General features: G+C 47.4%; 4 protein-coding genes and 1 long non-coding RNA gene across 12 annotated transcripts in view; all 5 read right to left on the minus strand.

Annotated features, from left to right (window-relative positions):
* Positions 1 to 1824: 1824 nt before the first annotated feature.
* LOC148108156 (uncharacterized) lies at positions 1825 to 2466 on the minus strand. Its single transcript, XR_015721151.1, has 2 exons — positions 2296 to 2466; positions 1825 to 2103 (listed from the first exon to the last, which is right to left on the minus strand). It is a non-coding gene; the product is annotated as an uncharacterized LOC148108156 (long non-coding RNA).
* A 221-nt stretch (positions 2467 to 2687) lies between these two features.
* On the minus strand, positions 2688 to 8469 carry LOC148108157 (ral guanine nucleotide dissociation stimulator-like). 2 transcript variants are annotated; one of them, XM_087853866.1, is made up of 7 exons: positions 8331 to 8469; positions 5757 to 5919; positions 4903 to 5118; positions 4431 to 4535; positions 3854 to 3923; positions 3444 to 3525; positions 2688 to 2831 (listed from the first exon to the last, which is right to left on the minus strand). In XM_087853866.1, the coding sequence occupies exons 2-6, from the start codon at positions 5847 to 5849 to the stop codon at positions 3476 to 3478; spliced, it is 534 nt and encodes a 177-aa protein (XP_087709992.1). In that variant the 5' UTR covers positions 5850 to 5919; positions 8331 to 8469; the 3' UTR covers positions 2688 to 2831; positions 3444 to 3475. The 2 variants fall into 2 exon arrangements, with proteins under 2 accessions (XP_087709992.1, XP_087709991.1); XM_087853865.1 differs by lacking the exon at positions 2688 to 2831 and having other exon boundaries at positions 2851 to 3525.
* On the minus strand, positions 8442 to 104347 carry LOC148108158 (focal adhesion kinase 1-like). 6 transcript variants are annotated; one of them, XM_087853860.1, is made up of 10 exons: positions 101169 to 103658; positions 99445 to 100281; positions 88046 to 88175; positions 82245 to 82361; positions 79028 to 79125; positions 44501 to 44727; positions 14904 to 15071; positions 13504 to 13641; positions 10430 to 10578; positions 8442 to 8578 (listed from the first exon to the last, which is right to left on the minus strand). In XM_087853860.1, exons 6-10 carry the CDS (start codon positions 44693 to 44695, stop codon positions 8569 to 8571), a joined length of 660 nt encoding a protein of 219 aa, XP_087709986.1. In that variant the 5' UTR covers positions 44696 to 44727; positions 79028 to 79125; positions 82245 to 82361; positions 88046 to 88175; positions 99445 to 100281; positions 101169 to 103658; the 3' UTR covers positions 8442 to 8568. The 6 variants fall into 6 exon arrangements, with proteins under 6 accessions (XP_087709986.1, XP_087709988.1, XP_087709985.1 ...); XM_087853862.1 differs by lacking the exon at positions 82245 to 82361 and having other exon boundaries at positions 102181 to 103658; XM_087853859.1 differs by lacking the exons at positions 82245 to 82361; positions 99445 to 100281; positions 101169 to 103658 and adding an exon at positions 104193 to 104347.
* Positions 104348 to 128029: 23682 nt separating this feature from the next.
* On the minus strand, positions 128030 to 138890 carry LOC148108159 (DENN domain-containing protein 3-like). 2 transcript variants are annotated; one of them, XM_087853867.1, is made up of 5 exons: positions 138653 to 138890; positions 136305 to 136447; positions 133218 to 133329; positions 129183 to 129302; positions 128030 to 128827 (listed from the first exon to the last, which is right to left on the minus strand). In XM_087853867.1, exons 1-5 carry the CDS (start codon positions 138812 to 138814, stop codon positions 128336 to 128338), a joined length of 1029 nt encoding a protein of 342 aa, XP_087709993.1. In that variant the 5' UTR covers positions 138815 to 138890; the 3' UTR covers positions 128030 to 128335. The 2 variants fall into 2 exon arrangements, with proteins under 2 accessions (XP_087709993.1, XP_087709994.1); XM_087853868.1 differs by lacking the exon at positions 133218 to 133329.
* Positions 138891 to 138917: 27 nt separating this feature from the next.
* Positions 138918 to 143759, minus strand: part of LOC148108160 (uncharacterized) — an 8465-nt gene continuing 3623 nt past the window's right edge. Inside the window, exon 2 of the mRNA XM_087853869.1 lies at positions 138918 to 139927. Within this exon, the coding sequence (XP_087709995.1) occupies positions 139634 to 139927 (294 nt within the window). The 3' untranslated portion in view covers positions 138918 to 139633. The remainder of the gene's footprint in view (positions 139928 to 143759) is intronic.

The raw sequence follows: 143759 nt of genomic DNA on the forward strand, positions 1-143759 counted from the left end.
ATCCCCTACTGTATTGTATTACAGTCAATTAGTTGCCTGCTTTTTGTTATTAACTGTTTTATGTATTTGGGTCCTCCTATGATGGGTGTCTAAAAATTTAAAATTGTTCTATCTTCTTGTTGCATTGTCTCCATGATTGGGACACAGTGTCCTTCTTTGTGAGTCACTACTCTTTTTTTTTTTTATATTCTGTTTTGTCTGATAGAAGTATTCATACCCCTGCTTTGTTTTGGCAACCAGTTGCATGCGAGATGCTTCTCATCTGCTCACTTTCAATGTGCAGGGGACCCAGTAGGTCTGGGGGCTCAGGCTGAGTACCTAATTTCGGACAAGTCAGAGTAAGTGTGCAAACTGAGACTGAGTGTGTAAACTGTTGAATATTAGTGACAATGGAATATCACTCAGCCATCAAAAAGAACGATTTCTCAACATTTGCTGCAACATAGACGGGACTGGAGGAGATAATGCTAAGTCAAGTCAAACAGAGAAGGAAAATTATCATATGGTTTCACTCATTTATGGAACATAAGAAGTAGGAAGATCAGTAGGAGAAGAAAGGGAAGAAGAAAGGGGGGGTAAACAGAAGGGGGAATGAACCACGAGAGACTATGGACACTGGGAAACAAACTGAGGGCTTCAGAGAGGAGGGGAGTGGGGGATTGGGATAGGCTGGTGTTGGGTATTAAGGAGGGCACCTATTGCATGGTGCACTGGGTGTTAGACGCAAGTAATGAGTCATGGAACTTTACATCAAAAACTAGAGAAGTATTGTATGCTGACTAACATAATAAAAAAAAATTATTATAAAAGAAATAGAGATGATGGACTTCAGAAAACATGGACCTAAAAGTCATGACGGACAGCAAGGAGAGTGTGGGGTTTCTCTGGTCAAGGATATGGCCCATTATCCTGGCAAGAAAGAGCCCATCCCTGATCCATCAGATGCCAGCCAGGGAACAGTAGCTATTGTGCATCTGACCCAGAGCCTGGGGCCTGGAGGGAACTGCTGCTTCAGAAGAACTGCATAAGGAGATGCACGAAGGCTGGATATCCTGGCTCCTAGGTCAGCATAGATGTTCATGGAACCAGGCTCAGGTGTGCCCTTTAAAGTACCCCTCCCCATCTTTTCCCAACACACAAAACAAGCAGGAAAGGGAATCCAGAGATCATTGACAAGAATCCCAAAAGATTCCAAACTTGGTAAACGGCCAACGGGGAGACTGAGGCTGGAAAGTCCTGCCTGCCCTGAGTCCATCTGCAAATTATCTTCCTCTGGCTTTGTCCCCTTCACACGCAGGATTTGATCTCCTTCCGTGTTTTTCCCCACTAGGTGCTGATGCAGTTCCAGAGATTGAACTACAATAGGACAAGTTCCAAATACGGGGGCAATACAAAACCAAACACTAAACCAAAAAAGCATCTCAACGGAAGAAGCAGGACACAGTCTTCCTGGCCTTAGAGCGGAGAAAGGCAACCCCAGTCCTGGGGCAGGAAGGAGTTCTGGGGCGTACAAGTCTTAAAGACTCCCACTTTCAGTGGTTGTTGCTATTCCTGGGAAAGTCCCTGCAACCTCTAAATCTCAGGAGTTCTGAGGGGCTATCTCTGCTGTTTGCCCAAATTCATTGACTGAAATGGACCCGTGCTCAGAATAAGGGGGATTACGGGGTGCCCTCCAGTGGCTAGGGAGAAAGGCTGGCACTTCTCCTTCCTCCCACATACAGTAGCTGATGACTCTGGGAGATTTCCTAGGTCAGGAACGAATATGAGAGTCTGTGCAAGTTTTCCATTACTGCAGGAAGTAAAAGACCCAAACCACACACCTGGGCTCTAAAACAAAACAAGGGCTTTACTCTCCTAACATGCAAATCTATCAGGGTACTATTTAAAACAACTAAATGGTGCCCCCTACATAAGGAAATAGATGGGCGGAAGGGGTGTGGAGAAAATAGGGCGCAAGGACCGCCCATAGGCAGCTGCTGAGGAATCCCTGCAGGGCCACTGGACACTTGCTCAGCCCTGAGGTTGACTGCGGCCAGTTCTTCTCCTTCTTGAGTGCTGCTGACCAGCTAGGACCGGGGCTCCAGCTGGCAGGACAGGGTGTAGCTAAGGACAGAGGGACACCTGTGAGTTGCCCAGGAGCTTCCATTCAAGAGTCCCTGCCAGTGTTTGCCCACAGCTGGAGTCTGGCGCCCCGGCAACAAGGCCTGAGGCTGCCCAGGGAAGGAGGATCCCAGGAGTGGCCAGCAGAAAGAGTCCACCCCGAACCTCACCGACCCAGCTCCTGATGGGCCTCACCTCTCAGCCTCGCTGAGCGGCTCCATAGCCTGGAACCAGGCCCAAAAAGGATCCTCGGGCTCTAGGGTGTAATTCTCGGCAGCCACCTGGAGCAGCATGATGTCCGTCATGACTTGATATTCCTGAGCAGAGAGAGAAGCACAGGATGCATAGGGAGCCTGGGGGGGGGGGGGGCGGGGAGCTGCAGGGTCTGGTGAGGGTTGAGCAGCGGGACCAGGCACCCATCCCAGGTCCTGGCACACATGGCCATCCTCCTCCCTGCAGATTCATCCGGTCTCCACCTGTTCTCAGAGATGAGTATCAGTAGCCCCTCCTCCGGGAAGTCCTCCTGGATGCCATGCTCTGTCCCCATCTCCTAACGGGATGGGACTTGCACTGCTTTCTTCTCAAGGGATCCCAGGAAATGTGAGGTGGAGGGGATGGAGCCAAGCAATGTTCTTCCCAGGGACATCTCTGAAGCCCACTCCCTACCCTTCCCTGCGGGAAGCGCCACATATGCTCACCTTATTTCTTTTGTGGTGGTTGATCTCATTCCCCTGGAATGCAGACAAAGTCCATCAGAATGCAGCCCCTGGTTCTTAGGAGCACTTGATTCCCATCCCTTCTCATGCTGCACCATGGCCAGGACCCGTGAGGGGCCGTGCATACACAGATAGCGGGCCTGCGATCTAGGCCAGGCTCTGGGGTCCAGAGAAAGGAGGACATGGGGCAGATGGACTGGCTACAGGTCGGGACCCTGCAGCACCACCCTCTCGGAAGACAGTAGGGGAGGCCGAAGCCTCAGGCAGGAAGGGGCTGCTGCGGCTACTGAGGTGCTTGCTGATGTGAAGGGTCCTGACTTCATTCTCTCCCCACGAGCAAACTCACCGGGGGAGGCTGAGGTCCACTCAGACAGACCTCATGCAGCTTTGCCTTCAGGAAGCTCTGCTGCTTCACCAGTCTTGGGCACCGGGAGCCATGTCCTAACTGCAGTCTCGCCTCACTCATCGCTGAGATGGGCAAGAGACCCCGGCCTCACAGACGCAGCTCTGAGGCTGTCATGAGGGTAGTTTAGCCGAGTCCTGAGAGCTCAGGGCTCATTACAGGGGTGCTCTATTCCCAAAGGTCCAGATTCTGGTCCATCCCCCACAATCTTCAGGCTCACCCACCTCCAGATAGACCTCCAGTGCGGTTTCCAACATCAGCAACTTGGTGAGGAAAGTGCCAAGGAAGGGCACGACACCCTGTGTCCTAAGGGGGAGAGTGGGATGAGTCACTGTTCTCTGTTGCCCACAAGGACCCTCCCCTGAAAAAGCTCCAGCCTCCTGGCCCACCCCAGGTGACCACGTGGAGCAGCTGTCGACACTAAGAGAGAGGGTGTGTAGGCTAGGGAGTCTGCTTGGACACCACCTGCTTGCCCCCTCACCGCCAAAGGCATCCTCACCTAGGCTGTCGCCACATTCATGACAAAGGCTTCCCCTCCCCAAGGAATGCTTCAGACCATTCCCGACTTCATCCTCGCAGGACCCTGTTCCCTCCCACCCCTCCTCTCTTTCCAGACCTGCACCTTCCAGGCTACCTTGATGAGCAGGTTCCTGCCCTGTGCGGTGTCCTTGCTGCACAGCTTTTGAAAGATCCTCAATGGCTTCCTGAAGAGAGGCAAGGGAGGCAGGATCAATGGACGAATAATGTGGCAGGGTTGAGTGCGAGTGCCTTTTCTTTGAGAACCCCAAAGTGTCAACCTGCCTGGTTGAGGGTTTCTTCTGGGATCCTCTGAGCACTAAGGTCTTTGTAGGACATGGGAGGGAGCTCTCATGTGGCTCGTCCTGGGCCTCCCTTCCCATATTCATTGAGAAACGCTGTTTGGGTCAATTTCGGGTTCAAATGGGCAGAGAGCTTAGTGGCTGTCAAGGAAACACGTGAAGAGATTTAATGCAGCTCAGCCCCGTGTGGGACATTTGGCAAAACTGATTTCTAAAGTGGGAGGCATGGTGGCCTCTTCACCAGGAAGGCTGAGAGACGCACCCACCAGCCCAGGTCTTGTGGTCGGGGTTTGCCGCCTCCCAGAAGGTCCAAGCTGCCTGAGGGGGAAGAGGACAAGCCTCTGGGAGCTCCCTCCTCCATCCTGGTCCCTCCATGGAGAGAGGCCTACTCACCTGGAAACCTTCCCCCCACGTGTTCTCGAGGCGGTGAATGGAGACACTCTGCAGAGCCGAGAGGATGGCACGTAAGGACGAGTAGTTCCTCAGGGTTTGACAGGCCTGGGGAGGGAAGAGAATGGGCTGTCATGTGGGGAGCCGGCACCTGATTGGCTCTCAAGCTTCAGTCCCCCTCAGGGGAAAGCGCTCCTGCTGGAGGAAGCCGCTGTCCAGGGACCTGCCGAAGGGCACACGTGAGGCCAAGAGGAGGAGGAGGATTTTACCTCACTCCAAGGAAGGAGCCAGGCAGAAACGGAGCATCCCAGCATAGGGCCACGCAACGCGAGGTCAGCATATCCCTGGACGGAAGAGCCTAGGGACTGCATAGTCCTAGGGCAAAGACCAGGGCCTTCCTCCCTGAGACCTGATCAAGGGAAGAGCAGTGCCCGAGACTCAGGAGAGCACCTCGGCTGGGCTTCCCGTTGCATACCTTGGCCACCTTGATCCAGTGCTCCACCACTATGGCCCTGTCCCGGGCTGTCATGCTTGGGTTGCCAAGGCAGGTGGTGATGACACACTTGGCCACACAGTTGAACTGGGTGACAGTGGCCCGGACCGTGGGTGCCAGGTGCTCACTGCCAGGCTTGTTGCGCTTGGACCAGACGGAGCCCAGGCACTGATGGGGCAGCAGCTTCTTGAACAGCTCCTAGAGAACAGGGGGACCTTGGTTCACCCAGCCATTTCCCATGCAAGACGCATGTCCTACGTAGGGGTCACAGGTCAGAGCTGGACCTCAGGGAGCTGAGAATCTGGCCTGAGCCTGGGTGGAGACCGTGGATTTCATTCCATTGTTTTTCACTGAGGGAACAGGGTAGAAGGACAACAGCTCCAGGCATGTAAAGCTCCACTTCCCAACAGAAGCAAGGCACTTCAATATCCCCCTCCAGTCCTGCAAACTATGTGCATTATTCTCTTTTTCTGTGTTGGAACAGCGCCACACTAAGATTCACGCTGCTCAACAACATGATGCAGCTGTGCGATTACTGAGAATCTATTTGTTTTAGGCTTCTAACAAAATATCTATTTTCTCTCTTTTGCACATATATCTCACTCAGTAGTGACAGCTCAAGTTCTTTTTCACAATGAATGATTCAGAAATAAGTATCAAAAACAGATTTGAAGAGAACAGAAGAGACAATTAAAAGATACGGAAACATCCTACTTAATAAAAGGCCATGTATTTATGTTCTGAGTCGAATTTTAAAGCTTTTAAAACATTTTATTCCTATAAATCCATCTTAGATAGCAACTGGACCTCACAGAAGCACTTAAATAAACGTTTACCAGTTGTATCCTGGCGAACAATATTTCTTGCTTTCTCAGCTCCTGGTGCCCCAGATGTGGTGGCGCTCCTCGATCGCACTGGCTCGGCCACATCCGGGTGGCTCCGCCAGCTGAGAGAACAGGATCTCCCCACGGTGGCTCCTTTCGGAGAATAGAACACAGCCTGATAAAGGATAAGACAAGAAAAATAATCTAAAGGCTGACTTCCTTATCATTCATTGCACAGCCTGTGTTACTCAGCAGATTTCATAAATCCAACTGTATATAATCAGCAGCTTCTCTTGTTGCAAAATTAGGTATCACTTCTCTACTTTCCTCTCCTAGAGCTCTGGTCAAGTATTTCAAATGAGTGGTCAAGGATCCAAGAGAAATACAGGAGATAAGAGACCGAGACAGAGATTTCTGCACAGGTAATGTGCTGGTGGCTGCCACCTAAGGGTCGTTTTCACACCCAGGTTCCTGAGAGTATATTTTGTTTCCACAAATCCAGTGCTTAGAAGGCAAGTATTTTTATAATGAACATTTGAATTCATTTTTATTTTTAATTAAAAAAAATTTTTTTAAAAATATATTATGTTAGTCACCATACAGCACATCCCTGGTTTTTGATGCAAAGTTCGATGATTCATTAGTTGCGCATAACACCCAGTGCACCATGCAATACGTGCCCTCCTTACTACCCATCACCAGCCCATCCCATTCCCCCACCCCCCTCCCCTCTGTAGCCCTCAGTTTGTTTCTCAGAGTTCATAGTCTCTCATGCTTCATTCCCCCTTCTGATCACCCCCCTTTCTTTATCCCTTTCTTCCCCTACCGATTTTCCTAGTTCTTATGTTCCATAGATGAGAGAAACCATATGACAATTGTCTTTCTCTGCTTAACTTATTTCACTTAGCATTATCTCCTCATAAGCAAGATGATAGATCAATCGGAAATATTTGCCAAAGGCATTAATTACATAATTGAATTCATTCTGTATCATTCCATAAACAGTGTTTTTCAGATTGTTTACCTTCCTATAAATAAATACAGCCACTCACAGACTGCAGCGAAGATATTATAAGAATCAGTCCCATTAATGACATGTTTATATGGTTAAGTAATCACCATAATTGGTTCACACCTCCCCACATCCACATCCTCTGTGGGCCTCTCCCACAATGACCCTGGGCTTCATCACATGACTTGCTTTGCTAGCAAAATGAGCAAGCAGAGATTTGAAATGCGTTGGAAAATCTGGGCTTGCCCTGTTGCTGCTCCTGGAAACCTAAAACCTCACCAAAAAAGCCTGAGCTGGCCTGCTGGGCAATAAAAGGTATGTGGCCAAGTCCCCCCATCACTGCCCCAGCTGACAGCTGGCCAACCCTAGAGCTGCCTGGCTGATTATTTGACAGCCTAGCTGACTACAAACACAGGAGGGAATCCAGCAGAACTCCCAACTGTGTCCAACCCAAACTGCCAACTCATAAAATCATGATTTAAACAACTGGCTGTTCCTTTAAGTCACTATGTTTTGGGGTGATCTGTCACACAGGAAAAGCTGATACAGTCTATAATAAGGCTATTGTTGAGGCTATAGTCTACCCAAAGCAAGCAATGTATACTTTATGCATCTTGGAAGAAGAAACTCCTCCCAAGTTTTAGGACCAAGAAAAGCTATGTATCACCTAAGCTGTCGATGTTCCCCATTTGGAATCTGTGATCCTCTGCTGTAACCCTGTGAAGATCAGAGTCACATCTAAGCTTGCTCCCCTTCTCCCTCCCTAGCAAGTATACAGGGCTCTCTGGCATGCATTCTGGCATCTTAACCACTCCGGCAACTCCGCTCCCTTTAAATTTGCCCCAGTGTCCTTACCCATTTTATCTATTGTATTATAGGTACTTCTATGAACTGCCTCAAAATCTTTACACAATAAATTGGAGTACAAGGGAATTAATCCCAAGACTGTGTCACAGCCTTCAAACAGTAATGAAGACAAATTGTTGTCCCCAGTAGAAACCACCACTGATGTTTTCCACCTTGATCTGACTCGAGGTCTCAAAACAACTTTTACCCAGAAACAAAAAAAGCCAAAATGACTCCCATCTGAAACACTCAGAATTTTTCTACCTTGCCTAAGCAGGCACTGGAATATGTCTTTCTAGTGTGGTGCCTGGAGCTGGACTTGCCCAGCTTCGATTTCTGGCTTTCCCACTTCTCAGCTAGGTACCTTGAGTGAGCCCATCACCATGGACTCTCTGTACTTCAGTTTCTGTCTGTGATACCTGGATAGTAACTCAGAAGTTACCAAGAGGGCGAAGAGAGAGAATACATACAAGCACGAGCCATTATTATTATTCCTGTTGCTACTACTGCTACTCCCCTTCATCTTCTTTCTTCCTCCACAGCCCCTTCATAAATTCATCATCCTTACTACGAGGACAGAGTGCTATGAAACACCATCCGACACCACCATTAAAAAGACACGGCCTGTATGGTTTATTCCAAAATTCCATGCATTAATTGCCTATATGTATAGACACACTCCGCCTCCATCTCAGACATCTGGTATTCCTCTGTAAGAGTAGAAGTACCTTTGTCTCGCTGCTTCTTTTCCTTTTGTTCACTTAGTTTGTCTAGAGGTAGGTTTGTCATCTCAACTCCGTAAGCAGTTCTCGCCAGCACTGCTGTCTAGGAGTCCATGACGTTGGCCCACTCGTTTATGAGTTCTTCCCATTCCGTGAGGGAGGACAGCACACCAAGGAAGTCATCCCAGAGCTCTCGAGAAATGTACACACACAGGTTTGCTTGGATCCACGCCACCATGAGCGTCTAAAACCAACTAGCCAACAAGAGAACTGAATCACCCTCATTTGGAAGAAGAATGAGTTTTAACAAAATATTTTAAATTACTAGGAATAAAATGAACTTTAAAATAAAAAGCACTTGATCTTGATTTTCTTTTAGCGTCTCAAAATTTATTTGATCAACTGTAACCAGGATCTGAGCTATGGAGAAATCAGCTATTATCATGAACAAAACTACTGGTTCAAAATCCCCTGGTGTCTGCAGCTAGTCCTGGCTGTAACTTGGGAGAAGACAAAACTCTCGGTACAACAACTATTCTACTTCTTTTTTTTTTTTTTAAGATTTTATTTATGTATTTGACAGAGAGAGAGACAGCCGGCGAGAGAGGGAACACAAGCAGGGGGAGTGGAAGAGGAAGAAGCAGGCTCCCATCAGAGGAGCGTGATGCGGGGCTTGATCCCTGAACACCGGGATCACGCCCTGAGCCGAAGGCAGATGCCCAACGACTGATCCGCCCAGGCGCCCCTGGAATTTACATCCTAAAATAATCATTTTGATTCCTGTGGTTTCTGTACCAGTGAACTTGCTACCTGATGGGATTCCTTTGGGCCCACCCTCCCTTCATGGGAGAAAGGAAAAGGCTGGACTCCACAGCCCTAGGGGCCCCTGCCAGGTCAGTCCTGCCTCATTTCTATGCTTTCCACCAGGTGCACACAGAGCTTTCCCTTTAGTGCTGACTCAAGGACATCCAGAAAAAGCATCCAGGGGACACCTGGGTGGCACAGCGGTTAGGCGTCTGCCTTCAGCTCAGGGCGTGATCCCAGCATTATGGGATCGAGCCCCGCATCAGGCTCCTCCACTGTGAGCCTGCTTCTTCCTCTCCCACTCCCCCTGCTTGTGTTCCCTCTCTCGCTGGCTGTCTCTATCTGTGTTAAATAAATACATAAAACTAAAAAAAAAAAAAAAAAAAAAAGAAAAAGCATCCAGAACACAGGTGTGGTAACGGGGCCCCACTGAGGACTTCCAGGAGGGAAGTGGCCACCAGAGCTGGTCTGCAGCAGCCCTGAGCACTGAGCACAGAGGCCAAAGCCCACTGACAGCAGGGCTGACCCAGCCAGGCCGCCCCAGGGCAGCGATAGGTGGGAGGAACACGTAAAGGACACGCTGGAGAGGCATTTTACAACTAGAACTGAGGAGCATGAAGAAAGAGGGTTACAGAGTGGCTCTAAGGTCTCTGTTGCTGACAACGTCTGAAAGCACCTCCTAAGCTGGAGTGATGCGCTCATCATGGGACGGGGGCATGGGAAAAACCCACAGCACTGTGTACTTTCGGGGTATTATAAACACAGAGACACCAAAGAAAAACAAAGGAGAAAAATGAAAACATTTCGCATAAGCACATTTTCATGACGCCACTATATGTTTGACGGTACTATTATTCGGTCATTCTGACAGTCTGTCATTTCAGATAATTGGTTTTCCAAAGTGAATTCAAAGCTTCAAATTGGAAGCAATAAAAATCAGTTTACAGCATTTCAGAGCAATTAACAACCGCTCCTGGGCTTATGAAGAAGGATAGAAAACACCAGTTGCATTGCTTTTCCACAAAGCAGTCTGATGACAATTTAAAATGGAAAAATCTACTATTAAGTAATATGACTACTTTTCATTCAGTAACATTTTTAAAGCCAATAATAAAAATAAACTATCAAAGTGCTGGATACTTACCTTCTTCATAATTCACAGAAACTGTTACAGAAGATTGATTATCATCTTACTGTTCACTTTGTAAAGCCATCAGTAAGTGGAGGCTTTGACGTTCTAATTATTATGTTGAAAAACAGAAACATGTTTTACAGAATTAATGAATTTGAAATAAACTTACCATGTCTTTTTATTCATTGTAAGCTCCATTATCATGCGCCTACGAATAATCAAAACAGCTTTACAGGCATCAGCTTGTTCTCTTAAGAGCATGGGAACTTCAGGACATGGTTCCAACAAAAAGATGTTTGCTGCATTTCTCAAAAATACCTTGAAATCAACAAATTTTACAGTAAACATATAAATGGAACTAAACACATAAATCTGAACAAATTTTTCTTAAAGATAATGATATTAATTTCCCTCTACTAAACAATCACCTTGGAGTCATTTCAACTAAGGCAAGTGGTACCAACGCATACTCAAGATTCTTTAAAATGCTTCTCTTAGAATCACCTGACACACTTGAAAGACCTTTCCTAGAAAAAAATTATTAATACAAATTAATAGTGCAACTATAGAAAATTTATGAATCAAAACTTTCTGAAGACTTCTTTTTACATTACCTCAAAAGAAAAGGGGAAAACAGTAAGATAGGATCACTGCTTCTGGGTGAGAAATTTTGGGGTCGGGGACGGGGAGAGGAAGAGGAGCAGTGGTCAGACAGTGGCTGGGAAAAACCATCTGATTGCTGTGGAATCTCCCAGAACATGAACTTTGCAGGTAGGAAGCACGGCCAGCACCACCCAACACGGGCGCAGATCTCTAGTAGCTGTAGGGAGGCAGGAAACCGGCACGGCCACATGGTCAACAGTACATAGCTTCCAGGTGCATATACCTTGACTAGGAGAATGATATTAGGCAGTAGGATATAAAACCTATGTGAATTCTTGAGATAAAAACAGATTTAAAAAAACTTAGATGACCAGCCAACAGCTCTACACTCTACCTCAGACCTTTGGGGTACAAGTTCACTGTCCGTTCCTGTCAGGGGTGTTTCAGTAGAAAATGGTGAGACGCACAGATGTGGCCTGTTACGTAGTCGTTAGTGACTGCTTAGGGGCACTACAGTAAAGTTAACACTGTGTTACTACTGACACAGATGACACCGGTGACCCTTCAGTTTAGGAGACTGAGTTGTCAGTCTGGTGATGAAGGTGGATGGGTACCATCTACCTAGATCCTATGCCTTCTTAAGTCTCCCTTGTGTTCAGCAGTACAAATTCAAAGGATCTGGGAACAAACAGAATTCTCTGGCTCACCTGGGAATGAAATCTATCAACACAACATCTTAAAATAGATGCACAAACGGACTGAAGAAATTAAAATAAACATGCTCAAAAGTCAAGTGGGTGAATTTAAATATTGACAGCCTCTAAGATTATCTTGTGCAAGATTAAAAAGGTGTCAGGGCCTACTTTTCTAGAAAGAATTACTAAATAAGCACTGTAATAATTGGTAACAGATGATAACAGCAATTGTGAAGACTTTCCTAGCTTTCAAGTGGGAAAAAGGAAAACAAAGAACTTTTTGACTAACCAACTCTAGCAGTGGTAGTATAATTTTAGTGGCCACTTTATTTTTTTACTACCCTGACTGAGATCAAGACCTGAGCTGAGAGATCAAGAGTCGGAGGCTTAACCGACTGAGCACCCAGCTGCCCCTCGCGGCCATGTGTTTGGAAGACGTAGGGCATAGACGATCTGCTGCAAGACAGATCTTTCCCTCAAGGTATTTGGTTTCTTGATGTGAATTGGAAACTTTGCATACTCCCAAGTAAAAGTGAGGAGTCTTCATATATTATATTCTCCGCTCATTTTCTTTTTTAAAAAAGATCAAAACGCCAACTCCATGAATCTTTCTCACTACCATGTCAGTACTGGTTAAGGTAAAAATTAAAAAAAAATTAATACGTCCAAATTGTACCTCTCAACAGCAACTGGAGAAGAGTACTAGCTTATTCAACCTGTACTTGGCCACTTTTTCCTAATGAACCAAGGAAAGGACCAAAGATACTGGATACAAAGAGAACAAACACAGCTATTAGAATCCAAACTAAACATTTTTGAACACTGTTGTGCTACAATCAAGTGGAAAGTATTTTTTCTTGGTCTGGCCAAGTCGATGTAACTCATCCTTTCAGAAAGCAAATTAACACTCTCCTGAACCTAGGGAGATACTGGCAGTGGGATGGCTGAGGATGGCATATGGCAATCCACTTGGAGGACAAGGAATACCAAGGGACACAGGCTAGGGACTCCGGCATGCACTTCTCTGGTGAGGGCACAGATTTTCCTAACAACTGGCACCAGAGTTCTTGGAAGCAACTCAAGTAAAATCATCTTCATTTTGTTTCAAGTTGATTTCCAATTATTTGCTGATTTTCACTGAAAAATGAGAAGATTCAATAGTTACAGAGTATTAAACTGCTAATGAACCTGAAAGCAAAAAGGATACCATGACAAGGAATCCTACTGAGAGATGGATGACAAAAGCATGTCATTGAAAATTGGGCAACAGGCAAGCTATGCCTATGCTACCTCAGGTGGATATGGGGTAGAGGGTGGGCGCCAGGGAGCAGGGGAAAAAGAGGCATTCTGTGTTTTCACTTAGAGACCTAACAACCTTCCACCTAGATGGGAGCCAAGAGGTAATCAATCTCCCAATCCCCATTTTTGAGGTAAAATCCTGAGGTCTGGGAAGATTAAGTGATCAGCCAAAGCTGTTCTTTCCAATGTTCCCAAATGGCACTGGTTCTATTTTATATATTCACACAGATAAAGATTTAAAAAGTACAGCATTTATCATCAAACAGGCAATTTTTAAGAAGAATATTCTTTATGGGATTATAGAATCACCATGCTTGTCTTGCAAATTAGAGTCCAGATGACGGACTAACTCCCCATATGTGTTCAGGACATGCTTTTTAAGATTTGGATCTCGGTCATCTCACATTCACTGCGTAATAATCCCTCTCAAAAACCTGCAACCGGCTCATAGGTCTCCTTCGACTAGAAAAGAATCTTTACAAACTGAAGATGAGCGGTCAGGAAGAAAACTCAGAATGAGAACTTAAGAGCTGTTTACTGACAGGTAGATACAAATATCCCCGTACTTTAATGATGCTATCACAATAAACAAAATGTTCAAATGGACTCCAACCGGAGGTCTTTATGTTTCCGGCCAGCCACGTACCTGCAGCATAGCCTGGGCCCCGGCTTTCCCGTTCTTATTTTCTTCTTGCGTCACACATCCTCTGCTCACTGCACCCGTGAAGGAGTATGTTCGTCCCCAACTGGAAGATCGCTTATGACGAGAACCGTCAGATGAGGTCTTTAGGAGATAAAAACCAGTTCACGGAGGGGGAAGAAGTACATGTTCACATATTTAATTCCTTACACTCACCAAAGTTCATGAGAATAGAGATTTTAGAAGGGCGAGTCTTTTTTCCATTTTGTTCACCACCTCCAGCATCTCAAACAGTGCCTAGTGTTTAGTATGTGCTGAAGAAATAAACACAGGTCCAGTGACTGAATGAGTCTCTAAAACAGACCTTTAAAATGTGTGATAAATTCCATTTGCTTATCTATTCGTTTTGACCTCATGACCAGTTATTAAAATGATTTCACCAATATTAAAAAATCAAAAATTATGGAATTAATATAGATATTTAAAAGTGATATGCCTTTGATTACAAATAGTCTTAAATGTTTGTTGTTAATTGCTGCAACACCCACTTTTAGAAATAATTTCTCAGGGGCGCCTGGGTAGCGCAGTCCTTAAGCGTCTGCCTTCGGCTCAGGGCGTGATCCCGGTGTTCCGGGATCGAGTCCCACATCGGGCTCCTCCGCTGGGAGCCTGCTTCTTCCTCTCCCACTCCCCTGCTATGTTCCCTCTCTCGCTGGCTGTCTCTCTGTCGCATAAATAAATAAAAATCTTTAAAAAAAATAATTTCTCAGACTAGTTTCAAAACAGCATGCCAGAAATAGAAACATGACAGATATTTTGTTTCAGGAAGAGATCCCACTGTGTCGTTTTAGGTTTTTCCAGCCTCTAGCTTTACGTAACCAGGACGAAAAGTTCCATTCCAGCAGCACTCACTCTGAGGACAGCACCCAGCCCTGAAGTGAGGCTTCTTAAGAGAGGAGATAGCACTCATTATTGGGTTAGTCCTTTCGGCTGCTCTGGGCAGGCCACTGCACAAGACAAGACTGCCAAAACATTCTAAATTTAGTTTCTCAAATGCTATTTGTTTAAACATGTCAATACCAATACGGCAGTGACATTTTTAGTCTCATACGCAGACGTGTGAACATACGATGGTTCATAAAACAACTCTGCCGCCACAGTGAATGACAAAGCTGCCATGCACAGCTGGACCTAGCCTGAGGGTAAGGAGGTGACCAATGATCCTGAAGACAGCCCAGAAGCAGCCTCACTGAAGCAGGTCCTCACGGAACTCAGCAACTGGAGAGCAGCAACTACGATAAAAGAGCCCCGCTGGCCTGTGCCCCACTGACTGGCACCCTCGTCCGATCGGGTAGACTTTGCTAAAATACGGGTACTCCCAACTGAAACAAGCGACAACGTATTACCTCTTTGCTGTCAGTCTCTGAAAATCCTAATTTTTCAGCATCTTGTAGGGCAGCTTCTTTTTTATCTGGTTCTTCCATGAACACAGGTTTGTCCTGGAGGATCCACTTTCTGTACACTGGAACTACCTTCCTTGTTACAGCGATGTCACAGGAAGGCAACAAAAACGCCTAAAATAAAAAGAGAAGACTCCCTTTAACTCCACACCTGCTCAGATCACTGTAACAGACGCATAACAGACATTTCTAATCACCACCACCAAGTTCAGACTTTCCTCTGAAACAGACGGAGCCAGATATTTTTGTGCACACCAAACTTGCTGAAGAAAAAAGGCATTTTCAATTGGGCCAGAAAATGTCATGCAATTTACAAATAACTTCTGTATTCTGAATATTTTTTTCACAAAACTAGCCAACACGCACGCCTACACAGATACTTTAAGTGGCTACATAAACCATAACAGTTGTACAGCCCAATGAATTAGAAACTGAGTATAAGACAACAGACAGACTACTGCAGCCAGCTGCAGCCAACTGTCACTCCTCCGCTAACTCCATGTGCAGGGATGTCGTGCTGGTGACGGAAGGATTATTTACACCACAGAAGTTGGCAAATGCTAATAACTGGAGCCGTTCTTTTTTCTTCCCCTTTGTCTTTCTCTTCCTTCCTTCTTTTTCGCCCCTCCCTTCCACCTTACCATCCCTTTCTGGGAGCCCACATTCACCAGCATACCAATGAGTCAAGACTGTACTCAGGTGTCTGTACTCACTGGTATGCTAGTGAATGCGGCTCGCAGAAAACACATGAAAGAGAGCCTCTGGCCAGCTGTAGCACTGTGCACATTGATGTGAACTTTCTTTTTTCCGATTTCTCACATTTATTTGAGAGAGAGAGAGAGAGAGAGAGCGAGAGCACGTGCCCAGCAGGGGAAGGGCAGAGGATGAGGGAGAGAGCAAGCAGACTCCAGCACTGAGCACAGAGCCTGACACGGGGCTCAATACCATGATGCTGAGATCACTGCCTGAGCCAAAACCAGGAGTCAGACTTTAGCCGACTGAGCCACACAGCACCCCATGAACTTTTGAACATTACAGACTCTCTTTACACATATGCATGTAAGACTTCTGATTTAATGTAAGAGTCCAAACATATAAACAAAACGGTAAAGGAGAAATGTATTTGCCTTTTGAGTATTAGCTCTAAGGAATATTTCTGACTGAGGGGTAAACACAAAGGAGAGGAACTCAATACTACAGAAGTGTTTTCATTCCATAGATGAAAAATTAAGCTGAGGCTCAGAACACATGAGATATTTTCCCAAGGTTACAAAGTAAGTTAGTGATGATTCTAGGTCTTGAAATCTCAAGATTCAGAGATTTCATACTGTCCTTAATGTTCACGCTACAGGATCCAATGACAGGCAGACTTTAGTGTAACAAGGATTCATGCAATATATACATTTCCATCGATGTCACATCAAATTCCAGAATAGAGGAGTCTGTGTTATAACAAGAAGGTAACATATCAATGTGACAAATATTCTGACTTGTATCTCAAGAAAGATCAACAAAGACAAAGAAGAGTATGACAAACTACAATGGTGTCCCACTCTAATGTTGTTCCAAATTGTATTACAAATATTTTCACCCATACAATAAAGTAGAAATACTTTAAAGTGAATACCATGTACTGCCGCCTAGATTCTACCATTAGCATTTGCTAGATTTGCTTACCACATACCTATCAACCCACCCCTATTTATCCTTCTTTCAACCCATTTTATTTTTGATGCATTGCAAAGAAATCTGCAAACATCAGTACATTTCACCCCTAAACATTTCAACATGCATATCACTTCCTTAGAGTTCAAAATTTCTTTACAAAATTACTTTACATAAAATTTATAAATCAGGAAATGCACAAATGTTAAGTGGACCATGTGATGAGTTTAGACAAATGTAGACAATGAGGTAATCCAAATCCAAAATCAAAGGTATATCATGTTATCCTCCTCCTAAGAAGCAAAGAGAAATGTTCTCTGTAGGAAAATAAGGTGACAGTAAAATCCAAATGATTTGTACAAACTGTCTGGTTAATATGATATGTAGCATATTCATTAAAAATCAGAAATATGAGAAAAGAAGTCAACATTAACAACACCACAATAAAAACCAGACAATACTTTAAAGACATAGGAGATCAGGATAAAGAAAGTTTCAAAAAGAAATGGAAATGGAATTGAAAAATAAAATAACCAAAATGAAAAACTCAGTGGGTATGGACTGACAACAGAATGGACATGGCTGAAAACAGGATGAAAAAACCAAAGGAAACACCCAGAGTGAAGCATGGTGAGACGAAAGGACGGCCTACTCAGAAAGGAAGGCAAGAGAAAGAACACAATGAAAAGCTGCTCCTATACTTGGCTGCAGAGGCACAAGGAAAGAAGATTAGCAAAAGAGGGCAGAAATGATATTTGAGGAGAGAATGCCCGAGAATTTTGCCAAAATTGGTAAAAGATGTCAATCCACAGACTCAAGAATCACAAACAAGCAGGGTAAATACAGAGTACCTTACAGTAAAAGTGCTGAAAACCAAGAACAATCAGAAAATCTTACAAGCTTCCAGAGGAAAAAAGAGACATTTCCTCCAAAGGAGCAACCACGTGACCTCACATGACTTCTCAAAGACAATGCAACAAATATTCAATGCGCAAAGAGAGAACAGATGCCCGGGTAGAATTCAATATCCAGAAAAACTGCACTTCCAAACCAAAAGCAAAATAGAGAAATTTTCAGATACAGAAATGAGAAAAACTTTTACCAGGAGATCTGACCTAAGGGAAATACTAAAAGTTATTCTTTAGGCAGAAGGAAAATAATTCTGGATCAGAGATTTAGGAAGAGATAAAAGTGCAATAAACAGGTAATTATTTGGATAACTCTAATTGGATAAAATATATATATGCATATATATATATAAAAGAATAAAACTGGGTAAAATAATAAATATGAAAGAGATAATATATGTGTACACATATAAATAATATATTCATAATATGGAATTCAAATACAGATGGTCCTCAACTTAGGACAGTTCAACTCAGAAGTTTTCAACGTTATGACAGTGCGAAAGTCATGCATAGTCAGTAGAAACTGTACTTTGAATTTTGATCTTTTCCTGGGCTAGGGATATGTAGTATGACACTCTCTTGTGGCGCTGGGCGGTGGCAGTGGCTACAGCTCTGTCAGCCCTGGGATCGCAAGGATAAACACCTGATACACTTACTACCGTTTTGTACCCATATAACCATTCTCTTTTTCACTTCTAGTATGGTATCCAATAAATTACATGAGATATTTAACACTTTATTATAAGCAAGGCTTTGTGTTAGATGAGTTAGTTTACGTCCATCAGCTCCTCTGTAAGCCTTCCTGTCTGTCTGCCAGGCTGCTCTCTGTTTATATCCTGCCTTACCCATCTCCGCTCTGCCAGGCTCTTATTTGCTTCTCTAGCTAGCCAGGCCAGCAGTCAAACAGACACACGTAGGAATACCTGGAATGATACTCTACAAACATCAACAGTGGTTGCTTAATGGCAGTATTTTGAGTGATTGGCTTGGGACTCTATTTGTCTAATGAACATTCACTTTTTAAAACATAAAGTTATTTTTTAAAACAAAACCAACACCAACAAAACAACACAATCGACAAATAACCTTTAGAGCAGTGCTTTGAACTTTTCAGACCCATAACCTAAGTAAGACATTTTACGGAAACATATATGCATTTGGATAATAAATGTTGTTTTAGAAGGTTTACAAAGAAATACTAATCCTTAGAATATGCAGGGTACTCTGAAATGTTTCGGTCCATCCTATTCTATTCTATTCCATTATTTTAAAACAATACTGGCCTTTTTTTTAAAGATTGTATTTATTCATCTGGGAGAGAGAGACAGAGCACAAGCAGGGGGAGAGAGAGAGGGAGAAGCAGACTCCTCGCTGAGCTGGGAGCCCAGTGTGGGGCTTGATCCCAGGACCTGGAGATCATGACCTGAGCCGAAGGCAGACGCTTAACCATCTGAGACACCCAAGCGCCCCAAAAGACTGGCTTTTGATACGTTGACTTCATGACCTACAAATGGTCACAACAGGTAAGAAAAACACTGGTAAGAAGACAAGTTTCCAGCGGAGTGACCCCGAGACCAGAACTGCCCCACCTGAAGCTTCTACCACTCACTGCTAGCCTGCCTGCTGGGGGCAGCAGTAAACTGAGGCTGCCCTGAGCACCACTGAACCTCGTCTCCCCTCACTTACCATCTGTTTCCACTGCCTGCATCCTACCGAACCATCCAGGCCAAGGACACTTGCACAGTTAGCCCCTGCCACGAGCCTCTCTGCGCTCGGGGCCCCTTGTCAGCATTTATTTCGACACCACACCCATGGACATCTGACCTTCCTCCATCATGCACTGTTCTCTGGTGCATACACACACATCTTACCTCCCTCACTGAGAACATGAGCTTCCTGAATGCACATTTTAAACCTTAATGGCCTTTAGGCCTAAATATTAAATAGTCTCTGAACACTTTAAAATTGAAAACGAAATCACTAGGAAACAAGTCACATTTTGCCATCCTGAAAAGAACAATACAGAGAAAGACAATTATCATATGGTTTCACTCATTTATGGAACATAAGAAGCGGGAAGATCGGTAGGAGAAGAAAGGGAAGAAGAAAGGGGGGGTAAACAGAAGGGGGAATGAACCATGAGAGACTATGGACTCTGGGAAACAAACGGAGGGCTTCAGAGGGGAGGGGGGGTGGGGGAATGGGATAGACTGGTGATGGGTATTAAGGAGGGCACGTATTGCATGGTGCACTGGGTGTTATACGCAAGTAATGAGTCATGGAAATTTACATCAAAAACTAGGGATGTACTGAATGGTGACTAACATAATAGAATAAAAAAATATTATTAATTAAAAAAAAAAAAAAGAACAGACAAAAAAATCCCGCCCCCCCCCAAAAGAACAATACATCGTTGACCACAAGAGGGCAATAGAATGCAAATGTTAAAACCCATGCCCCTTCAAGAATCTCTACTTCGTATTTTCACATGCACAAGCCTTACAGTTTAAATTTCACATACATGCTTTCAAATTAGATTTGATGAAGAATAATGAGAAGGTGTAAATAAAATGTTTTTTGGCTTCACGGCACAAAGATGTCTCAGAAGTTCGGTCATAAGTAGTCTGCAGTTACCTACTTGGCCCAAGCTACTTCAGAACTGAATTTAGATTGGAGTGAGGACTAAATGGAATGCAGAATTTAGAGCACCCTCTTGCCAGCGGTGCAATGTCAATAATGGATGCAGACAAAACTTTCCATATAGTAAATTAACAGTTTACACAATAAAGGTAAAACCACATCAGTTTAGCATTATCTCGTGTGCAAAATTTACAAGCTTTGTCAATCATATCTAGTCTTATAGTAAGCACTGGCATCCAAGAGCTTAAAACATTGCTACAGATCAGGGCCTGCAAAGTATGGCCTGTCATCCAAATCCAGCCTGCCAAGTGACTTTCCTAAATAAAGTTCCCCGGGAACGCAGCCATGCTTCTTCGTTATGTGCTGTCCATGGCTCCTTTCTCACTACAAAGACAGAGCTAAATAGCTGTAACAGAGTCCGTGTGATAAACTAAGCCTGAAATACTATGATCTAGTCCTTTACTCTATAAAGAATATGACCTCTATCCTCAATTATATGACCGTGATCACTTGAACTCAAATTAAATGGTTAGAAGTACCTTCCGTGGGTACAACAGAACGCAACAGGGCAACGTTAATGGACAGACTAGGGTAGATTTTTAAGTCCTGGACTATTATGATAAAACAATGTTTTGTCAGCATGACATATACAGTATAGGCTAGAAAGGGATGACACAGCAGGTGTGGGGCTCCAGGGAGCATGCTGCTAACCACGGCCAAAGGAAAAGGAGGGAGCAGGAGTGCGAAAGCCCCCTGCATGGCTTGTCCAGGGATGGCTCAGTGGAGGAGCTGGAGACGAGCAGCATGGGAGGGCTGAAATTAATACGCACACAAGGACACGAGCCCCGTTAAAGAAGTGGTCAAGTCATGAGGAGAAGCTGATGTTAGGGAAGAAAATAAGCTCAGCTCTGGCCTCATCATCATCAAGACACCACTAGAATGTCAGTCAACGTCACCAGGGGGCATTTTAAAAGGCAAGTGTGCAAACAAGAAGCAAGGTCCAGACAAAAAGCTTGAGTGAGAGTCTCACGCCACATGGCTGCTGGCTCCGAGCCCGAAGGAGGCAAGTGTGGACTTACAGCAGAAGAGGCTCAAGCCCAGAACTTGGTCAATTCTTGGAATCTGGGGTCAAAGAAAACAGAGGCCAGGAAATGAGACAGAGAAGACACAGTCAGGGAGTGAGAATATTACACTAATATTTTCTTAAGTCGAACCTTTGTATTCACTAAAATACAAAATACGTGAAAACCTCCAGATTGCTGTGGATTACACTGGGACTTTCATTGTTGGTTGATTTTTCCTTAATGACAGTCTCAGAAGTGAAAGGGTTCATCGCTATCTAGAAGTCTTGCCCCTCCTCGGAAAGTTCTTCATACTGCACATGCACCGGTCACGTGTGTGCACAGGGCTCCTCCCCTTCTCCCCACGGACCACAGGTCTCTGCCATTCAGGGGCCTCACCTTCAATGCGTGTGCCCAGACTCAACAGCTAGTCCCCATCACATGCACACACCCACAAAAGAGCCAGGCTCTGTCTCCCAGGGCACCGGTACCAAGATGCAGGTGGCCAGTGGCTCCAGCCCACACCACAGGTCTGCTGTCTTCTCCGCTGTACCACGGGTTCTGTTTCCTCTGTCAGAGCTTCTCCACAGCAGCACGACTAACATTTGAGGCCTGATGTTCCCTGTCGTGGGCTAGTGCAGGCCCTGTCCTATGCCTGTAGGATAATCACTGGCTACTACCCACTAGAGGCCAGCAGCATTGCCCTCTCTCCAGTTGTGACGACCAAAAATGTCTCCGGACAATGCCCCTGGGGGGGCAGAGCCAGCCCCGGTTGTAGCTCAGGGCTGCTAATCGTTGCCCGGCCTCTGGTCTCTCTCTGCCGTCTTCTTCCGCACTTGCACCTGCTTTCTTGTTTGTACTTCCCCTCCCTTCTCACTCACCACAGTGGCCACCACCAGGGCGCTGTACCAGCGTCATCCCTTGCTTTCCCCTTATTCCCCTCCCCAGCCAACTTTTCCTCTTACGTCATAAAAACCTCAATCACACGTTCATGCCATGCGTGTTTGCAGGGAAAGTACAACCATCTGCAGAGCCTCCACAGAGCTCCCTCTGGCCCTTGGGACAACACCGGCCTGGGGCTCCTCTTTGCCATGTTCATTGGTTGATGAGTATTCAGCAAGAGCTTTCTTCCCACCTACCTCTGGGTTTCAAGTTCCTTTCCGACATGTGAGGGTATTTTTGGAATGATTTGCTCAGATATAGAATTTCCCCTCCACATGTAGGAATTTTACAAAAACAAAATCTTAAAGAATCATACACAAAATCACAACACTCCGCATGAGAAATTAAAAGCAGGATTAGAGGGATCATTATTCAGTCCAGTAATGTAGCCCAACTCATCAGTAGTATTTCTTGCAGGACTATGCGCAAAAGAACAAGAACAAGTCTCCTCAATTTCATGAACTTATCACACACACACACACACACACACACACACACACACACACACACACACCTGCGTTAGCAGATGTCACCTATCCGGGAGCTGAAGAAGCCACACCAATTCAAAGTCCCATCAGCCTGGGGTGTTCTGGATCCTCTCCACCCCCACCTCCACCCGGCATTTCTCTTTCACCGTGGTCACTGATATTTACGGCAGTAAGTGTAGAGAGGACTGGGAACACCCTCATTTGATGACTGGCCATTTTGGAAATCTCCTTTTGTGAAACACCTCTTTTTTCTAAAGAGTTGTCATTCCCCCTCCCCAACCCCCATCTGACCTGTAGGCATGCCTTACATATTCAGGGTACGAGGCCATTGTTAGACTCCTATCTTCTGCCACTCCAAGACCTGTCTTTCACTCTCTTGGTGGTATCTTGCAAAACTTATTTTAAAAATCTTTTTATTTTAATGTTATCTTTTGAGGAAGAAAGTTCATAATTTTTATGCAGCCCTATTTATTCATTTCCTTTTTAGGAAATTCTTTTAATGTTTTGTTTATAAAATATTTGCCTACCCAAACGTTATAAGAAGATCTATTTTTTCTAAAGTTTTATTACTGACGTTTAAAAAAATGTAATAGTCTCACAAGGAAAACATGCAAACAAAGTAGTAAATACAATTCTTTTGGTTCAGCTAAGGGTGGAAAAAATGCAAGGTACACACAAGTTCTGCTAAGAGTCTTAAGTGTCCATCTTCATTAAAATACACAACTGCTGAACAACGAGTTTCCCTTCTACATCTACTCAGAGCGAGGTCAACAATTTACTGCAGATATTCTGCGTGGGGCGGTCATCTGTGGAAGCACACCAGAGTTCATTTTGAACCGAGGACTTACCAGGCACTTCACATGCACTCTCTCCTAAGCCACGCAGCTGTCAGAGAACAGAGTGCAGTGAGCCACGCTTGGCAGGCCAGGAATCAGTGCTCTGCAAGCAGCAGCGGTCGGTCCCGAGCCACGCCTGGCAGGCCAGGAGACGGTGCTCTGCAAGCAGCAGCGGTCGGTCCTGAGCCACGCCTGGCAGGCCAGGAGACGGTGCTCTGCAAGCAGCAGCGGTCGGTCCCGAGCCACGCCTGGCAGGCCAGGAGACGGTGCTCTGCAAGCAGCAGCGGTCGGTCCCCAGCCACGCCTGGCAGGCCAGGAGACGGTGCTCTGCAAGCAGCAGCGGTCGGTCCTGAGCCACGCCTGGCAGGCCAGGAGACGGTGCTCTGCAAGCAGCAGCGGTCGGTCCCCAGCCACGCCTGGCAGGCCAGGAGACGGTGCTCTGCAAGCAGCAGCGGTCGGTCCTGAGGCTGCACGCTCAGGGTCAGACAGGACACAGGAGGCTTTCACTAGGAATGTCATCTCATTTAATGATAAGGAAACAGACTCTGGATCAAACACTGGGCAGCCTGGCTGCACATCCCTGCTGTGACCAGCCAGCACCCTGATGATGCTGACGATGGCCTCAACGGACACATCATGACTACTCAGGGCCTGACAGTGATGGTTATGAGGACGTGACCCACGGCCTCCTTGTAGTCAGCCGTGGGCCTGACAGAAGCAGGAAGGACGTGGGCTCTGCACCGGGACCGCCTGGGCTGGGACTCTGGCTCCGTGGCCCATCCACGGTCTGCCATCGCCTCTCTGCACCTTGGTGTCTTCGCAAGGTTGTCGGGAGCGCAGCACACCGAGCACACGCACCGGCACACAATAATCGCGGGCTCCACGGATTACTTATCACCCTAGTAGTCACTCCACAAATACTGACTCCAGCACCAACCCCATCCTAGGTACAGCTCCCGGGGTTGGGAAGACCCAGTGAACAGAACAGGCAAAGTGCCGGCTCTCTAAAAGTTTATATACAATTTGTGGTGAAAGTCAGACAGCAGATACACAAACATCCGTGGGCTGGCTGTAAGCGTGACAAAGACAAATAAGCGAGTTAAGGGTGAATAACAAGTGAGGAAGCATTATTCCACACAGGGCAGCTGGCAGAGGACACTCTGATTCAGTGACATCTGAATGAAGATCTGAGGGGAGGAAAGGAGTCGTTCAGTCATGTGCAGGGACAAGAGTTCTGACCTGTTGGAAGAGAATGGGCGACGGCCCTGAGGCTAGAGGATGAGTGGGAAGGCAAAGGCAGCTCGAGCCCAGAGCGCAAGCACTGAGTAGGAGGGCTGCAGGGAGAGGTAGGATCGGGAAGTGGCAGATCACAGAGGGCCCTGCACGTCCTGACTACGGAGCTCGGAGCACTGGGAGCACAGCAGGGTCGTCACAGGATGTACGTTTCTCAGACCAGGCAGGTGACAGTGTGTAGGACAGACAACAGGGCCCAGAGGAAGAAGCAGGAGGCCCGGAGGCGAGCACAGTACCCTGGCTGAGAAGTAATGACCAGGTTAGTATCTCACCCTGTTTTCACTGATGGGAAAAACGCTTCAGGGCTTTAGGTAAGTGGCCCAAAGTCCCACAGGTAGGAAGAGGCAGACAGGGATTCCTCTGCAGCAAGTACATGCACAAATGCCGCGGAGCAGAATGAAACTAAGAGAAGGCCCCTGTGGCTCAAAAACAGAGGAAGAGAACTGACCTTACGCTTGTGCTGGCAGGCCAGCTCTTCAGATCGTGGGAAGGATTCTGGTCCCTGCTTCAACTGGTACAGTCTGGCTTGTCTGTCCCCCCACAGCCCTGCTGAACTGCCCAAGGTTGCCTGATCTAATCGCATTCCATCACCCTGGCTCAGTCCTTAAACCACAGCACCCAACCCCCACAGCCTACTCGTCCACGAGTGCTGACATCCCCACTCCCCTCTCGTCCATGAAACTTACCATTCTCCTTACCCTTCCGTTACCATTCTAAGAGCCTGGCTGCATCCTGAGACACATTTCCACTATTCTGCTGTCTGCCATTCCATGGATTTCTGCATAGCAGCTAAATATAACAGGCCCCAAATACATCATCCTTTTGCTTCTTCTAAGAAATAACTTCCTATTAAGACCACTGACACTAACCTCCTCAATCTTACCACCAACAATGAGCACCAAGATATCCATAAGCTAATCAACTAATGGCGAGGTGGAGTAGGAAGTGTTTGGACAAAGAATCTGTTAACCTTGATACTGAGAAGGGTCAGCTAGCCAGTCTGTGTGTAGGAAATAAACAAACCACAATTTCCAGAAACAACACAGATATTGTTGTTTCTTGATGGGTCCTGCAAATAATGTGGTATTGGACAACTCTTTCTTACAACAGACTTCCATTTAAAAATCCTCAAAGAAGGATAGAGATAGAAATTCATCATTAGGCAAAAATTACAGCAGTAATAGCTGTAAGAATCATCAACAGTACTGAGATTAATGGGTGAAAATCAATGAGAAACAGGATATCTGCATAGTCTCAATATATCCCCCCAGCACGTACTTCTAATTACAAAAGAGAAAACACTAACTTCACAGTGGAGAAACCTGGCCAGCACCTTAAACCAAATGATCCAAGTGAAAATCACCTGTAAAAAGGAGTCGCCTCATCATCACAGACTTCCCGATAAGCTGTGCTGTGACGGCTTCAACAGCCTGGCTGTCGTACTCTTGCCAACAACACACAACGTCAATATAACCATGAAAAAAACCCCAGACCAACCCCAATTGGCGGACAAGGTACAAATAACCAGCCACTATTCTTCAGAAGTGTCAAGTTCATGATGGACATAGACAGACTGAGGAACTGTCCCAGATTAGAGAAGACTTAAAGAGACCGTGAACAGCCACACGGTATCCTAGACCAGGAAAGGGATGGTAAGTGGGACACCTGTGGAAATTTGAGTAACAACTGTAGATCAGTTAATAGCACTGTATCCATGTTAAGTTCCTGGTTTCAATTCGTACTATGTTTATGAAAGTTTCAACATTTTAGGGGAGCGAGGTGAAGAGTATGCAAGGCTTCTGTGAACTATTCTTCCAACTTTTGATACATATTGAGAATCAAAAGAAATTCGCAGACTGATTGTTCCATAACCATGGTAACAACACCCATAACACCCACCAGAACTGCTCTCCAGCCAGCCTCTCTGGAGCCAATCTGTGGCCGCAGACCCACTGGAAACGGATGGACACTGACCTATCTCCCTGCTGCTCGTATCTGGTGCAGAAGCATCCAGTACATGTTTAACACCAGCAAACTGGAAGTCCGCCCTCGTTTTAAAGGCATCACTTCCAAACCTGTCAGAGCGCTCCTCTCTTTGTTGTCTTTCTGCTTTAAATCTCAGCAATGCAGGATTACAATGAAAGACTTACTTTTAAATGAAGGCATGAGCAGAGGCAGTGTCATTTCAAGGTAACACAGGAAACATAAATGAAACTTCCTAAACTATCATTATTCATTTTCACTTGTCATCTTTGAAAAATGGCACCTTTCCTCTCTATAAAAGACTTTTTCTCCTGCCGAGGTCTGAAACCAGTGGTGTCCTTGCAGAGCGAGGGGCTGCTACACGGCAGGGACAGAGCAGCGCTAAGCAGGACCGTGTCTTGGTAACAATGAGGAGGGTACTCTGCACTTGCTCGGCAAAGCCCCACAACACTTTCTCAAAGGCCACATGAGCCATGTCTCAGACCTGGCCCTCGAAGCCCTGGATTCGACATCAAAAGGACTGGACCATTTCCCCCAAAGCTCAGACAGTCTATTTATACCTGACTAAGCCAAACAGACCACTCTACACAGGTGACTCCAGATACCCAAATTTAATTACCAAAATTTCGTTCATTAGAAAGATCTAAGTGCTAAACTTCGAAGTTGAAATCTGTCTGATGGAAATCTCTCAAAACGGCAGGACACTGTTTGCTGCAGTATCGATTAGGACGGTATTGTGACGTCCTGGGGTGTCTCCCTTATGGAGACTGGGGGGCAAGCTGCTCCTCCCAGAGAGGCTCTGGATGACTTCCCTCTGGTCCTTTACTTACATGAGCCACATTGTCTTACTTAACTGATGTGTTCCCAACAATATTCTTTTAAGGTTTTTTTTCTTCACTTTATAAAAGCTTATCATGCTGTATGTCATCTTCTGGGACTTACTTTTTTTTTTAAATTAAGGTAAAATTCACATAACAAAAAATTAGCCTTTTTATAAAGTGTACAGTTCAGTGGTACTTAGTGTACTCACAACACTTTCCTGGGAGACTCATTCTGCCACGAAGTTATGTAGCTAAGATTCGTCCATACTGCTGCACATCCCTACTGTTCGTCCATTTTCACTTGCATGACGTTCTTGCAACTCTAGCCCGGAACAGACACCTAAGAGTCTCTCAAGGACAAAATCTGCAGTGGAAGTGCATAGAGTGGGCAACACCCGATTTTCAAGCTGTTCACCAGATGGCTGTACCCATTTACCTTCTCACCAGCAGTGCAGGCAAGAGCCTGCTGGAGCCACCGCCTCTCCACTGTCAACAACTTACTTTTGGCCACGCGGAGAGTGGCAGACGGATCGTGCGGTCCAGATTCCCATCTCCCTAATGGGCGAATGAAGCCGACAGTGGCTGCCTATGATTACTGGCCAGACTTGTGTTCTCTTTACGACGATACCGTCGTGTTTCTGGCCCATTTAGTGAATTGTCTGCAATTTTCATATCAACCGGAAGAACTCTTGACACCGTCTTTTGTTCATTACATATGTTGCAAATATCACCTCTCACTTGCAACTTGCTTTTTGCACTTTTAAAAATATACCTTTTGATATACAGAAGTTCTTTATCTTCATAAAGTCAAATCTGCTTTCTTTCCATTTATAGTGAACACTTTGGGGGTATTAAATCTTCCTACTGCAGGATCAGAGACACAGTCAACTCTACTTTCCATTAACCTTTTTTCTCACTGGATCCATCTCACGTGGGTGTCTGTGTATTATTTGAGGTAGGATCTAACTTTGTTGTTCTTCCCACAAGGAGAGCCGTTCATCAAATCAGCCCTTTCGTTTCCCCAGTGGTGAGTCATGATGCCTCTGTGAGGTCACACTGCCTGCCTCAGTTACAACCCACTGTGTGCTGCAAGCTAGCTCACAGAGGTGTTTGAAGAGCTGAGGACTCAGGAGAGCACGCTTCTATCTCAGGATTACTGGACCATATCAACAGAGCCTATAACAGAGAGTCCAAAAAGAAAAAAAATCTATGTTCAAAAACCTCCCGAGAATGGAGATTGACATCCAATTATTCTGGTGAGTCCTTTGACTAAGACCTTACTTCTCAAAACTAAAGGCAGGCATGTAGCTGCCCTCACAAAGCCACCCATGAACTGAGAAGATGCCTGCTAGCGAGGAGAAAACACTACCAATCGTTCGTTTCTTGTCCGTACCTGTCTTACACAGGAGTAGACAAGAAACAGCTGAGTACATGGACTCCACTCTCTACCCTCCACCAGTGGAAGCTGTAGGATGTCAAGGAAGCTGTTAATAAACCTCTCAGAACAGCAGGTTTCTCACAAGTAAAATGGAAAAAGGTGAGTACCCACCCACTTGATAAAACTATCATAGTAAGAATTAATTTTGGTAAAGTAAGCCAAGTGCTTCGCACAACGCCCTCCACATAGTAAGCAACATGTATTAGTGTGAAAACACTGCAACGGACACACACTAGTAAAGAATACACATTACTATTCCACCATACTGTGTTTCCTCTTACTTGACACTCTCACCACCACTAATTCACTTCTCACTTAAAAAGTTTTTACTGGGTGCCTACTACTTACCAGGCACAACTAGCTAGAAACGAGGCACAGATCAGACAGTAAGACCAAGGCCCTGTGGGAGAAAAGTCATCCAGTGGATCGGCAGTGGGCCCTACAGACAGAACGGTTGGAGAAGACCACAGGAAGAGGGGAGAGCAGAGCACTCGCCCTAAATGATGGGAGGTCCAAGCCATGCTGGAAACAGCAGGGGAGCACATTCACCAGAGTCCCAGCAGGTACAAAGACTCCAAGCAGCAATACACACTTGGCTTGTTCAAGAACGAGGAAGAGAGCCATGTGGCTAGGGTAGAGCAGGTGGAAAGTTCTCCAAGATAAAAGTCTGTCCCATTCACCAGGCAAGAAAGCTGGTGGCAGAGAAGATCCTGACCCAGTACTTTTGAAAAGGGAACACTGAAATGTCAGAGTGCAAGCCGCCGGAGTGCAGGAAGGGGAGTGAGAGCAAAAGGAGATGGGGCTGAGAGATGATCAGGACTCTCGAGTTGGCTCCACGGATGATGAGGAACTACTGGAAGCCTCTGCAGAAATGATTTACATATTTCCCTGGATGTGTATACTTTTAAAGACTTTTCAGCAAGTCCTATGAGCTCTACCTTAAAAAATCCTTGTATAACTGCTTTTCACTCCTTCTATTACTGCTCCCCCAAGCTACCAGCTTTTAGGATTTTTGTCTGGTTAGGCAAAAACTGGTTTATTGGTTTCCTGTAGGTCTATTGAATGAAAGTGTGATTTTGATGCCAAAGGCTGGTCTATAGAGACAAGAACGAGGAAAAAACGTCACTGGAGCAGCCCCCAAATTTAAATGCTAAGCAGAAGACAGTGAATGGTCAGTAAAGTAGGAGGGTTGGGCACACAAGAGGTGAAGCACAGAACACTGTTAGGTAAGAAATGACTGACAGCATCAGCTCCTACAGGAAGGTGGACTGGAGGGTGAAGGGGAGGAGCCCATGGGAGGAATAGAACAAGGCAGCAAGCCAGACCCTCAGCAAACTGGGAGTTTTACTTGGAACCATGAACTATTTAGGAATGTGTTTTCAAAATGATGAACACATTGCCATGTGCAGGCCTCTGTATTTCCATGTTAAAAAGGATAGTGAAAATCATAATTTAAAAATTGTTTACTATTGTTTGTTTTCTTTTTAATTATTAGGAGAGCTAAGTTTTAATCTTTTATTACTATTTTTGCTTTATGTATTTTGAGAAATGTCTTTAGAAACTTACAAGTTTAATAGTTCCATCTATTCTACTCTTCATAAATTCTTGTGAAATGAGCCTTTTATTACTATGTGGTTGTTCTCCATATCCCTAAGAATGTTTTTCTGTCTTGAAACTTTTAAAACAGGATATTAATAAAGCAATACCAATCCCCTCATCCCCCTGGTGAGTAGGTAGGAAAATTCTTCTATTCATCCATCCATCTCTCTCTTATCTATCCATCCACCCATCTCTCCATCCATCCATCCATCCATCCATCCATCCATCCATCCTTCTCTGTATCTATCCATCCACCCAACTTTCTATCCATCCATCTACCCAACACCCATCCATCCATCTCTCCAAACACCCATCCATCCATCTTTCTATCCATCCATCCTTCTATCCATCTATCCATCCATCCATCCCCTTCTCTAACCACCCATGCACCCACCACCCATCCATCTTTCTATCCATCTACCCATCCACCCACCATCCACCCACCCATCCATCCATCTTTCCATCCATCTATCCATCCATCCATCCATCCATCCATCCATCCATCCTTCTATCATCCATCCACCCACCCACCCACCCATCCATCCACCTGCCCACCATCCATCTATCTAAATAAAATTAAACAGAATAGAATGCCTCAGGATGAAAACCTTAGAATTCAGTGTTCTAGTGAGTCTGGGTATGGTTTTGTGAAGTACATATGTAGACCTATATGTACATAGTTCTGAGACACGTACATGTGTATGTGTACCGCATCTTAAGGTAAAATATTTCTTCCTGTAAGTCACATAAAAATGTCTTCAACATCACTGTTTTAGATACCTGTCATAAAGAGCAGATAGCTGGACTCTATTTTTTAATCACACACTAACAATCTCTGACCAGTTACTGTTAGTCTGCTTGAGCTTATTTCCAAAGTCTAGTCTGTGACTCCTCTTTGTCCTGCTTTCCAGTTCCTTCCTTCTCTCCTTGCTGTGTGTCCCTAACACCTACTCACGCACATATTATTTAGCTTATAAAATCTACTTCTAATGTTTCATGGCTGTCTTAATATACAATTTTTTTATTTTTTATTTTTTTAATACATAATTTTAAAACATGGTTGAGAGCTACAATTCTGACTACCTCTCTTCTGACATGCATCCACTATTTGGGTTCTACTTTTTTAATATAAAAAAATCAGTTCTTATCATTATTTGTTTTTAGAGCCAATGCTTACTTTGAACCACCCAATTTTTTCCCTAGTACTCCTTCCTGTATCTGAAAACCACTTCGGAAATCACTTTTCTTTCTCCTGAAATATGTTTGTAGGATGGCAAACTCTCTGAGGAAAGTACCTCTGTCACCCTGCTCTTGAATGGCAACTGAATCTGACGAACAAATACAGGTCGCCAGTTACTTTTTCTCACCACTTGGAGAGAAATGTGGAGAATTGTGAATTTTTCCCTGGTTGCTTTTAGCATCATCTCTTTTTCTTTTGTACACTATTTGACTATAATCCACCAAAGTGTAGATTTATTTCATTAACCCTGTTTGGGATCTTACGTTAGTCCTATACCTGAGGACTTCTGGTATTTGCCACTTCTAGAAAATTCTCAGCTATTGCCATTATCTCTTTGGAGTATTTCTTTTTCCTCATTCTTTCTATTCTCTTTGAGAGCCCTGCCCAGAAATGGGTTGACATTCTCATTCTTCATGCTACATAACGTGCTTTCATACCTACCACATGTTTATCTCTGTGGGCTATCTTTTGGGAAAATTTTCTCAGATCCACACTTCTGTTTACTAATTTTTCAGCTATATCTAATTTGCTGTTTTATCCATCCAGTGGTTTCTAGAACTTGTGTTTGGTCTTTTTTCAAATCTACTTGGTTCTTTTTAGAATAGTCTCCTGTTTCTTACTGACACTTTACGTTCCGCCTCCTTTGGCATGCACGGACAGGCAGTATAAAGCCTAACCCTCCCAGAAGCACCTACAGGGCCCACCTGTGCCTCCAGCCTCTTGTCCACACACCTTCACTGGTGCAGACAGTGCACTGTCAGACCACTTCTTGGAGTTAAAACCGCAGCAGTCCTCCTGAGATGGGCACGTTCATTGAAAAAGCCTGCACTGTGAAGTCAGCTACATTCAAGTCAAAGCTGTGTCCCGAGCTCTGTCCGTAATTGGAACTTAAATCAAGTTTGTTGCTTGTTTCCTCCGTCTTCACCTTGTAAGACTGGGGAGAGCTATGTGACATACATATTTTACAAGCTGCAAATGTACAAAGAGTGCACAGCTGGCCTGGCGCCTGGCTCCAGCCACGCCTCGGTGACGATACAGCAGTGGCGGCATCTTCACCACCTCCGTCAGCGTCAGGTTCAGCACTGCGTGTGGCAAAGTTCTACCTCACCCAGTCTATGCTTGCCTTACTTTTGAGGGTTCAGTCTCCATGAAAAAGAGTAGTGCCCACTCACCTTTACTTGATATCAAGCAAAATAAATTGGCTTAAAAGAACAGAAACAGAGCTTGTATATGCAGCGGTCTACACTCCGCATCTTACTGAGCACTAGGGCTACCGTCATAATGCAGTGTGCCTCTGACTTGTCCATATAAATTAAGAAGGTAATAGAATTGTATGGAATAAAAAAACCTGCAGGTATTTTTAACTAACTTCTAGGTATTCCTGGCTTTTAAACACTTATTTGATTGACTGGCAAAAGAGCTGGAGGTCAAATCTCTGCTAGCCATTGATGTAACCCAACCAAACTATATTATCATGGAATATCATGTTAGCTTGTCAGTTCCAGCTGTTTGATAAAGCTGAAAATACAAGCATATTTCTCTGGTAAACTGTAACTAGGACAAGATCGCATTTGACTAGAGATTTATTAACCTTCACATGTTTGTTTTTCTTTTCAAGTGTGTCTTCTAATCGATTTGGGTGCTGAACTGAAAGTGACCAACACTGAGTACCGTCCCCAATCCACAACCACCTTTGTCTCTGTGACTGTGTCTACAAAAACGAGGGTGCCTGCGCACGGGGCTCACCTCCTCTCACACTCTAGTGTTTTACACATATGGTTTCCGGCTAACGTGTTGCTCTGCTTAACAGTGGAAAAAAATATTATTTTTTGGAGAGAACCAGAGAAAGGACAATTGTAGAGAATCCTTTTAATTCACTTTCAGTCACAGCAGTCTCACTAAGGTCAGGACTAGTCACTACCTCATTTAATTGTAGCACGTGAACGTCAAGTACACACCCAGTCCTCTCAGGCGAGCCGGAGGGTACCGGGCTCACGAGCCGTGCTGCCCGTTCATGAGATAATTAGATGTGGTCTCCTCAGGGCTCAGGAAGTCCTGCTGCACAAAAGAATGCTAACAGGACAGAAAGGAAAAGAATGAGGAATTGAGCTCTTCGAGCCGAGGCTGAAACAAAGGAGTCCTGACAAGAGAAGTGTGACTAGCCAAAGGCCATCACCACAGAACCCCTGAGAAGCTCAGGCAGTCCAGAGTCGGTGGTGCCACAAAGACAGACGGAACAGAAGTCTAGAAGAGATCACTGGTTAATCATTACCAGCCAATTTTATTTATACAGGAGTCGTAATTACAATCAGTAAGAAAATTAAGCAAAGACGCTCATCCTCTTGTGTGTGATTTAATATGCAAACAAATAAGTGTGAGTCACGCCAAAGTAGGTATGTAATCTTACTTCCACTCCTCTGGTGGGTGTGCAAGTTCATACTTCTCCCTCACATTGGAGACACCCATATCCAAATGGAGCCAGTGAACCTCCTCTGACCGCAGGTGACTGAGGCGAAATCCATAGCAGGCCACGTGCTTTACTTTGTGACTGTCCACTATCTTCTGAATGATCCCCTAAAACATACCCCTCACAAAAATGACTGTTATAAACAAACAGAAAAAAAACAACTGTATGCTAAAAATTAATGCAATGTGCATTTCTTTTAGTTAGTTAGCAGAAATCTTTGGTAAAAAGAGTATCAAGTTAAATAAATTACTTCATTTTTCTCAGGAATCTTTTTTCTCAAATAGTATTTTTATGAACAAGGAAAAGTTCTGAAAAAAACACAAGAGGCTCTTCCCTTTTCACTAGTGATAACCGAGGCACGGAAACGTAACATGCATTTCTGCAGCTCTACCTCTGCGTCACCCCCAAAACCTGACCAAGCGCTCCGGCCGCCCCTGGAGGTCACGTGCTGAGAACTAGACCTAAGGAGGGGGTCCCACTTTCTGAACCCAGGACAGCATACTGGTTTAGACCAGGCTGCAACTTCATGTCATTTCTTAAGAAACACAGTTAGAAACATACAATGAAGGCCACGCTTCTGATAGTATCGATGATGTAGGAGAAGTTACTGGAAGCTGGGCCTACCCAATCTACTATGAGCTCTCTGTCGCTTACAATGCAGCAATCTAAAATAGTCCCCAAACCTAATGCTCCTGACACACGTGCCCATGAGTTCAGAGTTGAAGGCGGCAGGGAAGGCTGCCTCGCAAAGATGAAGCTTATCCTGGGACGAGGGCAAGGAAGCCGTAACCCCGAGTCTTGACCTGTGCTCTCACGGTTGTGGAGGTCTCGTGCGTACAGGGATGTAAATGGGCAGCACATATGGAAGACTCACAGGGGAATACAGCAGAGACCATCCGCTCCCTTACGTGAAGGTGTGCTCATGATAACCACTGCACTCTTCTCAACACTTCAGGCCATTCATAATTTTTAATGAGGCTGCTATTAACATGCAAATGACTTCTAAAGAAAATCACTGTTTTTTTAAATTAGCAATTGACTGAAAGCATATTACTTGTAATATAAGGCACATCTTGAAAAGTTCCTACGTATACTAAATATGTCTATATTAGGGCATGATGCTGTTGATAATAAGAATGTTCCTATCCCTACTCATGAGAAAAGATAAGTAACGTGTCCTATATATGCAAAACCTGTCAAGGACCCAGTGTGTCCACACTAAAGGCATCATCACCTGCCCGTGGTCAGCCTCCCCTTCAGACTACTGGATCCCAGGAGAAGGTTGTGTATCAAGCACGGGAGACTGGCATCATCGGGGAGAAAGCACGGACAAAGGACAGGCTGGAGGCGTCAAAGGCAGATGAGCTCTCTGTGGGACAGGAAGGATGTGTGCAGCCTACAGATGTCTGGGTGAAACTGAAGTAAGCATAAATGTCCTTCCTGGATTTTGATTCAAGGCCCAGAATCTCTGTCAGGCCACCACGAAAGACGCTGCAGGTTGTGTCTACCCAAGGGCACCCAGCCACGGGGCAGCGGGAGCCGAAACCCAGCCCGCCCCCTAGTCTTCACCTCTTGTGCTCTGGGGCAGGGGATCTGCCTAGGGGGAAGAGACAGCCATTTCGAGTAATTCTTTCAGTGGCAACTTCTGCAGCTTCTCCTTGCCAACAACACAAATCCCTGAGCTGCACAGGACAGGCACTGGCGCCGCTTTCGAATTCCCACGAAAGCGCTTTGTCTTCCTGTCCCAGCTCTGCCAATTCACTACCGAGAGCACACCGACACCGGTGGCCCTCACTAAAGCTCGGGTTTTAGCACATCTCTTTACTCCACAGCAGCTCCCTGCTAGCACAGACTCCAGAGCTGCCTCTCTGCTGTTAGGGCCGAAGTTTATGTTCACATCCGTCCCCAACCCTCTGTCTCACCAGGTCTATCCTTCGGGGGACAAACGGTTTCTTACTGTTGATGTACCATCCACAGTCTGAGGGAAATCCCACCCTTTCTGGATGCCCTCCCTGATGACCCCTAGCAAAGGTTATCTTCATGACCTCTCAAGGAATGGGCACACAGATGCCTACCTGCAGAGAGGCAAGTGTACGGACGCTTAGTCCAGAGCTGTGGAGCCCAGGGGAAAGACAGGCTCCCAATCTGGAGTTTTATGGGATAGATACAGTTTTAGTCCATTCACTTGATCACGCCACCTGAAGACACCCAGTGTGACCTCAGGTTGGGTTCTGTTGAACAAAGAGTTCCCATCCTACAGAACCTCCTCATTAAACAAGGTAGCAACTTTCACTTTCCACTAAAAAATTAAAAGCAATAAACACACAGACATTTCCCTTTATTTCACGTTTTGCTTTTTCTTTATGCTTCCATACTGTGTTCTGTCCTGTTTCTCTAGAACTCCTGAATATCTCACTGCTGACTCAGTTTGAATGGTGGCCAAGATTATGAATACACAGGACTTCTATATTTGAAGCTCAGTACATACACTAAGTAACTGAAATAATTTTGAGAACCAAATATTTGGTTCTGCATAACTGAAAAATAACTTTGAGGACTAGGTATTTAGTAAGGAATGCATACTCAAAAAAAAAAAAAAAAAAAAAAAAAAAAAAAAAAAAACCCAAACCCAACATTACTACCATATGGAAAAGTATGCATGTATTATTTCTGGAAGACGTACATTCAGAAAAAGATCTCTAGGGAGATAACAGGACAAGGCTTTATAATTTGCCACTAATGGCAGCTGAATTACATTTAAATTTCTCATCCTGGTTTGATGTCCCAGGACAATCCTACCCTACAGTATATAAACCTATACTTTGCTACTCTGAACTATCCCTTTACTCATCTGTATCATATCCCAGAATTTGGAAATATATAATTTTCCTGATTTTCACATGAGATATTCGCAGGAAAAGAATTCTTCTTGAGGATGAAAAGACACTAGCCAGTGTGTACACGAGGCTTCCATCTTATCAGGAACATAGCACGTAGCCTCAGAGCCATTCTACTACGGGTGGACAGTTATTTTCTTGTCAGCTTCCTTGCTCTGGGGGAGAAAGGGAAGTGGAGGTGCACGCAATTCTGCTATGAACGAGCTTCTAGCTGGCATCGTACACATGCAGCAGCACTGCTTAGAAACAGACGCACTGGGTCAAAAGCTACTTTAAAATGTGACATTTTGGAAGTATGGCCACCAGGGAAACTATACCAATTATACTTGGCACACAATGTTAGAGACTGTCCTTCACCTCATGCCAATGCTGGGTAAAATTAATCTTAAAGTGTTTATCGATGTGACGGACCATAGAAGGGGGGGCATTTCATTATTATAATTTACATTTCCCTCATTATATACTAGTGAGATGACACTGTACTTTCATTTCTAAAAGTTCTTTTTATGATTCTGCTTGGTTCCACTTGGTCACTTATCTTTCAGACTATGCTCTAGAAAGAAATAATGACCTTTCCACTGGTAGAAAGAAATCCTGCAAACCATTCCTTCATGTTCATCCACTCTTGAATGTTCACTCACTCTTTTGGTCATTTGCATCTAGCCTACATCTGGTGGTAAGACAGCACCCTTAGCCTCCAAAGCCTTAATCTAGAAGGAGAGAGGTGACCATGAACAGTCTGTGGGGAAGGTGGCAACAAGATAACAAGAGATACTTGCTGTGTCTAGCTGTCTTCTCACAGTGATTTGCAAGATGTCTTTATTATGAGAGAGATCTAAAACCACACACTGTGTTGTGAACAGTGCTCGTGTCTTTACTTCCTCCCAGGAGTTACAAGTGCACTCATCACTACTGATCTGTTTGTTACAACATCCAGCCGTTATTTTTCTGCGTCTCTCTTTCAGATGCTCCTCACAGTACGGAAACCGACAGCTGTTACTGTCCTCGGCTCCTCCTGTGCAGGTCTTTCTGTACCACAAAGAAGGCGTGGAGATCCACACCCTGCTCTCCAACATGAGTGCAGCCCTTCTGTCGGCTCAGCACTCACGCAGAAGTCGGCCCCAACTCGGCCAAGACAAAGCACGCCTGTGTCTATCAGCTCCCTACTGCTGCTGTAACCAATAACCACACACGGAGGGGCTTAAAAGAACACAAACATATACTTCTCCGTTCTGGAAGATCCCAAATCTGAAATGGGTCTCACTGAGCTAAAATCCAGGTGTTGGAAGGGATGTGCTGCTTTCTGAAAGCTCTCGGCCGGCCTTCTCCAGCTGCTAGAGGCCCCTCTGTGCGTCTGCACTGCAGCCAACCCTTCATCCGCAGTCCCCTCCCTCGGACCACAGCCAGAAAAGGTCTGCGGCTCCTCATCTCCCCCATCTCAAGGTCCTCTTCATCTCGGTAACATCTTCAAAGTCCCTTCTGCCATGGAAGGTCACATATACACAGGTTCTAGATTAGGATGTGGACCTCTTTAAGGGCCATTCTTCTCCCTACCACAATCGCCATCTCTAAGCATCTAGTGATAAGAGAATTCTTTCTCATGCTCTTACTGTCTCATATTCTTCTTAACACTGCTTTTGAGTCTGCTTTTTTCCTTAAGGATTTTCTTTCTAGTTTCTTCCTGGATGATACTCTCCCTCCATTAAAGGAATAATTTAACTAAAATCTCTGTAGTCCTTTCCTGCACCAAAGTTATTTGAAAAACCATAATCAGCGTTCGAGCTTTTAAATGCGCATTCACCCGATCCTCTATCAGACAGAAGAAGTTTACGTTTGAGACACACATAAGGCATCTGTGACACCACCTAGCAGTGAACACTGGAGACCACGGTACTACCACACACGGAGTTCCCCAGGCAGCCCTCTGGGCTGAACTCAGGGAAAACTGCCTGCTGGCTGCCTTCCCCTACGGCCACTAGCCATTCTTAGCACAGTACTGTTCACAGAGCTCCTAACTCCCACAAACTCAGAGAATCCCACACTGTTCACGTGTCTGCCCACTCTGGTCAGCAAGCCGGTTTTAAATTGATCAGAATGCTTCTCTCTACTGTTATTCTTCCTACTACCAGCTTGGTTACAATAGTTAGTCCTAATCCAACCAACTCCATGCACCTTTTAGCAAACTACAGGACTGAATTTCTTGTGTTCACTTCCTCTTGCAGGTTCAGGTAATTACATCACCTTCCTCTAGAGGCTCACGACGAGCACTGAAACCTCGCACTGTACTACGTAGTCAGGAAAGGGCACTGGGCCTGTTAATAAACTTGAAGATAACTTTGAAGGTGACAAGAATATTGTCCAACAACTCAACTGCAACTTAATCTTTAGCAACATTATATGGTACTTGCCCAGATTTGGTGTCTGGGTATAAAATGGATTATTCTAGACCCTGTGATTTAAGGAAAATAGTAACAAGGTAGGAATGAAGGTCTGACAGAAGTTATCAGTAAGGACAGGTATGGTTCTCAATAGGTATAATCTCTGATTATCAATTCAATTTCTTTTATGGTCATCAGTCTACTACTTTCTACTTCTGCAACCAATGTTCCTAATTTACATTTCTGTCAGAAGTACTCCATTTCATCTAGGATTCGTGTAGTTACTCCAATGGGGCTCTGTCAAGCACCAGTCTGTGTGCCTGCTAGGCCCTGCTGAAGATGCCGGGGACAATACCAGGAGGCAGAAAGGCCCCTGCTGTCACAGAGCTTACGGTCTAGGGGAAGAAAGCAGAGAATAAAAGAGCAAACAAATCAAGAAACAAGACAATCTCAGCAAGGACAAATCATCATCAAAATGGCGTGATGGGCAACAGAAAAGGTGGCAGAGAGGGAGCTCTCCGGGGCTGGGAGGCCGAGGGAACGAGGGCAGTCACTGGAAATAAGAACAGGCCACAAAGAGCCAGATCCTGTAGGTCCTCGTAGGCTGCTGAAGGAATCTGGCTTTCCTCTGAGAGAAATGGGGAGTTGCTGGAGGTTTTGAGCAAATGACTGATTACAAGACTGGCATGTTAGAGAAACAGCGCAGGAAGCTGAAAGTCAAAGGGAGCGAGCTGGAGGAGAGAAGGTCATGGGGCGCGACAGGGAGAGGAGAGTCAGGGGCTTCTGAAGGACCTGAACGTTCACCCTACATGAGACAGGAAGCCACAGGAAGGTTCTGAGTTGAGGAGTGACACGCTCTGACTTTTGTTTTCATAGGGTCACCTGGCTGCTGGGCTGTGAACAGACTCAGGGGTTCCAGGGGGACAGCAGGATGTCAGGAGACCATGTGGCTCGAAGAAGGTGTCGCAGTAGGGGTCAGATGAAGTGGGTGGATTCTAGGTGCATCTGGGGACCATGTGGCAGGACCGGCTAACGTACTGGGTGTAGGGCGTAAGCAAAGGAGGAGCAACAGATGATTCTAAGTGTCTGAAAGAAGGGAAGCCCTCAGACTGACACACAGTCCTTTCAGAGTCAGAAGCGTAGAGACGGAGGAGAGGGGCAGATGCAGCTGGGCGGCACACAGGTCCCAAGTTCAGAGGGAGACCAGTCAGAATGAGGGCAGGTGTGGAAAAGGCAGAGCTGGATTAAATGGTGGTCACAGCTTAAAGAGACCAAGAAGATGGAGGAGAGGTGCACGGGGGCTGCACGGAGACCACAACACGGTGGTGACCTGTGGCCGCCTGCATCCCTACAGCACTTCTTTCTGGGTTCACGGATCTGTTCTATTATGCTCCTGTTTTCTTAAAGACAGCCTGTGGGATTAACGTTCTACACCCTTATTTCTCTAAAGACACCTTCATTCCCAGTCTTCATGATTGGTAGTCTGTCTGGAAGACTTCTGCGGTACAACTCACTTTCCTGAGCCCTGAGAAGATGCTGTTCCAGTGTTGTCCTGCATCCAGCATTGCTGATGAAAAGTTTGATGTAAATGTCATTCTGTTTCCCAAGTAGGGGATTCCTCTGGTAGAATCTGGAATTTTCTATACACCCTTATTATTCTGAAGTACCACTACAATGTTTCTAGATGACCATTCTTATTCAATATAGTCCGGCATGAGTTAACCCCAATCTGAGCTCTGGAGCTGCCTGGGCCTTGCTACTGACCCAGGGCCAACGCTATGGCCGAGGTAGGTGATGTCTGCCTCCGTGGGCTGCTGCTTATTTAGGGGCAGGATGCGCCAGTCTGCCAGCACTTGGCAGGAATCATGACCGGCGTTATGACTCGCACCTGATTTTGGTCGCATCTGGGCAGCCACACCAGCCAGGTTGAGGCAGATGACGTAGACAGAATGTGCTTACGTGCCCATCTCACAGAACCCCCCCCCCCCCGAAGAAGGTGCTGGGCCTCCTCCTACACAGGTGGCCACGTGGGCCAGGGATGGCCTCCGAGTGTCCGAGGCCATGAGGCCTGCACCTGAGACACTGCTTTGTACGCTTTGCCTATAAATGGTGGAGTCCTAGGAATCCTTTCAACAACCATTTAAATTAATTAAAATAAAGTAGCACATATCTGTAAAAGGAGTAAAATTACTAACTGCAGCATGAGAAATAAAACCTCTATAATGCATTACAACAAGAATCCAGATATTTTCTCAACGCCTCCAAAGGTGCTGCTTCTTGAGTCAAGCAAATTACTTTCTACTGAGCACAACTGTCTAGCAGAAATGAAAATGCAAGCTGTACATGTTCCTTTAAAATCTCTAAAAATAAATAAATAAATAGAAATGGGTGAATTCCATTTTAATAACATATTTCATTTAACCTACTATATGTCAAGAACATGATCTTTTCAACAGGCAATCAAAACAGGTTATTAATGAGATATTTTACCTTCTTTTTTCACACTAAGTCTTCAAAACCTTGTATTTTTACACTTACAAGACATCGGCTGAGACTGGCTACGCCCGAGCGTCTACCTGCTGCACACGGTGCCCGGAGCAGGCAGTGCATAGGGTGGGGTCTGAATCGAATTATTCAGCTCCTTTGGGTTGTTTTCTAATATTCGGTTACTTTGGATAACAGTAAGCGATCTCTTTTCAGAAACTGGGCGGCCTGGCTTCCTCTTTGCTACCATTATTAAATGGTCTGTTGCTTTCTACCAAGTGCCTATGCTTCCACTCTGAACTCAGCCCCGCACCCCATTTCTGCCGGAGGTCACTGGGCCTCAAACGCTGCCACGTTCCTTCCACTGTACCCCTAACGATATATGCCGGTTCCTTTATCTGTAGTGTTCCTTGTGTGGTGCTTCTTGGGGAGAAAGACTGCATGGACATGTGCTTCAGTACTCTTCTGTTCAGTTGTGCAAATCCATTACTTTAGAATTAAACTACTGCATTTTCAAATGTTATAGCATTAAATGAATGTGAGTGATGAATAACGCCCACCTTCCATCACAGGAAAAGCTGTGGTGAACCAATGCCAACTCAGAGTTCTTTGCCTCAAGGTGAAAATCATCAACTGATGGGACCTATTTAATTTCAAACATTTATCAATTACTATGAAGTAAAACCACCTGGTTCTCAGGCACATGGATTTGCTCATATTGATCTTCATAAAAGTCCGACGAATATGTTCTCATAACTTAGGAATGTGAATCTGGTTTAAGTTCTTCTTCACAATATAAATGTTTTCATCTGGTAAGTTTGTAACATTGGCTAAAGGCTTGACATGTGCCCAGGGATCATTGGTTTTCTCCTTGATATGGATCCTCTTGTGTATAGTAAATTTGATACCAAAATACCTTTGTCGTGGAGCCTTTCCACGGTGCATTTTCAGTTATAATCAATCTTGAATGTTTGCTAAATGTCTTGTCAAATTCACATCTCTGAAAGGGCTCCCCTCCTGTACAAATACTCGGAAGTTTATTAAGGCTGATGCAGTGCTTTAAGAGACTTCCTCATTCACTGTAACTGAAATTCACAAAGACTAGAACATATACTAAGAGCCTTCCCATAAGCTCTACATTTGCAAGGTTTCTCTCCAATATGAATCTTCCAATTAACATTAAGGTAGAACACTGGCTGCTGGCCTTTCTACCAAGTGACTCTGTTTATAAAATTAAATATAAAATAAAACTGGGAAAGCTAGAAAAAGCCATCAAGCTTCATAAAAAGTTGAAGCTTTTTAAAACAAGAGACTACTATATTTCAATTATACCACAAGTAGATGTTAGTACATATTTAAACCCTGAATGAATTATTCACCTTTGAATAATTAATCCATCTGAACAGTGAGTACTGCAATATTATAGAGGTAATGGAAATTACATAGAACTTCAATGTAATACTGTGCCCTTCAATCTAAATTCTGTCAATCCCTTTAATTTGCTTAAAAGTACTTAAGGCATATAAGTTTAAGAGCAGCAGATTAAATAGCTTCATTATTATAAAAAGAAAGGGGGGGAAAAAGATGTATCTGTTCATCCTGGCATTGGACACTGTCCTTCTTAGAGATGAACACGGAGTAGGCAGAGGGAAGGAAGGAGCAGTTTCTCTGTAACACCTGGCCAAAGTAAACACCTGCTGAAAACTGGCGTCCTGAACTCAGTTGTCTGAAACCACACCGCTACCCTCTCACCCCCCACTCTCAGCAATCTTGGCCCACGAAGCGCCTCTCACCTCTCTTGGCCACGATGCTCACTGACCGCCCACAGGCTACCACCCACACTCAACATTACTCACACAGGCAACCTCGCCACCAGGATTGCCTTGGGAAGCACACTCTGCACTGCAACTAAGGCCATGGGTGTCTCCTCCCCACCACAGTAGACAGTAAGCTGTATAAGCAGGGACCCTTTATATCCCCAGAACCTTGACAAATGCCTGGTGTGTGGAACCAATCAGTTTTTGAAGAACCTATCCTATCTGGAGTCATGCAGATACCTTCAAAATTCACTTTATAGAAAATAATTTATTTCCTAAGTATTAGAGATTGTTTTAATTGCTTTGTTCTCTTATGTCCTAAAAAGTTTAAAAAAAAAAAAAAAAGGAGAGAAAAACATCAATAGCATTATATGAATAACATGATTCAGTTATTATTTTCCTAAGATATTTTACAATTAAAATTCTGTCAGTCACATATTAAGTGGATAAATAATATAAAGAAAAAGTTAACATCACTGTAATATGGGAATAAAAATTTTTATCTTTTTTGGTGTGTGCCATTAACCTAGGCCCATGTAACTTTAATGTCCATGAAGGGTCTCTCCCAGGAAAATGCACTTACCCTGACATCGGTAGCATCTCCATGCCTGATCATACTGGCCCAAGTAGCTGGCTCACTGCTGTTGTCAAAATAATGAAAGACCTTCAACACTTGCTCCATTGCCCCAGGGGAACGTTCCACTCCGGTACCCAGGTGAGTTTTGGTACTCGAATTTGGTGTGTGATTCAAGTTTGGGTCAAGGTAAGCAGCTGCCATTATTTTGCTAGATGCTATGTATCTGTCATACTCTAGAAGGGGGAAAAAAAAGCTGTCAGTGTACCATATTTGAAATCTATTAAAATGTGGTTAAAATCTATTAAAACATGATATACTGATCCTTATATTAACAACACTGCTCTATGTTCTTCCCCTATGGTCATGTCATATGCAGAAGGTGAGCATCGGGAGAGCAGAGACCTGACTGACCAAGATAATCGCTGTACTCTCCTGCACCCAGAGCACTACCGAATTCACGATAGCATAACAAATATTTGTTAAATTTTCTTAACAAATTAAAAGACCAGGAGTCCTATTTTAGCTCTGTCAAACATTCACCATGTTATCTATGAACAATGTCAAATCACCGTCCACCCTTTTAAAATCATAGCCTTTAAATCTGTGGGAAAACCTCACAGGAAAGCCAAATATGTTAATTTTGCTGACTACTTCTGAAAACCTATACATGAGATGCAAGTTCTTTCTTCCTACAATAAAAATGCAATGAGTGGTCATGACACATACTAGGCACTGGTGACAAAAACCCCAGAGTTAAAACCAAGTCCTCCCACTTATCCAGTCCCTCAGCAGGAGAGTCAGACAAGTCACAACTGAAAATAAAACGAAACCAGAAAGCACAAACCAACCACTGTCTGGTCTGTCGGTGTGATAGGAAGACTTCCATTTGAATGTGGGGCAATAGCTTGGCCAACATGAACACTCCCACTGAGAAAAGTCAGGTTAAAAACCAGACCAACGGGGCGCCTGGGTGGCACAGCGGCTAAGCGTCTGCCTTCGGCTCAGGGCGTGATCCCGGCGTTGTGGGATCGAGCCTGACATCAGGCTCTTCTGCTATGAGCCTGCTTCTTCCTCTCCCACTCCCCCTGCTTGTGTTCCCTCTCTCGCTGGCTGTCTCTGTCTCTGTCGAATAAATATATAATATCTTAAAAAAAAAAAAAACAAAAACAGACCAACGTTTGGAGTCCAAGATGTTGTGAGGCAACCAGGACAGCAGGGGACATAGGTGGAGACATGAAGAGACACTGAACAACAGCTGCCTCTTCCCAAAGGGCATTTGCCAATTCTGGGCCTTCAAGAGCCTGAAGATCCAAGAAAAAGCCACCAATGAGAGAGAAACCAGCTGAGCTTTTGGCAGTGAGAGACCAAGTTATGAGCATGGGGACCCTAGGACTCTGGTGAGCAGGACAGGGTGGAGAACTGAGCCACACACTCCGCTAGTTGTCCCTTTAAGATAGTTACCAATCCTGAAACCAAGCCCAAAGGGAGCCATTAGAAGCTCAGTGAAGCTGAAGACAGGCAGAAGAGACTAGGAGTCCACCTGGGCCCAGCAGACAAAACGGGAACAGCATGACAGACAAACTCAACCTAACCAACAGAAAGCACTACACCCAAGCGCAATTCACCTCCGCAAGAGAAGTACCCACTAACTACGCACAGGAGGCAGTCACTAAAACTGACCACGTGGCGGGTGAAAGAGCAAGATTCAATAAATATCAAAGGACTAAAATTATTAAAAGTATATTCTGTCTCTAGCATTAAAGCTGGACAACAACAAAATAATTAAAAAATCACCAACTGTCTGGAAAAAAATCACCGTTTGGAAATTAAGCAACATATTTCAAGTAACCCATTAGCCAAAAAGAAACTCAAAGTATTCTCAATTCGACAATACAATTAAAAAGAAAGATCAATACTACATGCAGACAGAGCTGTCATTAGAATAAAATCTACGCTTTTATTATTTTTTTTAAAGACTTCATTTTTAAGTCATCTCTACACCCAGCCTGGGGCTTGAACTTACAACCCTGAGATCAAGTGTGGCACGTTCCACCTACTGAGTCAGCCTGGCGTCCCTAAGATCCATACTCTTAAATGCATGTATTAGAAATGAAGATTGGAAATTAATCATCTAAATATCCATATTTCACAGTACAATTTGGAAGTTGAACAAAATCAAGGTTTGGTTTTTTTTCTTTAACAAGAATAATGCAACTGATAAACCTCTAGCAAGACTAATCAAGGAAAAAAAAGATAAGGCGAAAACTAATGACAGCAAGAATGAAGCAGAACAGATAACAGAATGTTAATAATAGGAAGTAATGATAGAATATCAGATATTATTAAGAATATCATGAACTATGTCAATGAACATAAAAGTTGAGATGCATACACAATTCTTTTTTAAAAGATTTTATTTATTTATTTAACAGAGAAAGAGAGAGCACAAACGCTGGCGGAGGGGCAGAGGGAGAGGGAGAAGGAGGAGGAGGCTCCCCAGTGAGCAGGAAGCCTAGCTTGGGGCTTGATCTCAGGACCCTGGGATCAGGACCAAAGCCGAAGGCGGACACCTAACCGACGGAGCCACCCAGGTACCCTGAGATGGGGCATACACAATTCTTTACAAAGTACAACTTAAGCCCTAGCCATTAGAAACTGCTGCTGTACGAAACCAAAACCATAAATATAAAGCCTATTTAAATAGACCTATTCCGTTAAAAATGGTCAATCTGCAATTAAAATTCTTCCCACAAAGGAATATCTGAATTCTTCCAATAATTTCAGGAAGGATAATATTAATCTTACAGAAATTCTTCCACTGAACAAATAGGGAACATTTCCCAACTTATCTTATGAAACCAGCAAAACACTGACACCAAACCAGTCAAGGACAATATGAGAAAGGGTACGAATCAATCTTCCTTACAAACACAGGTGCAATAATCTTTAAAAAAAAAAAAAAAAGATCAGCAAATGTCATCATGCAATATTTCATAATGTATCATGACCAAGAGGGATTCGTCAGAGGAAGGCAAGGGTGGTTAAACACTCAAACAGAGGTCTTTGTTTGCGGCAGTCTTCTTCACACTGTCAGAGCACGGGAGCCACCAAGACACCCTACAGCAGGTGAAAGGATAAAAAACACTGTGGTCTATCCAGGCAATGGAATATTTAGTGCTAAAAAGCAATGAGCTACCAAACCATGAAAAGACTTGGAGGAACCTTCAATGCGTATTACTAAGTGAGAGAAGCCGATCACACTATATGATTCCAAATATATGACATTCTAGGAATGGCAAACCCACAGAGACAGTAAAAATTTCAGTGGATGCAGAGTTTGGGGGGGGGGGGCAAGGATGAAAAAGTGGAGCAAAAAGGACTTTTCGGGCAGCAAAAAGATTATGTAGGACAGTATAATGAGGATACATGTCATTATATATCTGTGCAAACCCACAGAACGTACACCACAAGAGGGACCCCGACAGTAAACCGTGGACTTCGGCGATAACTGATGTGTCCATGTAGGTTCACCAGTTATAACAGATGTACCACTCTGCTGGGGGATGCTGATAATGGGGAAGTGTAGCAAAAAGCCTCGCTTGGGACTTCTCATTCCATAGTTGAGACCTGCTCAGGCATCAGAGCTCTGACACTCAGCACACTGCCCCAGGCAGCACTGCGGGGAGGGTGGGGGAGGGGGGTGCAGGGCAGGGCTTCCTAAAACGGAATGCTAATCTCGCTGCTGACTATCGGAGCCTCCGCTCTCCCTTGAACACAGGAGATAGACACCTTTTCTGCTCTTGAAAGAAGTAGGGCAGTCCCAAGTCAGGGTGTGAGGAAACAAGGTGCTGACGAACCTTGGAGTTCAAGCTGGGCCTCACCCCACAGTCTGATATAAATACTCCATAAAATAGCACAGATGCAAGAGAGGAAGCAAAAAACTCCCAGAGTTCCCTAGATGATATTCACTATAACACCCCAAGATCCCACCAAGACAGCAAACTGATTCTCCTTGAAATATGCCAGCCCTTTAATAAAACTTGAGATGTCTGCTATGAGAGAAGGAGCAAAGAATGCAAACTGATACAGCTCAATTTTAAAAACTTAAGACATAAACAAGTTTGGAGAGTTTTTAAGAAGTTGGTGATGACCCTAGTTACAGTAAATCCTTAAACAAACTAGACTGCTGTAAAAACTTTCCTCTCCCAAATGTTGTTCTTTCATACAAGATTTGGGTTTCTCTTCTCATCAAGAGTCTAATCTGAATACACTAAATTTCCAATATTGATTTTACTTAACAAAGAGCTAACGTTACTTAAATATTTAATGTTATATCAATACGTGACGGCCTGTATTTTCCAAAAGTCACTGTGAAAGTGCCTCCTGCTCCAGTGTGACTCTGCCTCTCTCTTCCACAGGTGGAGGCCACGTTCCTTCCCCTCACATCTGGGGGGGCTCCTGACTCACCTAAGAAACATCCCGTGCCAGGTATTAAGAGGCAAACTAGGTTCCCTTGGTTCTCTTTGGCTGCTCGCTCATGAAACCCAACCACATGCTACCCAGAAGCGCAAGAAGCCCGAGAACTGAGCTCCAAGAACCAAAGCCTGAGCTGAGCTGCCCGCTGACAGGCAGCATCGAGTTCCGAGGCCCGTGGCAGAGCCAGCCTCCAAGTGGGCCCTCTGGCTGCCCGCTGTGCCTCCTGAGCTCCCGCCACATGGAAACAGCTGTCCCTGCGGAGCCCTGTCCAGACAACAGATTGGAACAAAATAATTCTTGTCATTTTAAGCCACTAAGTGTTGGGATGACTTGTTATCAGCAAAGATAACTAATATCGCATGGATCCCAACTAAAGGAAGCACGGGTGGTTCTCGCTTTGCACAGGAGTGTGGGGCCTACGATGACTTGACAAAAGTGGTTTGAACAGCACTTGCCTTCTTCTTCCCCTCGCTCTACGACTAAAGACACGGAGTAAGTATCTTTCCAATGCCTTCGCAAACTGTCATGCTCCTTTCTAAGTTTTGGGTCAGCCTCCATCATCGTAGCCTCGTACATTCAGTGTCGTAAGCCACCTCCGAAAGCGCCTCTGCTACGAACTTTCTTGCCACATCTCCTCCTCCGGAACATCCTCTTTTTTCTCACAACTCTCTTCCTCACTTGTCAATAAGTTCACCTTTATTTGCAAAGCTCCTCTGACCACACAACTAGAAAGTCTGGCTCCACAGCAAAGTCAACATTCCTACAGTCAGCTATCTGCTTCTGTGACCGTCTCAGTCAGAACGCTGCACGGTGACCCGCACGGCGCAGGAAGCTTCTGCCGCACCGCACACCACACACTTACACTCTCCGTTACTTCCCGCCGCACTGCTGGGATTTCTGCGTCCGCGTCACCTCCAGCTGTAGCACGCAGAGCCTGCCCAAACTCCACACGCCGGCTTTAAGAGCTGAAATAACTGCTGGGTCCACTGGCCAGAGTAACGCAACTAAGTCCGCTGGTTCCTGGGGCGGCTTCATGCAAGCCGAGGGCTCGGCTGCTCCCGCTCCACGGTCACCAGCTTCACAGGACCTCGGCCCGGTCAATTTCACTTCCAGTGTGACCATTTCCTGCTTCAACGCTGCAACTCATCTTTGTTGTCCAATTCCCTCCTGTGATGATCCATTTTTGTAAAATGTCACAGGGGTTTATCCCTGGCAAACAAGAAGGCACCACGACTACACATTTGCTGTCTGTGTATAAACTGAGTTACAGACGCAGGGTGGCCAGTCAGCAACAGACTGGGAAAGAGCTACCGTGACCGGCCGCTGGTCACACTTCACATCTGTTGTTTCTATAGTGATCTGCAGACCGAGTCTGTACTTGATGCAATTGCCCACAGGTGATACCTGTGTTAACTAAAACGGAACCATTCTGTTGAGGACGGGCATTATTTAAGCCACAGAAATTGATATTCGTACATACTGGAACCATGCAAAGCATGGACTGCCGGCATAACAATTCAACTAATATCTTCATTACACAGACTGTTTTTTGGATTTCGGATAATATGGCAACTATGTAAATCATTTACTTTACTTGAGATATCACTATAAAAATTTTAATGCTATATATCTCATGAAAATATTCAACATTAGTCTTTAATATCAACTATAAATTAATTTCTAAGACTGCTAACACCGACACCTTGAAAGTAATTGGTGAATAATTTTTGGAGACTTAAAAAAATTCCTAAGGAAATGAGGAATGGCAAAATATAAAGAATACAACTGTGCTGAGTTACATACAGTCTTACTTAATTCAGCCAATTTAAACATATGTTATTTGTAAAATCCACATTAACAAAGTGTTGTTAAGATGAACATGTTTTAAATCTAAAGTTAATGTGACAAGTGTAGTTAAGTCACAGCAGTTAAGTCATCATAACCTACTTCTGTTTATGTATTTATGTTTTAAAGATTTTATTTATTTACGAATGTAGGTTATGGGAGATTACTGACTCAATGAAATGATCCAATGTCAGAATCATCAGCATCCCCAAGGGGGTGGAGAAAAACAGAGGTCTAGAAGAGATATTTGAACAAATTGTAGCTGAAAACTCCCCTAATCTAGCAAGGGAAACAAACATTCGTGTCCAAGAGGCAGAGAGGACCCCTCTCAAGCTCAACCACGACAAACCTATGCCATGTCACGTCAGAGTGCATTTCACAAATATTAGATCCAAGGATACAGTATTGAAAGCGGCCAGGACAAAGAAATTTCTCACGTACCAAGGCAAAGGCATCAGAATTACATCAGACCTGTCTACACAGACCTGGAATGAGAAAAAGGGTGGGGGGGGCATTTTTAAAGCTCTTTCAGAGAAAAACATGCAGCCAAGAATCCTTTATCCAGCAAGGCTGTCATTCAGAATTGATGGAGAAATAAAGACATTTCAGAATCGCCAGTCATTAACCAATTTCGTAACCACGAAACCAGCCCTACAGGAGATACTAAGGGGGGTTCTATAAAGGTAGAAAGGCCCCAAGAGTGATACAGAACAGAAAGTCATAGCCAATACAAACAAAGACTTTACTGGCAACATGGCATCATTAAAATCATATCTCTCAGTTCTTAGTGCCAATGTAAATGGTTTAAACACTCCCATAAACACCACAGGGTTGCAGATTGGATAAAAAGAAATGACCCATCCATTTGCTGTCTACAAGAGACTCATTTCAAACCCAAAGATGCATTCAGACTGAGAGTAAGGGGATGGAGTTCACGCAAATGGACCTCAAAAGAAAGCTGGGGTAGCAATTCTCATATCAGATAGATTGGATTTTAAACGAGAGACTATAGTTAGAGATGCAGAAGGGCACTATATTATTCTTAAAGGAAGTATTCAACAAGTGGATATGACAATTATAAATATATATGACCCCAACAGGGGAGCAGCAAGATACACAAGCCAACTCTTAACCAGAATAAAGAGACATATAGATAAAAATACATTAATAGTAGGGGACCTCAACACTCCACTATCAGAAATAGACAGAACACCCTGGCAAAAACTAAGCAAAGAATCAAAGGCTTTGAACGCCATACTCGACGAGTTGGACCTCATAGATAGATATAGAACACTACACCCCAGAACCAAAGAATACTCATTCTATTCTAATGCCCATGGAACATTCTCAAGAATACACCATGTTCTGGGACACAAAACAGGTCTCAATCGATACCAAAAGATTGAAATTATCCCCTGCATATTCTCAGACCACAACGCTCTGAAATTGGAACTCAACCAGAGGAAAAATTTGGAAGAAACTCAAACACTTGGAGACTAAGAACCGTCCTGCTCAGGAATGACTCGATAAACTAGGAAATCAAAAATCAACTTAAACAATTTATGGAGACGAACGAGAATGAAAACACAACGGTCCAAAACCTATGGGATACTGCAAAGGCAGTCCTAAGGGGAAAATACATAGCCATCCAAGCCTCACTCAAAAGAACAGAAAAATCTAAAATGCAGCTTTTATATTCTCACCTCAAGAAGCTGGAACAGCAACAGAGGGACAGGCCTAATCCACTCACGAGGAAGCAGTTGACCAAAATTAGAGCAGAAATCAATCAATCAGAAACCAGAAGTACAGGAGAGCAGATCAACAGGACTAGAAGCTGGTTCTTTGACAGAATCAATAAAATTGACAGACCACTGGCAAGACTTATCCAAAAGAAAAGAGAAAGAACCCAAATTATTAAAATTATGAATGAAAAAAGGAGAGGTCACGACCAACACCATTGAAATTGGAAGGATTATTAGAAATTTTTATCAACAGCTATATGCCAATAAACTAAGTAATCTGGAAGAGATGGAATCCTTCCTGGAAACCTATTAACTACCAAGATTGAAACAGGAAGAAATTGATTTCTTAAACAGGCCAATTAATTATGAAGAAATTGAGTCAGTGATAAACAACCTTCCAATTAACAAAACTCCAGGCCCGGATGGTTTTCCTGGGGAATTCTACCAAACATTCAAAGAAGAAATAATACCTATTCTCCTAAAGCTATTTCAAAAAATAGAAACAGAAGGAAAGCTACCAAACTCATTCTATGAGGCCAATATTACCTTGATCCCCATACCAGGCAAAGACCCCCTCAAAACGGAGAATGACAGACCGATTTCCCTAATGAATATGGACGCCAAAATCCTCAATAAGATACTTACTAATAGAATCCAACAGTACATTAAAAGGATTCTCCATCATGATCAAGTGGGATTCATACCTGGGATGCAAGCGTGGTTCAATATTCGCAAATCAATCAGCGTGATACATCATATCAACAAGAAAAGACTCAGGAACCATATGATCCTCTCAATTGATGCCGAAAAAGCATTTGACAAAATACAGCATCCTTTCCTGATTAAAACCCTTCAGAGTGTAGGAATAGAGGGTACATTTCTCAATCTCATAAAAGCCATCTATGAAAAGCCTACAGCAAATATCATTCTCAATGGGGAAAAGCTGGAAGCCTTTCCCTTAAGATCAGGAACACGACAAAGATGCCCACTCTCGCCACTATTATTCAACACAGTACTAGAAGTCCTTGCAACAGCAATCAGACAACAAAAAGGGATCAAAAGTATCCAAAAGCAAAGAAGAAGTCAAAATGTCTCTCTTCGCAGATGACATGATACTCTATATGGAAAACCCAAAAGAAGCCACTCCCAAACTATTAGAAGTTATAGAGCAATTCAGTAACGTGGCGGGATACAAAATCAATGCTCAGAAATCAGTTGCATTTCTATACACGAATAACGAGACCGAAGAAAGAGAAATGAGGGAATCCATCCCATTTACAATAGCACCAAAAACCATACGTTACCTTCGAATTAACTTAACCAGAGACGTAAAGGGCCTATATTCTAGAAACTATAAATTACTCTTGAAAGACATTGAGGAAGACAGAAAAAGATGGAAAAATATTCCATGCTCATGGATCGGAAGAATTAACATAGTTAGAATGTCCATGCTACCCAGAACAATCTACACTTTCACTGCTCTCCCGATCAAAATACCGAGGACATTTTTCAAAGAACTGGAACAAATAGTCCTTAAATTTGTATAGAAACAAAAAAGGCCCCGAATCTCCAAGGAACTGTTGAAAAGGAAAAACAAAGCTGGGGGCATCACAATGCCGGATTTCGAGCTGTACTACAAAGTGGTGATCACAAAGACAGCATGGTACTGGCACAAAAACAGACACATAGACCAATGGAACAGAACAGAGAACCCAGAAATGGACCCTCGGCTCTTTGGGCAACTAATCTTTGATAAAGCAAGAAAAAACATCCGGTGGGAAAAAGACACTCTCTTCAATAAATGGTGCTGGGAAAATTGGACAGCTACATGCAAAAGAATGAAACTTGACCACTCTCTCACACCATACACAAAAATAAACTCCAAACGGATGAAAGACCTCGATGTGAGACAGGAATCCATCAAAATTCTAGAGGGGAACACAGGCAGCAACCTCTACGACATTGGCCAAAGCAACCTTTTTCATGACACATCCCCAAAGGCAAGAGAAACAAAAGATAAAATGAACTTATGGGACTTCATCAAGATAAAAAGCTTCTGCACAGCCAAGGAAACAGTCAAAAAAACTAAGAGGCAGCCCACAGAATGGGAGAATATATTTACAAATGACACTACAGATAAAGGACTGGTATCCAAGATCTACAAAGAACTTCTCAAACTCAATACACGAGAAACAAATAAACAAATCAAAAAATGGGCAGAAGATATGAATAGATACTTTTCCAATGAAGACATACAAATGGCTAACAGACACATGAAAAAATGTTCCAAATAATTAGCCATCAGGGAAATTCAAATCAAAACCACACTGAGATACAACCTTACGCCAGTTAGAATGGCAAAAATAGACAAGGCAAGAGACAACAATTGTTGGAGAGGATGTGGAGAAAGGGGATCCCTCCTACATTGTTGGTGGGAATGCAAGTTGGTACAGCCACTCTGGAAAACAGTGTGGAGGTCCCTTAAAAAGTTAAAAATTGAGCTACCCTATGATCCAGCCATTGCACTACTGGGTGTTTACCCCAAAGATACAGACGTAGTGAAGAGAAGGGCCATATGCACCCCAATGTTCATAGCAGCAACGTCCACAATAGCTAAATCGTGGAAGGAGCCGAGATGCCCTTCAACAGATGACTGGATTAAGAAGTTGTGGTCCATATATACAATGGAATATTACTCAGCTATCAGAAAGAACGAATTCTCAACATTTGCTGCAACATGGACGGCACTGGAGGAGATAATGCTAACTGAAATAAGTCAAGCAGCGAAAGACAACTATCATATGATTTCTCTCATCTATGGAACATAAGAACTAGGATGATCAGTAGGGGAAGAAAGGGATAAAGAAAGGGGGGGTAATCAGAAGGGGGAATGAAACATGAGAGACTATGGACTATGAGAAACAAACTGAGGGCCTCAGAGGGGAGGGGGGTGGGGGAATGGGATAGACCGGTGATGGGTAGTAAGGAGGGCACGTATTGCATGCTGCACTGGATGTTATACGCAACTAATGAATCATCGAGCCTTACATCGGAAACCGGGGATGTACTGTATGGTGACTAACATAATATAATAAAAAATCATTAAAAAAAAAAAGATTTTATTGATTTGACAGAAAGAAAGAGAGGGCACAGCAGGGGGAGGAGGAGGGGGTAGGGGCACGGGGGACAGACAGAAGCAGACCCTGATGTGAGGCTCTATCCCAAAACCCGGAGACCATGACCTGAGCCGAAGGCAGACCAACTGAGCCACCCAGGTGCCCCCACTTGTATATATTTAAACTCAGAAACAGAGAGGTGGCCACTGGCCAACACTGTCATCTATAAAAGGAGGAAAACTTAGAAACAATCAGAAATAACCTTTTCCATGGATCCAATTAGCTAAAAACCTAAAACAAATATGAAAGAGATTCTATCTTGGGATCCAGATGGAAAACTGATCTTTTCCTTTCTGAATATTATAGTAACTTTCTACATTGGACATTTCTAACATTGCTAAGCCCTTCTCATTTTTTGTACTTGACAAAACCCAAAACTATACAACTGCTTTGTCAATTTAGAATATTAAAAATAATTAAGGCATACCCTGTGCTGGATTTCCTAATTTTTTTTAAAGATGTATTCATTTATTTGAGAGAGGGAGGGAAGGGGAGGGAGGGAAACATGTGAGCAGGGTGGGGAGAGGGCAGAGGGAGAGAGAGGATCTCACACAGACTCCCTGCTGAGCGCAGAGCCCAACATGAGGAGGGATGCAGGACTCATTGCCGGGCTCAATCCCATGACCCATGAGACCAGGAACTTAGCGGAAACCAAGGGCTGGACATTCAACCATCTGAGCCACCCAGGTGCCCCTGGATTTCTAAACTTCTGATTGCTATGTTACGGAAGCCACCTCTGTGTGCTCGGGTGGCTGCACTGATGGCTCTAACAGGCATATGTCCTCCCATTTAAAGCCTGAAGCCTGTACTAACACCTGTGAAGGTAAAAGGAGAATCCTGGAGGCCCTACACACAACAAGCAGGTCTTATGTTTCTACTATTTCCAGTATCATGAAACAGTTGTCCAGTTCGATATCATGAAGCCAGAAGGACTTCAATCAGATAACCCAACTGACCCTACCAAAACTCACAGATACTAGACATCTTTATCTTATGTTGGCTCAGTCTACTAACCTGTTCAGTGACCGTTCCAGTCCTCTCTGCCCTCCTACTATCTTTCCCTTTCCCTGTCTTTCCAAAACAAGCACATTAGCGGACAATCTGTCCAACTGTCTATTTGATTCTCTATCCCTACAACTTTCTAACAAGGACCTTAGAACTGAAGCTAGGAACACAAATGGTACTGTACTTCACCCCAAATCTAAGAATCACATTTCCTTTCACCTCCGATACCAGAATATTATTAACCCCAAGACACCTAAACTAGGCTCCAGGCGCCACTAACTAACCAACAATACTGGTATTTCCCTGAGCCCCAACGGAGCTCAGGTACTCTGAGGAATCGGGAGAACACGTGACCCCGAGGATCAACAGTCTGGGCCAGCAGCCTTCCTCAGAGAACTACACCGACACTAGTATGGCTCTATTTAAATTCTCTCAGGGTATCTGTATGCCCCACCGAGACCAATTTAATTACAGACTGACTGTTAAAAGCCAGGTATCACATGCAATAGATGTATACCCTCTCAAAACATAACCACCCAACTATTCTTTGTGGAACCAGGTGATCGCCCCCAGCGTACCTGATCAAATGAACTCTGCAGTTCCTTGTATTTAGTAACGGTCGGAGGGTCTGAAAACCTGTAGTTCCCCGGTCTGTAGGAGGGTCTCTACGCCGGCTCGGAGCTCCCAGCCGAGAGCACGGGACCATGTTACCGGTAGCTACGGCCCACGGAACACGACACCAGCCCAAGCTCTAAGGGCTCACCTCACCAGCAAAAGTTCATCGGCTCACAGGCTTAGATGTTATAGTCATTCTCGACCATTCACTGGATAGCCAAGGCGGAACTGTACAACAGGTATACTGGGTCAATAATTTAGAAAAGGGGAAATAACTGACGGATTCGAGGGGAAAAAAAGTCCACTTTGTTATCCAAGACGGACCAACCTGATCCAAGAGACTTTTTCTCTCAGGCCTTAAGCGAACTAGAAAACCAGCCATAATGAAGGTTCCCCCAGTTTCTCGTGACTGTTGTGTTAGCATCTTCTTCTGTGTTAGGTAGCTAGATATTTAAATATTGTAACAAAGCCACTGTGCTGAGCTAAGATCCAATTAACGCTACAGTAACAAAAGGAACCGAAATGGATAAAAAGGTGGTCTGGAGAAACCATGATGAGGAAAATGGCCCAGAAGTGGCCTAACTAAAGAAGAAGGGCCTCCAAGAGGCCACTAGCCGAAGTCACCCACTAGAGGAACATGTCACGCACACTGCACTGTTTCTAGGAGCACCCGCAGGGAACTGAGGCTGCCTCCCAGACGCCATCCATGTGCTCCAAGCAAACTTCGATAAACTGCAGCCAATCAGCCAGAGGTCAGATCAAGACACAAATGTAAAGGTGCTGCTTAATAATTTCCATCTTCTCTATTCTAACAGAACAATAACATTTAGTGATATGAATGCTGAAACAAACTGGCCTATCCATACAACAGAGCAGAAGAGCATTCAGCCATAACAAGGACAAAGTCCTGGTACCACTACACCATGGATAAACCTTGACGTCACTGGGATAAGTCAAAGAAGCCAGACAAAAGGCCGTAGGTTGCAGGATCCATGTATATGACAATCCCAGAAGAGGCAAATCCAAGGGGACAGAAAGCAGGTACGTGCTTGCCAGAGGCTGGAGGAAGGGAGATGGGGAGTGCCTGGCTATGGGTATTGGGTCTCTTTTTGGGGTGACGGAGCCGGACAGCGGCGATGGTCGCACAACCCTGTGTGTATACTTAAAACCACATGGAGAATTTCACGTCACATGTGAAATTCTGTTATGTGAAATTTATCTCCATTTTTAAAATTTATTTTTTTTAAGTATAGTTTTTCTATGGCTCCAAAATCTTAAACACCAACAATGCTAATAAGCGTGGCAAAGATGTGGAGCAAATAGAGCTTTTCTATGCTGGTAGCTGGGCTATAATCTGATACAGGCATGTCGGAAACGATTTCTGCTACAGCTGGAGAGCACCGGGACACACACTACAAGCAGCCACTTCACTCTTAGGTACATGCCGAAGAGACACCCAGGCGCAGGGCCACCAGAAGACGCATGCAGGGGGCGCCTGGGTAGCGCAGCGGTTAAGCATCTGCCTTCGGCTCAGGGCATGATCCCAGCGTTCTGCGTTCGAGCCCGACATCGGGCTCCTTCGCTAAGAGCCTGCTTCTTCCTCTCCCACTCCCCCTGCTTGTGTTCCCTCTCTCGCTGTCTCTGTCAAAAATAAATAAAATCTTTAAAAAAAAAAAAAAAAAAGACGCATGCAGTATTCATAGCGGCGCCATTCACATAGCTCAAAACTGGAAACAACCCAACAATCCATCAGTAATAAAACAAATTGTGGTATATTCTTAAATGGAATACTATATAGCAATGAAAAATGAGGAAGTGCTACATGCAACAACTTGGATGAATTTCACGGACATTATGATAAATAGGCAAAACAGAGTCATGGTGACAGAAATCAAAATGTTGGTCACCTTCCCAGGGATATTGATTGAAAGGAACCATGAGGGAGGCTGCTGGGGCTGGTGACGTTGTAAACAGATATGGAAGGTAGTAGTTAAACCTACACCAGGATACACAAGATGTATGCATTTTACAGTACACACACACACACACACACACACATTTATTTACAAAATGAGAACAAAAATTTTTCCCAGAAGACAAATGACCAAAAGCAACATGCCATGCCAAATGCACTGGCTAAAATCAACTGCCTGAGCCACAATTATCAACCTAGCAAAGAAACGATTCACGTGGGCACATTTCATAAACGGCAACTGTTCTTGATTTTTACGTTTCTGCCTAGGCCTCTCTTCTAATTGTACATGAACATGTTATTGTGCAAAACAGGTAAAATGAATGATGCTTGCAAATACCAAATTACCATTCATTTACCATCTTCTATGAAAGGAGTTCTTTACACACGTACTGACATACATATGACAGAGATCTTTGAGAATCTGTTGAAAAATATGAACATTTTCAAGAGAAAATGCATATACATAAAAACACAAAATTTTGTATATGATTGAAAAGTTCATGGATCCCCTAAAACTCAAACTTGGACCCCAGCTCTAAGACCAACAGTCCAATCAACGGAGGCAAATGTCTGCCACTGCCAACACTCATTATAAACAAAATTACTACTTCCTGGGTGACTCTACATGCAAGGAGGACATAGGTCATCTCGTTTAATTTCATTTCCACCTCAACTGCTAGAGGTGGGTGGTGCTTGCCTGGTTACAGCGACATAAAAGTCTAAGATGAAAGACGCTGCATGTTCCAAGGACATAAGTCTCCTCCATGGCCAGGTGGTGACAGTGTGACACTGGGGCTCTGAAGTCCTTTCAGTTAAGGTACACCATACATCTAAACACTAGGGAGCCCTTTCACCCCCACCTAACAATGTTCTCTGCCCCTGAAACCCTCGACCTGGGGGAAGCAGCCCACTTTCCTCAGTATGCACACATGCGCGTGCACACACACAACTACTGTAGTCCCCACACTAGGAGTAAAAGAGTGTACCCTGATGGGTGCGGCACATCTTGTCACACCTATGGCAGGAAAGGCCAGAGAAATCTGGCACATCCTGTAATGGGGCTTCCTACTGCAGCTTCCCCGGGACTGACTGGCAATGGGAAGAAGAAGTCAGGAAGACATCTTTTTCCTTATCACTCAATCAATGGTAGCTAACGTGATGAAAAGAAATAGAGGAAGTATGGCCAGATAGAATGGGTGGACGGCCGGTGGGAGGCTGGATTGGTGTGTCTGTGTCACACGACAGGACCCCCAGGTTTCCTGGAAATCACAGCAGTAAGGGCTGTCCCCTTAAAGCCAGGCTGAGGAGGTCCATGCCTGGTTCCTAATTACTTCTACTGAGCACATCAATCAATGATACACATTCTCGAGCACATCTTTGTTACTAATTGCAAATCTCCCAGAGGAAAGAAACACAGCTAAAGTATTTTTCTGTAATATTACTTGATAATTGAATTATATGTTTAAAAATGTAAAATAAAACAGAGTTAATGCAGGCGTTCAAAATCCATGCAGAAAACGTACATAACTAATTCCTCCAGCACTGCAACATTTCTGAGCTTGTATCTATCATTGTGCACACTGCATCCAAACACTTTCCTTACAAAGAAACTATCTCAATACGAGGCCTTCGAAGAGCAGAAAAATCACGCTTGTAGCCGGGGGCAGGGTGCTCCTCCGGAACCTCTTCTCTACAGGCGTGAGCACTTGGCCTACACCGGCTTCAAGCACCCACGTTCTCCTCGCCATGTTCCACGGCCGTACTCCAGAGCAGTCTTCCCTAACAGGGCTCTCATGCTTCCCCCATTTCCTTGCTACCTCCTGTTCTTAGTAATGCTTCAAGCTTGGCTCCTGGATCCCCTGTGATGAGCCCTGCTAGGCAATGCACCCTGTACTGGATCCCTGAGCCCTGGGAGGGTTACAGATGCTGAAGCGTCATGTCTGTTCCCCTGAAAGCACTTTCCAACTTGAAAGAGGTGTGACAACAGAGCCTAGCCCTCTGTGATGTCTAGAGACAGACAGGGAAAGCTTCTTGTTACCAGAGGAAACGAAGAAGCTGCAGCCAGTGGGCTAGGAGGTAAACCGAGAGGCTGAGAGACCAAGTCAAGGAAGGAGGTGCCAAACGCATGACCTGGTCAAAGGAAGAACCTCTCTCTGCACCCCAGTGCAGTGATGGAGGGAGGAAATGCCTGCTGAGAGGGAGTTCCACAGAGCTTATAAAGAAAGGAGGTGCAGGCAGGACACGCAAGGAACTCATGGCATTTTGCTGAAAAGGGAGAATGCAGACATGGGGACCCACCTGCAGAGAAGGCAGGGACTTCTGCTGGCCCTGTGCATGCCACATGAAAGCCACACAACAGATATACCAACTGGAAACAGGTCAGGTCAGGTTTTGCAGATGTTCACTGAATACATGACTAAAATCTCACTGTACTCGAACACAGTATATACTCAGCCTCTACTAAATAAGAAAAAACCTGGGGCGCCTGGCTGGCTCAATCTGTAGAGCATGAGACTCGATCTCAGGGTTGTGAGTTCAAGGCCCACATCGGGGGTAGCGTTTACTTAAAAAAAAAAAAAAAAGGCAAAATTGAGTCTAGTATTATAAGGTAAAAAACAAAAAGCCTTTTACTGAATATTGCCAATGTGCTAGCCAGCTAAGCAGTTTTTTATATACATTACTCACTTAATGTAATCCCAATACAAATCCTAACAAGTACACATCAACCCTCCCAACACAGGAGAGAAAAATGAAGACATAAAAATGAGGGAGGAGCAGGGTCTGGATGGACCACCCTCCTCAATAAGCAGCTAGAAAACTACACAGAACATGGGAAGCAGCTGCTTTTACCCCGACACACGCAGCACCTCACCATGACCTCTGAAGGAGGGGACAGATGGAGTGAGACCTGGCTCTCTGCCAGGGGGCAGTTTCTGGACAGCAGCGCAGGGAGGGTAACCCAAACAGAGCCTGATGAGCTCAAGAAGAACAGAGAGTCAGGACAACTAGAATTTGCCAGAACTCGTGCGGAGAAAAAGTTCCAAATTCTCCATGGAACTCCCCTTGAACATTTGGGTATTTGAATTCATTCGTTCATTAAAATAGTCCTGTCCAGTGGTTCACAAAGAAAAAATTAATGTTTTTAATGGGCTTGGATCATCATCTTAACATTTCAGTCTCTTAAAACTAACTCCAGAACTTAGTGTGAAAAATTAAGTTAGGAGGGGCTACGGTATCACAGTGCTGAGACAGAGGTCTGGGCTGGCTTCAAATCCAGCTCCACGGACATGCGGTTAACATGCCAACAGGACATTTAACCTAGTTGTGAACACCAGTGTGCTGACAGCAGGACAGCAGTGACTTCACAGGACTATCACACGGATTGAATATAAAAACATATACAAAGACAATGTGATCTAGAATGTGCTACATACACAACGAGGAAGCCAATGCCAATGATTCATTTGGTCATGAACACTTGTCCACCAGGCAGCAGGAACTGATGTGCTCAGTCTGAGGGTCTGATCCGCAACCCCACCCCACACGGCAGCTCCCAGGAGTAGCCTCATCTGGGGGCGCAGACAGTGAGCGGCTGCACGACTTGCCCCAGACCCTGCGACTCCCTGTGCTGGCTCACAGTCTGTCTTTCCCTTCCGCACTAGACACCCGCCAATCCGAGGACGGTCCACGGACTAGCAGCACAGGCATCCTATCATCAAGAGGCTGTAAGAGACCTACCACAAACCTACTTAAGAAGAGTCTGTGCTTTAGAAACGCCTCGGGGGGGGCTCAGTTGGTGAAACATCTGCCTTTGGCTCAGGTCATGGTCCCGGGGTCCTGGGATCGAGCCTGGAGTCAGGTGCCCTGCTCGGCGGGCTGCTTCTGCCTCTCCCCTCTACTCGTGCTCTCGCTTGTGCGCTTACTCTCTCCAATAAATAAAATCTTAAAAAAAAACAAAAAAAAGAATCTGTACTTCAACAAAACTACCATGAGATCCCTATGCAAGTTTTGTCTGGGAGCCACAACATTAGGTACCTGTATCAAAACAAAGAAACGTTCTAATTTTCTTTACTGTATTTATTTACTTCCCACCTACTCATTCATCCCCTCGCCCCAACCAAAACGTATTATAGTAGACTATAAGGTGCTTTCCTGGGCATCAGGGTATCAGGACAGACTGATACTAGGAAAGAGACAGACTGGTCATCAGGACAGAGCAGGACACAGGAAATAGCCCCTGCCCCTATGGCCCTTATAAGAAAGACCAGCACAGACAAGTACATGAAGAACATGGTGTTAGGGGTGATGCCGGGAAAACAGGTACCGCCCAGACATGGGGCATGGTCGAGTTCCCAGAATATGAGTTCCAAGCCGGGATCTTGAGAATGGGTACGTCTAAAGTTACACCCAACAAAAGACATGGCTGCAGGTGTACGTTAGTGATCCAGGGAGTCAATGCAAAGGTCAACACGGCTTTAATTCAAACAGCAGAGAAGCTAGACAAGGCCCAGCTCCAGAGGCAGGTGGGGAGCCTGAACGGTCTTAGGATATGCACCTGGGCAGCAATTAAGCCCATACAGACCAATCTGAAAGCTTCTGTTATAATCCTGACAGCACTAACTATGGCCCAAGAAGTGGAAAGATTTGAGAGCTATAAAAAAATCAAGAGGACAGGGAGTGACTAGATTGCCCACAAACAATTAAAGGAAAGTCAGCAACCATTTTTCTTGCTCAGGTAACTGAGTGGAAAAGTGATACCATTCCATGGAGATATAGAACACAAGAGGGGCAGAAACTGTCAGAGGAATGAGGATGAGCAAGAAACAGAAGAGTTACTTCGGTTTGGTATTTGTTACTGGGAACAATACAGCCCCACATGCCTGAACTCATGCGAATGGAGATGCTTCCTGCCTGGAGTCAAGGAGTGGGGAGCAGGGAGCTGGACTTCTGGAAGCTTACTCTGGGAAAGGGAATAAGGCTTGGTGGACCCCATCTGCTCTCAGGCTGGGGGGTGAAGGGGGAGGCATCTGATATTCTGACTGGGGCTCTTTGAAGTCTTCCAAAAAAACCCTATAATTTCACAGCTATAACAGAGTCTTTGTACTCCTAAGAAAGAGACGTAAATTTACCTTTGGGAAAATATTTCCATAGGTTCTTTCTTTGGCGAGCATTTTGCAAAAGCAAAACAGCATAATGACAAAGACTCCCAATGTGGAGTTAAACTGCTGTGCCTAATAAAAGAGCAATTTCCCTACTATACAAACACTGACCTGGACCTCATCATGGTAAAAGCTGCTCCTGAGACAGGAAGGTTTGCATCTAGACTCAGGGCTTCCAGAGGTTTCTGTAGGTAATTGTTGATGCAACATTACCATGCCAGGACTGTTCTAAGAACTTAAAAATGAAATAATTTAATCCTCATAATAACCTTATTTTGGGGGGCGCCTGGGTGGCTCAGTAAGTTAAGTGTCTGCCTTCGGCTCAGGTCATGATCCAGGGTTCTGGGATCAAGTCCCACATCGGCAAGGAGCCTGCTTCTCCCTCTGCCTGTCCCTCCCCCTGCTTGGGTTCTCTCTCTGACAAAATAAATAAATAAAATCTTAAAAACAAAACAAAGCAAAAGACCTTCTTTTTCCCCACTTTCCACATGTGGGAACAGAGAGAAGTGACCCGCCCAAGGCCACATGCCTCCTACATGAGCCTCACAGCCAGGCAGTCTACCTCAAGACTGGGCTCTTGCTTGCCAAGCCCTGCTGCTGCTGGATTCCCATCCTCTCTTGAAAACACTGTCACTGGCGGGTCTCACTCCTGCGTGGCAACACACAGTGGAGTGGCAACAGGTATTCGCCCATCATGTTGTTACCACACACCCCTGTCCTGGGCCAAGGGTCAGCTGGATATGGTATTGCTACTGCCCGCTTTTCCATGGCCACAATGCTTCATGTAGTCATCCAGCCATGCCTGTCCCCCAGGGGCAAATGAATGTGCCACACCACCCTTAGATTAGTTAAGTTGAAAATACCTACTTTACCAAATACTAGGCTAGGCACTGGAACAGATGTGTGGATATATATATATGACCCTACCCTGCAGAGCTCTCAGCCTAGTCAAGGGAGATACACACATGTGACTAATTACAACTGTAATAAATACTACTAAAAAATGGCAAGAGTAGGAAGAGTTGTAAAGGAAGAGACCTCACCCCTTCCACAGTTAGAACGTCACAGCTGCACAGGTGCCGCAAGGCCGCAAGGAGGCTGTCTTGCCACGGGAAGGGCGGAGGAGGAGAGGCCCAAGGGGTAGCCACGGGGCTTCAGTATCCAGGAACCTGCAATCTGGAAACCCTTACCCTTTGCTTCCAGAAAATGTCCTTGTATCAGATCTTTGATGATTTAATCCTTTTGTCTCTTTCTACAACTCTTATTATTTGGATGTTGGACCTTCTCAACTCATCATCCTACTTGCTTTCTTTTCTCCCTCATTTTTCTTTCCTACACATGTTCTGAGAGATATCTTCCACATTATTTCCCACTGCTCTTACTGAGTTTATGTCTACTTTGGTGCTTTCAATTTTCCTCTTCTTTGAATGCACTTTTTGAAAGAATTCTAGGGGTGCCTGGGTGACGCAGCTGGTTAAAGCATCTGACTCTTGGTTTTGGCTCAGGTCGTGATCTCAGGGCTGTCGGAACAAGCCCTGCGTCAGGCTCTGCGCCCAGCAGCAGAGTCTGCTTGGGACTCTCTCCACCTCTCCCTTTGCCAACCCCCCAAAAATAAATTAATAAATCTTAAAAAGAAAAAAAAAAAAAGGATTCTGTTGGTCTTTCATGGATGCAGTTCTACTGAGATTTAAATTTTTTATCTTCTTTTAGCTTCTTTCTGCTTGTGGTTTCCTCTTTGTTACTCAAAACTGTTTTCTCTCTCTGTTTTGGCTTCACATTTTGAAAGCAAAGGCTGTCTTTATTTTTTTTATCGAAATATAATTGGCATACAACATATTAGTATTAGGTGTACATGTAATGATTCGACATTTGTATACAATATGAAATGATCACTATAACAAGTCTAGTTACCACTTGTCACCATAAAAAGTCACCCAAAAAAAGAACTTAATTCTTGTGATCAGAGTTTTTAAGATTTACTCTCTCGGCATCTTTCAGGTATACACTACAATATTATCAACTACAGGGAGCATGCTGTACGTTATAGCCCCACAACTTATTGATAACTGGAATTCTGTACCTCTTGACCCCCTACCCATTTCGCCCACCCCTCCAAGCCCCCCTTGAGCAACCACTGTTCTTTTCTCTGTATCTAGTTTTATTTGTTCGTTTGTTTTGGTTTTTTTGGTTCCACTCGTTACTGAGATCACAAGGTATTTGTCTTTCTCTGAAATTTTAGTCTTATTTCATGTAGCATAATGTCCTCACAATCCATCCCATGTTCTTGCAAATGGCAAGATTTCATTTTAATGGCGGAATAATACTCCACGGTATGTATTTATATGTGTGTGTACGAACGCACACACAATCTTCTCCACCTATTCACTCATTAATGGACACTTGGGTTGCTTCCATGTCTTGGCTATTGGAAATAATCCTGTAGTACACATATATCTGTTCAAATTAGTATTTTCACTTTCTTTGGATAAATACCTCATAGTGAAACAGCTGGATCATATGGTTGATTCTACTTTTAATTTCTTGAGGAACTTCCATACTGTCTCCACAGGGGCTGCACCAGTTTGCATTCCCACAAGTGTGCATGAGGGCTCCTTTCTCTCCACATCCTCAGCAACACTTGTTATTCTCGTCTTCGTGATCACAGCCATTCTGACAGGTGTGAGGTGATACCTCACGGTCATTTTGATTCGCATTTCCCTGACGATGAATGATGCTGGGCATATTTTCACGTATCTGTTGGCCATCCGGATGTCCTCTTTGGAGAAATGTCTACTCAGATCCTCTGCCCATTTTTATCAACACTTTTTTTTTTGGTATCGAGTTGTATGAGTTGCTTATATATTTTAAATATTAGTCCTTTATTAGATATATGATTTACAAATATTTTCTCCCATTCTTCAGGCTGCCCTTTTCTTGCCCTTTGGTTGATGGTTTCTTTTGCTGCACAGAAATTTTTAGTTTGGTGTTGTCCCACTTGTTTCTTCTTGCTGTGCTGCAGAGGCTGTCTTTAAACACCTGGTTGTCGAGGAGCCCTGTACATGCGGGCGACCTGATGATCTCTGCGCTGAGCAGAGAATCAGCTGCTTGGCTAGAGGCCCCAGAACGTTAGTCTGCCTTTTCTCTTGGACCAGTCTCCTTATAAAAGAACGTTTCCATCTCCTGCTAGGATCAGGTAAAAGACCCCTCACAGGATTCTGGGAGCCAAAGAGAAAGAAAGCGTGGCTAACTTCACTTAATCCCCAATTCTGAGTGCAAGAATGCAATTTCCAGGGGCGCCTGCGTGGCACAGCGTTAAATTAAGCGTCTGCCTTCGGCTCAGGGCGTGATCCCGGCATTATGGGATCGAGCCCCACATCAGGCTCCTCTGCTATGAGCCTGCTTCTTCCTCTCCCGCTCCCCCTGCTTGTGTTCCCTCTCTCGCTGGCTGTCTCTATCTCTGTCAAATAAATAAATAAAATCTTAAAAAAAAAAAAGAATGCAATTTCCATAGTAAAACTGTTAACAACCTACAATGGGGAAAATAATGTACTACAATAGCATTTCAACTATTATGGCTTTGACGACTTTCAGTGGTTAGGTAGGCACATCCCTTAGATTATCAAGACTATTAAAGCATCTCTACCTTGAGCCATCCATTTACTTTCTATGGGCAAGACACCCTAGAGATTATAGGACACCTAAAACTTCACCTAAATCACACAAATAAACCTTTAAAAGAATGAGCCCAATCTAGTCCCTGAGCCTATAATTGAAGAAGGCTGTGAATTCTACCGAAGAAACAAGTCTCAGTGACGGTTCCACAAGCCGTGACGTCCGAGCAAGATCCCGACTGAGAAGCAGTGCGTGTTACTAATGTTAAAGACTATACCTGCCTCCCCCGCTCCCAACAAGTGACTCTTAAATTATTAGAGGCTCCTTGTCTGCAGAGCACAAGCAGTAATACCCACCATCCTAGAGGAGATAATGAAGGTAGAGTGCTTATTACCAAGATATATTAGAGATATGTCAGCATCCAATCCGTGGCAGCAGTGCTTAGGAGGGATAACCTGAATTCTCTAGGCCGATGAAAGGGAAATGCTAAGATTGTTTTCAAAATGGAAAGCCTAAAAGGCACCCCCCCATTTAATTAATACTTCAAAAGTCCTATCATAGCCCTAAAAAGCATCTTTCCTGCCACACTTCAAAGCTTTATGAATCCTTGTCAAAAAAAGAAAACAACAGACTATCATTCCCGCTATAATACTATCTGGTATGTTTAAAATCTGTAATTAAACCCAATGACCAAATGAAGCACAAGTGTTCCAAGAATTTTCCGCTAAACCTTGCCCTATAAAAAGACAATATGCATTTTTCTAAACTGAAAATATACCAGCAGTACACCATTCCATCATGATCTTACATAAAAGTTAAAACAAACAGAATACCCGACACTCTGATATTATCTTCTCAATGATTCTGTCAACTTTACAATAGGTAAGATTTTCACAGTAGAAAAGTAAAGTTAGTATATGATATTCTGGAAGTATTTTGTTTCTCTTAAAAAAATTTTAAATGGTTAACAAAACAGACCTTGGCGGAAATACAACATACGGCCTCATCCTGCTTAACAAGGTCCTAAGTTTTTTCCTTGGTTTTTGTTTGTTTGCTTTTAATATAAGACAGACTACGTATATCTTTCAATACAACATTTTTCTGGCCAACATAAATATAAGGAAACTTTATATTCACGTCCCCTAAACTCATTACATAACATTAAACAAGACTGTGTGAAAAAGTCTCAAGCTGCAATCCAAATAAAATCTGCAGGTCACTGAAACCACCTACAGTCTGAAAAGCAAGGTGTCTGAAAATCAGGGGAACCCTCCCTGTGGAAGTGACTGCTGCAGAGCTCTTTCTTCCGTCAACATCCTGACACCTCTCACAGCACCGCACAGAGACATTACAGTATAAGCGATGGGGGTGTAAACACAGCTCCGGTCTGAAATGTTTCCACCTGCGGCATCAGCCACTGACGGAAGCTCATCAGATGTTCCCAGCAGCAGAGCCACACAGAAGGAAGCACTGGGCCTCTCTGGCACCCGCTCCAGTCCGACTCTGCAGGAGCCGCCCTTCATCCCCTGAATCCCTGCTCAGCGGCTCTCGGCCCCCTTCCTCAACATTCAAGCCTCAATTCTTCTCCTTGCTCCCTGGTTCTAGGAAATGGTTTCCTTTTCTGTTATAAGTTTTGGTCTGCATTTTTTTCTAACAAATTCCTTTAACGCTGTACCACTTTATTACACGTGTAATATTAGGGTATTTTTAAGCATTTAAAATCTCGTATCTCAGATTTTATATATACTCTTTTCCCTGGGCTTTAGGAACCTGGCTTAAGATACCGTGTTGATGCGTCTGATCTTCCCTTTCCAAACTGAGCACAATGCCAGACCTCCAGAGCTGCATCGCTGCGTGGGGGCTGCACACACGGTCCAATTCTGCTAGTCTGGACTGGAGCCTAACGTGTGAGATGCACAAATCCCGAGCGCAGAGCTCCACGGCTTTCTACATGAGCACACACATACATGCGTGTGTGCATCCCCATCCCTGGAATACAACTACACAAGACATAACACATTCCTGTTGCTGCTTTACAGCCCTTTGTGACTAGTACCTCGCCACCAAATGGGACTAAGACTCCCAGTACTGCCACGAGAGATTAGTGTCCCTAACTTTACATACACTGGTCATGCAAATGGAAACGTAAGGGGACACCTCCCAGCTTGTTCTATGAGAATGGCGGTACTTGAAATGAGAGCACCACAAAAAGGTCACAAGAAAAAAAATGACAGATTGATACCCCCACGCAAATAGATACAGATTTCCTAAACAAAATATTGCCTATCGATCTAACAATATATAAAAGGATAATACAACATGATCAAGTGGGATTTACCTCAGAAATGCAAGGCTGATTCAACAATCGAAACGTAATTCACCCATTATTTTATAAAACAGAAAATTTCTACAAGCAATTCAATACACACCGAAAAAGCACTTGACAAAATGCAACACCCTCTCACGATTTAAAAACAAAAACAAAAACACAACACCTCTCAGAAAACCAGGAGTTAAAAGGAAAATTTTTACATTCAACGGAGGACCTCTACCAAAACAAAGACAAAACGAGGACTAAACCCTACTCGACACTGAGAACTTGCTCCCTGAGGCCAGCACGTGACAAGAACACTGTAATGAAGGTGCTGGTCAAGGCAAGAGGGCAAGACAGAGAAATAAAAGACATAAAGATTGGACAGAAAAGGTTATTTTCAGATTACACAAGCATAGATTTCTTTGGATTTTCTACTTGCTCCAGTAAACCACCAGAAGCAATAAGTGAATTTATATTAAGGCCACGAGATAAACGAACAAGGTGAACCACTGCCACACATAAGCCAAGCGCTGCCCCTTACAACAGCGTTGGAACAGCACGAAGCCCTCCAAACTGAGACGTACCGCACACAACTGAGGGAGCTCACAGACCTCGCTACCTGGACAGGTTGACCAGAAGTCACACTATTGTTCACAGGCCAGTTCGCCCAAATCGATGCACAGATGTGACAGGGCCCCAGGTGAAACAGAAGGGAACCCGAAGCCTGTCAGCTGCGGAAGCTGCTGTCACTGGCAAAGCACCGCCCCCTGACCAAAGACTCCGCCGCAGACTGTGCGCAGAGGGCGACACGGACACACACACACACCGGAGCGTCAGAGCACAGGAAAGAAGCCAACGGCACGCTGGTCTTCACGCTCAAAGGAAAAACTTACCACCACTGCTTGGTTTTCAACATCAAACTCCTATAAAACATTTAGAATAGGACTCATTTTCTACAACTATTCAGGAGAAAGGTATAGAAATGCAGACGTGTATCATCTGAAGAAGGTAAAGAAGATAATGTAGACGGGCATATAAACCTCCGCTCTGGGAGCTACAGTCAATCACACTACCATTTATACAAATATTACTCAAAGGCAAAACAAAACCACTCAGTGATAATTGTTTCAAAATGGATTTTTCTCTTTAACTGAAAACAGATAAAGTTATGAAATACAGAAAACTGTTAAATTTACAATAAATTCCTAATAGTTTGAACAATTACAGATGAATTTGAAAGGAAAGATTTGTGAAAACTGCTTTAAAAACTCAGTGTCACTAACCATTCAGGCACTACAAAGAAGTTTTTAATTTTCACAAAAACCTCCATGACCCTTCTCATCTGCCTCTAGTGATCTGAACCTCTGTCTCTGCAAGCAGACAAGGTGACTAAATCCATCAATCTACTCATCGGCTCACTACAGGAGTCTAGTAGTGTGAGGCTCTGGGGGTGCAGCATTAATCTGGAATGAGCAGTTCCTTGCCTGGTGGGGGGCGGTGCATTTCACTGCAGGACAGCAAACAGCGCTAACAAGTAGACCCCAGAGTGTGCCGGCTGGTGAGAAGGGCGAGCAGGAGCGGGCGCCGGGACAGATGGGGACAGTGGTGCCGGGAGGAGGGTGATCGGGGGGACGACACACTCTACGGGTTCATATAATTACTGCTCAACCAGGAGACTGGGGGCGGGGGCCATGACAGACGGACGGAAGCCTGCGATAAAGCATCAGCTGGTGCACACATTGCCTGGCGCGCGCTGAGAAGGTCCTACGTGAAACGAAAAGCTCTAAAACTGCACATGAAAAGAACACGGGGAAACCAGCAGCTTCTTCTCCAAACACAATGAGGAAAGTGAAACAATCTGAGAGACAAATTATAACACCCACCATATTATTTCTGTGCATGAGGAAGTTGATGTTAATAATATTCAAACTAGGGCTGAAAGGGGGCTCACTGTACTCTCTCGGTTAAGACCTCAGAAGCAAAGGTGAGCCCTTCACGGAGAACACACTGGCCACGCTGTGCTCCCGTCTCTGTCCAAGCACTGCCCTACTGCGGTGCTCCACCCTGCACCATGTGTTCAGTCCCCTAGCCCAGCCCGCCTCTTTGCAGCACCAGAAAGGCCTACTTAACACGAACTCCCCTCTTCTGTACACCTACCACATGCTGGGGGCGCAAGCACATTTCACTGACGCTTACCAACAATTCGGATTGACAAGGAAAGGAGCACATACTAGGAATCTAAGCTAGAATGGCTTGGTGGTTTCCAGGGTGTCCCCAGGTACAGGGGAAAGGCACTGGTGACCAGGCAGCGGGGGACAGAGGTAGACAAGGTGTGCAAAGCCAAATGGTGGGTGAGCCTCCCAGGAAAAGAGAGAACAGTGTCAAGTGGGTGGACAGGGATAAGACAAAAAGGCTGGAACCACACCTGGGGAGCACAGATCTTTAGGGGCAGGGTAAAGGCTTACAAGAGCCCCGCCCTCACCCCTTAGAGACAGTGGGCGGAGGAGCAAGCCTTCCCTACTCACCTCTCTCCACGAACCTTAACGCAGCCTCCAACTATAATCAGCAGGAAAGCCCATGTTTGCCTAAACACTCCACACACAAGTTCGTTTCCCAGTGCCTTTGCCCCCAGAATTCCTACAGTATGGAAGTCTCTCCCCACCGTCTCCACCGGCATGAAACAGCACCTCCTTTAGAAAAATGCCCCAGATTTCAACAATTCGGGATTTTTTTCACTCAACAATCACTGAGTGCTGATAACATGTCAGATCACATGGATTCAAAAAGCAGTAACGTTAGAACCTGGCCCACGAGAACTGACAACCAAGGAAGTGAGACAAGCAAATAAAGAAAGTTGAATGAGTTACCAGCTAAGCCTGTGTGTGCAGAGCTGATGCACAAAGATGCCAAAGCCCAGCCCTGTGGTCCAAATGAGAGAGAGGGAGACAGGCAGACACACACACACACACACACACACAGCCATGTCCTAGAGCAGAACCCTCAAAGTTTCCCCTTTAAAAAGAATGAATGTTCCAAGCAGAAAAGGAGAAACAAAAGCATAACGGGGGCGGGGGGTTGTGGCATGAAGAGGCACCAGCCGGCAGTGCTGAGGCTGGAGCCCATCAGAGCCGAGCTGAGGGCGAGGCCCGTGCAGAGGAGGCAGTGTCTCACAACATCGCTGGCATCAGGGCAAGCGGGGGACAGACTGGAGCTCAGCATTCATTCTCACTGAGGGGCTACTGTGTGCCAGGCACCACGAGCTGTTCCCTCATGCTGGGCACCCATAAAACTTCATCACTCTTCTGGAAAGCATTTAACACCTTTTACTGTAAACGTATAGATGTCCAGATTATTTACATAAATACAATTATAAAATAAATTCACACGCTCACATATAAATGTATTTTTAATCTGTCTTCCCCACAAGTCAATTAGCAACTTAAGCTGTCAGACCGGATGGCCACGATCCCAGAGGAGTGGCAGAGGCCCAAGGAGATTAATTCCCAGGGAAGCGATCAGGCCCTGGGAGCCCAACCGAGGCCCATCTCTTGAGAGAGCTAGAATGCGGTGTGTGCTGCTATAGGAAGAGACTCAACCACCAATCTACAAAGGCACTCCTGCACGATGACCGGCTGGGCCGCCTCAGTGACGGGATATCCATAAAGATTTTTCCATGAACAAATACATGAAATCAACAGTTTAAGATGATCTCTTGGATTTAAGTGTCATGATATATTCTATGCTCAGGTTTTAAGAAAATATTAAAATTTATGACGGGGGACCCTGGCTGGCTCAGTCAGTAGAGTGTACGACTCTTGACCTCGGGGTTGTAAGTTTGAGCCCCACATTGGGTGTACAGATTACTTAAAAAATAAAATCTTTCAAAAAATAAAAAATTTATGACAGATGTTTAACGATCTGAATGTCACATTTTCCATGGAAATCTATTTAAAGGTCTTAAAGGAAGAGTCAGTAACTAAGTTAACATGTACCACCTAGCGAGGCACCACAATACAGGCTTTGTAGGTTAACAAAAAGTAACCGATCTCGTCCCGCTCTGCTTTTTCTCACCTTCTCCACCTGGAATGCCTTTCCCCAACTACCGCGAGCCCCACTCACCATGCCCGGACCTGCTCCCTCAGGAGGACACCGTCCCCCTCCCTCTGAGCTCCCCATCACTGTCTTCCCCATCAGGATTCTCTACCCGGTCTCGCCTGCTCCTGCAGGATCTGCCCTACGCACCTCAACCCTGCTACCATGGGAGAGTAACCTGTCCAGCATGCAAGAAAACAGATGTCCCTGGGGGTGAAGACAGAAGGAATACACATGAGCAGATGGCAAATTTTATTAAGAGGCCTTACTGTCAGGGAGAGTGAGAACTCTTAAGAATATCAAGCAAACAGAAAAAAAAAAAGTGGCAACTGTTAAGCTCAAGAAAACAGGAAAACAAAAAGTTGAACTAAAAGGGAATATAATCATGCTACATTCACCAGCTCAGTAGTGAGCAACATTAACAAAGTCAAAACAATTCACCAAATTATGGATCTAAACAAAAATTGTGCTACAACTATGTGGGGGAAGATGGGAGTTCAAAATGTAACTTTTTCTAAAAGTGATGCATCGATGGCCCTGCCTCTACATAGATATTGCTGGGAACCGTGGACAGAAATGCTACAAGAAACAGATAAGCAGGATTCCAGGCAGCTCTGGGAGGCGGATGGTGGAGGGCAGGACAGGAGCCCGCTGGGTTCTGCATGAACCATTCAACACTGTTTTACATTTGAACACATGCACGTACCACCCTCTGATAGAAGTGAAATTTCTAAGTAAGAAAAAGAAACAGAATCTCTAACAGAAGCACTTCCAGCAGGACATAAGCGTTTTCCTACAATTTTACAACCACGCTACCCCCTTTCCCCCTTCAACAGTGTCTCTCCACCCTCAGGACGCAGGGCAGCTGAGGACAGCGTGCATGGCCTGAGACCTGGCGTCAGCCTGCCGGCTCCGTACTCTTGAGAAAGCTACTGTAAGCTCTGAACCTGACCTTTCCCCGCCCGTGACATGAAGACACCACCACGGACCTCAGGGACCCGGCTGCGTTGCTCAGCACCCAGACGGTGAGTAAGTGTGAGGATGACCGTACACCCTGCACCTAAGTCACCCAGATGCAATCTGTCTCACTACCCTCTCCCCCTTCACACCACCGTCCAGGCGGGCTTTCATTCTGACCACGCCCCCACACTGCGCCGAGCACTTGCCAGAGTGTCCTCCAAGTCGCCAAACCCGAAGGCCAAACCTCAGTCCTCATCATGACCTTTCCTGACACTTCAGAGAGTTGATCACATCCTCCTCCTGGACACTTCTTCCCTTCTTCCCATGGTGCCAGTGCTTGTGGTCTTCTTCACACCTCCTCTGTGCCAAACACTGCTCATGTTCGTCCTTGAGCACTCGATGGCAGAGTGACCCGAGGCTCAGGCTTGCTTGTCTTCTCTGTGCTCACTCCCTCGGTGACCACAGACTGTCACTGCATTTTCATGGCCACTTCCAGCTCAGACTTCTCTTCCAAGCACCAAATGGCTATTTACAACTGCCTACATGACATCTCTACTTGGATCCCTAACAGAATCACAAACTTAAAACGCCTACAGTGAGCCTCCCATCTGCCCCTCTAAACCAAGTTCCACCCACAGCCTTCCCCCCATCTAGTTGCCCAGGCCAAGAGCCTTCTAGTCAACTCAACTCCTCCCCTTTGTCCTCACATGCCTTATCCAATCTGTCAGCAAATCCTACTGCTTCTAGCTTCTACCTTTGAAATACATCCAAGGCCCAACTGCTTCTCACCACCTCCAGTTTTCCTGCTCCAATCCCAGCCTCCGCTGCCGCTCACCTGGTTCCCTGAACAGCGTGCCGACAATCTCCGGGTTGTCCTCTACTCTCCCCGACCCTCCAACCCCCACCACCAGTGTCTATTCCCAACACACTAGCCTTTCAAACCTCAGCCGAATCTCAGGGCTCAACACTGAGGGAGGGACAGCTGCCCTCCGGAGCCGACAGCCAGCACCGCCTTCCTTACCCTAGCGACTCTTTGTTTGGACAAACAGCCCCAGAACCTCACAGTTCAATCTATGTCGATTGTTCTCAGCTGCCCTGACGCTAAATAACCTATCTTTATTCACCAAATGGGGGCTTTCAGATGGGTCTCCGGGCAACCTTCCTTTCTGTCTCCTGCCTCCCCACACCCCATTAACCCTGAAAATAATCTCCATACATATTTCAGCAATTCAACTCCTCCAAAACTTTGCTTTGCTTTCCTAGAATTCTGATTGTAAAATACCTCCATCCCAAGTTCTGCCTTAAGAATGCAACACCCCAAAACAAATCAAGAACCAAGAACCTGATCCATCCTGCAGGGGCTCAAGTGGACCAGGGCACTCAGGTACATCAAGGGCCCCGGATCTCAGAGGAACACCATTAAGTCGATGCTGTACAAAGCCAGGCTTACTCGTGTGGCCTCACCAGTTGTCCAGAATTGGGGGAAACAATTATAGAAACACTGGTTATAAGGTATTTTTCCTGGGTTTACATATTTTCAAACGGGGGGAGGGGAGGGGAGGGCCAAACTAGAAGCAGCAGATTATATCTCGGTGCTCAAAGTTCCAGTGAGCAAAGAACGGGCTCTCAGTTCCCTGTCAGGCATTCGTTCCGCTGCACATCACATTAAGAAGAAAAATTTTGTGTAATTTCTGCTAAATATGAAACTGTCTTGGGCTCTACCATGACGAACGATTTTTAATAGCTAATGCTGATGAAAAGTTATACTTGATATTCTCCCTCTTGTTTGGATCCACTAAGAAAAGAGAACTTATTTTGTGGCAAGCATTAAACACTACTTCATCCAGCATTTAGTGAAAACTACCCATGGGTCAAGCAGAAAACATGCAGAAACGAAATAACAAAATCTTTGCTCTTATAGATGCAGAAACAGACTTGTACCCAATAAATATAGCCCACTGGTACAGGAAGAAACATCGAAATGTGCAGGAAGGGCGGGGAGGAGACAAGGGATGTAAACAGCTGGGCATGGCCTTCTCCAAAAGACAGCAGAGTCACACCTGGCACAGCACACAGAACAGGTGCCTCTCGTAGCCAAGAAAGGGTAGAAGGAATCAGAGAAAAGGAGCAAGACTTCCAGGCCTTACTTGGAAACTGAAACTTCGTGACACAATTTTCCTTCCCTTCCCTAATACCTAATCCTGGCAGAAACAAAAGTGGGTTTGGGGGAGAAAGGAGAACAAAGGAGGAAAGTGAACTGACCCCCAGAAGGAAATGGAAAAACAATCCAGGCTCCTGCCCCTTGGACATCTAAGACAAACACACTTGCCAAAGTCAAATTCAACGTAATTATAATGATTTTGAATTCTGAATCCATGAAGTCTAAGTTTATGGGGCTTTTACACCAAAGCAATGTATTGCTAAAATCTTACCAATGCTAATACCACAAGACAGATTGATGAATCTTCTATCAACGATCTGTCCTCGATTTACCACTAGGCCTACCAGAAAGAGCAGTCTTTGGAAATAAGACAAACTGGAATAGAATCTCAATTCTATAACCTCCCAACTGTGGAGTGCAGCACAAGTGCCAAGGTTACAAATTAACAAATCACAAATAACCCAATCTCTGGGGCTTAGTTTTCCTCTCATTAAAGTGGGGGAACTGCCACCGAATAGCCATTGCTAACATTTGTGAATGCTGAGCACATTTCACATTTCTTATGGCATCTTCACCACAACCCTGGGAGAGCGGTCCCATCACCAGCACCCTTTGTCAGAGGAAAGAGCTAGGTTTACGTAGTCAGTGAAGAGGGGCGCCTGGGTGGCACAGCGGTTAAGCGTCTGCCTTCGGCTCAGGGCGTGATACCGGCATTATGGGATCGAGCCCCATGTCAGGCTCCTCCGCTATGAGCCTGCTTCTTCCTCTCCCAGTCCCCCTGCTTGTGTTCCCTCTCTCCCTGGCTGTCTCTATCTCTGTCAAATAAATAAATAAGATCTTAAAAAAAAAAAAAAAAGTAGTCAGTGAAGAGTTGGCATGGAGAGAGAGCTAGGTTTCGGTAGTTAGTGAAGAGTTAGTAAGTAAGCAGCCAAGCCAACATCTGAATCCACAACCCATAAGAATAAAACACGAGTAAAAAGCACAGGCTCCAAAGCCAGACTGAGTCTGAATCCCAGCTTTGCTTTTTACTAACTTAGTAACCTTTAACCTCTGTTTCAGTTATGCAAATGTGAAACGGGCAAAGTGTAGCCTCATTCAGGGGATTACTGCCAGAGACTCACCTAGGAGCTGGATGGCCCAGTGCTGACCCTGTTGGGGCACTCTTCTAGGGCACATGCTGCTACTGTCACAACTATCAGGGACAGGACTGTCATCCTGCCTGCCTCTCTCCACACATAAAAGGCACTAAACAACTAATATTTCTTCCCTCACCTACTCTGCAAAATCAACTAGCTTTTCTTTGTTTCTAGTATATGTCAAAGAAACCTTAAGACAGATGAAAGAAAAATCAAAACAAAAGGAAAAACCAAAACACAAATGTAGCAAGAGAATCATACTCACAGTTCTGAAGGCCACGGTAACTCTGTGAAGAAATCAAACGTGGGTTTAAAGGAAATGCTCCCGGTTTCTCTTTCCTCTTTCCATAGTCCTCAGAGAACCTGACAAGGAGAGACAACATGCGCATTAAAACCCCCTTCCTTTCACTTCTTGAAGCTCTACTGAACTCACCCCTCAGCCAGTTCCATCACCTCCCACGCAAGCCTACTGGGCAACGCCTGGGATGAGGGGTGAGAAGAGGGCACCACGACCCTGTCTTCAAACCTATTTCTACTTAAGAAACACACAGGAAGGAGCGCCTGGGTGGCTCAGTCGTTAAGCGTGGGCCTTCGGCTCAGGGCGTGATCCCAGAGTCCTGGGATCGAGCCCCACATCAGGCTCCTACGCTGGGAGCCTGCTTCTTCCTCTCCCACTCCCCCTGCCTGTGTTTCCTCTCTCACTGGTATCTCTCTCTGTCAAATAAATAAATAAAATCTTAAAAAAAAAAAAAAAGAAAAGAAAAGAAATACATGTGAAGCAACTGAAAACTATTCAAACATATCAAAAATCATAAATTAACAGGGTGTGGTTGGCTAATAAGTGCACGATACAATGACAGAGTATAGACATCTGTTCCACTGCCTTCCATCAAAACTATACTAAAGAGATATTTTTTAAAAATGTTCTAAACAGGGGCGCCTGGGTGGCTCAGTCTGTTAAGCATCTGCCTTCAGCTCAGGTCATGATCCCAGGGTCCAGGGATGGAGCCCCAGGTCAGGCTCCCTACTCAACAGGGAGTCTGCTTCTCCCTCTCCCTCTGCCCCTCCCCGTTTGTGCTCTCTGCTCTCTCCCGTGTGCACACACTCACTCCCTCAAATAAGTAAATAAATAAAATCTTTTTTAAAAATGTTTGAAACAGCACAGGGAGAACTGAAAGGAGAAAAAAGCCAAGATTTTTGAAGTACTGAGGAAATCTTCTAACATGGAAGATTGAGACCCAAACAAAAAAGTAAAAAGAAGAAACCTGGAGGAGACAGAAACTATAACAGACTGAAGTAGAGTAAATGAGTCAGCAGGCCCAAGAAAGCCAGGTCCTAATTCAGCAGTGGAACACACGGGAACCACTTCCACTTGCACAGCAGTGTCCTAGAAGACCAGAAGTGGCAGCAGCAGTGTAGACAGAACGGGGGTAAAGAAGACATAGCCCCAAATACAGAGGAGCCGGGGAAGGCCATGGAAGCTGAAACCAGAACCTCAACGCCAGGCACAACGTGATGCCCCCTCACTCTGAAAGAAGATGGGAGGGGGCATTCCCCAGAAAAGTAGAGGCGTCTATGGACTGAAGTCACCCTGCCCAGCTGCACTGAACAGACCTGGACTTAATGACCGTATATACAGTGAACAGTGAATTCTCCAGCTCTCCTACAACAGACCATACACGCACACCGCTGGCTTCCAGATTCTGAAGTCAGAATTGTGCCGGAAAGAGACTGGAGAATATTTCTGGGGAATCTCATCAGCTCCAAAAGACAGATCTAAAGATACTAACCCTGGGGACCCCCAACACATGGCCCACCCAGAATACCCTGATGTAAAAGTCAAAGGGCCCCACCACGTCAGACAGGAGAAGGAAGGAAACAACCTAAAAGAAACAGAGACTATACAAACTATCAATAATATAGAGGTAAGACAACACTGCAATCAAGAAAGAAAAACAGGATGTTCTTCTAGAAAAATAGAAAAAGAGCCCTTGGAAATCTAAAGAACCTTTCTGAAATCAGAAATAATAAACTAAAGAAAAGTTTCTCTCTGTTCTCCCTGAACAGAGAATAAAAAAGCCCCCCCCCCCAAAAAAAAAGGCAGAAAAGGAGGAGCAAAGGAAGGAAGAAGAAGAAGAAGAAGAAGGTATTAAGATAATTACAACCTTTGCCCAGGACAGCCAAGTTCCGGATAATAAGACTTCCAGAAAAACAAAATAAGGAAAAGCAAGAGAGAAAACCTCAGCACAGTAATGCCAAAGAGTATTCCCAGAACTGAAAACTCCCAGTTACCAGAATGAAGGGACCCGCTGAATATGCAGCACAGTGGATAAAAACCGACCACACAAGGTACACCATCACGACATTTCAAAAGACTTGGACAAATTGTAAAACTCCTACAAGCTTCTAAAGATGGGAGGGGAAACAAGTTACATACGAAGGAAAAATGAGAATAGCTTCTGAATTCTAAAACAGTAACATGAAAACAAGAAGGCAATGGAGCAATCTTTGAATTTATGAACAAAAATGAATTCCAATACAGAACTCTATACCCAGCGAAACCATCAATCAAGTTTCAATCATGCATGGTCCCAAAAGGTTTGCCTCCTAAGCATCCTATGTCAGAAAGACCCTGGAGAAAGTCTTCCACCAAAACACGAGCATCAACAAAAAATGAGCAAGGCATGAGCTTCCATTAGAAGGGATAAGGGAATCCTCAGGACGACGATGAAGGGAGATTCCAGAATGGTGTCTGTGCACCAGGAGAGAGGGAAACAAGTCCAAGCCGGAGCAGTGTTGCTCAAGAGGAGGGAATGCTGAAGGCTGTCTTCAACTTGTCCAAAAACACTGTACTATCTTTTTAAAGTAATTAACGCCACCAAAAGGAAGAAGTCAGTGAAGAAAGACAAAGACAAGAGTTGCCACAAACATAAAATCCAACTGTGGACAAAAGCCAAACGATGAGAACAAAGGAACATCCAGGGACAACACAATAAAAGACCGAAGGAGCAAGCAGCTCGGAAAAGAACAGAACAGAGATCTCCAGGAAACTGTCTGCCAGAAATCAAATGTGAAGAAGAGATGAGTCTGTATGACCATGAAGAAAAATTACTAAGAGGCTACTGGAAGGTATGGGGAAAATAGGTCTGGGGTAGGGGGTAAATTACAATAGGTATAAAAAGGGTTAAGAATGTGGGGGACTGATGGGGCACCTGGGTGGCACAGTGGTTAAGTGTCTGCCTTCAGCTCAGGGCGTGATCCCGGCGTTATGGGATCGAGCCCCACATCAGGCTCCTCCGCTGGGAGCCTGCTTCTTCCTCTCCCACTCCCCCTGCTTGTGTTCCCTCTCTCGCTGTCTGTCTCTATCTCTGTCGAATAAATAAATAAAATCTTTAAAAAAAAAAAAAAAAAGAATGTGGGGGACTGAAGAAAGATGAGTACCCGTCATAATGCCCTGGGCGCACCTCTATCACAGGACTTACCCACTGTACCATCATCACTGACTGACTTCTCTGTCTCCCTCCCTCGGCTGCAAAGACCTTTTGGAGAGGATTATTTCTCATCCAGTTATCACCCTGCAGAGTCCAGTACAACGCCTGCTACAAGAGTATACACAAAAGCAAAGGGTTTTTGTATTTTTTTGCATTTATTCGGGTACTGAGTATCTACTACACATACCTGCTATCCTTCCGGAGAACTAGAATTCAAAGACATATGGACCTTGCTTGCCTTTAAATTTAAAGAGTTTCAACTTTTTTTCACATCTGAGAAAACAAATATTTCTCCTATATCCTCACTCTCCCCAAAAGATGAAAAGTTCACCAGGGGCTTACAGATCTTTAATAGTCCGGCTATCACTAATGGATATGGAACCCAAGACCTGATGACACTTGCTTGACATTGTACGCATTGTGTAATATGAAAAGGGTGCCGGCTTGGGTATCAGGACACCTGGTTTCTAGTACTTTAGAATTACTCCTTTTGAAGAAGAGGAAATCCCAACTCCTTGATATGACCTGTCGGTCCCTGAATGATCAAGCCCAGTCTGACTGTCATGCTATCTCCCGTGAATCCTACAAAGCAGCAACATTAAGCCATTTTCGGTGTACAGAACAACCTGTGCCCTCCTTGACACCTCCTCCACCTGGACCTTCTTCCCCGGGATGACCTGGACGCATGTGCGGTGGGAGCCTTGCCCTTCCCCCAGGTGAGACACCTCTCTCCTGTCCCCCTCAGCACGCCTTCACATGACACCAGTATCTGTGGAGTGGCTGACAAATGCCATGCACGGCCCCAGGCCCCAGGACACAAGGCAATAGACGAGAGAGACGCAGGACTCTCCGGTGGTGGAGCTTCCCGTGCAACAAACTAGAGCGGATGTTAAATCGGGCCTGTCAGTGTCTTCCTCCACCCAAACAGCAAGATTCTGGGGACAACGACAGCCTAAGTTCCGCAGCCTCAGCGCCGCCATCCCAGACAAATATTTAAAGCACTATTAAATAAAACCAAAGTGAAGGTCAAAAAGCCCCAGTGCCTGCAGCAGGTGAGTACCATTTGCTCTTTAAAAGCCCTCTTTTTCTACTGTCGTTGTTTGTTTGTTTGTTTATTGCCTCTTGTCTGTTAGGAGTATAAACCTGAAAATGTCATTCAGGGAAATCTTGCGAGTCCGCTGGAACTGGCTTTATTCTCCTTACTAACCGCAAACACAAGACAGCCCAGTTACTCCCCACGTCTGGTTTCTGTTCGCCACTCTATAACCAACAGCGCGCACTGGACCGAACACCTAAAACACACGATCAGAACACATGCACTTGATGCGTGAATGACCTAATGATGAATAAATGAGCGTATACACTGGCTTGAGGGCCTTATAATTGCTCCTCACTCTAGTTTCTATTTTAAGGAGAATTCAAGCAGATAGCAACACCGCATTTATCAACACTGGACCTGCTGGATGTCTGCCATTTGAACAGCGGGCAGCTTAGGGCCACGTCCAGCATGGAACTACTAAAATACAAGCATAACAATTTGAACTAGTTCAACTAGGGCAGAAAACTAGGTATTTCCCCAATCCTATAATTAAAATGCTTACATTCTTTTGCTCCAGACAAAGAAAAATTAAACTTGGCTCATTATACAATGAAATAAATTGCCAGCTCCTTGAAGGTATTTGTAAGATGGACACTCTCTACGTTTCTGGCATAAGTGGGGACATTTATACGTACACGGGGTCCTCAGGCTACTCTGAACTCTCTTCCCCCTAACATGCAAATGAGAATTTCCCACCAGTCACAACACACTCTGAATCTATGCTTCCTGAACAGGTAACATACTCCACACGATCACTTTGCTTCTAATCGTCTCGTTTCAGTGCACAGTCCAACCTGGACAGTCCCTGACACCCACCTCTCACTCACCCGGACAACAGTGACAACCTGCCATCTGCAGAGGGTGTGGTGTCATAGCAATCTCTCCCAAGTGCTTTACAAGCACCAGCTCTGGAATCCTCACAGCCCTAACTGATTACTACTCTTGTTCCATTTTGCATGTGAGAAAACAAAGTCCAAAAAAACTTAAGACATTTTCCAAGGTCACACAGCAGACAAGGGAGAGAGAGATCAGGCATTCAAACACCAGCTTACCTTAGAATCATGATGCTATTCTGGCTTCCCAAGTTACCCAGATATTATTACTGTTAAAACAATGGACATGATTTGGGCTTTCCAAAGCAAACATGACAGAAAGATTCTTTCTAAAGCTGAGTAACAGTCAACATGACATACTGACATATTATAAGATATCTGGCTTGAATTAACCATGCAGGCTGAGCCCCTGGCAGGAAATGGTCCGCTTGATGCTAACTGCCAAATAAAGCCCAAAACCACTGTTTCTCAATGCACAACATTCTAACCATTTAAATTATCTGTGAAGGTCTCTAATGTCCAAAATATATAACCACTTCACACAGGTGTCCCTTCCTCTAAGCTCAGTGTACCAAAGGTTTCTGCACTCAAGCAAGCCGTAGTAACCTGTACTCTGAAGAACACAGGTCAGAAGAAACTTTCTGAAAAACCAAAAATGTATAAAGAATGCAAACATGATTATGAAAGTTATCTGGGCAAACAAAAGCTTCTTTACGCTTCAAAATAATTTTCTAGTCAAACACATTCTAATACTAGACAGTGGAGCAGCTCATAGGTCATAGGTCACTGCATCCCATTCATCTGTGTGCCAGCGCATGGTACAGGGTCTGCGGTCCAACCGGTAGTAAGCTACTGATGATGTGAATACATTAGGGAAATGAAGAGGCAATATTACTAATTGCTGAAAAACCGGTATTAGGAACAACAACAACAACAATAAATCGCCCGTTCTACATGCAGAGTACACGGTGAATACCAACTGCTTGCACTTCTTAGATACGCTGGTCAAACTCATCAGGGAATAAGATTAGCTTTTAAATCCCCACAACAGAAATAACTACATCACTGGGAACTGTATTTGCTGAACCTCAGGCTGATTCTTCCCTAACTAGCCATGTACTAAGAACTATGTTCTGTCATATTTGTCAAAGAGTTATGATAATCTCCACTTAACAGATAAGAAAACAGATTTAGAGCTTAAGGAACCTGGTCAACATGCAGGGAATAAGAATCGAATCTGAGGTTCAAAGCAAGACCTATCCAACACCCGTCCTCTTAACCACCATTCTGTTCTACACTGTAAATAATATCCATAGAAAATTCCACTGCGCAAAGGCTCATTAAAAATACGAAAGAAACACTATTCTACTCAAATTAATTAATAGGCACAGTTAACATATTCAAGACAAGACAACGCTTCAATTGTACACAAATGAACGAATGGGCTACTAAGGTATACCTAAGGGTCATTCTGTCTACCTGAGAGAGGCACCAAAGGAAGGACCCATGAACCAAATGCGTGCAGTACTTAGCAGGAAACCTCCTGCAAGGCCTGGGAGTGGTAAGTGATCAAGAGACACGGTCGTGCGGGCATCACTGGCCTCGGTGGAACTGGAGATCACTACCTGGACAAATGGAAGCAGTTTGCAAAGCGAAGGGTCCCAGATCTAGGTAAGGAAGACGAAGCACATTCCCTCCTGCCTCTCCTAGAAAGAGCAACTAGGAAGGCTGGAAAGAGTAACTGCAGAAGCTCTCTGACCACTCTGAAAAGTAAACTGCAGCGGGGGATTAGGAAGCAAGACTGGATTTAAACCACGACCAAAATCAGCAGATTTCAATACAATGGAAAGTCTCCTTGCACGATATCCTAAATGGGGAGGGCACACCCCAAACTTATTCAGCATAGGAAGAACCAGAAAAGCGTCAATTCCCGTGGGAGGAGAAAATCAACACAAGCCAATATCAAGAAGGGAACAAATATGACAATCAGCCCAGAGGGACTTTAAAACAACTACTGTACAAATAATTCCACAAACAAGCATACACACAACATACTCGATATCGCAAATTCTTCTTTTCCTTTTCTCTCTTAAACCCACTGGCTCTGGCCCCCACCACTCCATGAACTTCTCCCTCTAAGACTACCAACGACCTCTGCACTGCTCAATCCAATCATTAGAGCCCAGGGCTCGTCCTTTCGACAACTGACAAGAGCTGATCTCCCACTCATGTTCTCGTGATTTTCTTCTTACCCCACCGATGGCTCCCTCCTTCCAGAGTCGCCCAGGGCTCTGTCCTTTCTCCTCTCAGCTATGCTTACCTCCCAGGCAAGCTCATTCAAATGCTGCTTCTATGCTAACAAAGCTAAAACTTGTCCCTCCGGCTCAGCCCGACTGCCTGGCCTTGCGCTGGACTGACCGCTGTTCACTCTGCACCGCAGCCCCACCGCGGCCTGCTCCTGCGCATCACCGAGATGGCAGAGCTACTTCTCCCAAAACCCCTTCCCGCTACAGCTCAGGGCGGCGGGCAGGGAACGCTAATAAGAGGCAACGTGGGCAAAATGAAGAGAAACATCATTCTCTTCAACTCTGCCAGCCCTCCCAGCGGTAGGGATGGATTCTAATTCCCCGTACGACTAATTGTCGAGAATGGCCCGGGTCTTCCTGACCAAACCCTGGCAGGTGTACTCTCTGCCGGGCCTGCTTGTAGGCTGCTTGGGGAAGTGGAGCATCACCGAAGAGAACTCAGTGAAACGTCCGACACCTCGAAGCCCAGGTGCTGACTGGCCCGCCCCCTCCACAAACCTTCCTACACACAGCCTTCTCCGTTCACGACAACGTCCGCCTTCCAGCTGCTGAGGCGAGAAACAACGGACGTCATCCCTGCCGCCTGTCTTCCTCCCACATTCCCCATCCGGTCTTGTCAGCAAGTAATGTTGGTTCTTCCCACAAAAGAGGCCCAGACGCTGTCCCCTCGCCATCATGCTCACCAACACCATCGTGACCGGAGCCACCATCCCTCACCGAAATGACTACAGCACTCCGGAACAGGCCTCCCCGCTCCCAGCCCTGCCACCCTAGCATACACGCTCACCACGGCAGACCGATTCCAAGCCTAGATCAGACGGCATCGCTTCTCTGCTCCAAACCCTAAATGGTCCCTCATCTTACATGGATGACAACAGAGAGTCAGTGAAGGAACGAGGCGAAGGACTGAGCCAACTGGTGTTCCCCACACTGCTAGGCTGTTTGTTCAAGGGGTCAATGGGACTGAAGAAGGGGCCTCTGAGGGCAGTCAGTGTGGAACTGCTGGTGAGAACACTTTTAAAGATATTAAGAAAACCCTGATTTAATACAACCTGGAGTAGAATCTGCTAAGACACATTATAACTGATGACAGTAAAAATATCTGCAGAGCAGAAAAAGGGTTAGCTGGAAAATATACAATGATGAAAATATAAGTTGCTTAAAGCATTTAAACTATGGTTATTCAGTCTATCATTCATGAGCAGGAGCTTTGTGGAAAGTATTCGAACCCATCATGTGTTACTGAGCCAGTAGCACCAACGGCAACCTCATGAAAATAGCCTGACTTGTCCTACCACACTGCAGTTCAATGGTTTGTGCAAGGCTCTGTTGTGACTTTTCAACCGCAGAGCCAAGACTGAAATCTATTTGAAAAAGACCCCCCCCTTTACTCATCACTATTACCAAACACTGAATTGCTTCGGAAATTAGCTTTTGCTCCTACATGTTAACATTTCTTCATGAGCTCAGCCTAAATTGACAAGGCACAGCAGCGCTCATATGAGGGACTTCGGGCAGTGAAGGCATTTCAGTGGCTGCAAGCATCTTACTCACAAGCAACGTCCGTCGCGGCCACACGGCTCCCCCGCCGCCACAAGTTAGAGCAGCGCCTGCTGACTCACTCGGAGGAGCGTGCAACTCCTGACCTCAGGGTGGAGTTCACGCCCCACGCTGGGCATAGAGGCTAATTAAAAATGAAAAAAATTAAAAGTTAAAGAGAGAAGTGTATTTATGTCCCCACACAAACGTGTAGCAGATGTGTTTTGAGCTCAAACTACAGTTCCAGCGGCATTTCTCAAACCTCAATGCAAGTACAATGAAAATTCACGTATCTCAAACCCACTTCACCAAGCAACTGAGGCACTTCCATCAGACCATCAACCAGAGAGAGGAATCTGCGCTGTAATGACGTGTGGAAAGGCAAACATCAAAAAGAATCTAGTGGAATTCTATCGATGTCTGCCAAACGATGAATACACTAAACTGAAATGATATGCTTCCGAACTGGTATCAGTGTGCAAGAGCACCTACGAGTATGTGGACACTGTCAGAGATGACATCTGTAACCTTCCGTGACGATCAGCCCCGAGACTGAACATTTGTCATTGGTTGTGATGATACGGAACACTACCTGTGAGCTCCAATTACAAAACATGTTATCCAACCCTCCCCGGAAAAAAAATTCCATTCTTATTAGACCTGTATTATAATATATATACATACTCAATTATTATTTGAAATTCTGTCAATAAAAATTTTATAGATATTAGTGTTCTCTCCTATTATGTAAGTACTTACATAATATCCTTCATTTTGCCTCTTAGTCTGCAAAACCTAAAATATCTACCATCTGCCCCTTCACAAAGAAGCCTGCCGATCCGTTTCAGTCATCTTCCCCAGATCTTCTGAACCCAGGTACAGCTAAGGCACATACCACATATCTTTAACTTCTCAGCTGTTTTTTTCTTTTTAACTTAAGTCTGTCATTTTACCTTTATTCCTTATAAATTTTACCTTGTTGATTTTAGCACTTCATTACAACCTGTCGAAGTATTTTCAAATCCTGATTCTAAAAATGAACGGTCTCCCAGCATTAACTCCTGTTCTTTACTCAAATTCTTGATGAAAACATGACGACAGGTGTCAAGTATGACACACTTCTGGAGACATCTTCACTTGGGTGCAGAAATTCTGGTATTTTAGTTTTGTGGCAAATTACACTACATGTGGTTGCAATGTATCTTCTACCTACGAGCAGTAATTTCTTTTCTTTTTTTTTGGAAGATTTTATTTATTTATGTGACAGAGAGAACACAGCAGGCGAGTGGGAGAGGAAGAAGCAGGCTCCCAGCGGAGGAGCCCGATGTGGGACTCGATCCCGGAACGCCGGGATCACACCCTGAGCCGGAGGCAGACGCTTAAGGACTGCGCTACCCAGGCGCCCCAAAAGCAGTAATTTCTTGAACTCCCTAGTAATGACAGGAATAACAATTTACTTTCTAGGCTGTATGCAGGAAAGGATTAAGCTTGCCCCAGGGAAGATTTGGCCATTGCCCAGCTCCTGGGAAGTCACCTCTGAGCCTTTGGAATCCCCTGCCTGATAAGGCGGTCTTTGTTTAGCTGGGGGCCTTCGGCCACACCAGACAGTCCATGCTAACAATTTGATTTCTGGTGGAGCCTTGCGCCACACACGACACCAGTTTGATCTCCAGAGGGACTGGAGACTAAACTCAGCCATGTAGGCAGTGCCTATGGGACAACCCCCAATACATATCCTGGACACCAAGGCTCAGGTGAGCTTCCCTGGTTGGCAGCATCGGTGCTGGGAGAAGTCAGCACACCTGCACTGCGAGAGGACAACTAGAAGCTCATGCTTGGTCTTCCCTGGACTTCGCCCGGTGTGCCTTTCCTTCACTGACTTCTGTCCGCATCCTTGCCCTGTAATAAACCATAACCATGAGGATAATGGCTTCTCGCAGTTCTCTAAGTCCTTCTAGTGAACCACGGAACCTGCAGGTAGTCTTGGGGGCCTCCCAAACTCTAGGTCCTGATGATTTACAACGTCCTTACAGCAACACTACAGCAGTGTTCTTTCAGCACGAGGAGATGCTAGTTTAAAATGCAGGTGACAGGGGCGCCTGGGTGGCACAGCGGTTAAGCGTCTGCCTTCTGCTCAGGGCGTGATCCCAGCATTATGGGATCAAGCCCCACATCAGGCTCCTCCGCTGGGAGTCTGCTACTTCCTCTCCCACTCCCCCTGCTTTTGTTCCCTCTCTCACTGGCTGTCTCTGTCTCTGTCGAATAAATAAATAAAATCTTTAAAAAACAAATAAAATAAAATAAAATAAAAAATAAATAAAATGCAGGTGACAGGCTTCCACATCAGCAATGATCATCCAACATCTCTGTGGGATAATACCAGGCATTTGCATTAAAAAAAATTTTTTTTTTGAGAAGAAAAAGCCAGATCACGAGGCGGTGGGGCAGGAAAGGAGACTCCACACTGAGCACAGAGCCTGACACAGGGCTGGATCTTATGACCCTGAGATCATGACCTAAGCCCAAAACAAGAGTAGGACGCTTAACTGACTAAGGCACCAGGCCCCCCTGCCTGCATCTCTCATATACTCTCCTTGGTGATTCTTACATACACTACTTTCAGGACCACTGACGTACCCAAAAGCTTCCTGAGGCAGTGACCGTCTTTTTTTTTTTTTTTTTAATTTACTTACTTACTTACTCACTTATATAATCTCTACACACAACGTGGGGCTCAAACTCACAACCCCAAGATTAAGAACCACATGCTCCACCCACTGGGCCAGCTAGGCACCCCAGGACTGTCTTCTTTTTAATGAATCCCCATCAGGACAAGATGCTCAAGAGTCAAGAGTGACTCAGGACAATGCTCTAAATCTGGTAGAGAAGTGAGAACAACTGGCATTATTAGTCTTCTAAAACTTAGACTATATACACGTGTGAGATTTGTTTTGTCATTCCTCAAATATCCAAGACAATGTAGAAATAAATGACTGAATGCAAACCACAAGTTACTTGGATACAGTGTGAACAACGGATTCAACGGTGTCCATTTCTCACCCATTTTTCAATTACATCCATTTTTTTCAATCTCCTGACAGTTAATAGGAAACCTGAGTTTTAGAAGCTGTCTTCATACCCTTCTCATCTACTAAAAAGATCACCCGTGAGCTAAAGGTCAAGACAGCTGAGAGAATCTTGAGAGTTCTCCTCTGTCAGTATCAAGGAGCCATTTACCCAAGGAGCCTTACCCTGTTATTTCTTCCTCTCTAAAGTGGGAGCCCCTGACCAGTTGATCCCTAAATTTAGATCAACCTCTAAAATCCTAGACTACCTAAAACAATAAAAATAAAGGAGGCAAACACCCAGTGGAAAAGTTTAGAATTTCCAATGAAATAGTTGAAAGGGCAGACTCAAAGACGAAAATCAAACATCAACTCTTCACCAACCAAATCATCAACCGTCACCCAACAAAAATTAATTCATATGTAGACAACTTGCATTTAAACTAAGTTACTCCTGCTACCTCTTTTATCAAGTCAATTCCTTAGGACACAAATAATGTATTTTTCCCAAAGCAAAAAGCAAAGCTTTTTTTTGCCATGACACAGCCAAGGAGACGCCAAACTTTTTACCTACACTGGAATCACAATCATCCCCAGCCTGAAATCTTAAGGGTGATATTTTAAACAGCCTAGGGTTTTTCACTTCTAACGTCTACACCATCACTGAATTCCATCATTTCTTAGATCTTTGCCATTCATGACACCTGGCCCTTAATGGAGGTCACAGTCCTGTCAACAGGAAAAGGGAAACTTTCTCAGACATAAACCCATTTCCAAACGCTCCCCTCTAAGCCTCAACTTCTATAGGGCAGCCATATATCACCAAAAACAGCAAATCTCTGCACGGACTGCTATAATCCAGAGTCTGTAATTCCTAAATTACATATAACGCTAATGTCAAACATGAACCAATCCAGTTTAGACTCCAGGATACCACATTCATCTGCCTGGTGCGAACATAAACCACCAGCTGCCCAGTTAGCTAACTGTAACAGGACGAGTTAGGTACTGTCTTACAACTATTAACTATCAACGCACTTCTGAGTGGACAGAAAAACTACACTCCTTTTTGGAACTAACACAGCCAACTAAAAGTGACACTGGTCCATCTCTCATAGCCATGGGACTGTTAAGATATTCCTAATAGTTTATAAACTTTAGCTTCATCTCATGTACAACAGCATGTTGAAACATCCATGCCAACGAGAGTCCCAAACTCTCCTGGCTGGCCTTCTATGTACAAAAACCGGGCCTTGTTTTGTCTCTCAGAGGCCAGGGGAGACATCTGCACTGCTGGCTGGTAGACCTCGGTTGGTACAGTTGGGCTCAGGTGACAGCTTCATGTGCTGTGTTTTATATAGCGGTCTGGGATGTATGACACTTAAAGTAACAGTCCTGTGATTTGGATGCTTAGCTTTCCCTTACAGCCTCACACCCGGGCAGAGTGTCAGACATCCACAGTCCAATAACAAGGAGTGCCCCCGCCTTGGGCTGGGCTCACTTTTGATAATGGGGCGAAAGCCCAAGCATCCTACCCCAGGAAAACAGCTCATGTGCATACACACAATTCTGCGTACCGTTTCTGGGGTTCATGGACCTAGGAGAGAGCATTTCCTCCTTAAGCAACAAACAGTCTGATCAGTAAGCACTTAAAAACAAAAAGATCTTCATGGACTTTTCACCAAGGGAGAAATCTGGGAGCCATCCTGGAATTGCTCTGGACACCCCCTCTCTCAGCCCTGGCTCTTCATTTCCCAGGTCAGAGCCTGGAGACTGGCTGAGAAACAGGCTTCAAATCACCCTCTCTCCAGTTCCTCAGTCACGCCCTTAATTAAGGCCTTCTTCACTTGTGTGTACAACGTAATTGTAGAATTAAAAGGACACAGGCTGTTAGATTGGACCATCTGAACTTTGCCCATCACTTTACTAGCTGGGGGACAGACACCGGGCAGCCATTCCCTTAATGACAAAGGCTTGGCTCCTCTCCCTTCTGAAGCGCATGACTGCAACACCTCCTTGACGGACCCTTGTACTAGTTAACCACCCGCTTGTCATAGGAATCTGCTCCCGTCAGAATCAACCACACGCTGCTCTGATCTTGTCAATAGTATCAACCCTACCTCCTTCTCGACCCAACCCTTTCTGTACTCCTAAACACTAGTAAAAACATCCAGTCTCACAGACCCCAGCCTCTCCCGCCTCTGCACCTTTAGAGCGGGCATGTCCTCCACGAGGCCCTGCCTGCTTCCCACCTTCCACTCTCTTTCTACAGATCCCTGCAGACAGCCAGACCTGCAGAGGTCACGGCATCTGGTCCACAGCCAGTTTCTGTATGGTTCTGGGCTAATCAAGGTTTTTACCCTTTTAAAGGTTGTTTAAAAAAAAAAAAAAGGCAGCTATGTGACAGGCCCTATGTGGCCTACAAAGCCTGAAATGTTTACTATCTGACCTTTAACAGAGAAAGTTTGCTGACCTCTGAGCGTGACCGTGACGGGGACATGCCCTCCAGGTCCTCAGAGCACTCTGCTCTGGCACTATCACTGTAGGCATCACACTGCACGCTGACTGCCTCACTCCCCTCCTGTCTGTGCCCCCGGGGGCTGACACTACACCAGGCACAAGACAGGTATTTAATACTGTTGACTCCTGAACAACTGGGTCCACGTATACACAGATTTTTTTTGATACATTCCGCATAGTAAATGTAGTTTCTCATAATTTTCTCAACATCCTCTTTTCTCTAACTTACCTTTTTATAATACAGTATATGATACACATACAAAATATGTGCTAACTGCCGATTCTCAACTATGGGGAAGGGTCCGGCGGCCCGCACTGTTCAGGGGTCAACTGTCCTGGCACTTTACATGTGTACACCATCCCACATAGTAACTGCACGCAGAGCTTCAAAGATCACAGATACTAGAGTTTATATAGACAGTATCAGAAGTCACGTGACTAAAGGCAACGCACCAGGATTTGTACCTCAACCTCCTGTTTCATAGTTAAGATGCTCTTTCTACTAAAAAGACCTGCGTCTCTACACAAACTATGATACCTAGACATCTTTGATTACTAATACCTGAGACTTTAGCTAAGGGTAAAATTTAATTTTTGACTCGCTATTTAATTTTGATAATTTTTAAATTACTGCTACTTTTTGTAAATTAAAGAAAAAAGAAAGAAACAGACACCCTAAGGAAGCACTAGGCAGGTATTTGTAAATTAAATATCAGTACTTAGTGGTTTTCTACTCAGTGCACCACAGCCTCCCATAATCCCACCTATACCGGTCTGAGAACCCACACCACCTTAGAGACAGGCTCCATGATACGCCTGTCAAAGAGGCTCAATCCTCTGTCTAGCTGTGCCTGCTCTAGGCGGACTTTGGAAAAAGTCAAGAGTCCGGCCAGCACTGTGTAAGAGAACGCTCCATGACGATGAAAATGTCCCATCTCTGCACTGTCCGAGGTGGTAGCCACTAGCCACACCTGCATACTGAGCACCCAAACTGGGGCTAGTGTCACTGTCAAACAGAACTTTTCATTTTATTTAATTTTAATTTAAATAGCCACACATGGCTAGCAACGACTACAGGAGACACAGATCCAAGTCTAGACTCCAAACACTGCAGTGAAATAAAACACAATTTTCCCTGTATCCTTAACTACAGGCTATGTTATCTGGCCCAATCATTCCCCTGAAAAAGACTAAAAAAGATGGACAGAATACTTTAAAATCTTAAAATCAACCAGAAACTGACAAGACAATAAGGAAAGAACAGGCCAAAATTAAAGTGAAATCAGGAACCCAAAGAGATGAACAAGCACAGAAACCACCTCTGCCCTGCAGTCATTTGCCAATTCTGAAAATTTTCAACTTTCATTTTTACAACCATTCAGGGAAAGAGGAGTAAGAATCAAAAGCTGGGTCCCTTAGGGTGTTTAACCAAAAACACTCCCTCCAGAAGCAGGGCCCTAAAGGCTACAGAGCTCAAGATAAAAGACACCAGAGGTGAATCACCTCTCCAGTAAAATCACAGCACTGGGCGGTCCAAAATACCTCAAGCCTTAAACCTGCTTTAAACTGGTTGAAGCAAAAAAGAAAAAAAAAAAAAAAAGCTCTCAGAAGGAGCTATATCTTCATTCTATGCCTCAATAGACTCCTACAAATAATCAGAACTAAGTTAAGAATCCTACAAATAATATCCTACACCATAAATAAAAATGAATCACAGACCTAAATGTAAACCTGAAACTTTTCTAGAGGGGGATGGAGGGAAATAAAGGAGAAAACCTTTGTGACCTAGGATTAGGCAACAACTTCTTAACTACGACACTGAAAAAGCACAGTCCAGGGGTACCTGGGAGACTCAGTCAGTTAAGTGTCTGCCTTGGGCTCAGGTCATGATCTCAGGGTGCTGGGATTGAGTCCCAAAGGCAGCAGGCTCCCTGCTCAGCGGGGAGTCCGCTGCTCCCTCTCCCTCGGCCCCTCCCCCATCCCGCTCTCTCTCCCTACCTCAAATAAATAAATAAAATCTTTGAAAAAGAGAGAGAGAATGCAAAAACAAACCATAGCATGAGAGAAAAGCACAGCACACATCTGACAAAGACTTGTATCCAGAATATATAAAGAACCCACCAATAAGAAAAAAAATTTAATAGGCAAAAGATTTGAACACCAAAAGATACACAGGTGGCAAAAACACAAAGAAAAACCATTACACACCTATCGGAATGGCTGAAAAGCTAAAAGACTAACCATACCAAATGTTGCCCCAACGATCCAGCGTGACTGGAACTCACACAAAGCTGGGAGGAATGTGAAATGGTTCAGCCATTCCAGGACAGAGTTTGACGCTTTCTCAAAAAGCCAACATAGGCCTACCACAGGATCCAGCCATTACAGTGCTAGACCCAACCATTTCCAGGAAAAACAAAAGCCGATGGTCACATGAAGACTTGAGCAAAATTATTCAAAGGCTTTATTTGTAATAACTCAAAACAAGAAACGACTCTCCACACACTGATCACGTTCGACGTCATCCCAAGCAACAGCAGGAAGAAATTCCTTGGAAGTCAGCAAGGGATTCTAAAACAGATACAGATCTGCAAAGGGTCAAGGAGGGCCAAGGTATGCTTAAAAAGGAACCAAGTGGGAAGAGTTCCACAATAAGACCTGTTATAAAACTAAAATAATTGAAGCAACTTAAACTGGGCAGTACCAGTGGAATTCAAGAAAGTCCAAAACAGATGCACATACACACGGACCTTTCATTTCCAAGAAAAGGGGCACTGCAGAGCGCTGGGGGAAAGATGCTCTTTTCAATGAACGGTGTTCGGACAACTAGCATGTCCAAAGGTTAATGAAGCTGGATTCCTTCTTGAGATTATGCACCAAAACCAATTCTGAGAGAATTACAAAGTTAAAGGTTAAAAGCAAAAGTATAAAAGCATTTAGAGAATAAATGAGGAACTAGTTCATGACCTCAGGGCAGGGAAAGACACAAAAAGCTTACAAAGGAAAAGACTGACAAATGGCACTAATTAAACTTAAGAACTTCTATTCATAAAAAAAAAACAACACAAAAAAACCACTGAGTCAGTGAAACTGCATATGACAAAGTGGGAAGAGACAGCAGCAAAATACATAACCAACAAAGAATGTGTGTTCTGAATATATATAGTCTACAAATCAATTTAAAAATAACCTAATAGAAAAATATGGGCACTTCGAAAAACAGTGCATCCGAATGGCCAGTAAATGTATAAAAAGATGTGCAACCTCACTGTAACCAGGAAAAGGCTATTTAAAACCACAAGGCAGCAACACAGCAGAAACCACCAGAAGGGGCTGGGCGGGGCGACTGACACAAGACCAGAGCAGGGCTGAAGCAGTCATTAGAGAGAAGACTGGGGGGCGGCTGGAGCCTCCCAGCACAGCGGGGAGCAACAGGAGACTCCCTCACTGAGAGGTGCTCCAGGCCAGGCGCTCTGATGTACATTTAGTGGGCTCACAGTCTATAACTGACTATAAACTAGAACTTTAACTTCACTTGACCAATGTAAGGAGAAAGAAACTGTTTCAGATCACTTTTTCCCACCAGCTCATTCCTTTTATTTTCTCCATCACAGGGCTGCACCACTGACTCAGTCTGATGGGGGCCAGAAGAGGACGTGGAAACATCCTTTGTACTTCGCGTCCACATGATGGTAACCTAAGTCCACCCGTCTGTCCCTAATTCTCTTCTCTACCTTAGTAACAACTTCATGTACTTCAAGGTCACAAGGCCCCCTCAGCAGAAGCACAGACTCTTCTTCAATCATTAAACCAATGACTGAGGGCCAACCCACTATAGGAGGAGGAGGAAGCTGTGAAGGACCCACAGATCCGTACAGGATAATACAGAGTCCCTGTCCCTGAGCTCACAATATTCTATTTGCCTTCAGGTGCGTCCAACTCTGCATAAGACATAGCCGAAAGTAAGCATATCACCAATTCCATCTTTGAACACTAACTTTTATCTAGCTCTGATCTTAGGGAAAAAATAAAGGACAAAGGCAAAACAATACATATTAAATTTAGATATGACTTTATGCTAGGCATAGAATCAATTCACACAATACTGTTTTAGTAGTCACCCCAAGACTTAGAAATCATCCTGACTCTAATATAAGCAAGCCAATCTCTCAACACCAAAACAAAACCACCAGGGAACACGTGCCTTGAGCACCCACATATACACACTTTCCTGCTATCTGCCAAAAACCACAAGTCCAGGGGCCATACAAATTGCTATTTCAATGCAAAATCATTTATTTAAAATCCAAACCAAGATTCAAAAGAATTTAATGACCTCAGCATAAAACATTCAAAATCCCTAAACAAAATTAGTTGTGAGGTCTTCCCAAGACTCTAGAAAACCTGAAAAACATACTGAAAAAGAGTCCTGAAGTGAAGGCAATCTCACTAGCAAATCTAAGTGGTCAGAAGCCAAACACATGCCTCTGCCATTTACGACTGATTTTTTGCCTGCTACGACTTGCATTTCTCTTAAAACACTCTCAAGTAGTGGTTGACAGACATTAGCATGCAACAAAAGCTCCTGGACAGCATGTTCAAACAGACTGCGGGCCCCACCCCCCGAGTCTGATTCAGGAGGTCAGAGGTGGGGCACGAGCACAGGCATTTCTAACCCGGCCAAGTGATGGTGATGCAGTTGTACTTCGAGAACCACTGCAAACAACCAGTTTACTGGTTTACTGTGGTGTGCGCACGCACGTGTTTCCCTTCGCAATAAGCAAGACCAAGGGGAACTTGCTGAGGAAGAACAAACTCTTTTTTTTACGCAAATACTAACTTTTCTTGCCTGAGTGAAGGTAAGTGACCTGTTGCTCAAAACGTTTACTCTGAACAACAACGTAAAAGACTCTCTAAGCAGATCATCGGAAGGCCGGTGTGTCATGGAACTGGCATTACAGTGTTAGGAAGATGGATTTTTTTTTTTTTAAGATTTTATTTATTTATTTGACAGAGAGAGACAGCCAGCGACAGAGGTAACACAAGCAGGGGAAGTGGGAGAGGAAGAAGCAGGCTGCCAGCGGAGCAGGGAGCCCGATGTGGGGCTCGATCCCAGGACCTTGGGATCATGCCCTGAGCCGAAGGCAGATGCTTCACAACTGAGCCACCCAGGCGCCCCTGGGAAGATGCATTTTTAAAAATGGTTTCAGGGCATAATGTAAAACCCTTGTAAAGTACATGATGAATCCAACTGATTAGTAGAAGATACATTAGAGCTTCTAGACCAGTCATCAAGGATCTTTTATAAATCCCAACTTCCTAGGTCTTCAGAATATAGAATGAGCCCTAACGAACACATGACCAATTCCTACAAAATTAATTTCTAGAAAAAAACATTTGAAAACTATAAAGGGACAGAGAAATGCCTTTTTCCCGCAGCTCAAGTTTCATGATATTTGTAATCTAAAATAAAGCAGACAAAGATAGAAACAGATAATCCAAGTTCTCCCTGGTATCAAGTCCTACCTGGTTTGTAAGTAAGGTTCTTTACCAAGGCAAACAAAAAACAGTGGACTGCTGACTGACACAGGAACAGTTCTCCAACAATGAATGAGCCTGGGTTCTTTCATTCAATAAATATTGTGTCAGACACTGGGGATGCCATAGTGTGTAAAACAAAGTTTCTGCCCTCGTGTTGCTTAAATTCTATAAAAAGACACACAATGCACTACAAATATGGAATGTATAAAACCACTTCAGCTCTTTCTTCAGTCCATCAAAGACAAACACATGGTGCTTTGGTCACAAGTAGACCCAACAAACACCTACCGTTCACAGCACAATCCAAAGCACCAGATGGCAGGACTTTTAAGATAGGAAATGGAGGCAGAAAGGAGATCCTAGGCACAGACAGCCCATAGATAAAACTTTTTAGGTTCTTCTGAGCCTTGGTTTTGGTCCACTGGCCCTAAATAAAGGAGGACAGAGTACGTCAAGTCTTAAAAGCACTATGGAAAATTCTAAATCGTCGAGAATGAGCACATTCACTTCAGAAACATTTATAGAGCAGCAATGTGTTAGAGATTATAAATTCTAGGATTTACTACAAGGGGATGAAACCTGCATGAGAAATTTACAATTTACTTTTCCCTCACATTACACCTTGCTTCCCACAAAACTATATTCATAAACACTGACACCCCCCCCCAAAAAAAGTCACCAATGAAAAAACTCTGTAACAATGTAGAGGTTGTGTAAAGCACAACCTTGAACAAATAAGAAGCGTCAATCACTGCACTATGCATTATATATTTGTATTTAACTGATTTTAAATTAACTTAAAATAATTAAACAATTTTGGTATGTTCATTAAAATGTTTACCTACACCATGTTGGCCAGATCACAGCTTCATGATATGAAAGCGTCAGATTCAAACAGAAAATATAATTATTTCAACTCTCCCAGACACGGTACTTACACCTGCATGCTACTCACTCCCCCTTCGGAAGGCTGGGTTCAGATCTGTGAGACTACTGCTGCTCTAGTCCTGTCTGGTCCTAGAAGCTGCACAGAGAGTTCAGCAGGCCCAGCCAACAAGGACCTACCCCTTGTGGGCCAAGAAGCCCACGGCAAGCTCCTCGAACTCCAAACTTCCAGTGTCTCCTCTGCAAAAATGAGGATAGCAATACCACAATTAATGGTTCTCAGGAGGAATAAAGCAGAAAAAGCATGAAAGCAATCACTTCAGGTCTGGCACATGTCATCTCCCAGATTTAATTCATCGGTAAAAAGGTAGTGACACCTACCAACAACACACAATACCCCACACGTAGCAGTAACATTACATCTCCTCCCCTATCAGTGGATAACATTCACATGTATGACTTTGGTCATTTTTCTTGTTCTGAAAAATGAGTTTACAGTAAATGCCAATGTATATCAATAAGATCTAGGCAGAATTCGTTTCATTCAATACAAAGCTTGCAAGGAAAGACCTTCATGTCCTGACAAATAAGTAAACTCTGTGATGATGCTACTTGTTCCCTTCTCGGAGGCTTTCAACTGCTAAAAAGTGGCAATAGTGCCACCCAGCCAAAAACATCTATTTCATACTTTCCTCTAAAAACCATTTCATTAGTATTTATGCAAATAAGACCATAATTAACGGCATTTGCTAAAAATCTCACCTATCCTGAAACTTGAATTACATATGCCTATCCGAATTTTATTTCCATGATAGAGCCTAGCAAAAAAAAAACAATACAACTGTTACAGACAGGAAGAGAGGGGGTTCTTCTGGTACTTTATAATCAGAAACACATTTATGTAGTTCTGAATGGAAAGATTTGGCACCATTCCTAGAAATTAATGCCACAAAGTGGTAGACAGCAATTTCACTTCTCCTACACTAGGTTGCCTTTTGGTAGTCATGAAATGGAAGAGAAAAAAAAAAAAACCTTGCACAAATATTAGCAGAGAGAAAAAGCCACCAACGGTTCAAATAATCCACTACGAAACATGGTTTTCAGAAGAGACATAAAAAAACAACTACTTAAGGCAGCTGGCTGAGGCACTGAAACACAGGTACACCCAAACAGGAGCTGGAACCGCTCTCATCCTCTTCCACCGAGGATCCTTCTAAGGACAGAGATGCGACTTCAGATTTGAATGCTTACTGCACTCACAAACTTCCTGGAATTTACTACTATTCACTCAAATAAGGTCATTTACTTTGCCCAAGTTTTCAGAATTTGCATTTTAAATAATTTCTATAGGCATCAGTAAAAATTCCCAAAGACCCCCACAGCAATATTTTGCTAATTATTTAAGGGATTTTAGTAAGGACATATAGTAATGAAATAAGTTCTTAAGCTCGAGCTTTAAGACAAAATAAACTACTACAGAAACTAAACTTTACTGGTTTACAAGCCAAAAAAACCCCCTCATTTCACAAATGATAGAACTTTTAATTATACTGAAATTTAAAACAAGATTTTAGCTGAAAACTGTCTAAACTGAAAATGTTTACTTTCAAAAGTTAAAGACTTACATATTAAGACTTTGACTCTCATCTTTCCTGTGTTACCCTTGAGACAAGTATTTTCTCAAAATTAAGACACTTAAAAATACAGGAAAAAAGGTTTCCATAAAATCTTTAGAGATAGAGAAGTAGCAACTCAAACCTAACATCCAAAAAAGAAGAGTCATGTTCAAAATGACTCTTTACTACACGATAGAACATACACAGTACACAGAAGACACTATAATTTTTCCTGCGGGAACTAATCAGCATTTTTTTAAGGGGATAGCTTCAACAATACAATTGTTATTTAGACAATTTCTCAAACTTCCCAGCGAGAAAAGTTATGTGACTTGCTGAAGAACCCAATTTTAAGAATTGGGATGTCAAGTTCTCTAATTTCCAACAATGGGCATGGAGTGCTAGAGAAACGATGTTAGTGAGAAATGTTCTAATGATCCTCACTGCGGCTCCTAACTTCTGGTTTCACCGGACACTTCCACCCCATCGCACTCATGGAGCTTCACTCCTAATCACGACTCACCTTCAGCGGACCGCCGGCCTGAAAAGAGGCTGAAGTCCTCTCTCCTGTAGGGCTCTGCCCCAGGACTCTTGGCCCCAAACCTTAAACACTAAGTTTTGGATTCAATGTCTTTATTTATCCAAGGACTTGCTTCTTGATGCATCATCACCTCTGAACAATGCGTAGGTCCTTTTATTCAGTGTATATACTCAAGTCTTAGGTTGATTGTGGGATCCTTTAAAAGACAGCAATGGGTTTTAAACCATCTTTCCCCAGTTTTCATTATTAAATCGGAGTATATGATAATCACCGGAAAGATATTACTTAAAGAATGTATAACATGGGATCTTGCTGCTTCGACAACATTTAGCACACAAACGTATTCAAGACACGAGGGGTAGGCTCATTCAGTGTTTCACCTCCAAGGACAGCCACAAAGAGAAAACAACGTACTCATAAAGACACCGGAACGCAAACTTTCTTCAAAAGTTTCATGTGTTTAAATATAGCAGGATGTTAAAAATTATCTCCAAAGTACAATGGCATGAAAAAATTACCTACATTGGATCTCAACAAAAATAAGGTGAATGCTAATTTGCAATGTATCTTTCCATCACTTCATCCACCTTTCAGGTTTTCAGAGATGAGACAACTGACCAGAGTTCACACATTTCCAAGAGAAGACTGTTTCCATTATCCGTTTTACAAATAAAATATTAAGGGTGAGGCTCTGGTATTTCATTTCAAATAGTAATGGCCTATTTTTCCAACCACGAAAATGTTGACATTCTATCTAAGAATCCCAGCGTTGGTCGTCTTAAGTATAGATCCCCAAATCCTTACACCGCCTTCAGCTTGAACGTATTTCAACCAGTTCCCACAATTACTACATTACTATTATCTTAGTCTCACTGCCAAAAACCCAGCTGCAGGCTAACTATGCAAGAATGAGACACTGTTGAAATGACTAAAAAACAATTTTTTTACCCTTACTGCATTAAGCTAAATCCTGCAATTAAATAAAACCAAGTAACACACACACACACACACACACACACACACCCCTCCTCCTCCTCCTGAGAAAAGAAAGGAAAGGAGAGAAAAAGAAACAACAAGTCCTTCTTCCACCTAAGCCAGAAGCAGAGCTGGGGGCTGGGTTGGGAAGAGGTCAACTTGGAGGCACAATGAATCAACGAGGTCTCCAGGGCTTTCGCCTCAAAAACCACAGGGCCACAGCAAGTTGAGCGCCAGCTGCGGGGAAGGAGCTGGCCCGGATCCGGGTTCGAGGCTCGCCCTTCCCTGCCGGAGGGCCAGTGAGTCCCCATATCGGGTCAGGGCTCTTCTCCCCCCTCCAGGTCCCCAAGGATTTCCATCTTCCTCCTCCTTCCTCTCTCCCCCCTTTTGTCTTTGAGGCAATTGGCCAGCTCCCAAGGAGGCCGGCTGGCCTCCCCAAGCCCCCGGCCTCCCTGTGCGCTCCGGCCTCGAGCCCCTCTGTCTCTCCTAGACCCCCGAATCCACCAACCTCCCCATCTTTCACGAACACCCCCAGGCCTTCTCATGTCCCCCAAACCTCCCCGTTTACCCGAGCCCCCGGCCTCCCCTCGTCCCCTGGCCTGCCGGAGCCCGCCGACCTCCCCACAAGTCCGTCCTCCACCCACAGCCTTTCTCCCAGAACACGCCCCCTCGTCCCCCTTCCCTGGCCTCTCGTGTCCCCACGCCGGCCTCCCCACATCCCCGTCTCCCGGAAACCCCCAGTCCTTCCCACATCTCCCGACCTGCCCGCGCCCCGATCCTCCCCAGAGTGTCGTCCTCCCCGGGCCCCTCCCTCGTCCTCCCCACTTCTCCGGCCTCCCCACATCCTCGGCCTCCCAAGCGGCGCGCGGGAGGCGTCCGTCTCCGCCGCATCCGCCGCGCGGACCGGCTGGTTAGCCCCGCTCGGCCCTCCGCCCACAGGCCGCGGCCCTGCCAACCCCCAGCACCAGGAGCCGGCCCACCCGCCCGCTTCCCGGCCCCCGCCCCCTCCCCGCACTCACATGGACCACGCGGGGCGCCGGGAGGCGAGGGCAGACCACTGCGAGGCGGCGCCGCGAACCGACGGGCGGCGCTCCCTCCAACGCCTCACGCCGCGGGCGCACAGCGATCCCGGCGGCGGCGGCGGCGGCGGCGGCGGCGGCGGCGGCGGCGGCGGCGGCGGCGGCGGCGGCGGCGGCGGCGGCGGCGGCGGCGGCAGCAGCAGCAGCAGCATCAGCAGCAGCGGCGGGCTCGCGCCCTCTGGATATGCTGCGTAGGCGACGGCCGCGCATGCGCGGCGACCGGCTGAGGAGCGCTTCACCGCCACGGCGCGCGCCCGGCCGCGTCCCCGCGCCGAGCTTCGGCCCCCCCACCTGCCCCCCCCCCCGGAGGACCGGGCATGCGCCTGGCGGCCGCGCATGCCCTGCACGCCACGGGGCTCCGCTCCCGAGACCGCGCCGGACAGTCGCGCGGGGCATTCAGGACGGCAATGGACTGAGCGCGCCTGTGGTGGCCGGGTCTGGGGAAGCTTCGGCGGAGGCCGGGAGTCCCGGAGGTCCCACTGGCGGCACTCTGGGCCGGCGGGGCTGGACCGACCTCGGGGAAGCCCTCCCACCCGCTGCCCTGCCCCCCACAGCCCGGACGCGGCCCCTTTGCAGGGCCTCCCTAGCCCGCCGCCCTGCAGCCCAGCCCCAGGGCCGGTACCCGCAGGGTCGCGCCCCGCAGTGGGCCGGGGCCTGGCCCGAGTCCTCGCGCGTGTCTTTGCCAGGCTTCCTGCCCACCCCGAGGAGTTAGGTGTCCCGGGCCCTTCTGCACACAGGAGAGTGAGGCTCAGGGATGTGTTCCGTGGCATCACAGCTAATGCTGGGCTGTACTTAGATTGAATCCTGGAAGACGGCCTGAAAGAGGCTGTGGGAGGCGGCTGGAGGTAGACAGATGTGGGGCCTGCGTGCTGGTCCCTGGGCTGCAGAAAGAAGAGGAGGACCCCGGGGATCTGGGAGTCACCAGGCCTAGGGCAGCTGAGCAGACCCAGGACACCAAGTGGAAGGGGCAAAAATGCACTCGTCCAGGGGCTTCTTCAGGCATCCTTAGGAACCTGGCGTTTGTTCTTTAGGCCGCAGGCAGCCTGGGGAGGGTTTCAAGCAGGAAGTAATATCTGATTTGTGTTCTTAAAAAAAAAAAAGAAAAAGAAAACCTTGCGATAGGAAATGAAACCAGAGGCAGGGCTACTTTCATCTTTATGGCGTCACTTTGATCCTCACCACAAGCCAGGAGGGTCCTGGGATGGATCCATGTGTTGGTCTCCCTACTCAGAGGGGAGTCTGCTTCTCCCTCTCCCTCTGCCCCTCCCCCTGCTCTCTCTCTCAAATGAATAAATAAAATCTTTAAAAGAACAAAGGTAATGAATATCCCAAACTCATCATTTCCTGATGGCTTTACTACATACTGCCATCATCTATGCTCTCGTCTGTTGTATCTTTACAGCAGAAATCCACGGAAATGACGTGACGAGCCGCTGATGTCTCTTCCTGACTGTGTTCAGTGAGGGCAGGCTGGGAGCTTGAAATCAGCCACGGTGGGAATATGCACCCCATGGAGACTGGCACACGGCACAAATCAGCACCCCCCCCCCCCGCGGGAGCCTGTTATATTTACCAGCATTGCACGGCCTATGTGCTGCATGGTGAGATGACATACAGTCTGGAAACAATGAGACAGGGACATTTAAAACAAAGCTTCATTTTAGTCCAACGAAATGAAATGCGTTCTGAGCACCTGCGAATTCCATGCCCACCTCTCGCTTCCTCCGCCGTTGACTCTCCGTGATGACAGCTGTGATTTGTGAGCACCTGGTAGATGCCAGGCGTATGAAGTTGTATTCTCTTATTATCACTTTCCGGTTCAGTGTGAATATTGTCCCATTTCATGAATGAGAAAAAGGCACAGAAGGGTTAAGACACTGCCCAGGATCAAACCTTTTGCTCCCTGCCTCAGGGCCTCTTGTCTGGCTCCGTGTGTACCGTCCCCCTTTCTTGCCCGAAGCAACCCAGAATCCGCGACTATGTCATTGGACATGTCGTCACTTTAAGTTCCAATTGATCTTCATATCCACTTGTTCTGCGTTTTCTGAAATGTCATTTATTCTTTGGCTTGAGCGATTTTCCTTTCCATCTTCTCCACTCTCTGCGATTGCATTTAATGGCGACGTTGATAAAGCCCTTTTCTTTAGGGTGATCTTGCCAAAGCGAGGGGTACTTTATAACCTTCAGCAGATAATTAATGCGTGTGACAACCCACAGACATTGCACACACTTCAGCAGGAGGATTGGGAGGAGTTCACAAGCACCTGAGCTGGAAATAAATTACAGGGGAAAGGCCTGCACCCCCTCCCCTGGGAACCCACACTCCGAGGCTGGCACCTCCTCCTTCCCGCAGCATCCTTGTTAACAGTGTCGGCAGCCAGCGTGGTCACCGTAAGGGGGAAACCGAGGCAAGGAAGTGCCTCACTCAGGGCATCAGCAAATCAGCACCAGAGGTGTGTGGGACACAGGAATTCTGGGCAGAACCCAGCCAAGAACGGGGATTACCTCATGCTAAATCCACTGTTTGTTGAACGACTGAATGAAGGTTTCCCTATGTACTCCTTTCTCCCCGTGAATTGTACAGTGTGTTACCTTTGACCCTCTGGCTGTGGTTAAAGTGAAGAGAAAAAAGAAAAAAGAAAAGAAAAGAAAAGAGAAAAGAAAGAGAGGTTTTTCTTTGTGATGAGAACTCTCAGAACTTGCTCTTTTCACACCTCTCAAATACACCATAGAGCAGTAATGAACTGTAGTCCTGGGGTGTACTGTAAATCCCTATTCCTTATTGATCTGAAACTGGAATTTGTACCTTTTCACCATTCACTCAATTCCTGCACCCCCTCCGCCCTCTGCTTCTGGTTACTTCAATCTGATCTCTTTTTCTGAGTTAGTCTTCCTCCTTTTCTCTTCTTTGTCTCAGATTCCACAGAGAAGGGAAAAATAGCTCTCTGTCTCTCTCTCTAGACAGTCGATCTCTCTCTCTATGCTTCTCTACAGAAAGTCTTTGCCCTGTCTCCCTTATTTCACTTGGCAGCATGCTTTCAAAGTCCGGTACTGTTAGCACACTTAGCGGGATGTCCTTTTCTTCTGGCTGATTCCTATGCTATTCTCTAGGTACCACTTCTTTCCCTACTCAGCACTAAAGGGCACTGATGTTTTCCGTGTCCTGGCTATTGAAAATAATGCTTCTTGAACATGGAGGAGCAGGTGTTGCTTGGACATATTCCTTCATTTTCTATGGGTATGTTCCCAGAGGTGGAACTGCTGGATCATCCGGTAGTTCTCTTTTTAATTTTTGGAGGGACCTCCACAGTGTTCTGCATAGTGACAGTACCAATGTGCATTCCCACCAGTGGTGCCCAAGGATTCCCTTTGCTCCACCTCCTCACCAGGATTTCTTATCTGTCGACTTTTGGAGGGTCGCTATTCCCAACGATGTGATGTGATGCCTCATGATGCTCTTGGTTGCATTTTTCTGTGGGTTAGTCATGTTGAGGAGCGTTCACTGTGTCTGGGGCCCAGGGACGAGTCTAGTCTGCATTAGACCTTCAGTTCCTCGTTTAGACACACAGGGGTGGGTGCAGCAGCACTCTTCTGGCTGAGGTGCGGGTGCTGGAATCGTAAAGAGGACACCATGGGAGTGGACAGAAAAGGAGGAAAGGGAGGGTTCTGAGGTCCTTTACTCTGCCCAGGGAGCCTGGAGATCCTGCTCCTTTGCTCTGTGACTCTGCAAAGGCACTGTGTTGAGGACCCCCGAGAAAAGGCATGGCTTTTTTTGCTGGTGTGCCTGTGTGGAGCTGTGCCACCAGAGCTGGAGAACTGGATGCAGGGCGCTTCCTTGTCCATGGTACCTGGTGAGTTCTGCTGGAGGAACTGGAGCAGGAAGAGTCAGGCAGAGGCCATTGTGGTTGTTGCCCCTGCCCAGAAACAGCTTGAAAGTTTTAGTAGCATTCTGCAGTCTAGGTGCTTAAGAGGGGAGGTGGGCTCCAAGATCTTCTCAATTATTCATTGAGTAACTACACACTGAGCACTGCCCTATGCCAGGTATCTTGCTGGGCCCGTGCGCGGAGCTGAAATTACCTAGGGCTCCTTTGCTTTAGGAGCTCCCAGTCTACACATGGACCAAAGCTCCAAAGAGAACGCACGTGAAAGAAAAGAGCAAGCGCTCTGTACTAGGAATGAAGTGTGCTACGGAGGAAGGCTGGGGAGTCACTGCATGGAAAGATATGAAAGGCCTCACTGAGGCTGAGGTTGCTGAGAACAGATTGACCAAAGGGAGCTAGACCTGCACACGTCAGGGAGCAGCGTTTCAGGAAGAAGTGACTTGTGCTGCAGACACTCAATAACAGAAGCCAGTTTGGCCAGAGGAGTGAAAAAGGCAGCCAGGGTGGCTGCAGGGACACTAGGAGGAGAGCAGAGGGGAGGGAGGAAGGCAGGGACACATGCTGAGGCCTGGGAGACTGTTACTTATCTAGAGTTGCCCCGGGACTGCATTGCCCTGATACCCTGCATGTGCAGGTGCATCGCTTTAATTTCTAACAGTATTTGTGGGTGAAGAATGCGGGCCCAAATTAGCATGGTTCCCCAGGCTCAAGGTGTGTCAGTGGCTGCGGCTGTGACCAGGGCCATACTGGAAGAGGATTTTGTCATAAGTTGGCTCACGTGACTCGGGATGCCATCTGGACTCAGAACCTGAGTTCCTGTGTGTCTTTTGGCCTTGGCACTGCCTCCGTTCTCTGTCCTGTGAGCCTCTGTAGGGGCAGCTCAAAACATCGGTGCTTGGTTCTGGTTCAGAGAGAGAAGAAGAAGGGAAAGGGAAGGAGTGAGTAGTGGAACATGATGGAAAGTAACTAGGGAGTGAGAAACTCTTTGCATTACATGTAGAGAAGCTCTAGGCATGGTACTTCATCACGTTGAATATGTCCTGTGGGTCAAAAGCCAGTCACTGACCACTTAGCGGTTACAGTCTGATGCCTATACCACAGGTCAGGATCCCTGGGAGCCATGTTGAAAGCCGCTCCCCTCATAGACCCAAACGAGGTAACGGGGTCTCGTTCTTCATATAACGGGAAACAATTGCATGGTTTTACTATAGAGGATGACAATGCCTGCATCTTCTTGCTTTTCCAGGCCATCATGGTGCCCACCTTAAAATGAGGCCAAGAGGGAAAGTGACAGTTGCAGTATTACAGGGCTGGAACCCAGGCCTCTTCTGAGCGGCCCTCCATGCCAAGTCCCACCCCTTCTGGTAATTCTTCCATCTTGAAAATTGTGCCTCAGATACACAGGGGATCACCCCACACATGTAATAAATACTCTTATCCACAGACACCAGAGGATGTCCCAAGGAAGTAGATTCTAGCCTGATCCCCACACTGCAGGCTGGGAAAGTGGGGACTACGTGAGAGACACAATGACATAGGACACACAAGTGTGCAAAGAAACACAGAACGTAAGGTCTGAATTCAGCTCTGCCTCCTGAAGCTTCGGACCCTAGTTCCATTTCCAGAGAGTGGTGGCTATGGCCTTTTTGGCTCATTGTGTCCAGTTCAGGAGATGACATGGGGGAGAAAGCTAAGGAGTCAACTGCCAAGAAGGGGCTCTGGATAGGTCTGACTGAACACATGGTCCCAGGGATTAGAATCTTGAAAGAGTGACCTCACTTCCTCTGTGATAGGCCCCAACTGAACTTAGAACTCTGGTAACCGGGCACCCAGATTCAAAAGACAACCTGCTCTCCAGCTCACTTGGGTGGAGACGTTCGAGAGAGCAAGATGTTCTCTTGCTGCCTTCCTCCCTTCAGGGTCTCTGGGCCCAGGCAAGCCCAGAGAGAGAGACTTGCAAATAATTGTAGACGTCGGCTCAGCCCGCTTTTCCGAGCCCTCTGGACATGTGGCAGGAGACACCAACAGGTAACACGAGGCAGCTCAGGGCAGCCCACTGGAGAGCAGGCAACAACTGTGATGTCACCTCAGCAGGCCCACACTTCTTGCCCCTCATTATGTGTGTCCCTGTGTGTGTGTTGGGGTGGGGGGCTGGTTGTCTATGTGTAGAGAAGGGGACAGAGGATGTGGGACACACCCTTCCTGGGCAGAAGGAAGCTGCCAGGTGTTGGAAGCCTGGCCCATCTTTCATGTTCACACCCCAGGTCATAGCAGGCAGGATGAGAAGCTGAGCACTGGGGACCAAGCTCAACTACCTCGATGTTAATCACGGGCTCTAGAATTTCATCCGGCTACCTCCTTGCTCGATGTCTTTTCAGCTGCCCCTCTTTGCCTCAACTGGAGAACAGGATTTCTAATGCGGGTGGCCCCTTGTGGCAATGTCCCGGGAGGACACTAATGTCTCTTGACCCCATGTCTATGGGGCACTGCATTTTCAGAGCTGCACCCAGGAGGTCATCGAAGAGCTGGTCTGGGACTTCAACTACAACGCCCTAGACAAGTGGCAGGTGCACCAGGCCACCCAGGATCAGTGCCGCTCTGAGGTGAGAATGGGAAGAGGGTTCCACACGCCCAGGGCCCCCACACAAATGTGGGGACAAACCTGGGGCCCTCCCATGGTGTTTCCACATGAGTGCCCCGCAGGCCCAACCACAAAGTCATCCCAGTATCCACACCTCCACCACCAGCTGTGGGAGAAGGTAGGAAGACACTCTTCCCATAGGTGGGAATGGTAGAGAATAGTGTTCATGTTTTTTGCAGTTTGGGGCGTGGGTTATTCTGTTTCATTCTGTTTTGTGTGACTTTTCCCGCAGCCATGAGTGTCTTTGCATTTTGCTACTGTTTTGAGTATTTTCTTGACTCACCCCAGCCATCCTGTGTAGAACCCAGCTCCACTGTCCTTGGAGAACGTGTCCAAGGCCTTATGAATCCTCACCCCACACAGGGTGATTGAACATAAAAGGAACAGTGGGATGAAGCCATTCTATATGTTCCTCTGTAATGTATCACCTCTCAGAGCACATCGACTCATTGTATGTCCCCCGGGTCACAAGCTGTGTCCTCATATGTCTTTTTGGACCTCCGTATGGGAGGTTGTCTGCCGCCGTGAATCAGCCTTTCAAGCACGGATTGGGTGCAAGGCCTCTGATGCCTCCTGGCCCAGGTAGTGGACTCTGTCTTTTCAGAGTTCAATCCAGGCCATCTTTGAGGAGCTGCTTGCTCCAAAGGCTCAGCTACTCCATCTCCCTTGACAAGCAGCAGGTGCCTCGGCCCACAACAGCATCCAATGCTGGTCTGGGGTGAGAACAGGTCCAGATTGATGTCCAATCTCAGGACCCACAGATGATCACGGCAAGGCCAGAACCCACACTAGAAACAACCGGCTCCCCTGGGGCCTGCCGAGGAAGGTGGATTTCCCCTGAACCTTTCTCCCCACCTTAGGAACAGACCAGGCCGCAGCAGCCTAGGGAAATGCCATGCATTCCATGCTCTGGACAGTTCTCAGGCCCAACGTCTATGATCTCGAGCAGTGTTGGAGATGCTAAGCCTCTGCTTTCTCCTGTCTGCAGTAGGGATGTTGACTGATGACTCAAAGGCATACAGTTCTTAATAAAGCCTATTCAGAGAGAGAAAGGCTGTGGTGGCTCAGCTAACAAGATGTGTTGAAGTGACCAATGCTTTCTCATTTCACCCCTAAAGGCAATTGTACTTTCAAGCCTAGAGCCTTTTTCTGGGTGGGCCCTCAAGTCCCTTTTCTTGCACAAGTTCCCGAAGGGATGGGACTCTCTGGTCTGAGCACCAGACCCTGATCATCCTGGTGGTTCGTGGTGTTGAAGCTGACTCCATTGCCCCCCACAACCCCCTTCTCTACCTGGTGGGAAAAGGAATCATCCCTGTCCCTGGATGAGGCCCAGACGATGCTGAGGCTCCGAGAAGGCACAATGGAGCGTTTCGTACAGTCCCTGGTGCCATCCTTCCCAGATGGGAGCATCTCAACCACCTCAACGATCTTCTGCATGTACGAGATGTTCACTTCAGCCACACAGGTCCTGGGCCAGCAGTTCAATAGGTGAGTGCCCACCCCATGCACAGCACAGGGTGAGCCTCCCATCTACTGGGTGTACATCTCGGGAATGGCACTACCCCTCTCTGATCTTCCCTTTCCTCTTCTGAAAAGTGGGGTGGTTAAGAGGATGAACCTCATACAGGTACTGTAGGAAATCATGGGAGGAAACATGGCACGGGCTACTCTGGTGCTTGGCTCTGTAGAAAGGGCTCCTGGACGTGCTGGGCATCTTCTTGCTTAATAGTTCTCTCTCTCCGGTCAAGAAGCTCTCAAGTGCAACCCTCACAGGCCGGTGGCCCTTCTGGGTTGACGAAAGGAAATGCAAAGCAGGCAGTTTCTCTATGTGCAAAGGACTTCTGAGATTCCATCTAGATGGTTCTGGTAGTTGTCCTTTGTGTGAGCAGCTCAGGGGCACACTGGGAGCAGGCAGACCAGCCCACGGGCCACTCAGGATTTGGAAAGTACGGGCTGGGAAATAGTCATTCAAGAATGTATATTAAGCACCTAGTAATGTGAATGGCGAGAGGAGATACAGTGTCTGGGTCTCAGTTCTATTCAGAGGGTCAGATAGGCACTCTGCACACCCTAAGCACGCATGTCCAATGGTTGTTAGATGTTACATCTTCGTAGCCTCCTCTAGCTTTGAAAGGATCCACCGAGAGCTGGATCATAGGACAGATGAAATGATCAAGTAAAACTGGGACAGGGGTTTGGGTCCAGAAGCAGGGCTGGCTGCCTCCACAGAGCAGGGTGGGGGACTACAGGGGTGGTGGCTGGGGAGGGATTTGCCGAACCAGGGATCTCACCGATCTCTTGATTTCCAGTGGGTGGGCTTCATCTGGGGGGCTTCATGTGAAGAAGCAAATGAGTCAAAGAAGGCTGTGGAGGGGGTCCCGGGCCCTCTGGGTGGCAGAGCACAGTCTGGGCTCAGTGGGTGCCTGAAACACCCATCCCTTTGACGGTCCCAACTTGCTCTGCCTGCCCCTCCCTGCTGACTACCCCAACCGGGGCCAAGAACCGAGGGTGTGCTGAGCCAACCACTCACAAATCTGCCTCCAACCTGAGCCTTGATACTGGTGTGCATGGAGGATAGAGTAGATCAGGCCCATGGCCAGGTAGAGGAGAGGAGAAGTGGAAAAACTAGACTCATTCAGGTTTTCTGGAGAACCAGGCCTCCCACTACGAGGGCAGCTAGAGAGGGGTTGGAAGTGGGCTGGGGCCATCCTCTGGGACCCATACAGAAAGAACGGTGCTGTGGGAGTAGCATGTGCAATGCAAGGCCAGGCCTCTGACTCTGTTCCACATATGACTCTCCCCAGCACCCTGTCTCCCTTCTTGGGTACCTGGCCTGACCAGAATTTGCAGGCTATCTATCAGTCCCTGGGCCGTGACCGTGTCGAGATCAAGGTGGCCTATGTGCATGGGGCCATGGTTCTGAAGTGGCATGCCTGGGACCTGACAAACCATGTCCCCCTTCTCCTGATGCAGCGGGAACTTCTGGCGCTCACTGAGGCAGAGGTGGAGGGTAAGGGGGATGGCAAGCTGGGAAGGCTAACTGGGATGGGGTTCATGGGCTGGGTATTCCTTTCAAGGCCATGGGGTCTGTCCTGGGTTTGCAAAGGCATCCGGAAAGTCAGTGATGTGGATGAACCTTTCTCTGTCTCCTGCCCCAGTGCCAGCTCCAGGGCTCCTTCCAGCGGCAGAGCCAGGAACAGGGCCTCCTATAGAGCTAGAGGCGACCCCGGCTATGGGTCAACTGTCACCTGCGGTGTCAGAGCCAGCCTCCCCTCTGTCAGCTGTTCCAGAACTGCAACCCGTGCTCCCATCTTCTGCATGTGTGCCGGGTGCTGAGCAGCAGTCAGATGGACCACCCTTTTTGCTGGAAAGTTTCACTCAGGCAACAGCCACAGAGCCCACCGCGGCCCCAGAGGCTTCCTGCCACCGCTGTGTCACCCCAAAGAACCAGCTGGGTGAGGAGAAGCCCGACCTCCTGGACTTCCCTCCCAGGCTGGTGGCAGAGCAGCTCACGTATATGGATGCGGTGAGCAGCTGGGCTCTCAGGGTGGGCCAGGGGCAGGCCTTCCTTCTGCTCTCACCTGCCCCACACCTGCCTTTCCCTGATGTGGACTCCTATGGTCTGGGACCAAATCTCAGCTCCACCACTTCCCAACCCTGTCAACCCATCAAGGCTCTTAGCCCCAAGCTTTCACTATCCAGCTGCGGACTGTAGCGAGAGACCCTGATAAGCACTGATACGGAGGTACTAGGGAGAAGAAATGAGCCAGAATGGAGACCAATGGGCAGGCCCTGGTCCCGTGGGTGGAGGAGGGCAGCTCCCTGTGTTCAGTCAAGTCCATGGGTCACCCACTCATGTGCCTTGGAGGATGAGTACCCTCAGCATTGATTAGGCATCTGATGTGTCCATGAGGACAGGGCAGACGGAAGAACGTGTGGTTGCAGCTCCCGTGTGAGAATGTGCATCTGAAAGGGGGGAAGGACCAGGGGGATGACCAGTTGGAGGGGAGGGGAAGAAGCCCCCTTGGGTTGGACCACCTTGCAGTGCTACCTGGAGCTGGGAGTTCCTGAGCATGATCAGGGTGCCAATGCCCTCCTTCCTTCCCTTGCTCTGTTTGCTCCTGGGTCATTGTGTACTGGGTTCCCTCAGGGAAAAACAATGGAATGAAATCCACGGTCTCCAACCAGGCTCAGGCCAGATTCTCAGCTCCCTGAGGTCCAGCTCTGACCTGTGACCCTTACGTAGGACATGAGTCTTGCATGGGAAATGGCTGGGTGAACCAAGGTCCGCCTGTTCTCTAGGAGCTGTTCAAGAAGCTGCTGCCCCATCAGTGCCTGGGCTCCGTCTGGTCCAAGCGCAACAAGCCTGGCAATGAGCACCTGGCACCCACAGTCCGGGCCACTGTCGCCCAGTTCAACGGTGTGGCCAAGTGTGTCATCACCACCTGCCTTGGCAACCCAAGCATGACAGCCCGGGACAGGGCCATGGTGGTGGAGCACTGGATCAAGGTGGCCAAGGTATGCAACGGGAAGCCCAGCCGAGGTGCTCTCCTGAGTCTCGGGCACTGCTCTTCCCTTGATCAGGTCTCAGGGTGGAAGGCCCTGGTCTTTGCCCTAGGGACTGTGCAGTCCCTAGGCTCTTCCGTCCAGGGGCATGCTGACCTCGCCTTGCATGGCCCCATGCTGGGATGCTCTGTTTCTGCCTGGCTCCTTCCTTGGAGTGAGGTAAAATCTTCCTCCTCCTCTGGGCCTCACGTGTGCCCTTCGGCAGGTCCCTGGACAGCGGCTTCCTCCAGCAGGAGCACTTTCCCCTGAGGGGGACTGAAGCTTGAGAGCCAATCAGGTGCCGGCTCCCCAAGTGACAGCTCATTCTCTTCCCTCCCCAGGCCTGTCAAACCCTGAGGAACTACTCGTCCTTACATGCCATCCTCTCGGCTCTGCAGAGTGTCTCCATTCACCGCCTCGAGAACACGTGGGGGAAGGTTTCCAGGTGAGTAGGCCTCTCTCCATGGAGGGACCAGGATGGACAAGGGAGCTCCCAGAGGCTTGTCCTCTTCACCGTCAGGCAGCTTGGACCTTCTGGGAGGCGGCAAACCCCGACTACAGGACCTGGGCTGGTGGGTGCGTCTCTCAGCCTTCCTGGTGAGGAGGCCACCATGCCTCCCGCTTTAGATATCAGTTTTGCCAAATGTCCCACACAGGGCTGAGCTGCATTAAATCTCTTCACGTGTTTCCTTGACAGCCACTAAGCTCTCTGCCCATTTGAACCCCAAATTGACCCAAACAGCGTTTCTCAATGAATATGGGAAGGGAGGCCCAGGACGAGCCACATGAGAGCTCCCTCCCATGTCCTACAAAGACCTTAGTGCTCAGAGGATCCCAGAAGAAACCCTCAACCAGGCAGGTTGACACTCTGGGGTTCTCAAAGAAAAGGCACTCGCACTCAACCCAGCCACATTATTCGTCCATTGATCGTGCCTCCCTTGCCTCTCTTCAGGAAGCCATTGAGGATCTTTCAAAAGCTGTGCAGCAAGGACACCGCACAGGGCAGGAACCTGCTCATCAAGGTAGCCTGGAAGGTGCAGGTCTGGAAAGAGAGGAGGGGTGGGAGGGAACAGGGTCCTGCGAGGATGAAGTCGGGAATGGTCTGAAGCATTCCTTGGGGAGGGGAAGCCTTTGTCATGAATGTGGCGACAGCCTAGGTGAGGATGCCGTTGGCGGCGAGGGGGCAAGCAGGTGGTGTCCAAGCAGACTCCCTAGCCTACACACCCTCTCTCTCTGTGTCGACAGCTGGTCCAGGTGGGAGCCTCTACAAACCTGGAGAGCCCAGAGGACAGACCTGTGCTCAGTGATGGGGTTGGGCTGGGTTGAGGGCCACAACAATGATGAGAGTAATAGGACCCTGAGTCCTCAGGAGACCATGGGAGATAGGTGGAGTTGTCACATTTCCCGATGAGAAAACAGGCTCGGGGAGGCCAGGCTGCAAGGTCAAGTTCACACATGGAGTTAACATTGGAGTGAGATTGTTCTGGAATCACTCACGGCCTGCTTCTGGATAAGGGGGCCTCAGGATCAGTATGAGTTAGGTCAGATGTCTAGGTTCTGACGTCCAAGATGGTGGGGGCAAGTGGCCTGAGGGTATGATGGTCTCAAGGAACTTGTCCTTGGCCCTGCAGGAGCGACCATCCAATAGATTTGCCGCCCTGATGATGGCCCTCCGGGGAGCCCAGAAGAGGATGCAGAAGAAGGTGAGTGTGCCTGAGGCCCAGGGCCTCCAAAGTCAGAGGAGGAGGAGGGCTCCTCCCTGAGGGCTGGAAGCCTCCCAAAAAGGAAAGATCAGGAAGGGGGGGGGGTCCTTCCCACTCCAGCTGCGGCTCCTGGGGCCACAGCTTCTACAATTCTTATTTCAAAAGAACCAGGAGGAGGGTCCAGAAAGGTCCATAGAGAATGGGTTTTGCGGGTGGAGAGGGACCGGCCTAGTGCTCCATTCCCTGGCATTTTTGAAAAGCAGGCCCTGAAGGTGATGAGGAGGAGTCTGATATTCTGGGGGGGGAGGGGAAAGGGAACCCGTGGGGGGAGGCTGCTAAGGGTCCTAGGCTGCTCCACGTGAGCCCATGGGGTGGGCTAGGAGGCTGGAGCGTTTTCAGTGGAGGGTCCCTGTGGACACCAGCGAGCAGGGACTCATCCCAACCCTCCCCCTCATGACACAGGGTGTCGTGCCTTTCCTTGGCACTTTCCTCACCGAGCTGGTGATGTTAGATACCGCCATGGAGGACTATCTGGAGGTGGGTGAGCCTGAGGATTGTGGGGGAGGGACCAGAATCCAGAGGTTTGGGAGCAGAGCGCCCCTGTACTGAGCCCTGAGCTCTCAGGACTCGGCAAACCTCCCGTCATGACAGCCTCACGGCTACCCTGTGAGCCTGGGGGCTGTTGCCCATCTCAGGGATGAGCGAGGTGAGGCTGCAGTTAGGCCACGGCTCCCGGTGCCGAAGACTGGTGAAGCAGCAGAGCTTCCTGAAGGCAAAGCTGCGTGAGGTCTGTCTGAGTGGACCTCAGCCTCCCCCGGTGAGTTTGCCCGTGGGGGGAGAATGAAGTCAGGACCCTCCACGTCAGCAAGCACCTCAGTAGCCGCAGCAGCCCCTTCCTGCCTGAGGCTTCGGCCTCCCCTACTGTCTTCCGAGAGGGTGGTGCTGCAGGGTCCCGACCTGTAGCCAGTCCATCTGCCCCATGTCCTCCTTTCTCTGGACCCCAGAGCCTGGCCTACATCCCAGGCCCGCTATCTGTGTATGCACGGCCCCTCACGGGTCCTGGCCATGGTGCAGCATGAGAAGGGATGGGAATCAAGTGCTCCTAAGAACCAGGGGCCTCATTCTGATGGACTTTGTCTGCATTCCAGGGGAATGAGATCAACCACCAGAAAAGAAATAAGGTGAGCATATGTGGCGCTTCCCGCAGGGAAGGGTAGGGAGTGGGCCTCAGAGATGTCCCTGGGAAGAACATTGCTTGGCTCCATGCCCTCCACCTCACATTTCCTGGGATCCCTTGGGAAGAAAGCAGTGCAAGTCTCATCCCGTTAGGAGATGGGGACAGAGCATGGCATCCAGGAGAACTTCCCGGAGGAGGGGCTACTGATATTCACCTCTGAGAACAGGTGGAGACCAGATGAATCTGCAAGTAGGAGGGTGGCCATGTGTGCCAGGACCTGGGATAGGTCCCCGGTCCCGCTCCTCAACTGTCACCAGGCCCTCCAGCTCCCCCCCCACCCCAGGCTCCCTATGCATCCTGTGCTTCTCTGTCTGCTCAGGAATACCAAGTCATGACAGACATCATGCTGCTCCAGGTGGCTGCCGAGAATTACACCCTAGAGCCCGAGGATCCTTTTTGGGCCTGGTTCCAGGCTATGGAGCCGCTCAGCGAGGCTGAGAGGTGAGGCCCATCAGGAGCTGGGTCGGTGAGGTTCGGGGTGGACTCTTTCTGCTGGCCACTCCTGGGATCCTCCTTCCCTGGGCAGCCTCAGGCCTTGTTGCCGGGGCGCCAGACTCCAGCTGTGGGCAAACACTGGCAGGGACTCTTGAATGGAAGCTCCTGGGCAACTCACAGGTGTCCCTCTGTCCTTAGCTACACCCTGTCCTGCCAGCTGGAGCCCCGGTCCTAGCTGGTCAGCAGCACTCAAGAAGGAGAAGAACTGGCCGCAGTCAACCTCAGGGCTGTGCAAGTGTCTAGTGGCCCTGCAGGGATTCCTCAGCAGCTGCATCCTTGCGCCCATTGTCTCCACACCCCTTCCCCCCATCTATTTCCTTATGTAGGGGGCACCATTTAGTTGTTTTAAATAGTACCGTGATAGATTTGCATGTTAGGAGATTAAAGCCCTTGTTTTGTTTTAGAGCCCATGTGTGTGGTTTGGGTCTTTTACTTCCTGCAGTAATGGAAAACTTGCACAGACTCTCATATTCGTTCCTGACCTAGGAAATCTTCCAGAGTCATCAGCTACTGTATGTGGGAGGAAGGAGAAGTGGCAACCCTTCTCCCTAGCCACTGGAGGGCACCCCAAAATCCCCCTTACTCGGAGCATGGGTCCATTTCAGTCAGTGAATTTGGGCAAACAGCAGAGACAGCCCCTCAGAACTCCTGAGATTTAGAGGTTGCAGGGACTTTCCCAGGAATAGCAACAACCACTGAAAGTGGGAGTCTTTAAGACTTGTACGCCCCAGAACTCCTTCCTGCCCCAGGACTGGGGTTGCCTTTCTCCACTCTAAGGCCAGGAAGACTGTGTCCTGCTTCTTCCATTGAGATGCTTTTTTAGTTTTGTGTTTGGTTTTGGAACTTGTCGTATTGTAGTTCAATCTCTGGAACTGCATCAGCACCTAGTGGGGAAAAACACGGAAGGAGATCAAATCCTGCATGTGAAGGGGACAAAGGCAGAGGAAGATAATTTGCAGATGGACTCAGGGCAGGCAGGACTTTCCAGCCTCAGTCTCCCCGTTGGCCATTTACCAACTTTGGAATCTTTCTGGGATTCTTGTCAATGATCTCTGGATTCCCTTTCCTGCTTGTTTTGTGTGTTGGGAGAAGATGGGAGGGGTACCTTAAAGGGCACACCTGAGCCTGGTTCCATGAACATCTATGCTGACGTAGGAGCCAAGATTTCCAGCCTTCGTGCATCTCCTTATGCGGTTCTTCTGAAGCAGCAGTTCCCTCCAGGCCCCAGGCTCTGGGTCAGATGCACAATAGCTACTGTTCCCTGGCTGGCATCTGAAGGATCAGGGATGGGTTCTCTCTTGCCAGGATAATGGGAATTTTTTTTTAATTTTTTTATTATGTTTTGTTATTCCCCATACAGTACATCATTAGTTTTTGATGTAGTGTTCCATGATTCATTGTTTGCGTATAACACCCAGTGCTCCATGCAATACGTGCCCTCCTTAATACCCAGCACCGGCCTAGCCCAATCCCCCACCCCCTCCCCTCTGAAACCCTCAGTTTGTTTCCCAGAGTCCATAGGGGAAGACTTTTTTAAACAAACCCAATTTGATGAGTTTTGACACATGTATATACCCATGATAATGAACATAGTCATCATTCTCAAAAAATTCCCTGATGCCCTTACAATCCTTCCCTCCCCCAACCATCCCGTCACCAGGTAATCACTGGTCTACTTTCTGTCTGTCTGTCTGTCTGTTTGTTGGTTTATTTTTATGCAAGGGTGCTCTTTATTTTTTTATTTAAATCCAATTAATTAACATATAATGTATTATTTGTTTCAGAGGTAGAGGCCAGTGATTCATCAGTCTCATATAATACACAGTGCTCATTACATCACGTGCCCTCCTTAATGCCCAGCACCCGGTTACCCCATCCCCCACCACCTCCCCTCCAGCAACCCTCAGTTTGTTTCCTATGATTAAGAGCCTCTTATGGCCTGTCTCCCTCTCTCTCATCTTGTTGTATTTTTCCTCTCTTCCCCATGATCCTCTGTTTTGTTTCTTTAATTCCACGTATGCATGAGATCATATGATAATTGTCTTTCTCTGATTAATTTATTTTGTTTAGCGTAATCCCTCCAGTTCCATCTACATCACTGCAAATGGCAAGATTTCGTTTTTTTGATGGCTGAGTAGTATTCCATTATACATACCACGTATATACATTCCATTCCATATATACCACATCTTCTTTATCCATTCATCTGTCAATGGACATCTGGGCTCTTTCCATAGTTTGGCTGGTGTGGACATTGTTGCTATTAACATTGGGATGCAGGTGCCCCTTCGGGTCACTATATTTGTATCTTTGGGATAAATACCTAGTAGTGCAATTGCTGGGTCATAGGGAAGTTCTGTTTTTAACTTTTTGAGGAACCTCCAAATTCTTCTCCAGAATTAGGTACCAGTTTTCACTCCCGCCAACAGGGCAAGAGGGTTCCCCTTTCTCCTCATCCTTGCCAACATCTGTCATTTCCTGACTTGTTAATGAGGTGGTATCTCATTATGATTTTGATTTGTATTTCCCAAGTGATATGGAACATTTTTTCATGTGTCTGTTGTCCATTTGTATGTTTTCTTTGGAGAATGTCTATCCGCGTCTTCTGCCCATTTCTTGCTTGGATTATTTATTCTTTGGGTGTTGAATTTGATAAGTTCTTTATAGATTTTGGATATTAGCCCTTTATCTGATTAAGACATTTGCAAATCTCTTCTCCCACTCCATCGGTTGTCTCTTGGTTTTGTCGACTGTTTCCTTTGCTGTGCAAAAGCTTTTCATCTTGATGAAGTCCCAATAGTTCATTTTTGCGCTTGTTTCCCTTGCTTTCTGTCACTTTAGGTTAATGTTGCATCCCCTAGAATTTTATATACACGGAAACAGGATGGACAGTATGTCCAGTATGGTTTGTTTTACTCACCCTAATACTTTCCAGATTCACCTTTGTTATGTGCACCAATAGTTTGTTACTTTCCATTGTTGAGGAATATTCCATTATATGAATATACTAAAATTTGTTTATCCATTCACCGGTTGATGAAAATTTCAGTTTTGTCCAGTTTGCTTTTCTACATTAAGCTGCTATGAGCATTCATGTTCACATCTTTGTATGGACATACGCTTTCATTTCTCTGGGAATGGAATACCTAGATCGAATGGGAAACACATAACTTTTTAAAAAACTGCCAAATTATTTTCCCAAGTGGTTTTACACTTCTATCAGCAGACAGCACGGGATGGGGCCACTTTGCCATCACAAGCGGGAAACTGTGAGACTGGACCCTAGAGCTTCAGGTGGGGGAGCAGCCTCGAGAGATGGGCCTTAGCCAGCCTGACCCGAAGTTCGATGAGTGAGTGAGTCTAGTCTTTTTTTTTTTTTAAGCTTTTATTTGTTTATTTGAGAGAGAAAGAGATAGAATGGGGAGAGGAAAGTGGAAGCTGGGAGAGAAAAAACAAAGCTGAGAAGATGGGAGAAGTGGGAAATCTCCAAGGGCAGTCTGCTCACCTTGCAGACACCGGAAAGCGGGCAGCCTTCTGTGCTGAGCACGACACAAAATCTGCAGAGAGAACACTGCTTTCGTGGGGATTTAATACTGATAATGACTTTTGTCCAGCCCACGATAGAAACAGGTCCAGGGGAGCCCCTGCAACTGCATTGTCTTTGCTAAACCAGGATGCACTGCCTGTTCACCCTGGAGAGAAGGTGAGGGAGCCTCCTCTGGACTCAGAACTGGTCCTCCCCTCCCCCGCCCTGCCTTGGGAGGCTGAGGAGCTCAGTAACTGAGAGCACAACTTTGGAGCCACACGAGCTGGGTATGAATCCTTTCTCTGCCATTTACTTGCTGGGTAGACTTGAGCTGGGTAGTCATCACCTTCTGGCCTCAGTTTACCCATCTGGAAAATGCATTTAATAGCACTTATCTGATGAGTTGTGACAATGAAATGAGAGAACCAATGGTTTGGGGCAGAATTTCCCAGAAAATGTACATCTTTTCTTCTCTAGAGGCTGGTGCAGGTATGTGGGTGCTCTGGATGGAGGCTAACTTGAGCCCCAGCTGCAAGTTTTCCAGGCCAAACGGGCATTTCCGGTCAGGAAGATGGGAGGTTGTCCCCGTCCGGGACCTGCTGAGTGCTGTAGAGGGAAAGGGTTTCCCCTCTGTGTGTTGGGGGGGGGGGCGGGTTGTGAGTAATGGGAAGTGGGTGTGTGGCCCAGACCTGAGAGCAGTATCCCTGGAGAGCCCCACGGGTGAGGTCCTGGGGTCACTGCTATAGGCGGCTTAGCCCCTAGGGCTGAGCCTCTGGACAGGGCCTGGAAGAGGTCCAGCTAGTGTGCCCTGTATCCCAGACACCTGGAACGCCATGGCGGGGCAAGGAGTGGGGAGATCTGTGTGAGCAGGTGAGCAGGAGTGGCTGGGGCACCCCTAGCTCCAGCTGAGGATGAAACCACACCTGGGGCAAATCGTTCACATGTCCCCTCAAAAGAGCTGCATCCACTGCAGGCACTACTGGGGGGCATGACCCTTCCCCCCACCCAGAGGAGTTAATAGTCCCACATTCCAACATCCCTACATTAAATTCCTGTGGGAAGTGAAATTTCAAACATATTGTAAAACGTCCATCAGCAGCCTAGTTCTGAAAGTCCAGAATGTTCCCTCCTGGGCAAGGAGCACATGGTGGTTGTGGCCCATCTTGCTTTTACGCTGGCCAGAGTTGAAGGAGGGAATCTGGCTTCTGGTCCCTCAAATTGTCCCTCCTTTGTTATGCTTCCCCTTTGAGCATCTTCCCTAGGGGTGCCCCCTGGCCCCTTCCCTTCTGCTCTTGCAGCCTCCCCCCTCCCCATTTCACTGATGAGGAAGTTTAGACTCAGAGAGGTAGAGCAGTCCCCTTAGGGCCACTGGGCTGTCACGTGGGGGAGCTGGGGTTTGAACCAGATTGGTCGGACTCCTCTCTCTGTTCTTCTGCAGGGTGTCCCTCTTCCCTGACCAGTCTCCTGGTTCTGACCACCTGAGGGCCAGCATCCCCGGAGGGCAGGTGGCACACCCATACCTCCCAGTGGCCCATCTTACTGGATCTTCGAGTGCCCCGGGCACCAGTTTCCTGGATCCCACTTTTTCTCATTCCAGTTTCTCTGTGTGGATCTGCAGGCTGGTCAGCGCCTTGATGTGGGCAATAATGTGGGCTTCGGTGTGTCCTTGGTGACACCAGCTTCTTACCGCCCACCCTCTTTACTGTGCACCCACCCCCAGTCTTAAAGTGTGCTTCTGTTTCCACTATGAGCAAGTCCCTCCTAGGGACAAGCCCTCATCAGACTAGGGAGGTGGGAGGGTGCTTTTCAAGGAGGAAGTGCTCCCAGGATGCAGCTGCTTTGCCAATACACAGGAAGCCCTTCCTGAATGCTTCCCACAAAAGGTCAGCACTCAGCTTGTGTGGAGCAGTGCAGGAAGGGGAGAAGCCGCATGGTCTTGTGTGTTTTGTTTTTTTATGTGGGGTCTGAGCGTAGCAGAGGCTGCACAGGGAGAGGGAGGAGTGCATGCTTTGCAGTGGGACAGACTGCAGCTTTGAGCTCCAGCCCTGCCACCTGTTCCATCGCTTGCATTTTTCCTTTGTCACGGTTTTCACAACAATAGAATGAAGATGATGTTAACATGCCCGTGCTGCAGGGCTGCTATGAGGTTTGGAGACTGTGGACACAGCATCTGACCCACAGAGCTGAGGAAAATCAGCTTTTATTAACACTGCACTCTGGGCGGTCCTTTGAATGATGGCCCCTCCATGATCAAGATGAACAGTAACCTGTACAGGAATGCTATTGCTACCCCATGATACTTATGGAGGGTATATTGTGCCAAGCACTCTGCCGAGTGTTTGACCGGAACAGTTCATTTTCTCCCCACAACAACCTAAGGTTATGGAGCTTCTCTGTAACCTCTACTAACAGATGAGCAAGGACGTTATGCCACCTGCTCAGTGTCTGACCCTGGGGAACAGTTGAACTGGAGCCTGGGTCTGCTTCACTGTTCATGGACTCCTGAACCTGAGCTCTTGGGCACCACAAAGTATGCTCAGGGGATGAGGAGGGTCTCTGCTGCACAACCTGCTGCTCATCTCCTCCGTCTACCTTTCGTCCTCTTTGTATCTGTTTGCATCACTTTTTGTCTTGCCCTTTCCTGATTTTCTGCTTTTATTAGGCAGAGGAATAATCAAAGCCGGCCTCCAGAACATCAGTTTTGAATGCATCATGATAAGGTTGAGGTCATCAAATGTGTCAGTTATCCATGGCTGTGTCACCACGCTAACATCTAGGGCTTAAAACCACAAGTATTTGATTTGCTCGTGATTCTCTGGTTGGCTGGTTGGGGCTGAGTGCATCTCCACAGTTGTGCTGGTCTGCCTGGGTCTCTGGTGGCCGCAGCTGGCTGACTACTTGGCTAGGGCTGGGTGGTCAAGCACAGCCTCACCCACGTGTCTGGCAGGTGGCAGCTTGTCAGCCAAGGAGGATCTGTGCTCTTCTACGCGGCCTTCTCACCAGACCTGCTTGGACTTGTTTAGAATCAGGTGACAAGAAAGCCAGACCATCTCCTGCAGCTTCGGCTCAAAAGTCACACCACATCCCCTGTGACACATTTTCATGGTCAAAGCAAGTTACAAGAGCCATCCACATTCAAGGGGTGAGTGACTGGATTCAATCTCCTGTGGGGAGCAGCGTCAACAAGTTGGTGGCCATTTTTAGTCTACCAAAGCGCCCCCACCGCCCTGCAAAGATCCCCTCACTATAATCCCCTTTGTCCCTCCACTCCCTTCCCTGACTCCCACTCCCTTCTTACACTTTAAATAACAGTTTCTTACTTCCCATCACCCAAAGCTGTACTCAGTTACTCCACAATATCTCATTATGTGTCAGGGACCCAGAAGTGAACAAAGTCCCTGCTTGAATGAATCTAACGTTCTGGGAGAGGGACACACAACCAAGAAATAAACAAGCACACAGTGTAGGGCTGTGGAGGACAACAGCTGCTTTGCAGAACAACAGAGCAGAGTCAGGGGGTGGGGGGTGGGGGTTCCTATTATACACAGAGTGGTCAGTTGGCATCTGATGAGGTGACACATAAGCCTCAAAGACATGAGGGAGTGACACGCTCCAGAGGGAGGAGAGTTCCAGGTGGAGCAAACTCTGGGGACCAAGGCCCTGGGGCTCACATTCAGAGACACACTTCCTTGCAAACTTGGATGGAGTTAAAAAAATTCTACAAATAACCGTAACACATTTCATTAAAGAACAACAAAAACATATATAGTAAAACTCTTGCTACGCAAAATTGTTTTATTTTACCTGCTTCTGTTACAACTAGAGTCAAATGATAGCTTCTGAGGACAGAACGGTGGGTTACCTTTTTGGGCTTCAGGAGTTCACCTTTGAAAAGGAGTGTGGCCCTAACCTGCCTCCTGGCTTGTGGTGAGGATCAAAGTGACACCATAAAGATGAAAGTTGCCCTGCCTCTGGTTTCATTTCCTACCGCAAGGTTGTCATTTTTTTTTTTTTTTAAAGAACACAAATCAGATATTACTTCCTGCTTGAAACCCTCCCCAGGCTCCCTGCGGCCTAAAGAACAAACGCCAGGCTCCTAAGGATGCCTGAAGAAGCCCCTGGACGAGTGCATTTTTGCCCCTTCCACTCGGCGTCCTGGGTCTGCTCAGCTGCCCTAGGCTGGTGACTCCCAGATCCCCGGGGTCCTCCTCTTCTTTCTGCAGCCCTGAGACCAGCACGCAGGCCCCACATCTGTCTACCTCCAGCCACCTCCCACAGCCTCTTTCAGGCCGTCTTCCAGGGTTCAATCTAAGTACAGCCCAGCATTAGCTGTGATGCCACGGAACACACCCCTGAGCCTCACTCTCCTGTGTGCAGAGGGGCCCGGGACACCTAACTCCTCGGGGTGGGCAGGAAGCCTGGCGAAGACACGCGCGAGGACTCGGGCCAGGCCCCGGCCCACTGGGGGGCGCGACCCTGCGGGTTCCGGCCCTGGGGCTGGGCTGTAGGGCGGCGGGCTAGGGAGGCCCTGCAAAGGGGCCGCGTCCGGGCTGTAGGGGGCAGGGCAGCGGGTGGGAGGGCTTCCCCGAGGTCGGTCCAGCCCCGCCGGCCCAGAGTGCCGCCAGTGGGACCTCCGGGACCTCAGCTCGGCGGGCCGCCCCTCCCGGCCTCCGCCGAGGCTTCCCTCGACCCGGCCACCACATGCGCGCTCAGTCCCTTGCCGTCCTGAATTCCCGGCGCGACTGTCTGGCGCGGTCTCGGGAGCGGAGCCCCGTGTTGTGCAGGGCATGCGCGGGCCGCGGGGCGCATGCCCGGTCCTCCCAGCGGGGGGGCAAAGATCGGTGCGGGGACTCGGCCCGGCGCGCGCCTTGGCGGTGAAGCCCGGCTCAGCCGGTCGCCGCGCACGCGCGGCCCGCGCCGACGGACGCAGCACGGCCCCGAGGGTGCAAGCCCGCTGCCACCGCTGCCGCCGCCGGGCCGGGACGGCTGTGCGCCCGCGGCGTGAGGCGTGGGAGGGAGCACCGCCCGTCGGTTCGCGGAGCCGCCTCGCAGTGGTCTGCCCTCGCCTCCCGGCGCCCCGCGCGGTCCGAGTGCGGGCCTGGGGAGGGGGCCGGGACGCGGGCGGGCGGGCCGGCTCCTGGAGCTGGGGGTTGGCAGGGCCGAGCGGGGCCAACGAGCCGGTCCGCAGGGCGGATGTGGCGGAGACGGGCCCCTCCCGCGCGGGGCTCGGGAGGCCGAGGATGTGGGGAGGCCGGAGAAGTGGGGAGGACGAGGGAGGGGCCCGGGGAGGACGGCGCTGTGGGGAGGACCGGGGCGCGGGCCGGTCGGGAGATGTGGGGCGGACTGGCGGTCTCCGGGAGGACGGGGATGTGGGGAGGCCGGCGGGGGGACACGAGAGGCCAGGGAAGGGGGACGAGGGGGCGGGTTCTGGGAGAACGGGGATGGGTGGAGGACGGACTTGTGGGGAGGTCGGCGGGCTCCGGCAGGCCAGGGGACGAGGGGAGGCTGAGGGCTCGGGTAAACGGGGAGGTTTGGGGGACATGAGAAGGCCTGGGGGGCTTCGTGAAAGATGGGGAGGTTGGTCGATTCGGGGGTCTCGGAGAGACGGAGGGGCTGGAGGCCGGAGCGTACAGGGAGGTTGGGAGCTTGGGGAGGCCAGCTGGCTTTCTTGGGAGCCAGCGGATTGCCTCAAAAACAAAAGCGGGGAGAGAGGAAGGAGGAGGAGGAGGGAAATCCATAGACGGGCGTCTTCCAGTAGGATGGTCCACAGCATTACTGAACAACAGAAGCTTAACCAGAGAAACACAAGATCTGGACCGGGACACTGGCTGCTGGGGTCTGCCAAGCCCTTCCCCTGTGCTGGCGGGTGCGGGGTGGTCCCCACACAGAGCCCGGCCCAGGAGGACATGCCCACTTTAGAGCCAAGGAGGCTGAGGCTCAGTAAGGGCTGGCACCTCACTCAAGGCCACAAAACTAGAAAGCAGCCACGGCCAGGCCGGTTAGCAGGCTCCATCAGTGCCGACACCCACACTCTCCTCGCTGGAGCCCCGGGAATTTAAGGGAACTGGCACGTGACACGGGGTCCCGGCGCCCAGAACCCCCCAGCCTCGAAAACACCCGGAGGACTGCAGGAGGATGGTGCAGACGCGCAACAGCACCCCGCGTGCGTGGAGCCCAGAGCACGAGCCCCAGGGACAGGAGTGCCCACCCTCTCCCTGTGGCCAGGGCACGTGGCCCTCCCTGCAGGGCCCTTTGGAAGCCCCTCTCCGCCAGTCCCCACAGGGGTCACAAGGATCTGACATTCTACAGCAAATGGCCAAGGCCTAACCTTGCTGACTTCTTCAAAGTAGTGGAGGTGGCAGCCCATGAGGAAGGACGTCGGTGCCATGACGAAGTCTAGCATCTGGCGCGACAAGACGGGCACGAACGTGTGCTGCCACTGCAGGGGGTGCAGGTAGGCCAGGAAGCACTCGGCGACCAGCGGTAGCAGCGCCCAGCTGGAGGAGAAGAACACCATCCGCTGCTCCATGAGGAGGCACGTTAGGATCTGGGGGAGATCAACGACACCGTGTACACACCTCTGACCACGCGCCATGCACTGAACATGCGTGTGAATGCGCCACCAAAACCACGTGGAGCCTAGGTCTCACCCGGTTTCCCTGCTGTTTGCCAAAACGAAAGCCCCTTTAACCCCCAAAAGCACTGCTTGTAAATGGTGTGCACAGTCCTGAATGTCTGCTTGAAGCCAAAAAGCAACTATTCCCAGTGTGTTGTGGAACATTTGGAACATTCTGGAATGTTCTGGAACACACGTGCCCTGGAATCACCCTCCAGACGATGACAGCTTAGATGCCCCACCAAGCCAACCAGCACGGACTCCCCAGGTCCGGAGGGACGCTTACCTGCCGCACTTTCTCGAGCCTGAAGCACAGCAAGGGCAGGTGAAGGTCCAAGTCGATGACCGGGCTCTCAGGGTCCACGCGGGAGGGAAACACGATCTGTAGTGGCTTCATGTTAAATATCTGTGACGACCAAGTTCCGTAATTAGTTCAGAGAGCCGCTCCCAGCAGAGGCCAAAATGCACTGAGACTCTCCGTTCTGGCACCGAGGGTGTCTGACCTAGGATACGTGTTTGAAGACTCACGCTATCCCCGTATATGTCACAGAACCAAACAGTCCAGAGACACACAGAATTGCTGAGCAAGGCTCAGACGTGAATCAAGTACTGAATGTCTTTTTCGGCCAAACTTCCCTAAACTCTTTACTTCATTAGCAGACTGCCCATCGGCAAAGATAAACTGACACCTGGACATCTGTCCCGATCAGCACAGGTTCTAAGTCAAACACGATCGGGTTACTCTTAGAACACTTACTGCATATTACAAATTCTCTTAGTATTTTCAACGTAATTTTCAAAGCTCTTTAAAGACGTGCACTTTAAGAAATCGCTGAGAAAGACTTTATTTTTCTCAATGATGGTATCTCAAAATTACACTTTGATTCAAATTCAGTATCTGCAGAATGCCCCTTCTGTGTAAAAGGACGCGGTAGATGGAGGGGGATGGTAGGGGCCCCTCCACCGAGAAGCCTTCCAGCTCATTGGCAAGTTCGTTCCTGACCGTGGGTGTCAGCCTTTTGGGGGGCACCCAGGAGCGTCCCTGGAGCCCTGGGGACCAGCAGAACGGAGTGACCCAAGTGTGAGGAGCACCGGGCCACAAGCACAGAGAAGATTCGAATCTGAGCACAGAGAAGCTCCCGCCAGGAAAAGTGTGGAAGGAGGACACACGGAGAGATGCAGAGCACTGGCTGGAGAACAAATGTTCGCCTTCCACACGTGCTCACACCTGCATCACCACGGCTCTGCGTGAACGCTTGTGCAAAGAACCTGAGGGCAGGAGAAGCCTTCTTTCTGCAAGGGCTCCCCGACGGCACCGTCTTGTCACCCACTGGCCCACAGAAGCAAGACACATCAGAATCAAGGCGGACGCGCTGTGTGGACAGTAACATCCTTTTTATTTAAAACAAAACACGGTAGAGCAGAGTTACATGCTCCCAGCGGTGATGAACTATGAATCATTGTAAAGTTTATATGAAAAATTCCCCTCAATATTTCAAAAAATAAACATATCGACCAGCTTCCCAACTACAGGTAGAAACTAATACAAACACCAGTCATTCTACCAGGGACGCTGTTGGGCCCCCGGGATGCCAGCAACCTCACGTGCGTGAGACCCACACCCTCTGAGCTGGGCTCTGCTGTCCACCCCACCTCTCAGGTGAAGAGACTGAGGAGGGAGAGAGATTTCAGGGAAACACTTTCCAAAGTTCAGCTTTGACTGTAGCCCCACGCAGACAATAGGATCCACGCACAAAGCAACACAGGAAGTGAGTCCGGTAGAGTGAGACGGAAAAGGCGCATTTCACGTGCACACCCAGCGACTTGGCCGTGCTCTGAAAGCACGTAAAATCAGACCCGCTGGTGGGCAGAGAAGCGGCAGAGCGGGCCCAGGGACGCGGGTGTCTGCTGCTCTCGGGCCGGTGGTCCAGGCGCCGTCCGCGAAAGGGCACCGAGCCAGGCCTGGTGGAGGCTGGGCGCCACCGCCCCTGACGCAGACAGGAGATGCCCCACCCGGCGCCCACACGCTTGATTCACAGGAACCACAGCTCCTGACCACTAGCTACACAGCATCTCCATCAATGTTTGCTTGTAGTGGGTTCTGGAATTCCATGCTGAATCGGCTCCGGGGTTAGAGAAGAACCTTGGCCTTGGGTTTTTCCAAAACAAGGAACAGCCACAGTGGTTCAACACTCCCAAAGATGGGTCAGGGCCACGTATCAATGAGGACCCCAGAGCTGGTGAGGCCGCACGAGGGGGATCACAGCGGCTAGTCTGAGCCAGACTCGGCTCATTCGGACAAATGCGCAAGAACCAAGATGCAGGCCCTGCTCTGTGAACAGGACAGGCTAACGCCGAAACACGACCCATCCGTTCATTCATTCACTCGACAGCTGTGGGAGCAGCAGGCATGGTAACAGCGTCGCAAACGCAGCTTGGAGGCCGATGGAGAAGATGGACATTGAACAAAACACACACGTGTGCGGGCCCTAACTGCAGACCATGCTGGGCTCTGCAGGAAGGGAGCAGGGCACAGAGAGACGGGTGGGAGGTCACACAGAGGCCGTCCCGAAGAACCTGACTTCCAGGAACAGCATATGCAAGGGCCTGGGGGCAGCACCTGCGAGGGACTGAGGGAAATCCAGTGTGGCTGGACAACAGTCAGCAAGGGAGTGAGGACATGAGACAGAGCAGGACACTGATACAGGGGCTAGGGATGCAGGACTGCGGCAGCTACGCAGCGAGAAGCCATTGTGGGGTTTTACGCACAAGAGGAGAGTCCAATGGATAGATGTTAACAGTCCCTGCAGCCACTATGCAAAGGATGAACTGAATGAAGGGTCAAGAATGGACGTGACCAGACCAATGGCTCCCCAAGTCACGCAGGTGGGACCCAGTGGCCCTGCAGCCACTATGCAAAGGATGAACTGAATGAAGGGTCAAGAATGGACGTGGCCAGACCAATGGCTCCCCAAGTCACGCAGGTGGGACCCAGTGGCCCTGCGTGGGGTGGTGGCCGTGGCCAACTAGAGGCAAACGCCGGGAGCTGGCCGGTCAGGGATGAGCCATGGATGGAATGCAGGGGTGAAGAGAAGAGGCATCAAGAACGACCCCCAGGAAACTTTCTCACGGGGGTGGTAAAAGTCGGAGAACCAAATGTGAGCTCATCCAAGACTCCGAGGTACAGAAGATGGGTATGGGCGCGGTTCGTGCATTACTCATGCTCAAAGGCGGAACATAGTACATACGGTTAACCCTCAAACTGCCCTGAACTCAGCTTTGTTCACTGCTTAGCCGGTCCTCAGGGAACACTTGTTGAGTGATTAGAGCAAGAACAGAAACTTTGATGACTTCACTGAACCATAAAAAAATACCAATTATCCACATAATAAAGATGAGAGCCTTGCACAAAACAAGAACCCAATAAACGTCCCTACAAAGGTTTCTGGGAGCGGAACCAAGGTCCTGGGGCAACTTGCTCTGTCTCTGGGCCTGGAATGCATCTGGCAGGGTTCCCTCCCCCATCCCACACACTGTAGTGTGATATTAAAAATATACATTTTAAGTTCATGATCACATGTCTCCTGCGAAATAAAATTAATTTTTCAACTGTGAATAATAATCAATACGTAGAGAACCGAGATCTCTATGTCTAAGCTTCCAGAAAGGACTGAGTGAAGCAGAGTCGACATCTATGACTTTCTTCCAGACACTAATCTGGCAGGTGCTTGTTTGAGAACGAGGAAATGCCCGGTGGTTGCGTCAGTCTGGAAGATGCCAGGCCAGACAGGTGTCATCACAGCTCAGCCGTCTTGGCCCATTACTCGGCAAAGGGGGAACGTGGGCTGCCTTTCTGCAACTGTCCTTAGCCCGAAACCCTCAAGTGGTGAAAGAGCCAACAACATCTCAGGACGAGCGTGCCAGGGAACCCAGACCCACGGAAACGCTTGGCCACTTATTCAACAACACGGTGGCACTGGGAAAAACCAAAAAATAGGAAGCCAGGTACTTTTCATTAATCACCCCGGACAGGAGAAAACATGAATCAGTTTAATACAATACCCAATATTCCAGACAAATAAACCAAATGAGCCGGTGTGTTAAGCACTAAGGGGGCCCATCACCAGCTCCACACCACGTATCACGGGCCGCCCGGCAAACGCATCTCTAGAAACAGCGTAAATAGATGATTCTGTAAGGAACCTGAGAAGCGTAATTTAAACACCCTGGAACGTAAGAAACAGTTTAAAACATTAAACCCATCGTCGACATAGGACTTTTACTATTCATAAAGAAAAGACAAAATTCCAGATTTAATGACCAAATGAAGCGGTCCAGGCGGCGGGCTAGGTGTCAAAGACAGTTTTGCAGCAAAATCTTTTATGTGATTGTCAACTTCAAAATCTTTACAGAGCTTCAGATGAGTCAATAAACTAAAATAAAAAAAAATCAAATCACAAAATAAGTATGAGTATCCAATTGTCATCTTAGCATTTCTTTTTTTATAATAATTTTTTATTATGTTAGTCACCATACAGTATATCCTTAGTTTTTGATGTAAAGTTCCATGATTCATTACTTGCGTGTAACACCCAGTGCTCCATGCAATACGTGCCCTCCTTACTACCCGTCACAATGGAATATTACTCAGCCATCAGAAAGAACGATTACACAACATTGCAGTGACATGAAGGGGACTGGAGGACATCTTAGCATTTCTAATCAGCGCTGACCTGTCTGCCAGTGCCGGCAGCCCCAGGGCCTTCCAGGCTGGGGGCGGGGGAGGTGGCGGGAGGACACTGACGACAACCCTAGGCCTCAGACAGCAAGGTGAGGCTGCCCAGGGTCAGGACCTGCCTGCAGGGGGGCACAGGAGAGGTGGAGCGTGGGGGGATGGGGGCTGGTCATGTTCTGTTTCTTGCTGTGAGTGCTGGTTACACAGCTGGAATTCATGCAATTTTCTGTCTGGGTCATACTTCAGCAGCGAGTAAACATCTCAAAGGAAAGTGCTTGGCCATGTTTGTTTCCCAAATGCATTCTGACTTTTGAAGTACGGTTGGCCCTTGAACAATGTGAGGGGTTAAAGGTGCTCTCCCCCACGCAGTTGAAAACCTGCATAGAACTTCTCAACCCCCAAAAAACTTAATTGCTGATAGCCCGCTGCTGACCTAAAGCCTTACCGACGACACGAACGATCGATTAACAGGTATTCTGCATGTAATATGCATTATATCCTGTATTCTTAGAATAAAGTAAGCTAGAAAAGAGGAAATGTTTTTAAGAAAATCCTGAGGAAGAGAAAATACATATATAGGACTGTACTGTATTTGTTGAAAAAAATCCAGGTGTACGTGGACGCGCACAGTTCAAACCGCGTTGTTCAAGGCACAGCGGCAAGTGACTGAAACGCATGACGGACCAGCAGGTGCCTGGGGGCAGGCGGCTGGGAAGTGACCACAGGGTGTAAGGGAACTTTGGGGCGTGGTGAAAATGTTCTCTGTCTTAATGGCAGTGGTGGTGACATGGTGTCTACATTAGGCAAAATTCAGCCAACTGCCCTGGAAACCCCACCTCTGTGCCCTGGGGCGGTCCCCGGCCTCACTCGCCACAGCAGGGCCACAGCAGGGCCCACGCGTGTCCCGCAAGCCAAGCGCTTACGCTGTTACTTTAAGTAACAAATCATAAGTCCGCCTGGGGTCAGTCAGGGCGCCTAGGTGGCGCAGTCGGTTAAGCATCTGACTCTTGATTGGAGCTCAGGTCGCAATCTTAGGGTCATGAGATCAAGCCCGTGTCAGGCTCTGCACTCAGCATGGATCCTGCTTGGGATTCTCTCTCTCTCTCCCTCTGTCCCTCCTCCCTGCTCTCTCTCTCTCTAAAAATAATAAATGAATAAATCTTTAAAAATAATAATAGCTCTTCCTGAAGTTAGTGTCAGGAAATGGAGATAATTCAATATTCTTCCATATTTTAATTATTGTCAAAGAATAGTATCGAGTTAAAAAAAAAAAAAACAGACTCTCCATAATCTAATTCCCCAAATACAACTAAGCATTCTCTCCCAATTTCTGTCCACACAGAGGCCTAGTTTACACGCCACCATTATAGCAGAAAAACAGATTTTAAAAATCTATAAATCTGTATTTATAAACTGCCTTTTGCATTTCTGTCATCTGTTTTTCTGTTTTCTAGTTCGGGTCATTTAGCAACGACCATCAGGAGACAGAAAACTCGAGGAGCAGGGAAACTGAACACGTTTTTCGAGTTAAATGTTCCTTTGCATTAACGTCTAGCAGGATGGTATTTGTTGCCAGTCACACGTGAATGATCACGCGTACAAAGGCCGAGAAAGTGAAGCAGGTGCTGTCCTCCCCGCAGGCCCGAACCCGTTCCGTTCGAGAAAGGGTGGCAACACCACCCCCAATTCACAGAAGAGGAAACGAGATGGGTGCACAAGCCACCTACCCTCAGGTGCTGAAGATTACCAGTTAATTAACGAAAAGGGACCCTGTCCTAATTTATCATCCTATCACTGCCCACGCCCGGGCAGACATGCCCTACTGAGCACGCAGTCCCGGAGGGAGACCCGGCGAGCGCTCTGTTCTGTGTCGGGGGCAATAAAACGCGGGCTAGACCCAAACTATGGGCAAACACCAGCCACATTTTGAAAACTAAAACATTAAGGTGCTGGAACTTGAGCTCCGAAGGTGGTGAGTTTGGTCAGGAAGGATTCCTGCTCGTCCCTCTGACCACAGTGTGAGAACCAAAATGATGGTCTTTCCAGAAGTCTGCGACTTGCCAGGGGTGGAGGGTGGGTATTACAGCATTAAGGCAAACCTCCGTTGGCCGCCTCTGTCGTTAACCAAACCACTGAGAATTCCAAGACTAGAACTTGGTGAGAACGAAAACCAGGCGGCCAGGGCGCGTGTGGCCGGGGGATGGACCGTGTCCACACGCCACAATCATCCCCCGACGACAGGCGGCAAGTGCGCCCGACGCGATTCTCTCTAGAGTTTTCAAAATTTCTCTACGTCCTCAGGCTTTCTACTCAATATAATATCATCAGCATTAAGGCACTTCAAGATTCCACCCAAGAAAAGATAATTCGTTAACTGTCATGAACTTAACAGGACTGACAGCAGCGGCAGCCTGATTTTCTCAGATAACAGGAGAAGAGCTATTTCTGATGGACGTCTTTTTTAAAAAACCAAACAACATAAAATCCTCCATACTAATTTTACTTCCCACAGTTTGGTTTCATCTTCCCTTGTCTGGCAGACCTTCCCCACAGGCTACCGCCTCGGGAAGCCTCTGGGCCTTCACGGGAGCTCCCGTCACCAAACCAGAGCCCGCCCACCACCGCCAGCGCCAGGCGTGGCCTCGCAGACACGCGGGCACCGCACGGGCTCACCAGGACAGGCAGTCCTTGAGGGCGTTGTAGTAGGGGAGCTTGGAGACCACGCACACCGAGAACGGTCCGAAGCAGCCAGCCACGCCCGCGGTCGGCCAGGATGGCTCCCAGTGCGCCTTGCCGTTGTAGAAACACGACTCGTCCTGGAGAGAAAGCAACAGGCCCGTGTCACCCTCCGATCCAGCTGGTCCCAGCTTCTATCCTCAGCAGTGTGGGCCTCTGCAGACAGAAGCGAGAGGGCAGGGGCCCAGACAGCATCCTGCTCCCCCGCCACCCGGCTGGCGCCCCCTCCGGTGTCACCGCAAGTCCCAGTCAGCGTGGATGCCCCCCCTGTGTCACTGGGAGTCCCAGTCCTCGCAGATGCCCCCCTCCCCCAGTGTGTGATGTGCTGAGGTGGCAGAGACAATGACACGTCCCAACCCCAGATGGGAACACAGTGAGAACACAGTAAGACACAGAAGGGGCCATGGGCTCTGCTTACACAGGAAAAAACCTCCAGCACTGGGCCATATATGTGTGTGTCGGTGGGGGAGAGGGGGGGTTCTCAGCTGGAGAAAAGTACCGGCACCGAGATTCCAGAAGGCACAGACCACTGCAGAGCTTACGAGTGGCGCATCACTGAGGGCCACAGTCTGGCCCCCGTGGAGGGTTGTTTGGGGTTTTTCAGTAGGGACGGCGGACCGTGATAACAGCTCCACCTGGGGATGGTGTGAACGCGAGGGTCTTGCAAGACAGGGGGAGAGCCCGGCAAGCAGTGGGCACGCCATTCGTCTACCCACCAACATTGAACCAAGGCCCTCAAGTCAGTGTGCTGGGCCCCCAGGCAAGTCCCCTCACCTCCCTGTGCGACTGCCTGCTCCCTCAGCGGTAAAATGGGGATGATGCTGAGAGTTCCCAGCCCCCTTCGCTGTGGATTAAATGAACGACTGTGCAGGAGGGTCGTCGGCACCGGGCTGAGCACACGGGCAGCTGGCATATGAGGACCACAGTGCCGTCTGCACTCCGGGCGGGGCTGCGCGTGCAGTCCACGGAAAGACAGGAGCGCAGGACAGGGCGTGGCTGGTCACTGGGCACGAGGGGAGGTGGGGAGGCCAGCATGTAGGGCCCAGAGTCACCCCGAAACCACGCAGGCACTGAGAGGATGGGCGAGGGGTCACGCACACCCCAGCAGCCAGGTGTAGTGGGGGAGTCACAGGCAAAGCAGAGGCTGTGACCTTTTTAAAATGTATTTAAGGATAAGAGAAATAACATGTACTTCTCATAGCGATCACTTCACAGACAGGCTCCCAAGCACCTTCCTGAATAATCCAGCCTCCCATCCTGTCTCTGCCGGAAGCGCTGGCCAGGGAGGGGCAGGAACTCGGCCCCCGGCTCGTCTCCCACCCCTACCTAACCCAGGCAAGCAGGCAGGCTGCCAACGCCGCAGGCCCAGCAGCCCGCACACACGGCCATGAGGGGTGGCCTCCCCGCGCTGCCCACTGCCCACCCTAGTCCAGGGGTCCAGGGGACGCCTAGTCCAGACACGGAGGTCGCGCACTCAGACATCAGCAGAATGCTGGACTCCCACAGGTTTCCGAGGCACATCCACAGGCGTGAAGGGACAGAGCCCATCGAGTTGAGCCTTATGCCGTGACACTTAGGGATAATTCTCCCAGCACACCTGGCCCAGCCTCTGACGGCAGAGTGGGGAGGAACAACCGGGCAGCCACCGCCCCCTCGGTGTGGGATTCCTGGACTTCCCCAGGGTAAAGCACTGCTGCTTCTGGAAACCCTCTGGACACAGGCCGTGGGTCACCCCGCCTCTTCAGGTGCACGGCGGCCCCTGCGACCTCCAGGGGCCGGCTGGCTCGCACTCGTGGCCCTGCCGGGCGGGGGAGGGCCAAGTCATGCTCTGGAGGCCCAAAGCCGTCACCCCGCATACAAGAACACAAATGTCCCTCCACGGACATGTGGGAAACAAGCTGTGGCTCACATACACTGGGCGGTAGGACTCGGCCGTAAGGACAGAGGTGCTGCTGCCCCAACGTGGATGAACTCTGACCCCATTCACTGAGTGCACGAAGCCAGACACAGAAGCCACATGCAGCCTGAGTCCACTGACACCAGGTGTCTGAAGCAGGCAAACCCATGTGGGCAGAACGGGGGGCCGGGGGCCGGGGGCGGGACTTCCGGGGTGATGAATGTCTTTTGCAACCAGACGTGGCAGGGGCTGCCCGCCAGCGGGAGTGTATTTAGTGCCACTGACCCACACACGCTAAAATGATTACAATCGTGGTGATTGCGGGAAGCGTGTTTCAGCAAAAATAAACACCAGCAGATTTCAGAGGGAATTCACGGCAGTCACGTACGTGCAGGGGTCGGGAGTACTGGGCAACCACGGCATACTTCTGTTCCCACAGACATCGGTCAGCACCAGGAAGTGGACACAGTCCTCCTTCGGTTCGGAGGCCACGTACACGCCCCCTGCGGGTAGAGAAAGAAGAGGAAATCTCGGCACGGCCCCGTGGCATCCACCTCCGAGGCTGGGCTCTCCGTGAGCCCACTTTGCGGCCTACAGAACCTGTCCTCGCCCTGCCAGCTGTGGCACTTGGGGAGTCGGGCCGCCAGCCAGCCGTGGCCCCCTCCGTCCCTCCGTGGGTGCCCATTTCTCAGCCACCCTCTGTGCTCTGCAGAATTTAGCGAAGGAACATAAGAACAACCGCAGACAAACCCTCTGGGGTGTGCCTGGGGGAGGCGACCATTTCTGAGCATGGCAGGTGCAGGGGTTGTCCTAGCTGTCCCCGGGTTGTAATCCCTGAGACCGGGAGACAGCAGCCATTCCCGATGGAACCTCCCAGACAGGGAATGACGGACGGGAAGTCCCTAGTCTGAGTCTTCTACACCAGCCACTCAGCGTTTCTCAAAGACCAGTGGAAAACATGAGGGCCACCCACTGCCGGGAACAGGCCAGGTGGGGAAAGCATGTGAGCCCGGGCTACAGGCCCCGGGGTCCCCAGAAAACAGGGGCCAGAGAGCCCGGCGGAAGTGCACTCTGGGGGGAGATGCTGCAGGCTAACTGGACTCATCCTGACCCACCGGCCGGACCTCTGGAAGACGGGCCTGTCAATCAGAAGTGAAAATCCTTGGAAAGCACCTCTACCAACCGTGCTGGCGATCCCGACAGCCCTTCGTCTGGGATTCGCTCTCCAAAACATGGGGGCTGCACTATTGGGCTGCACGTCCTTCAGCTCCCAAACCCCCAAGATTAAGAGAACTGAGACCTGCAGTTTGGCCTCGGGGCTGCCAGGGGTAACCAGCCCCCCGTCTGTCACCCTTTCTTGACTTGGTTTCTAGAAAGCACCATGGGGGAGTTGGGAAAGCAGGGCGGGGAAGCAGAGCTGAGGCAGGCCAAGCAGGTCCACACCGTTGGGGACACTAATGTCTTCAGGAGGGAGGCCCTTCCAGGGCTCCGTTTTGGGCTTGTCCCTCTTCTTTCTGAAGGAGCGCCTTCTGGTCTTGCTCAGAGTCGCGGAGGGGGCGCCAGCCATCTGACTGTCATCCTTACTGACGAAAGGAGGCACAAAAACCGACAGGACCTCCAGATCGAGAGAAGAGGGGCTGCTGACCCCCTGCTTCAGGGACACCTAAAGGGAGTAATACGAGTAAGCCAACAGCGCTTACCCTTGCTCCGCTGTGCGCCTTCTGTCCAAGCACCCACTGTCGCTCTGTTCCCCTTCGACCCGCCAGAGTGCCGGTTCCGCACCCACGTGTGTGTGTGGCCTCACCCACCAGTGGCCCAGGACAGGAAGGACGGCAAAGAAGCTGCTTTTAGGGACCCATCAGGCCATGCGTTCAGGCAAGTCACCCACAGCACAGGGTCTGGCTCTCCGGCTGCCCCTGGGCACACAGCCCGGCAGTTGCCAGCCCAGGACTGACAGGCAGACCTCAGTTCACATCCAGCTCTGCTTGGACTGCAGCAGCGAACGCCGCATCCCTGAGCTTCCCTCTCAAGGGGGCAAGGTCGCAGGTCAAAGGCTCAACCCCAGCCCCCACACCAGAGGCCCCAGTTCCCTCCCAGGTTGGGGGGGCCGCATACTGTCCAGCCCAGTACAGATGGGGTGCCGGCGTCATGCCCCATGCCAGTGGTCCTGTTGCCCCTGACCTGGGGACACGGACCGAGGGGTGAGAAGAAGGACTGCCGGCCTCAGAGAGAAGAGACACACCCTTCCTCCAGCAACCAAACGGTCACCCCAGGTCTACACAACAGGGTCATTCAGCCTGAACACTTTCGAACTTTAACTTGGTACCCGATTTTTACAAAACCTTTTGTCTTTTCAGTCTTCCCCCAGATAATATGAAGAGCACGGGCTCTGCCTCCGACCTCCGTTCTGTCTAGCTACGATGCCTGAGACGGGCCACTCCGCAGAGGCAGTTGCCGGACTGCTCCCCGAGCTCCCAGAAGAGGTCAACAGGCCGTGACAGAGAAACGGGCAGGTCAGCTCCAAGCTAGTGGAGAAACAGAAGTCAGGGGCAGGATTCGCTGGGTGGCAAGCATGTGGGAAGGTGGGAGGATGCCGGGGTGGGGTGGGCTGCGCGGAATCAAAGATCTCTGAGGGACTCAGAGAGGGCATGAGGAAGGACATCGTTGTCACCAGGAGAAATGGAATTGTCACCGGCAGGGAAGGGACAGCCAGCATCACCGTTTCAGTAAGAATCGTGGAGCCAAAGGGGAACTCTTACCCTTGAGAGGATTCATACAAGGAACTCCCATCAGTAAATACACTCTCTAAACTCAAAAAGCTTATTTTTATTCTGTATAATTTAAATTCAGGCAATAATTTCTTTATATTTGGAAAAAAGTTTAGTACCAGTGGGAACAAAGACCAAACATGGGAAATCCATAGTACTGGATAATGTTTACATCTTTGTGTATCAGGCATGAAAGGAAACCACGTCTTGAGTTCTATAAAACCTTTCTAAAACTTTCCTTATCACCATCCAGCAGTTCGGACCTACTTAACTATGAAAGTATGCACGTCCGCTCCTTCCTCACGTCAAACATCACATCGGTGAGCACTGGGCACAGGTGGTCACAGCGTGGAGCCGGCCCCTTGCCTGCAAACCCCCCTCTGCTCTTCCCCTCTGCCCTGACGCTCCTGGGTAGGGCCCCGGCAGACCCCCCCAGGGCTGACTCCTTGCCCCTCCTCAAGTGCCCCGCCTGGCTGGCAGTCTCCACACTCACATGGTGTCCTCACCTAGGGACGGCGCCCAGAGTCCCACTGCCAGCTCAGGCCTCTTGCCAGTCCCAGACCGCACCCAGCTGCCTCCAGACATAAGGCGGGTCCCTTAAACTCACAGCTTCAAAAATTAAGCTCCTGCTGATTTCCCTAAAACCCAAGCTTCCGCCCATATGCTTGCCTGTGATAAAGACAGTGACCCTCGGGTCTTCGGAGCCACCAACCGCAGAAAGGTCTCTGAAAGCAGCCCCAGTGCCAGCCCAGCTGCGCACCTGCAGACCAAGCAGCCACCCACCCCGGGACTTAGAGCAGCTACAGACTCCACAAACTAATCCTTCAAGGGTTCTGCCATGAGAATGGCATCGCCTCCTCCCGCCCGGCCCAGGACGCCCCACCCGCACTGTCCACTCTCACAAAGGGGGGGCACCTGGGTGGCTCAGTCGGTGAAGCGTCTGCCTTCGGCTCAGGTCATGATCTCAGGGTCCTGGGATGGAGCCCCAGGTCCGGCTCCCTGCTCAGCGGGGAGCCTGCTTCTCCCTCTCCCTCTGTGCCTCTCCCCTCCCCGCTGTGTTCACTCTCTCTCAAATAAATAAATAAATAAATAAATAAATAAATAAATAAATAAATAAATAAAAATCTTAAAAAACAGAACACATGTGACCTCATCACCTGCCCCAACGGGCGGTGGCTCCTGCCACTGGCACCAGCTTTTTACCCCTGCAGACCCTTCGATGGATCCAAACCAGCCTCACACACCATCCCTGTCCCTCCACCAGCATGAAAATGGAATCTGTTTCCATACATTACCGTTATTACCACGTATTCCATGTATGTGGCACACGTGTGCTACGTCACAGGGCAGGACGACGACCTGCATCGTACGCCTGAGCAGCAGGCCAGCCTGCTTCCAAAGCCAGGGTGCCCCCAAAGCTGTGCCCCGCTGAACCTCTCGGTCTCCAGACACAAGCGCCCATGGTCCAACGCTGTGCTTTTTCCCTGCTCTCCACTCCGCTGGACTCGTGCTCACCCCCTCCCCGCTCCTCCTCTTCACCAGGGATGCCCCCTCCACCCCCACTGGAGGGAGACTTTCCTCACCTGCAGCCAGGACAAGGCGCCTCTTCTAGACCATCAAGCCCCTGGCTCCTCACCTTCTTCCACCACCTCCACCTCCCCTCCTCACCTCCTACAGCACCTCCTTCCATCACCTTCACCTCTCGTCCTCACCTCCTACAGCACCTCCTTCCATCACCTCCACCTCACCTCCTCACCTCCTACAGCACCTCCTTCCATCACCTCCACCTCCCCTCCTCACCACCTACAGCACCTCCTTCCACCTCCCCTGCACCTCCTCCCTCGTCACCTCCTACAGGACCTCGTTCCACCACCTCCACCTCCCCTCCTCACCTCCTTCAGCACCTCCTTCCACCTCCCCTTCACCTCCTCCCTCCTCACCTCCTACAGCACCTCCTTCCATCACCTCCACCTCCCCTCCTCACCTCCTACAGCACCTCCTTCCATCACCTCCACCTCCCCTCCTCACCTCCTACAGCACCTCCTTCCACCTCCCCTGCACCTCCTCCCTCCTCACCTCCTAGAGCACCTCCTTCCGCCTCCCCCTGCCCTGGCTCAGCACCTAGAGCACTGATGCCTTCCACGTTGTACTCTATCACCTTCAGAGCTGTTGGTGGGCTGGGCCGGGGACTGTGTGGTCTCTCTGCGTCCCCACATTCAGCCAGCCGACGGCTCTCAGCGGAGGTTGCTCATCCATTCACATCCTCGCGCTCCGCGACCTCTTAGAGCGCAGCAGTCCGGATGCTGAAGGGAATGCGGTCATCATGCTAACGGCAGGAGACTACCTCTTGCCCCGCCATTTATCTAGTCCCTTAAAGTAAGATGGCCTAAATTCAGCCAACTTGGCATTTGGCCATACATCACACATCTGTTTTTCCACCGAACGTATGTCCTTGCGTCTTTTCTGGTTGGATAAGCAATACAGTCTCATGTTAAAAGCTAACGACAATACAGGAAGAATAAAATACATAAGAATAGAAAGGAAAGGCCTTCCCCCTAATTCCACGAAAGGGTGGGTAATACTATGCACAGCGGAGATTACAGCCTTCCCGTTTCTTATGTGCGTATATATCAATATGATTTGTCCCCCTACATACAATCATCTCCTTTTACTGGTTCCACTAGCTTTTTTCTCCACTTCAGCATATGGGGTGGCTGATTCCCTGTC

Source organism: Ursus americanus, chromosome 22, assembly GCF_024610735.1.
Source record: "Ursus americanus isolate L20-20 chromosome 22, mUrsAme1.1.p, whole genome shotgun sequence".
NCBI lineage: Eukaryota > Metazoa > Chordata > Mammalia > Carnivora > Ursidae > Ursus > Ursus americanus.

Bases quoted from the DNA above. Each gene is read 5' to 3' on its own strand.
- LOC148108157 (XM_087853866.1), bottom strand. From the start codon at position 5,849: ATGTGGCCGAGCCAGTGCGATCGAGGAGCGCCACCACATCTGGGGCAC. The intron at 5,119-5,756 runs GTAAACGTTTAT...CCTGTTCTCTAG, and splicing joins TGTTCGCCAGGATACAACTG to GAGCTGTTCAAGAAGCTGCT. The intron at 4,536-4,902 runs GTATGCAACGGG...TTCCCTCCCCAG, and splicing joins ACTGGATCAAGGTGGCCAAG to GCCTGTCAAACCCTGAGGAA.
- LOC148108158 (XM_087853859.1), bottom strand. From the start codon at position 44,695: ATGGCAGCTGCTTACCTTGACCCAAACTTGAATCACACACCAAATTCG. The intron at 15,072-44,500 runs GTAAGTGCATTT...TTTTTATTTTAG, and splicing joins GAGATGCTACCGATGTCAGG to GCGTTTTTGTTGCCTTCCTG. The intron at 13,642-14,903 runs GTAATACGTTGT...TATCTCCTAAAG, and splicing joins CAGAGACTGACAGCAAAGAG to ACCTCATCTGACGGTTCTCG.
- LOC148108159 (XM_087853867.1), bottom strand. From the start codon at position 138,814: ATGCCACGGGGCCGTGCCGAGATTTCCTCTTCTTTCTCTACCCGCAGG. The intron at 133,330-136,304 runs GTGAGCCCGTGC...TTTTTATTTTAG, and splicing joins CTCAAGGACTGCCTGTCCTG to TTTATTGACTCATCTGAAGC. The intron at 129,303-133,217 runs GTCATTAAATCT...TGGTCGTCACAG, and splicing joins CGCCTGGACCGCTTCATTTG to ATATTTAACATGAAGCCACT.